The 144,179-nt window shown below is 36.7% G+C and overlaps 5 protein-coding genes and 2 non-coding genes across 16 annotated transcripts in view; all 7 read right to left on the reverse strand.

Moving 5' to 3' along the window:
- Positions 1-8,931: 8,931 nt before the first annotated feature.
- cpne7 (copine VII) lies at positions 8,932-83,589 on the reverse strand. Its single transcript, XM_065261482.2, has 17 exons — positions 83,481-83,589; positions 77,426-79,276; positions 74,997-75,494; positions 60,329-60,511; positions 58,983-59,057; positions 53,162-53,236; positions 43,645-43,728; positions 43,474-43,563; positions 41,178-41,276; positions 38,429-38,515; positions 38,062-38,121; positions 32,481-32,614; positions 23,146-23,200; positions 22,450-22,501; positions 20,333-20,466; positions 18,807-19,043; positions 8,932-13,688 (listed from the first exon to the last, which is right to left on the reverse strand). The coding sequence occupies exons 3-17, from the start codon at positions 75,168-75,170 to the stop codon at positions 13,548-13,550; spliced, it is 1,680 nt and encodes a 559-aa protein (XP_065117554.1). The 5' UTR covers positions 75,171-75,494; positions 77,426-79,276; positions 83,481-83,589; the 3' UTR covers positions 8,932-13,547.
- Positions 83,590-85,009: 1,420 nt separating this feature from the next.
- On the reverse strand, positions 85,010-87,779 carry rpl13 (ribosomal protein L13). Its single transcript, XM_065261483.2, has 6 exons — positions 87,717-87,779; positions 87,023-87,138; positions 86,794-86,935; positions 85,811-85,984; positions 85,490-85,546; positions 85,010-85,169 (listed from the first exon to the last, which is right to left on the reverse strand). Exons 2-6 carry the CDS (start codon positions 87,124-87,126, stop codon positions 85,011-85,013), a joined length of 636 nt encoding a protein of 211 aa, XP_065117555.1. The 5' UTR covers positions 87,127-87,138; positions 87,717-87,779; the 3' UTR covers position 85,010.
- LOC135744009 (small nucleolar RNA MBII-202) lies at positions 85,613-85,694 on the reverse strand. Its single transcript, XR_010530646.1, has one exon. It is a non-coding gene; the product is annotated as a small nucleolar RNA MBII-202 (small nucleolar RNA).
- Positions 86,055-86,138, reverse strand: LOC135744010 (small nucleolar RNA MBII-202). Its single transcript, XR_010530647.1, has one exon. It is a non-coding gene; the product is annotated as a small nucleolar RNA MBII-202 (small nucleolar RNA).
- A 2,092-nt stretch (positions 87,780-89,871) lies between the features above and the next one.
- Positions 89,872-94,327, reverse strand: gcshb (glycine cleavage system protein H (aminomethyl carrier), b). The gene is made up of 5 exons (XM_065261484.2): positions 94,101-94,327; positions 92,462-92,541; positions 90,626-90,689; positions 90,414-90,545; positions 89,872-90,314 (listed from the first exon to the last, which is right to left on the reverse strand). The coding sequence occupies exons 1-5, from the start codon at positions 94,249-94,251 to the stop codon at positions 90,217-90,219; spliced, it is 525 nt and encodes a 174-aa protein (XP_065117556.1). The 5' UTR covers positions 94,252-94,327; the 3' UTR covers positions 89,872-90,216.
- Positions 94,328-95,539: 1,212 nt separating this feature from the next.
- On the reverse strand, positions 95,540-102,875 carry kars1 (lysyl-tRNA synthetase 1). 2 transcript variants are annotated; one of them, XM_065261487.1, is made up of 15 exons: positions 102,737-102,872; positions 101,701-101,831; positions 101,413-101,554; positions 101,161-101,326; positions 100,750-100,843; positions 100,472-100,658; positions 100,244-100,369; positions 98,366-98,485; positions 98,095-98,257; positions 97,333-97,506; positions 97,166-97,251; positions 96,722-96,807; positions 96,500-96,626; positions 96,051-96,194; positions 95,540-95,955 (listed from the first exon to the last, which is right to left on the reverse strand). In XM_065261487.1, the coding sequence occupies exons 2-15, from the start codon at positions 101,817-101,819 to the stop codon at positions 95,881-95,883; spliced, it is 1,809 nt and encodes a 602-aa protein (XP_065117559.1). In that variant the 5' UTR covers positions 101,820-101,831; positions 102,737-102,872; the 3' UTR covers positions 95,540-95,880. The 2 variants fall into 2 exon arrangements, with proteins under 2 accessions (XP_065117559.1, XP_065117560.1); XM_065261488.1 differs by lacking the exon at positions 101,701-101,831 and having other exon boundaries at positions 102,737-102,875.
- A 3,324-nt stretch (positions 102,876-106,199) lies between these two features.
- Positions 106,200-144,179, reverse strand: part of nfat5b (nuclear factor of activated T cells 5b) — a 53,501-nt gene continuing 15,521 nt past the window's right edge. For 2 of the 9 annotated variants that reach the window (XM_065261489.1, XM_065261493.2), the window contains exons 2-13: positions 127,405-127,530; positions 115,015-115,579; positions 114,565-114,751; positions 114,256-114,446; positions 113,921-114,093; positions 112,997-113,131; positions 112,847-112,899; positions 111,963-112,095; positions 111,808-111,876; positions 111,623-111,717; positions 109,478-111,527; positions 106,200-109,397 (exon numbers count right to left, since the gene is read on the reverse strand). In XM_065261489.1, coding sequence (XP_065117561.1) covers positions 109,171-109,397; positions 109,478-111,527; positions 111,623-111,717; positions 111,808-111,876; positions 111,963-112,095; positions 112,847-112,899; positions 112,997-113,131; positions 113,921-114,093; positions 114,256-114,446; positions 114,565-114,751; positions 115,015-115,579; positions 127,405-127,530 — 4,004 coding nt within the window. In that variant the 3' untranslated portion in view covers positions 106,200-109,170. Of the gene's footprint in view, positions 109,398-109,477; positions 111,528-111,622; positions 111,718-111,807; positions 111,877-111,962; positions 112,096-112,846; positions 112,900-112,996; positions 113,132-113,920; positions 114,094-114,255; positions 114,447-114,564; positions 114,752-115,014; positions 115,580-116,068; positions 116,696-122,727; positions 123,488-127,404; positions 127,531-131,353; positions 131,481-144,179 lie in introns of those variants that run through there. The other 7 variants (XM_065261494.1, XM_065261495.1, XM_065261492.1 and 4 more) reach the window with 7 other exon arrangements.

Raw genomic sequence — 144,179 nt, forward strand, 5'->3', positions numbered from 1 at the left:
CGTTGGGCCAAACGGATGGATGGGGTCATATTTGGACTCCTTACAAAGTGGTGATTCCCGGGACGTGATATTCAACCAGTGAGAAAATCTTATCAAAATGTACAAAGTACGACTGATTCGATCCCTGGAGAATAAGAGTCTTTTCATGGAGCTAAAGGTTTGAACTTCTTCTATTTCTTCAGCTGATGTGGTAAGTCAATCTTTTCTTTGCCTTTTAAAAATGTTTAAGGGAATGTTTTAAACATCCCACATTTATGAAATAGGTTGTAAATATACCTAATGTTAGACTGGAAATCAAATCCGGTGGGGCCTTTAAGAATGAAATGAAACCACATTATCAAAAAATGCTGTGTAACGTTATATGAAGAATGAATTGCTTTGCTCTGTTAAGATCTTTTGTTTACGTGCCTACGGACAACAAAAGATCGTCTTTCATTGGAGTTAAATCATCCAAAATTTGTTCTGATTCTCAAACAAGGAAAACATCTAGAATCTAAATTTAAATCACCAAATTCTACACAATTGTTTTTGTTGTGACAGCAAATGCACAACCTAGAAAAGATAGCTAACAAACTTTAACAATTAAAAAATGATGTTGGATGATTTAAACTAATGCAATTAATGTGTTTGCATGTAAAAGGAGGACTTGGACAGTTGAGATGTGATAAGCTTACAGATAGTAAGGTTTTTAGATGCTGCATTTGTATGTAGATGTGATGTTTGACAATCAAGGGTAGCTCTCCGGGGAGTCTACTGTATTCAAGGTTGTGAGTGAGCCTTCTAAAAGATCACTCTGGACTGAATGAGGATGAAATCAGGAAGTCATATTACAATTACAAACTTCTTATTCAATGTATTCCTCCATTGATGAGATACAATTAAACAAAATCTAAAATTGTTGCAGGAAAATATAATGTTGTTCTAGGCCAATAAAACACAAATGGTCTTATCTTTCACTGTGAGAAACCCAACTGAGATTAAAAGGGGCTTACCCCCACTCGGATAACGGGCTATCCATTGTTCCCAAGAGAGAACATTGTTTTTAAGGGAGACACTTGTTTTTAAGAGGAATACATTAGCATGAACCAATGAAAATCTGTGCCTCACACCAGTCTGTCCAGGGCTGACACCTTTTCACATTCAAATATATTGATACAGGAACATCTTGCAAACTAAAAACATCAATCTGGTAATCCTTAAGAGATCAGTAATGAATGTATTTTTAATTAATATTATTTTTAATATAATGTAATCTACATTGTGCTCAAGTTGCAATATACATTATATTATAATGGCCAAACAGGCCTCAGATGGTAAATATTGTGGTGTATTACATGTATGTATACTATATGAAACAACTTACACAGGTCAAACTCACAGAATTGGTTCACTACACAGTGTGTCAAGGAGCGGAGCACGCTGTCACGTGTTGCCATGTTTTAACACTGAAAAATTACATGACACTCGTGATGATAGTGAACCAAATCTCCTTCATTGGAAATCCCTAACCCTTTTTTTAATCCAATACAGAGGTCTATTTTAATCATTTGGTAACTAAACCTATGATAAATGCTGAACACATCAAACAAAAGAGTCCTTTTGGGTCAGAGATCTGAAGCAGTCAAAGGTGTGATGAGCTGATGAATTGCCCACAGGTCTGACTGAACTGAGCAACTTAAAATGAAGCCACTTGAGCTTATGGAAAAGTTCTCCAGCAGAAATGGAGTTTGAATGCTCACAGCAGACAGCAAGGGTTTAGATGCTTTCACAGCTTAAAGTAATATGCTGTCGGACTACACTGCAATAGCAGTAGTCAATAAAAAAAAAAAAACTCTGACCAAAGGATGTAAAGTTAATTTAATCTCTGAAAATAAATTTGCAAAATAATATGACAATGGTACATCTATTCCCTAATGACTGATCACCAAAAGGAGAAATTGTACCGCATGTCTTAATGCAAATTGCATAAAGGGTTAAAAACTAAATTGCTTCTCTGTTTGTCTTTTTATCAGGTTGAAAGCTGTAAATCCTGGCCAGAGATGTCTGGCCACATCAAAGACAGCGAACCCTGCAGAAAAAACAATCTAGAAAACTGAGGATGGGTGCGAAGACATTCAAAGGCCATTTTACACCTCACTACACTATACCATCACGAATAGACATGGCCTCAAAATTTGCAACACTAATTGTTAGAGATAAAATCCACCCATCTTTCAGACAAACACTGACTGTACAGCACACACATTGACTAAAACAATCTCGTAACACATCTGGTATAGACGAAAAGACTATCCAGACATAAACACTACACACCACACAACATATTCCAAACTTAACATTACATTTTAAAATCAACATTCTCCTGTTACACAACAGAGACATCTAATCCAACACAAATTCTAAGTGATATCATTCACACCCATATTAGCAAAACTACAACATTCATAAGAAACTTACATGGCAAAGTCACACTTTGATGATTATGTTTCTAATTGCAATAACAAACTTACTGTCTAAATCTCAAATCAATAATCTGACTGTTGTTGTCATAAGTGAGGACCAGTTGGCGCCCTGATCCTCAACTTATCACTAAATAACAGCACAGACATGGGTCAAGAATCAATCAAACCATTTACTCAACTCCTAATATCAAATGTGACTTAGCCAACAGATCAGAGATCACACACACACCTATACAAATATTTACATATCTCTACACTCACACACCTACCTATACACACAAAAGTGTATGGACTACACATACTCATAAACATGCCTATACACACACATACACATACAGATACATATACACATAGGCACATACCTGCACACATAGAAATCTAACACGAGGTTCTGAACCTTCAATTGTTCTCATGGACTCAACATGTTCTGAACAAATTCTAAGTTAATCTTAGGCCTAGAAGGTGCTTATATTAGAAAATTCAGCGTTCCCTCGAAACATTCATTGTAGATCTGTGTATGGAATGATTACAACACTATGTGCCTATTATTATTATTATTATTATTATTATTATTATATATGGTCTACAAAGCCCATACCAAAATCTATTATAGCAGTATTATACTGTCACTATTATCGATACACCCTATAGTATGCATAACCAAATTTTATTTTACCATATTCCATTTTTTATTTTCACATGACCTAATATATGCATACCTGAATATTATTTTAACACTTTCTGGGTTTTATTATTTTTTTTTTACATTACTCAATATATCCATTCATGAAGGTTATTTTTACATTTTCTGGGCTTTATTTTTCATATAATCTATAATATGCATACTTGAACGTTATTTTAATATTTTCTGGGTTTTATTTTTCATACAATCTGTAATATGCATACTTGAAGATCTTTTAACATTTTCTGGGTTTATTTCCATACGATCTATAATATGCATACCTGAAGATCATTTTAACCATTCCTGGGTTTTATTTTCATACAATCTGTAACATGCATATCTCAAGGTTATTTTAACATTTTATTTTCTGGGTTTTATTTTATAATATGCATACCTCAATGTTATGCCTTGTTGTTTTAACCTGATCTTTTGCATCTTCTTCTTCAATATCCAGAGACCAAGTACATTTAAATTCAACTAAACTCCAAATACAACAGTGGGAAAGAACATTGGTAATTTTATAGATCAGATATATTTGACCTGGTGAGACCGTACCACTTGCACTTCTCACATCAAGGTATTATGTGCTATGTTTTTTATTTATTTTATTTATGGTTTAACCTATGAATCTCTTGATAATGTTGCTGAGTCTATCAGTATTGATCAATGTTCAATCAATGAATGGTCCTTAAGATGTGCAGGTGTTTCACACAGTGATGTATTGTCAATGACATGATCCCCACCTGACGATGTCTGAAATCAGAGGAGATCACCGTTCAGAGGTGACAACTTTCTTCAAAGGGACAGAACGTCTAAAAACAGGTGGTTTTTTCGCAAAAGAATGGGACATTCATTGAACAAAGCACAGAGGCCTTGGTTGACACACTGAACTTGAACACTACGAACACTACAGAGATTGGACACCACCAAGAGCTAACATCTTACTGTATGTTGATCTCATCGGGACTGTTATGTTCTCCGATATGATCAAGCGGCGGAGCTGTAAGAAAATTTCCTAAATAAGATAGCACCTCCCCAAAGGACACTGCATGGGGGCAAAGTGAGTGCGCGAGAAAAGCCTCTCTCCACGATTCACAGTGGACTTCCCACTGAGACACATTTGGGTTTCAAAGACACACCTTTAGGGTGTCATACATTTGTATTCTTTTCTCTAAAAGCAAACTGTATATGAAATGCTACATGCACAAAGAATCTAAAATCTGTATCTTATTTGTTTTCTATTGAAATGTCTCATCGCAAGTGGTTACAATGGTCTCATATAACAACAGAATTCAATGTTAAAGTATATGTGAAACTTCATTCAATGTTGATAGACACCTCCCATTCTGAGCATAAACCAATCACCCACTGTATACAGATTAAGGACAGCCTTTAGTTTTTACAACAACCAATCAGTACAAAATTCCTATATGCTTTGTTCTCTGGTTATTTAAGGAGATGTGTAGAAGATTTAGGCGGGACTTTCAATATCGAGAAATGCACCCCCATGATGCTGTCCTGGCACAGCATCATGTATTGTTATTTTACTTTGAGGAATCTGTAACCAGATCTTCATCTCATTACCAGGTATGCAATGGGTTTTCGTTTGATTTTCGTATTCGAATTGGAATGTAAATTGGCTTCTGAATTATGTTTTCTTACCTGGTAAATAAATTGTTACATTTGAATTCATTCTATCTTCTCTGTTTCATTAACTATTCTAAGTTACTACAGGTATTACGAGATCCTTTATCACCATAAATCTACGACCGGGGTATAAATTCATGCTAATTGTCTATACCTATGAACTTAGAGGTTCAGCCATTACTTTACTATATGTGGACTATCAGATGATAAGTCAGGACCTCTGATCAGTATCTCTACTATAATTATAGTTTTGAGTTCTGTATTAAGTTGGATATAGTTGGCTGGGTTGCATAATATTTTCTAATGATAATTAAGGGCACGCCAGCATGGGGCAGTTGCTTCAACCATTTCCTCTGGTTACACGGATAGACTAATTATTTAACCCTAACTAAGTTGTGGGTAATTGTAATGATTATTCGAGGAATATATAAGTCAGGACCTCTGGTGCGGTTAAGTTTAGTTATTTAACCCTAACTAAGTTGAGGGTAATTGTAATGATTATTCGAGGGCTATATAAGTCAGGACCTCTGGTGTGGTTGAGTTTATGTTTCAGAACCCGCACAACGGCCGGTGTGGGCTGATATGATATTGGTAATCGAATGAATGGGTCCAATGTTAACATGAGTAAATAGAATGGTCAAATGTTTATCCAAATTCCAAAATTACATCAATTTGATTCATATTACAATACGTTTCATATCTTTGGAGTCAGATATTAAGTTGCGTAATGTTAAAACCGAAAGCACCGGAAAAGACCGAATGCGCTATAAACCGGCCATGCCGTTTGGATTCCGTCGTTGGGCCAAACGGATGGATGGGGTCATATTTGGACTCCTTACACTGGCTTGATCTTTTTCACATTTTCTAGGTTGATAGAAACACTGGGGACCCAATTATAGCACTTAAACATGGCAAAAGTCAGATTTTCATGATATGTCCCCTTTAATACATGTCTAACCATCTAACCCAACTCATAGCCAGACTATATCAGGTGATCTACAGTTAACCAGACGGTGAAATGACGGCTATTACTTGCTGGGATCTGACAGCCAGCGTCTGCATCTAATATTTTATACAGTACATAATAGTATTCCTAAAAAGACTGTGCTGCAATTGCTGAATCAAACATCTCACAACACAGCAATAAAACCTAGATGCAAATATTAAAAACGAACAAACATGATATTGTGTATAGGCCCCCCCACACACATTCTCAGAAGCACTGCAGTACATTTGGTATACATGCTGTTTTTAGAAACTCCTGAACTTCAGTCAAGGTTGTTCAACTCTCTTAACAGCTCATCACACTATATTTCTTCATAGATGCCTATTAAGCATCAGCACAATTTCCATGGCAACTACAATCACGCATGTAAGTAAATGTAGCAACACAACTCAGATACATAGAGAAGACCCCATCATCTTTACTAATGTTTTGATACACCATTGGTAATCCTACATTTACGAGCTACGAGAGTGATATTGCATTTATATAACAGTTCAACAAGTGTGTACTTATATCAAAAACAACAACGTAGTGTCTTTAAAGGGGTAAAGGGGAACATTTTGCCTTTTTCATGTTAAAGTGCTATAATTAGGTCCCCAGTGCTTCTATCAACCTAGAAAATGTGAAAAAGATCAACCCAGTAACTTAGATTTGGTAAGCAACTCTATGCAAGCATGTGAAAAATTAGGCATACCTGTACCTAATAATACCGCCCCCTTATTCTGCACTATACAACCATGGCACTGCCACTTAGTGCACAAATGCCACTTAGTGCACAACAAACCACCATCATTGCAATGAGTGTTTGCATTTCATCCGCTCATTTGCATTTTAAAGGACACACCAAAAAACGGCACATTTTTCTACAAAGTGGCAATTTTAACATGCTATAATTGATTATCTGTGGGGTATTTTGAGCTTAAACTTCACATACGCATTGTGGGGACAACAAAGACTTATTTTACATCTTTAAAAAAATCTCATAATATGACCCCTTTAAAATACTCTTGTGGAACTACGTCTTTAAGCCCAAAATGACAGGTAAACAAGCTTTCGTTATATTACTGTAGTTAATAAACGGTGAAATTGTTCCGGTGGTGGTGCTGGTGGGATATCAGAGAGAGAGAGAGAGAGAGAGAGAGAGAGAGAGAGAGAGAGAGAGAGAGAGAGAGAGAGAGAGAGAGAGAGAGAGAGAGAGAGAGAGAGAGAGAGAGAGAGTAACTAATACGGTTGCATTTACAGAGAAGTATTAGAAAGTGATAACGCCGAATAGAACTCCACTTTTCATGAATTAAAGCGGCAATCCTGGGACTGGTCTTGTGTGCTTTTAAATGGAGTTCAAGTAACTCACGGAGACGAAAATAGACGTGTTGGGCTTAGATCCAGACGCTGTCTTCGGCAGGTGATGTCCTTAACAGTTTTGTAAGATCCTGTGCTCGACATTTGGTTATAAATAAAACAAAAGCATTTGAAGCTGCTGCCATTTTATTTAATTGGTGAATTCACGCACAGACAGGCCTAATAAATAAAAATTAAGGACCTCAGAGCAGTTGTTATTAAACTTTCCTGCGCAATGAATGGGTGTCGCCATGGTTACAGGAGTTCTTCGCGCCTATCGCGAGAATACAGAAGTCATTGACCGCGATTATGCGTTCATAGCGCTGATCATTTCTCTTTTTTGCTAGTCACATTCTAATCAATAAAATACAAGAGTTATTTACACAGTATGGTATAACAATTGGCTAAGATTAAAAAGTTTTAAGAAAAAGATTGCAAAAAAAGTTAATTCTGTTTCATGTATTGTTTTGGTGCAGCACATGTAGGCTTAAAGTTAAAGCAGCATATCAGAATGTAAAGGCTAAAGATATTACTTTTATTATAACCATTACAAAAAACAAGTAGGCTATAATCCAGTCTTTGTTTCCCTTGGTTATGAATGTCTTCCCTTTAATATAAATATAGTATATACGTTGTAAACTGTAGACCTTATATGCAGCTATACTACTGTATTTTAATAATATGGAAAGTGTAATAATAAAATATACTTAGGTAGGGGAGAGCGGGGCACAACCTAACGCTTTTTGGTTTTGGCTCAATCATTAAAAAAATAATGAGTTTGATTCATAATATTTTAAGACAAGCAACACACACATCTCTGCTACAAATGAACATTTGAAGTTTGTTTCTATAGTACTTACCATTCTTGGACAAAAACACCAAACGTGACAGAAGTGCAAACGTTACAACTTACCCCATAGGTGGGGTTAATTGTAACAGGCAGGGGGTTAGTTGTAACACTTGCTAAAAATTAAGTTTGCAGGAAAATATTTCAATACTATTTTGTCTATATACTTGATGGTTTATGTCTATAATAAACAGGTATTTACACTATTCATCCATCATCTAAGTTTAATTCTAAATGGATACAAACGTCTAAATATGTAAGAAAAAGCAGCACAATTATGGCAAAAAATGAAAATCCATGTCTGATTTTAGCCATTAATTTCATTATGATTTTAATTTCTGACATTACCTTATTCAATCAATATTAAAGATATGAACAAAAATACATTTTGACACACGATTTTTGTTAAGACAGGCACATTTATTTTGTTGGTAGCTAGCAATCATTAGTGTGTTGCCTATTTAAAACAACGGCAAGAATTGCGGTAACGTTAGCGGTTTTCATATGGTTAGTGCTGAGGGGATAGTTGTAACACATAATATACAAAATTTTCAAGCCTACCAAAAAAGTTGCTAAGAGCTGCAGACATATTTCAAAATGATGCTACGTTTTAGTCAACAAGACACTGATTAATATGACATAGCATTGGTTTTAGTATCTTACAGACCCAACTCAGAAATCGACTTACATGCCACCAAAACACTTGTTTATCAATAACTCTATCTTTCCATAAATTTGCAGGAGATCGTCTTTTGGCAGCGTAAAAACAATACCGGAAAAACAAATCGCTCAACCCCGTGCAACAATGTAAACAGTTCATGTTACAACTAACCCTGCGTTAGTTTTTGCCCCGTGCACCCCTATATTCTATATATATGAATTTTTTAATGCATGTATACTTTGAGATATCGCTCTTCTTTTTAATGCACAATGACATCACCACCATTAGTCAAATTATTAAATAATTTATTCATGTTGATGCAGAATTATGAGTCTAGACTACAGGGCTGGTGCAACGGCAGACTTGCTTTCAATGAAACACTGAAAATCAGACAGGTACATTTCAACACAGAGAAGTGCATGCAATAAATCACAGCTTTCGAAAGAGATCCAAATAAAAACACATTGCTGAAACAGGTTAGACTAAACAGGGTTAAATGCTGAAATGATTCCTCTTGCTTCTTGCAATACAGTGGCTTAGGCAGTAAAGTGCAATAATTTAATAAGGATTTATTTCTGGGCAAAATAATCCGTCCATTTTGTCCTTGATGTTATGCAGCAGACTTTCTCCACAATGTCTTGAAGCAGCCGTAATGTAGCTTAATGACTCAGGTGTCTGAATATAAAGCTTTGTTCCACCAGAAAACTGGTAATGATCTCACCAAGAAAGAAAATACCACAGTGTTGATGATCCACGTGACGTTCCAAGCACGCTCTGTTCTTCTGTTCGTGTGCATGAAGAAACATCTCCTCCAAACAAGAGGGAACCGTTTCAGCGTTTACCCCAGGATACACTGAACATGCAATGTAATTCATTTGGAAAAAAATGAGCAAACGGGAAAACGACAAATTAACAAAAATGCAATGTACAAGATCACAGCGCTTTGCAAAAGTCAAATAGGCTAGATGTACAGTAGAAAGACATTTTAGGTGAGAAATCAAATCCAAATCTGGCAACCCTTGTTTACATAATCAGATCACAACTGAATGATAAGCATTGATGCAATACTGGCATGTACGTATGTTCTGCATTTACTGCAGATGGAGAGAGCAGAATGCTGTAGGAGTTGAAACCCATTCATGCGCTTGAATAGAATATATACGAAGCACATCAATGGAGACGTCACCATGCATATGACATTTTTCATTTTAAAGCTGTCCCATAGTCTGGAAAGCAAGATAATCCCATGCTCAAAACCATAGATGGCATAATATGTGGCATATTTTAATGGGTAACAACCTAAACCGTTCATGGTACCGGGTTCATAGCAAAATGTACAATCATTTTCCTATTATTTTCCCAAAATAAAGTACATTATAAGCAAATAACATTTCCACAGTTTTCATGTTAATGCAACTATTTGAAAAAAAAAAACTGTACAATAAATACTCACTGCATGATAACCTGAAGTTTCTGTTTTGATTGTATAAAAGGTTGCAATTTTAGTAGGAAATTTCGTTTTTTACCGTATAATTGAATTTCCATTCATAAGAACGTACCCATGGCTATTAGGAAGTTAAAAAATTGTGATTGTTATCACTGTTTTATCCAGTAAAATATGAGAGAAATGTCTAAATATAACCATTCTTGTTTGTTATCTACATATACAATATTAGTATTTGTGTTCATGCACAAGCCACCCGTATATGACATGGCTAGATTGTTTTCAGTTTACTGATGCAAAATGTATATATTCTATATATATATCAAAATGTATCAATAATTAATTTAGCATTTTTGTATAAAAATATCCATATTTAAAACTTTATGAACCATAATAACTAGCTTCCGGTATCGGACAATGATCTTTCATTGAGCTTCTATATCATATAATGATGGGTAGTACCAACGTTAAGGAGCATTATTGCCACCTACTGTGTTGGAGTGCCTTCTATACTCTGACAAGAGTGGCGTTAGATGACGAGAACGAGTTAGGTGGAGATAATGCACCTTAACGTTTGTGCTACCCGCCATTAAACGAAGAATAGTCCCCTTGGTAACTTTCAATAGCAGGGGACTATTTTTGGGCAGTCTGTAATATCATTGCGCCTCCTGCAGCCATGTTACGGAAGCAAAGTCCTTGATTATTACACCAGAATGAGAGTATAGTTCCTAGCCATATCTGCCTAGAAAATCACAACTTTTAATTTCCGTCGGTCTTAGTACACGATGTAACTACAGAAGAGTCAAGTTTCAAATAGGAAAAATATTAAGAAATTTCTTCGGTTATTTTTAGGGCGATGCTAATGGTCTATAGCCTGGCTCCGCCCTTCTACGTGCTTCCGTTTAATTTTTATTTCGATTCAGTACTACGTCTGGGGCTGCTGTGTAGAGTTTCGTTTTCTCCTGCAAAACTCTGCAGGTCCAATCAGCGAACAAAGGGGGGTGGCTAAGAACGATGACGTTGAGGTCGTGCGTCAGTTTGAGTTGTAGTTCAGTTATGGCAGCGGAGAAAGACGTGAGAAAAGCTATTCGGTCCGTTGTTGCAAAACCGCCGAATATACAGAAGTCAAAGCCGGAGCAAGAACAATGTTTGCTAAGTTTTGTTGGTCTGATCATTCGGACTTCTTGTTTCCGTCTGGTTTCGGCGCATGATATGCGTCACGACCACACGTTAGCGATTGGCTTTGGCAGATCCTGAGTGACTCTGGCCAGATCAAATAGTTTTAAACTTCAACAGAGGACCCTCCTTAATGGAAGTAATGGAGCGTGGCCAGACTCTCTGTACAAATGAAATAAATGTACAAGAGTCTGGTTGGACCAGGCTAAATGGTCTAATCAGATTCTATGGATTATGCTAAGCTATGCTAAAAGTGCTAGCGCCCAACCCGGAGATCAGCTGAATGAATTCCAAAACGATAAAAATCTAATATTTAACTCTAGGGGAGCTGGAAAGTGAGCCTTTTTTCTAAAAAAAAATAGTGGAGTGTCCCTTTAAGACCCTGGAGAATGCCTAGGAGGAGTGACGTAAGATGCGCATTTATGAAATATCTTTAAATAAAACAACAATCACGATAACAATCAGTTTTCTGAGTCAATTTACGTTATTTACAGCAATAATCTGACATTAAATCGATTTGAACAAATAATTAGTACTCCACCTCCCACGTGCCGACATCAACTATGTTGTTGAACCAACTTGGTTCAAACAACGAATGTGCGACGAAGTTACCATGTTTTGACTTGGTTGTTAGTTTCTCCAACTATGCATCCTACTATAGTGTTTCAGCAGTAATCTATGCCGTTGTTCGGGAAACGCACTCCAGGCTGGAAGCTAGTTATTATCATTGTTGGGGGTAACGCATTACAAGTAACGTGCATTACGTAATAATGTTACTTTTCTAAAGTAACGAGTAAAGTAACGCATTACTTTATAAATGTACACATTAATATTTGAGTTACTTTTTTAAAAAAGTAATGCAAGTTACTTTTCAGTTTAATTCATTCAATTTAAAAATAAAGTAATGTACTGAATTAAACTGAACATATTAACGTAGAATTACGCACTCTGTGCACCTGAGCGGGAACAGTTTGAGTCAGAAACGGAGATGGCAGGTCAGAGCTTGACATTTTTGCGATCATAAAACACCTACAAGCCCTGAAAGAGAACAAGCCTCAGCCAAGTAAGAAAAATTAACGCAAAAGTAACTTAAAAGTAACATAAGCATTACTTTCCATGAAAAGTAACTAAGTAACGTATTTAGTTACTTTTTGGGGAGTAACTTAATATTGTAATGCATTACTTTTAAAAGTAACTTTCCCAACACTGGTTATTATAGATTAAATATGGATATTTTTCTTACAAAATTTGAAAGATTTCCCTAAAAAGTCCTTTATTAACCCACTGGAGCTGCGTGGATTACTTCTGTGAAAGATGGATGCACTTTTTTTTGTCAGAAGTTGTTCCTTGGTACCTGTTTACTACAGTTATAAAGCTTGGAAGAGCCAGGACATTCTAATATAACTCTGATTGTGTTTGTCTGAAAAAAGATAGTGAAATACATCGAAGATGTCTTGAAAGTGAATAAATTATTGGATAATTTAAATTTTTCACCAGAGTAATCCTTTAATCTGGGTAAAACAACCTAACCCTAACAATAATAAGCAGATAATTTGTATGCAGATAGCTTTACTTTTTTCAAATCAGGTTGTTTAAAGCATTAATTTGGTTAAAGTTTGAAGCCAAAATACATGTTGGTAACCAGCTCCACACTTTGTTTCTTAGTTATAGGTAACAAGCAAACCTTACTGTTTATCAGCTTCACCAGTAAAACCAGTTAGTTGGCAGCTGGATTGACAATGATCACCATAAAGCAGCCTGAACCAACATAGACATTCGATCTGTTTTGTCAGCAGGGAGATAAGAAATTAAGCTCATATCAATAGTTCAAATATTAATACAATTCCTCACCCCATATCTATACATTAAGATGGAGTTAATGGTCAATTATGTTTATCTTTCAAGCAAAACCCAGTCTTTCATAGTCAACACACATGCTCCTCCAAGAGTCCAGAAATGAAAAGCAAACACAGGCAGGCAAAGCAAAGTCCCAAACTGCTCTGAAAAACACCGGGCATCTGTAAAAAGCCAGCAGGAAACAAAGCGCCTGTGGTCCTGATGGGAATTCTCTGTACTTTCTGGCTCTTTAAAGAATCTTACATGGGCAGATAGACAAGGCCTCCGGTTTGCATGCTGGGTGAGCTGTTGATGTCAAGGGCACCGAGATCCAAAAAATAGTTATAAGGAGAAAATGTGAACTGTATCGCCGGTCAGGTATCCCTGTCCCAGCTTCCCTTATCCAGTATTGTAGAGGTACACAGGGCTTCATGGGGTAGTTTAAGTGTTATTCGGGTGTGCTGGGGATGGAGTTGGGGGCAGAATTCAGCACCGGGTTAATTGGCGGTATCGCCTTGTGACTAAAGTACTCCACTACCTGTTTAGGGACCTCTGCTAGGACACACTTCGCAAGAGCTGCCGGTGAAGCCTGCAAAAAGACATACGCACCTTAATTGGTCACTACGAAGCAGGAGAAACATGAACAACAGTGTAAAAAACAAATCATTACAATCCGTGGCAAATTGGAATTAGGAAAGTACAATTGGTGATTTGAATTGTTTGGTTGAGAGCAAAGCAGCGTGCTGTTGGGTATTTAATGGATAGGATAATAACAGTTCGGAAGTATTAACACATTTTAAATCTTCATTTCTCTAAATTAATGATTTTATTCTGGCTGTGCACATTAGGAGGGAAACAAAAAGAGCTGTTTTTACCCAAATATTGCTTGTTTAATGTGTCTGAATGCATGCCTGATTCACTAAAGCACCATTCTATTTGAGGTTTTCATGGGTCCTTGAAAAATATAAAGGCTATAAAAAGTCTTCATGTTTGTAATAGTCCTTTTATCATTGAGGTTTTTTTACTTGCATCTGTCTGATTGTACTTAAAGGGATACTTTACCTCAAAATAAAAATGGATCAAAGATATTTTGAACAATGGAACTTACAATGGAAGTCAATGGGTGCTGATGTCAAGAGGAAAGGCATGCACATTTGAATTTTTAACTTGAGTAAAGTAAGTGATGAAAATATAAATTTTTTGGGTGACCTATTTTTTATACACCAAAATGTCCAGATATCCAAATTGTCAGTAATACTTTACAATAAGGGTGTTTATGTTAACATTAGTTCATGTATTAGGTCTAAAGTTTTTAGCATTTAGCGTTAGTTACACGGCAACAGCGTTTTGGGGTCCTGCAAACATATGAAAACGGGTTCCAAAGTACAAGTTGTTATTATCCTTTCCATGTAAATGGCAAAAACAATAATCTGTGAAAGCGATGATGTGAAACAAATGCGTGTTCCGCTTTTCGTCTACAGGCATGCGCATTTTCACGTACATACACAACAATAGCGAACTAAATGATTGTGTTTGTGTTGCTAAACGTTGAAGTAACAAACTAGCCTTTTCATCCGTCCTTGCAAAATTGCCAGCTTTGTTTGACCCTGTCCCAAATGGCGCACTTCATGTGGATTTTCGGTCTTGTGGCCTTAAATTGCGCGTGCTCGCTTAGGGGGCGTGCACACCAAAACTGTTACGCCTGCGGCCGGCGCATGTTTTCAATTGTTTCCAATGGAAGCTCTGCGTTTTTCAAAAGAAGAAAAGTTGGCACTCAGCTGAAAATACAGCTTGCATTCGGCATCAGCTGCGTTTAGAAGTTTTGTTGTGCACAACACCTTAGTCTACAAGGCCGTAGGGTGTCCCATCTGTCATTTTTACGCTCTGAAGTGTGCTCATCAGCGCCCCCTTTGCACCCTTGACGCGGTCTTCTGCGAAGCCCGCACTGCTGCAGGCTTCATGCACTTTACCAACCCAGAAATCCTTGCAAAAGAGCAATGAGACGACGGATAGGAGGAGTTCATACTGATGGGCAACTTCTCTTCCTATATTTTCGGCGTGACGCTCGAGCCTGTCACAAAATATGACTGCTGTGCACCATCGTGGACTCAAGGGTGCCTAAGGTCTGCACTACGTGATGTCACAAAATGTGGAACTCCACAAGTCCGGAGTGTGCCATTTGGGACAGGGCCTTTAAAAGCGTCTTTCTGCAGGTCACTCCGTCACTTTCCTTAAAGGCGCTCTAAGCGAATCTGTGTGACGTCACTTCTTTGTTAACGTTCGAAGTGTTGTCAAACAAAACGGAGCATAGCTAACTCCTCCCCCTCCGTGCTTTCTGAAAGAGTTGAATGTGCCCAACCCCCATTCCCAAATCCTTCTTGTCGTCTATTGGCTGGAACACTTTGTTATGTTTCATGGTGGTAGGTTTGACCACTTTGTTTTTGTTGCAGTTTGCGAAGCCTGGGCTATCTACAGAGACAGCGTTTTTTTTCAGTGTGCTCAGGGAACAGGCAGCTAGCAGATGGTGAGGAGATGTTTACTGTATGAAACAAAACATTTTTTATGCTCTGAAAACTCATGAATTTGCTTAGAGCACCTTTAAGGGCCTTTGGTAGTGTAAGTGACATCGTCCCCCCACTGGCCTGGCATGCATTATACATTATTTTAGTCATTTTCGCGTTTCCATGTAAACGCCGATCATTTTGACTAAGTTGACGTGTACATGTAAAAATTTTCTCAGACGCAAAGGAAAAACGGGTAACACTTTACAATAACAGTACATGAATAATCATGTACTAATACATAAATTAATAATCAGTTTAATATGAACTAATGATGAGTTAAGCTATTTACTAATCAATAACTAACTGTAACTATGTTATGAGTCATATGAATTCATGCATGAATTACACCCACCTTAACTACACATTAATACATGTTTGTTAGTTAATGCATTAACTAACACTTTGTGTACTCCATATCAAACAAGCTCTCTAGAAGAACGAAAATAACTTTTGTTAATGCAAAATGTTTAGGTTTGTAATGCAAAACTGTTTATATATTTGCTCCTGCAGCTGAGCTAAAAACATTGAATGGCACTGGATTTCTTGCAACATTTACAGTTAACCTTAATCATTAAATGTGCAATTATGGATTAATAATTAAAATTAGTTCCACTGCTGCCATTAAGAGTGACAGACGCTATTCTTTCTAAATTTAAATCAGTGTTAGCCTACAGACGATGGTTATTATCTTCTTAATATCAAAATGCACATACAGTATTTGTTTTGTTCTTCTTTTAAGCCATTATTACCCCTTCCAAATGTCTGACTAATTTTCACATTTGCTCCTCTCCTTTAAAACCACCAAAAATTTGGATTTTGATGAGCTGAATTTGTATAGAATGTGTAATTGATAACTTTTTAACAGTGTACCCCTCCAAGAAAAGTCATTGTGTAGGGCCTACACAATAATACATTAACAAGTCATTAATTTATGTTAGTTTATGAGTAGTTAACGATGAGTTAATAATGATGTGCCCCTTCAAGTAAAGTCATGACCTAATCATACATTAACAAATCATGAATTTTTGTTAGTTTATGAGTAGTTAACGATGAGTTAGTAGTGATGTGCCCCCTCAAGTAAAGTCATGACCTAATCATACCATAACAAATCATGAATTTATGTTAGTTTATGAGTAGTTAACGATGAGTTAGTAATGATGTGCCCCCTCAAGTAAAGTCATGACCTAATCATACATTAACAAATCATGAATTTATGTTAGTTTATGAGTAGTTAACGATGAGTTAGTAATGATGTGCCCCCTCAAGTAAAGTCATGACCTAATCATACCATAACAAATCATGAATTTATGTTAGTTTATTAGTAGTTAACGATGAGTTAGTAATGATGTGCCCCCTTAGTAAAGTCATGACCTTATCATACATTAACAAATAAAAATATAAGTTACCCAGAGGCAGAAAGTGTTTTTGATAGGTGGGCATCTATACATCTGCGGGCCAGAAAAATTCACATACTTTTTTTAACTTGCGTTAATTGGGAAGATAAAATGACTGTGTTTTGTACATTTTAGATGGAATTACGTTATTCAATCTAACTGTATTAGAATCGGCCGTCTCTCAATCAGAAGGCTGCATCCTCCGGAGGTCGGATATGCAGGCTGCATACGTCATTAAGCTTGGTTTATTTCAATTAAATAAGCATAACATTCGCAAGTCATAAGCATATTACAACGATTTACGATGAACTATTTAAGCATTGAGCATTTATTTAATTAAACGCCCGTGGCTTACCTAAGCACTGGTACTGAAATATAGAGGACCCAGAAGCAAAAAATATCAACACTGCTTTATTGAAAATCAACTTAAACAGTCCAGTCGGGCCGTCGAGTCGCGAGCCACCAAGAGCGAGTTAACTTTAGTGTTGCTGGTGTACACCGTTTTTATTTAGAAGTCTTTTCTTTACCGCAGTGATCCACACGTTCACACACGAATCTGCTACTCAGTGCAATCTAACCTACCGCGCTCTCTTCAAACCCGCCTCTTCCGCTCTAGATGACAGCAGCGATTGGTGGACGGAAAGCAAGACATTACCGTAATAAACCATATATTGCCAAAAAGCGCAATTTGTTTTCTTTAGGAGCAATTCTAATTTTTTGATAGTTCAAATGGTTGAAGAATTACGGTTTGAATGAAAAAACATAATGTATTTCCATGAATCTGATAGGGTGGGCAAGCTGTCAATCCACCCGTAGATCTGCACCTGGCTGAACGCTGATCCTGATACAATGCGAAAAATTAATTAAACAATAATTAAAATAACATAAAGATAACCTTTTAATAGCTTTCACAAATAAACTGGTATGATTGACGGTTTGATGGTCTTTATATGAACACTACACATTTGGCATTGTGACTTTGGTTAACATGTTTGTCATTTCTGAGGAATAGTCAGAATGATTTTAACTGAAATATTTTGACAGCGCCAAAAGCAGCAGACCACAAGTGTAACGAGCGGACAGCCTGTTGTAGGCCGTAACGTTTACATCCACCTTCCTTTTGATTTTGCAATCTACATTGACAAGCACACAAAAATAGAGAACAATTATCTTACATAATAAAATATTTTAACTACCTGCTATCTTGGTATTGTGAGCACATGAATTTGAAAAATATCTTTTGTTTCTAAAATTATAAGTGGAACATTTTATGCATCTTTATTTGACCTCAAACAAAGCATCAGATCCTGCAAACCGTTGGGAACCACTGTTCTAGAGCATGTTTGATTTCGGTTACCCAAAGTGTTAATTAATGCATTAACTAACAAACATGTATTAATGTGTAGTTAAGGTGGCTGTAATTCATGCATGAATTCGTATGACTCATGACATAGTTATGGTTAGTTATTGATTAGTACATGGCTTAACTTATCATTACTTCATATTAAAGTAATTATTAATTTATGTATTAGTACATGATTATTCATGTACTGTTATTGTAAAGTGTTACCGAAAAACGTTTATGTTTTCAGTACAATAGTTGTCATGTAAACTTAGCTTTAGTTTAAATAGTTGTATTATTAGGTCATGTTAGGTCATCACACTATGCAATTTCTATGATCAAATCATTCTTTTAATAAATACACTAAAACACATTTCTTACAAGGGGTATCAAAAGTTTAAACTGACCGTTTTAAAATCTCTGAAGGGCACAAACTGTACAATGTCTCTCAAGACGGGTTCTCCTTTGGGTGAACGCAGGACTCCATCATCCCCATCAAGAATCTCCATATCCGTGAAGTCTGCATTCCCCACTCCCACAATGATGATAGACATGGGCTGGTAGGACGCCCTTACGATGGCATCCCGCGTGTCGGCCATATCTGTTACCACCCCATCTGTCAGGATCAGCAGGATATGATATCGCTGTCAGAGAAAAGAGTTGATATTTAGGCATGGAGCTTTCCTTTTTTTCAAATATTGCAGTGCATGTCTTATAAATGTACCATAAACAGTAGAGCACAGTGATACCAATGCTATGGTCTTGGGTAGAGTAAAATGCATACCTTGTATTCAATGCATGTTGGATAAAGCATCTACCACATGTAAATGTTACCATTTCCTTAAATGCTCCAAAATGACTTGTGATAAAAATAAGACACCATTGTAATTTAGACAGTGGGCTAAAAGTAGCACTATTTACCAGCCTGAGCATCCCAGGGGTCCCAACAACATTAGGGATGCAAAGTCTATAGTTTGAATGAATGTCCTGGTTTCTGACCACCATTGATCTGTCTGAGCTCATTTACAGAAAACCGATCTTTTTGGGAAGGGGTGATCTAAGAATAAATAATAAATGAGGATCATGACAAGGTCATTGTGTATGGGAAACAGAAATGAAACATGTAGATGACTGGCTTTCAAAAAACCCTTAAGGGCAAATGTTTGACCAGGGACCATTAAATCACTTGTAATGTTAAGTGACTTAATTGGATTCGAAAATGATTGCAGCAGCTTTAATGACCAAAATAACCCTCACGATAATCAGCAGATTAAACACTTTAAGGTTTTTGTCTCTCTTTAATGTGATTTAAATATAAAAGGTGATACGCACGATGCAAGGACAAACAGAAAAGAGTTGCACTGTGTTAAAGAGAAATAATTCACCCCTAAATACTATATGACACTATACATGGTGTTTAAATGAATAAGGTAGGGCCTGAAGGTGAAAATAAGATCTGGAAATATTTTTTTTCTTTCAAAATGGTCGTAGGAGAGGCTTAACACCTTAAATGTTAATGAGGAGGTCAAACCAAATATTGGTATATAATCAAATACATTTATGCATTTGGCAGATGCGTTTACACAGTTCATTACAAGGTATACATTACAATATTGGGATTGAATCCACAACCATTTGTGTTGGTAATGCAATGCTCTATCACTGAGCCACAGGAACGCAGAAAATATTATTATTTGACACAACCTGAACGTCTCAAAAGTAACAACTGCCTCCTGTGCTCTATGCACTAACTTTGTGTGTAAGTTATTACCCAATTCGCTTAACTCCTTAACCGAATAGGGGTTCTGAAATAAAGACGACGCATGCAAGTAAACAACGCTGAGCAATGAATAAACAATCTACTGGCCGCAATTTAATTTAAGTGAATTTCCCCCGAGTCCCGTGCCGTAATGATAAACTCAAAGATACTCACAGAAGCGTCTTTGATGGGTTCTTTCCCAGCGGCTAGCTTTGCTATTCTGTTGATGATGGGAGCCACGTTAGTCGGACCGTACAGCTGGATCTTAGGGAGGCAGTTTTGATAGGCTTCCACGACCCCCTGGATCTCTGATCAGAGAAAAGGGGGACACAGCTATCACTTCGGCTCTGGAAGCTTCTCTCTTGCTCTCAGACTCTTCTGCTTTCTGAAAGCAGTGCTTGAGGATTGGCAGCAAAAGTGGCGATTTTAGACTCAAACTATAGTGGAGAGTCTGATTTGGAGGTCTTCGCTTATGCAGAAATGTGCAGGGATTGAAGCCATCCCGAGGAAAATCCTGTCCACGTAAATTTACACTTCTTAACTGTAAAAAGACCTTCAAAAGCTTCATGGATTCTGCTTTTTTACAAAAATGTGCTATATGCTGAAGTACCGGCCTTTTCTCACTGACATGAATGATGAGCTGAGCTAAACCATGACATAACTTACTGTACTATATACTTAATTATTATATAGGTTACACATTTCTATGTCCAAAAATATTTTTTAAATATATGCTAAATGCATATTGTAGTAAGAAAATCTTAATTAAATATATTTTTGAATTTTTTAAATATATTTAGTTTTAACCTTCAAAATGTATTTCAGGGGCACCAATTTAATTTTACAACCTATATGGCGAAAAATGACATTTTTCTGGCCAAAATATAAAAGTTTGTATAAAATGTATAAGTATAAAATGTATACACTGTAAAAAAATCTTTGCTGCCTTAAATTGTCTTTATTAAATCAACTCAGATTTACAAGTCATGTCAACTTACTATTATTTATCTTGAAAAGAGATTATTTGCTACAACTTATAAAATAAAGTTGACTTTTTTGATTATATTCAACTTATCTGTAGTTATAACAAGTCAGCTCTAGTCAAGAAAATAATAGTAAGTTGAGATGACTTAATTAAGGCAGCAATTTTTTACAGTGTATGTATAAAATATACAATTATATTATAAAGTATATTTTTGCAGTTTAAAATATAACATTTTAACCTTTTCAAACCTGTTGTTTACTATGGAAGGTGTTTTTGGACTTTTTAAAATTAATTAATTAAATTATAAAATAATTAATTAAATTATAAAATAAAAAAATAAAATCGCAAAATATTTCCCAAATTTGAAAATGAAATGCTAAAATAAAAATTAAAACATTATATTAAATTATTTCATTTTTAACATGATGAAGCATCATTCCGGCCAAATTAAAAAAATTAAATTAAATTGATGATTTGACATTTAATTTTCAATATCATTTTGAGTCAAGACTGACAATATTAAAATAAAAAGGCAAGCTTGAAAAGGAATCTGTAAATACATTTTTTAAAAGGCTTTTTATTCATGCCCAAGCAATAATAGGGACAAAATTAAAATGTAAAGTTCAGTTTTAATTTTATGTTCTGTGTTTCTTTTTCATTTTCGTTTAAATTTTTGTGTTCATTTTTATTTTCAACTTGTATGCAAATTCAATGTTAATCAGTGGGTGGGGCTTACTTGATTAAAAAAGGGGATTGGCTGAAGCAGTGTTGCCAACTCAGTGACTGTGTTGCTTGCCAACTTAGCGACCTTATTGCTACATCTAGCGACTTTTAGACCCATTTAGCCAAACTTAGCGACTGTTTGGATGAATCTTAGCTTCACATCTGTACAAATAGGCTACTGTATCGATTGTACTGGCCAACGAGTGCCGGGTGGCGCTGTCACGGCGAAATGTGCGTCTGCCCTCTGTGCATGGAGCTGGGCATTGAGCAACATTTAGACTGTAGGAGCTGACGCGTGGATTGTTTACATTTCAAAGGAGGAACAAACATTAAAAGAAGCTGGTCCGCTGTATGTGCGTATTTTTACACATCTGATCCGGTTTGTCATTTTTTTGACCCAAAGGGTTAGCATTTTCTTTTTAAGTTTAAGATATATAGGATGTCAAGCATCATTATTAAAATGATTGGTTTGAGAGAATAATATTTCAGGTGCCAGTGCAGAGCAATTTATTTTCCAGAGCTGAATGATTTTTTCTGCAATGGAAATGCATTGATCAGCATGCCAATTTTCAATTGCTCTTACCTTCACATTCATCGTCCTCCGGGTTGAAATTGATGGCAAAGTCATGGGACACCTATAAAAAGCAGCAAGCTGCAATTAGACATTTTAGCTTATTTAATATGCCAAAAAACTGTTAACTAAAAAAGAAAATAAATCATGTGTGTGTCTGTGTGTGTGTGTGTGTGTGTGTGTGTTTACATACTTTCTGCAACATTATGCATGTAATAACCTAAGATTGCTGCTAAAACAAAATAATATCTTCCCTACAGTTTCCCTATTGGAGGCAACTACCGCTGTGGCTTCCTCTGGTGCTCCCTTCGGCATACTTTTCTTTGCAATTGATTTTCTTTAGTTGACTATTTAAAATATAACTTTTATTATTTTTTTAAAAGATAAAAGACCTAGTAGCTACTGTAGTGCAAATTGCAGTAAATTTTAGTCTGTCCTTTATACAAAGATCACATATAAATGAAAAGGTCTTTTATTTCAAGGTCTACAGGGAAACAGTTTTATTTTGAACAAATGTATAATACATTACTTCCCTGAAAGAAAAGCGGTGACTGTAACAGAAGAGTGGATTAAAAAACACTTTGTTTGTAGTATAAAATATAACAAAAGTTTATTCTGTGAGAATATCAGGTGGGAAAAACATAAATTGCTGTCAGCCTTGAAATGGGGTCGCGTTTGCAAAGGTTAAAAACTGCTCATCTATCTTACCTCATAGTTAGGAGGAATTCTAGCCCCAAAACCCAAAGCAGAGAATCGTTTGTCACTGTCACAAAACAAATACATAAATGAATACACAAGTAAACAAACTATCAATAGTAAAGCATTTAACATTTCATCTCATGTGTAACCATAGCCACAGTAAGTCTAAGAATATACAAAGAGGTAAAGGTAAAAAAAATCAAAAGTTTAGTTTGATGTGCTCACGCGAAACCTTCATGTGCATAATTTTTTTTTAAAGTTTAGTTTCGCGTGAGCATGTGAAACTTTCGCGTGCACACGTGAAACTGTCACTTTCACGTGCGCACCCGATAGTTTCACGTGCGCACGCAAAACTAAACTTTAATTTTGCTTCATGTCCCCATAGGGGCTCTGTAAAAAGTGTTTGTGCTGGCTTAAAATTTTGAGTTAATTCAACTTAAAAATATTAATTTACTCAACTTTTTAATATAGCTTACGTGGCTACAACCTTTCGGGTTTTATAAGTTGCGCCACCTGCTGGATAATAGCGGTATTGCGGAAAGCTGAAAATACTCGTCATTAGCAGGGAAGTGTTTTGTCTTAATTGACGAGTTAACTCGTCAATGGTGGGGAAAGAGTTAAACAGTCAACTTACTTTCAACCACAACAAATATTGAAAATCAACATCTATGCATTTGGCAGACACTTTTTCGGTAAAGGGACTAACCCCTCGTTCAGACAGCCAGCGACGTTATCGCTGTGTGACGCCCGTCTCTTTCAATGAGGCGTTTCTTAATCTGCTTGTCATAAACAAATGAGTGCCATCCACGCCAGTAACTGACGAGAGAAGGATGACGTGAACTCCACTGCTTTGTTCTCATTGGTAGTTGCTCCCGAAATTCGCTTGACATTTGAATAAAGTTAAACTTTTCTTAACTTTCTCGCGTCGCTACACATGCCCATACGGTCGCCAACGGTCACTTTCGCTCGTGTCGCCGGAAGTCGCCTCGTTTCCATTTAAATGAATGAGATCGCATCGTTGTGCTACTGCTGGTCGCTGGCTGTCTGAATGGGGCGTTATAGTCCATAACAAGGTATACATTTTTATCGGTGCGTGTGTTCAACTGGGTTTGAACTCGCAGCCTTTTGCACCGCTAATGCAATGCTCTACCACGGAGCTATACAAGAACAAAAGATTCAATAGTATAGGGTGAGGATGGAATACAGTTGGAGGCAGAGGTGTGTGCAAAAACATATGTGTGGAGAGTGTTGTGGGAACAGAGAGGGGGGACTAAAAAGACTTTAGAGTGAACAGGGAATACACAGTCACAGCTGGACAGCAGATCCAAACAGCATGCAACATCTAACAGCAGTGGGACAGAGAGAGATGGGTACGTTGAGGTCACAACCCCATCACAAAGCTAAGCATAAGAAGTAACACAATAACCGCAGGCACAATTTTTTAAAGGCCACCGATGTTACCATCATAATCCCAGTAATCTCTCTCTCTCTCTCTCTCTCTCTCTCTCTCTCTCTCTCTCTCTCTCTCTCTCTCTCTCTCTCTCTCTCTCTCTCTCTCTCTCTCTCTCTCTCTCTCTCTCTCTCTCTCAAACCATAATAAGTCTCATAATCTAATAATGGGATTATGTAAAATGATTTTATGTAGAAAACAGTAAATCACCAAAAAATTACTCTAGCTTAGGGTTTCACAGACTGGGTTACATATCTGCTCAGTTTGGTCTGATAGGACTCTGTGCGAGGTTCAGATTCACTGCAAAAAATGTATGTCTTTGTATGTTTTCTTTTTGTAATTTAGTCTTTGTATGTTTTCTAATATAAATATCTAAAAATTCTTAAATTGAGATACATTTTCTTAGTACAAGTGACTTAAGATATTAAGTTTATTGAGATAGAAGTTTAAGATATTGTTTATTGAAATAAATATTTATATGAAATAAATTATGTTTTTACTTAAGTTAAACTATCTGCAAGTGCAGTAAGAAAAATAAACTTAATTCCAGTTTCAACTTAATTCAGTAAACTTCATTTAAGTTTATTTTTCTTACTGCAATGGCAGATATTTTGACTTATTTTAAGTAAAAAAAGCTCTTGATTTTCATCATTTATTTTAATAAACAAGACGTAATATTTTAAGCCACTTGCTTACCAAGTAAATGTATCTAAATTTAAGAATTTTTTGATATTTATATAAGAAAACAAGACAAAAATACTAAGTAAGAAAGTCATTTTTTGCAGTGTGCGCACTGCAAAATATGATTTTCAAGAAAAAAAATTCTTAGTATTTTGTCTTGTTTTTAAGTAAAAATATCTAAAAATTCTTGAATTAAGATGCTTTTTCTTGATGAGCAAAACGACCCAAGAAAATAAGTCTAGTTTTTAGACCACAAATATTAAATTTAAGTGATTTTGTACATAAAACAAGCAAAAAAAAATCTGCCAATGGGGTAAGCAAAAAAATCTTAAATTTTTTTCTTAAACACTAAATTCAAGAAAAATTTGCTTACCCCATTGGCAGATTTGTTTGCATGTTTTATGCAAAAAATTCACTTAAATGCTCATCATGAAAAAACATCTTAATTTAAGAATTTTTATTTATTTTTACTAAAAACAAGACAAAAATACCAATAACTTTTTCTTGAAAATCATTTTTTGCAGTGTGAGGATAACCAAACATGAATGTCTTAGTATTTTTGTCTTTATTTGTATTATTTTTGTCTTGTATCTAAATTCTTAAATTAAAATTTATTTTCTTGATGAGAAAAATGACCTAGGAAAATAAGTGTAGTTTTTAGACAAAAAAATATAAAATGTAAGCGAATTTGTGCTTAAAACAAGCAAAAAAAATAATAATCTGCCAATAGAAAAAGACAAAACGTTTTTTAAGTAAATTTCTGAAGCAAGTAAACTTTTTTTGCTTGTTTTAAGCACTAATTTACTTAAAGTTTATATTTTTGTTAAAAAACTAGACTTAAAAAAATAGACTTATTCTCCTAGGTCATTTTGCTCATTAAGAAAAATATTTTAATTTAAGAATGTTTAGATATTTTTACTGAAAACAAGACAAAAATACTAAGTAAGAAAGTCATTTTTTGCAGTGCAAAAGCAGTTTGGACGCCTGTAGACATCAAACAGTGACTTCTTTCAAGCCGGTCCATGTCACACAATGCAATCTTCATCTCATAATCACATCACAGTTGAAGTCAACAAGAGCTGCTGAGCTGTGACAATTGGTTTACCATAGTGAGAAATGAAAGATAACTAAAAGAGCCACCAGCCTTTGAGACAAACTTCTGTAACCAGAAATTTGAGTTGGTCAAGCATTGTATTATACTGTATGAATGCACAGTAAGTAAATTTGGATAAAAGCACCTGCCAAATGCACAAGTGTTAAATATATTTTACAGTTCAGACCCCTAAAAACATTCATGAAATAATAACCACACATTATCTGAATACTCCAAATGAATGGCCTGGTGTGTTGAATCCATCAGCAAGATTTATATGCATGATACAATAAAGCCCAACATGCTAAACCTTCACACATCCATGATTGAGAGGCAAGCTGTTCCAACAACTGTGACTTCTACCCACGGTGCCAACTGCCATGCAAAGGAGTAAAAAAATAGTGCTTTCTTAGCTTCCCAAAAGTCTCAGTAAAATTATTGTATATGATGAGGGTTGCATTCATATTCTTCAGTCATATCAGGCATTTTCAAATAAACACCCATAATTTAATTGCTTGTGCATCTTCAGTCTTCTTCAATGTTTAGATTTCTAATTTGAGTTGAATTTTATTTTTTGGTTGGTTTTTAATGCCAAGCCAGATTCTGTAACTATTTTAATGTTTCATAATTATTTTCCCTAAAACCATATTTGGATTAACTTCACTAAAAATGTCAGTGTAGGTCGGTGTAAAGTGATATTAAATACATGTTTTGAGTTTGTCACACCACAGAAAAATGTGTTATTAACCGCCCAGCCAAATCCAAATGATAAAAAAATTATCAAATCTTGGAACAATAAAGTGGATTCTGTGTTCTCAAATGCTGGGGGCGTGTCCATTGTCAATGCTGAAACCACGCCCACTTATGGGAAATCTGCCGCTTTTAAATACCGCTACAGCCTAAATGGATGCTCACGATTGTGTCACTGTGCTTTCACACCGCCACCGGCGAGAGTTTGACACGGTCCGGCGGCAACCAATCGGAAGGCGGAAATGTTCGGCGGCAACCAATCGAAAGGCGGCAACCTCCACTTGATGGGAGTTCAGAGAATGCATTCGAGCGTCAAAGCGTCCACTACATCTTTTCTATAGCGTCGTTGGCAGGGCAGTCAGAGCTTTTATTGACGCTCTCTCCGGTGGCAGTGTGAAAGCACAGTTAGGGGAGGGGCCATGCTAGGTGGCTCCAATGCATCATCGAGCCACTGTTTTAACCCCGCCCATATAATCCTGAACACAGAAATGTGGAAAAACTATTTAATAACTCCACAATTCATTACTACATACTTCATAGTAATCGTCTATGTAATGTGTTTCAGCAATACATTTCTAACATTTATAATGTGTTTAAAAATGACTTTACACAGACTTTAATTAAAACGGTTCCTTCTAGGCACAATTTTATAAAACATAATTCAAAGATAAGTGAATTTGACAAAGACTGAGAACATGTTAGTGGGTCTTCTTCTAATATAAAAATTGTTTCATGCTAAATGGCCTATTTGGCAGTGGGTACCGACAATCTGGTCTCATTGATTAAAAAAAAAAAAGAGTAAACTTAAACGCTATGGAGTTTGTAACAAAATAATTTTTAACTATATGGACCCTCCAACACACACACACACACACACACACACACACACACACACACACACACACACGATTATGTAAAAGGCATTGCAATTAGAAATGAAAAAAATGCGTAAAAGCACTAAACTTCCAGGCACTTCCATCTATTGCCGCCCGCAGCCACAAATGTTTCTAAATTCTAAACGATTATGAAAACAAGAGCTGCCCACCCTCTCTCCTTCTCCTAAAGTCAGTCTGCTTAGAGAAAAATGGCCTTTTACTTTCTTCAGTAAAGTCTTTCAGGGGTCCCTGAGGGGAATCGTTTCAGAAAATATCCAGCATGATCCTGATGGAGGCAATCAGGCCACCGCCCAGAGTCTCGTAGGAGAAGCGAGGATGAACTTCTGTAAAAGGACTAATCCTGCTTTTAATAAAAGCCCAGAGGATAAAGAAGCCGCATGCGGGGAGCTGTAGAGCACGAACAGTGAAATGAGTCATGACTCGGCCCGCCAAAGTCACGTTCAGTCTGACACCAGATTAAGAAGAACGGCAAAAATACTCGCACCGGTACGTGATGTACCGCGCTGAGAATTGTACAATTATTTGTCACTTTAAATGTGTTATGCTGATTGGGTTGTTGGTCACTATAATGGTTTGCACACAGCAGTTTCCAAATGCTTTTTGAATTACGAAATCCTAATTAGCAAGCGATTACATCTCAGTGGTGGACTTTGTTTCAGGTATTATCTGATCCAGAGCCGATGTGAGAAATATTTTGAGCTAAAATTCTCATTTTCTCTCGGACATTTTCTGTGCCCAGTAAGAGGATGCATTAAAAGATCATATTTATGAAATCAATATCCTCTTATTTTCACTACCATTATCAGAATAATACGATGTGATGAATAACACCACCAACTAATGTGTGTCGTTCAATGCAGCTGCAAAGATGTGAAGAATAAAAGATTTGGAACCACAAGAAGTCTTCTTCACCTTCAGCATGACATCATCAACTTTAATGTTGAACCAACAAGATTCAAATGACGGATGTGTGACAAAAATACTAGCTAGTGACTAGCTAGTTAGTTCTCCAACTATGCATTGTACTACGAAGGTTCAGCAGCGAGTTACTTTGTTGTTTGAGAAACGCACCCCAGATAAATTTATTGCATGGTGACAGTGATATGAATGACATGAGGTGCAGATTAAAATCCGTTCATGCATTCCGTTTTCCTCGCTCTCATGGAAAGCTTGGCTCATGGTTGACACAAAGATTTAGCAAAGGAAGATGGAAAACCTATAAAGGGGATCGCACACCGGCCGCGCAGCTCAGCGCCGCACAGCGCCCCGTCGAGTCGCGTCTAGGACAACTCGGAGGTATTGTAAACTGGAAGTGCACATTAAATAGCGCAAGCTTCGTCAGATAGCGTCTACTTCAAAATGCAAAATATACGTTAGCAGCCAATGTTAATCGTTAATGATTTGGGACAAATATGATGTTATTTAATGTTAAACTATGTGAGTGGCACTGTGTGGCGCGACAGGGATTTGAGCAACTTCCTGAGTCAAAGCTGGGCGGCGCGGACAGGCGCCACCTGGCGGCGCCGGTGTGCGTGTACTCATAGAAAACAATGTATTCGTTTTTTTTTAGAACGGCGCTACGCGGCGCTGAGCTGCGCAGCCGGTGTGCGATCCCCTTAAGGTTTAATTTCCTCTCAGAAGACAGTGACAGTCAAGAGCATGCTTGAGATTTGAATGAAATACGTAATGTGAGAGGAATAAAAACAGACTACAATATTGTTGTTGAACATAATTTCCAATCAGCTGTAATTACAAATTGTGTATTTAATTATGAAACTAACCATAACTTTTCCACCACTTGTGAGTTCTAAAGTAATTTAATCTTATTTTATTATATAGCATTCTTTACGATTCGCTTATTAAGGACTACAGCGAACGGCCTGTCTGGACTACAGCCGTCTACTTCTCTGTAAACTTTCTAAAATGTTTAAGTCTGCAGGGCTAAACCAGGTGATATCTGACAAAACACCCTATGCCACACATATATCATCATCAACAGGATCTGAATTCAATATTTTTAGTTATCTGATTGAACAATGCAGAGTTTAATCAGAATATTTTTCTCATGTGTAGGCATCTCAAAGTTTTACTTTTTTAGAAAGTAAAAAGCCAACCAAACCCACATTACCCCACTGGCATGTTCATTTAGCAAAAACATATTAAACAACAGGTGACCAGGCGATATTTGTAACACACCCTTTCTGTCTGAACCCACACAGCGTTGCTGTACGACCCAGGAGAATTTTAAGTATCCCCAGGCAGTTCCACTTTAGGTACATCTTTATATACTAAGTGCTCACTGTTAAACATCATTCTTTGTCTTTGGCGTTCATTAGTAGGATGTGTCTATTGACTCATTTGGTTTCGATCTGAGAATCCAATCCTCCCTTTGGAACAGATTACATTATAAATGTGGAAGGCCGTAATTAACCAGCTCCTCTAAGGTTAACTAGAAAAAGGCCAAAACAAAAACAACTTAAGCAAATATTGATTAAAAAAAATATTATCTCCTCCTCTGTTTCTGTTTACTACTTGCTTACTCCTGAAACTTGTTGTATATTATTGGCCCTTGTAACATCAATTGGTTATGCCTCGTTGGTAAATGTGAATAAAAGCATGTGCAAATCGTTTGCAGTCAATGTCTGTCTAGCACTATCATCAACATCAAACAATACAAGAACGTTGTAAATGATTATGTAAGATAGCTGCTTAACAGACAGACCATAAATTCATGATCAATGACGTAACCGGCAGGGACACTGGGATCGATGGTCAAGTTCAGAGGCTATTCGTCATATTACATAATATCATTTATTTTCCGATTTCAATGTAATAAAGGGAAGGTAAAATGTGCAGTCTCAAACAATAAGAATAAACTAACTGTTTATCCACCCAATGCTTTAGTTTGTAATTTGAATAAATTGTCAATTTTAGAGAGATTTTAAAAAGGCTAAAATTCTGGACAGAATGGAGTTGGGGAAACAGACAGATATCTCTAAAATCGCAACATATAACCGACCAACAATTAAACCTGACATTAACCGCACAATCACTTTTGTTTTTTAAACCTCAATTGTGCTAAAAAAAAACACTTTTTTGAGGTCGTTTCAGCTATTGCACATGCGTACAGGTTGGCAAATCTCACCTCACGAGACTCTATAGACAAGGAGTTTCCAACCATTTTAAGCAAGGGCTACCTCAATGAATAAATCATTCTGGAGGGCTATTTTATTTTATTTTACTTTTTGATATGTTTTATTGTTTAAAATGTTAACATACATAGAAGAAACCAAACTAATGTAAAAAAATATATATATATAATAAATTATTATTAAAATTAAGGCTTTTAATGGTATGTGCTTTGGCGGGTAACTCACAGACTCCATGCGGGCAACCTGATGCCCACTGCTATCCGTGAATATCAGTCATGTGACCTTTCATGTCATTCCAGTTACCTGCCGCCATCTTGAGTACCTACCGAGTACCAGTAGGCTACTGACAAGCATTGTCTAGCTTGCTACGATTTACAGATTTCTTATCTTTTACTGTCTTTGATTTTTACGGATACAGGAAATGGCTACGAAAGACAACATTTCTCACCTCGACTGTCATGAAAAGAAACGCTACTTTAAAAAAATATATCTTGGTTAGGGTGTGATGCCTACTCGATCCCTGATGCGTTCTTCCAGTCGCTGTCCGCTGCTACCGAACTACCACTAATTTTACAACCGTAAGAAGGCATGACACAACATGAAACTTTGCTTGAAGTATCACCTGGATCTCTACACATGGACGCGAGCATTGAGAACATTGTTTGTGTACACAGAGTTTACTAAAAAGAAAGGTTTTGAACAACTGACTTGTTCTGTTTTGGTGTCCGCTCGCCGTCTTTGCCAGACATAAATAATCGATCTCTGAATGCGAACAAATGAGTCTCATATAAGGCTCCTTTTTCAACTAGAAGGTCAATATTGTTTTTCACTTGCGACAAAACACCGAATTATCCGTGCATTTGTATAGTTAATATCTGTTATCTTTGATCAGACGGACTACGATACCTTCACTAGCAGCCTAGAACGTTAAAGTAGTGAGCTGCCATATTTAAAAAAGCAGCCTCAAGCCAGGCCTACAGAAATGTTCCCCAAAGTATTGCACCAAAGTTATCCAAGTCATTAATCTAAGTAAAAATATTTAACTGTATTTATGCACAAATTCAAATTTACATATATCATTTGCCTCTAAGTCAGCATGAAAAAGCATTTGCAATTCAATTTTAGATTTCATTGTCAGTCATCTGTGAAAGACTTCACTCCCACAACACTGCCGCCACCCACTTCTGCACTAAATTCTGCATTAAATTTCACCCTAAAAAAAATGATACCCCTAACTTCAATAACGTTCTTATTTGTCAGACAGCAAAACAACAAAGCTTCATTATAGCGGTCACAACCAACACCAAAACACCAGCACCAACCTGTCATAGTCCTGGCAGATCTCCCCCACGGCTATCAAAGCTTTCAGATACTCATTTGGCTGATATGGGTTGATGTAGTGAAGGGAACAGCTATTGCGAGGATCTCCATTAGACGCTGTGAAGTCAATGGCAACCTAGAGAGATAAAAGCATTACACTGATGAACCTGCAAACCACAGTTAAAAATGATGAAATAATATACAAACAAAAACAAAGGCTGGATAATCCATTCATAAGCGTTTAACTGATCATCACTCAACATTCAATAATTTACTCCCTCTCGTTTTTACTTTCTAAGTTGAATTTTTTGTTTAAATAATACTGTACCCTGATTATCCTTTATATATAAAAAAAGTTTATCTGGACAGGAGCTCTGGGTTGTCCTCTATAAAACTTGATTTAAAAATTTATGCACTCAAATATACATCACCATAAACAATTAAAGTGCATAAAATGGACAATATATAAATTTGCTCCACCTAGAGGCAATGTAGATTTCATGCAAATGTTACGATATAAACGACAAATGAACATTTGTATTCTGTGTTGAGCCATCTGAATAAGTACAAAATCATTCACTCCAATCACCCGAATGTCTATATGTAATTTAATAGGAGAGGAAAAGTTAATATTAATTTGGATTCATGAATACTCTTGACACATTTGATGCTCTTAATGGAAGCACACTGGGTAAGGCACATAAAAGAATAGTTCACTTAAAAATTCTGTTATCACCCCCAAGTCATTTCAAATTATTAAAGGCATACTCCAGTCAAATATCAAAATTACCCCATAATTTACTAACCCTCAAGCAATCCGAGATATATATGTCCATTAACGTTCAGACAAAAACATTTGGAATTATTTTAGTATATGTTCTTGTTCTTCCGAGCTTTATAACGATAAAAACATGGATCAAAAAACAAACTTTAAACTCCTAAAAGGTGAATCCATCCTTCACAGAAGAAATCCACCTGGCTCCAAGGGGTTAATAAAGGTCTTCAGGTAATGATGCCATTATGTAAAAAATATGCATATTTTAAACTTTATAAACTATAATAACTAGCTTCAGGTAATAACACCATCTTGGACTAACTACGAAACGTACTTATGGCAAACAACACTCACTATGCTAAAGATGAATCCATGTTGTTAGCGAAAGCCAGTTACAGTTAACTCTTTCACCGCCATTGATGAGATATCTCGTCAATTAAGAGAAAACGCTTCCCCGCCAATGACGAGATTTTCCGTCTTTCCGCAATACCGCAACTTTTTAAACCCGGAAGTATTGCCCTATGGCAAGCGGCTGCATGTCCGTGTCTGTTTTAAAGATCGCTCTGAATGGGATCTATATGAAAAGTCCGTCACAAAAATGGAATTATCACTGCTTTTTGCTTTATGAAAAACGCTGGCGCTGGCTGGCAACTTTTTTAAAAAACGCTGGTGGTGAAAGAGTTAAAAAGATTGAAATATGCACTTTTTGGGGGTTTAAAGTAAGAGGTTGTTCCCTGAACCCTGCACTGCAAAAAAAACGACTTTCTTACACCTTGGGCCCTATCATACACCCGGCGCAATGCAGCACAACGCAGGAGTCTTTTGCTAGTTTCAACCCGCCACAATGATCATTTTCACATTTAGCGCCACATTGTTTAAATAGCAAATGCATTTGCACCCAATTTTGCGCCCATGCCCATGGGCCTTCTGGACTGAAAACGAGGTGTGTTCAGGCGCATTTTGAGGCAACTAAAGTCTGGTCTAAAGTCAATGGCCCAATATTGTTTTTGTTATTTAATGAGCGCATTAGTAAACAAGCGCCTATAAACAAGACAACAATGCACATTTGCTTATCACACACATGGAAAAATTAAAGGATTAAAATGTTAAAGATTATTATTGAGTCTCTTGGACATAAATGAGGACTAATTATGAGACGTAAGAAGGCGTAAAGAGCTTCACCTGTACCCTGGTAAATAATTAAATGTTTTGCTTTAAACAAATGCAAATATTGCATCTATTTTCAAATATTTTTTTTAAATGCTACCCCATGGATTAATAATATATGATGACTTTGTACCTGTGGATATGGTGAAATGAGAACTGTTTGTGTGTAATGCTTTTTTAAACACTCATGGCGCTGTCCGAGTGCTGAAATGTTTCGGCTCTCAACACGTTTGTAAATTCTTTATCTCTTAAAGATTTCAAGAAACATTCAAGAAAAATTTTCTTACCCCATATTTTATGTCTATGTATGTTTTTTCTTTATTTATTTTCTTTGTTTATTTTATTATTATTTTTTTATTTATTTTATTATTATTACTTTATTATTTTTTATAATTGTAAATCCCTCATAAAAGAATGTTTGTTCTTATTATTGTATAATACTATGTTATTGTTTATTACTATTTGTATTTATAATACAAATGTTAATTGTTACTGACATAATGGTAATAATAAAAAAAATTGTTCTTACCCCATTGGCAGATTCACTTAAAGGATTAATCAATTTTCTTAAAAAAAATCCAGATAAATTACTCACCACCTTGTCATCCAAAATGTTGATGTCTTGTGTTTTTTGTAGGATTTTTCCAATTTTAATGGACTTTAATTGACCCCAACACTTAACAGTTTTAATACAGTTTAAAATTGCAGTTTCAAAGGACTGTAAACGATCACAAACGAGGCATAAGGGAAACGTCTAGCGAAACAATTGTTATTTTTGGCAAGAAAAATAAAAAATATGCACCTTTAAACCACAACTTCTCGTCTTCATCCGGTCCTGTGACGTGCCAGTGCGACTTCACGTAGAGGTCACGGACGACGTATCGAAACTACGCCCCAGTGTTTACAAGCAACCCAGTCTCACCCCATGTCGTCAATATTTGACGACACTTGACCATTCGTCAATATGTGACGCGGAGGGTATACCTTTCGCGTCATTTTTTGACGAACTGGGGACTTCAACACTATTACGTCCGTTGCATTCTCTTCTCCTATTTTCTTACCAATTTCGCGTCGGTTTAGGGTTAGATTTACATAATGACATCCCTACCCAAACCTAACTCTAACCCCAACGCCAGGTGACAACTGTTTCTAACCCCAACGCCAGGTGACAACTGTTTAATTTCGCGTACACTGTTTAATTTCGCGTACACTGTTTAATTTTGCGTAATCTAACCCTAAACCGACGCGAAAATGGTAAGAAAATAGGAGAAGAGAATGCAACGGACGTAATAGTATTGAAGTCCCCAGTTCGTCAAAAAATGACGCGAAAGGTATACCCTCCGCGTCACATATTGACGAATGGTCAAGTGTCGTCAAATATTGACGACATGGGGTGAGACTGTGTTATTACAAGTGTGGGGAAAGAGGACTGTTCCGACGTTGTTGTATGTCGAATGATACAAATTAGTGTCTTTGTGTCAGTTTATTGATTAAAATCGTCCGCAAATGTGCGTTTCATATATGTAACACGTGACCTTTCCACTGCATTACACAATTACGTGAGGTCGCGCTGGCTCGTCACACAGCTGAAGGAAGAAGAGAAGTTGTGGTTTAAAAGTGTATATTTTTTATTTTTCTTGCCAAAAATGACAATCAGTTTGCTAGATAAGACCATTATGCCTCGTTTGGGATCGTTTAGAGTCCTTTGAAGCTGTGTTAAAACTGCAATTTTAAATTTCATTAAAATTGTTAAGTATTGGGGTCCATTAAAGTCCATTAAAATGAGAAAAATCCTGGAATGTTTTCCTCAAAATAAAAAACATAATTTCTTCTTGACTGAACAAAGAAAGACATCATCATTTTGGATGACATGGTGGTGAGTAAATTATCTCGATTTTTTTATCCTTTAAATTGTATATTTTTGTCTAAAAACTAGACTTTTTTTCTTAGTTCATTTTGCTTATCAAGAAAATGCATCTTGATTTGAGAATTTTTAGATATTTGTTGTGAAAACAAAACAAAAATACCAAGTAAAAAAGTAATTTTTGCAGTGTTTTCTACCATTATAAAACTTGGAAAAGCAAGGACATTTATTAAAATAACTCCAAATGTGTTCATCTGAAAGATGATGGACATATGTATCCCGGATGGCTTGAGGATGAGTAAATCATGGGGTAATTTTGATATTTGGCTGGAGTATCGCTTTAAGAAATAAAAATACCGGACCTTTCAAAAGAAAAGGATGCAAAATCACCATATCACAAGTATCATTAAAGGAATATTCCATTTTCTTAAAAGAAAAATCCAGATAATTTACTCACCACCATGTCATCCAAAATGTTGATGTCTTTCTTTGTTCAGTCCAGAAGAAATTATGTTTTTTGAGGAAAACATTGCAGGATTTTTCTCATTTTAATGGACTTTAATAGAGCCCAACATTTAATACTTAACTCAACACTTAACAGTTTTTTTCAACGAAGTTTCAAAGGACTATAAATGATCCCAAACGAGGCATAAGGGTCTTAGCGAAACGATTGTCATTTTTGACAAAAAAAAATAACAAATATACACTTTTAAACCACAACTTCTCGTCTAGATCCGGTCCTGAAAGCGTCAGCGTGACCTCACGCAATACGTCATGACGTCAAGAAGTCACAGAGGACGAACGCAAAACTCCGCCCCAGTGTTTACAAGTGTTGAGAAAGAGGACCATTCCTACGTTGTTGTATGTCAACTGATACTAATTAATGTCTTTGTGTCAGTTTATTGTTTAAAATGGTCCGCAAATGTGCATTTTATATATGTAACACGTGACCTCCCTACGTCACTACACATTTACATGAGGTCGTGCTGGACCGGACCGAGAAGTTGTGGTTTAAAAGTGTATATTTGTTATTTTTATTGTCAAAAATGACAATCGTTTTGCTAGATAAGACCCTTATGCCTCATTTGGGATCGTTTAGAGTCCTTTGAAAATCCTGCAATGTTTTCCTCAAAAAACATAATTTCTTCTGGACTGAACAACATTTACATCAACATTTTGGATGACATGGTGGTGAGTAAATTATCTGGATTTTTCTTTTAAGAAAATGGACTATTCCTTTAAAGTGGTGCATATGAACTGTGTGCTATATTTAATGTCCCAATTCACTAGAATTGCAAAAGAACAACCAATGCATTTTTGAAAATATTTCCTTTTGTATCATATAGGTTTGCATAACAGTGAATGAAAGAGTAAATTATGACAAAATGACCTTATTTGGGTAGAACGTTTCACTAAAGGACTCTGGAGGAGGTATTAACTTGTAGTAATGCTTACAGGCATGAAACAATGAATCACATTCCCAGATCTCAAAGTGGCAGCTGGTCAATAAAATTAACTGATGATGAATAGCGTAATGTGAATGGAGCCAAAATTAAATGGCTAAAGTGTATACGGATAAGCAGGAGAGCACCACATGGACACATCGCAGGTTGCTTATAATCTACAATAAATTATAATAAGGATGCAGTTATCAATCAAGCAAGCCTTGCATTAACATCTATCTACATGCTTGTTTGTAGTGCACGGACAGCGGATCTGTGAAGGACTGAATTGCGTTGCAGTGCTAAATGTGGAGCACACTGCTGTTCGCTCTTACTGTGAAGTGTATTTGGCAGCCTCCCATGATGTAGTCCAGGAAGGAATAGACTCTGTGAAGCTGAAAGATAAAATGAAGGGTAAATCTTGGGAACCTCTGTGCATTTATCTGATTCACAGGAGAGAACTGTCTAACAAACCTTATCTTCAGAAAAATACATCTTTATCAAAATAACACATGCGGTACTGTGCAAAAAGGCTTAGGCCACCATGCCGCCATTAAATTGTTATATTTGCATTGCTAATTCATAATTATTTCTAAGTCTCTTTAATGGAAAACAACCAGAAACTTTGCAAACATTTCTTGAACAGTGATGGCACATCTGTAAAGCTCTCTGTGCATGCAGACAAACTGGCTGACTCCTTACCTTGAGATCGCTGAGAATAACCAACCCCGAGTTCTTGTAATTCTTTTTCTTCAGCTTGTATTTTGGATTGATGCACTCCCATGTGACCTTCAGAAACACAAATGAGACTTAAACTGAAGGCTGTCACTGACGATTGAAAATGGGAGTGCAGTTAATACACCTTTATTACAGAAGTAAAAGGCTTGTGACATTTCGTCACTCCATTCTCGTCCTTCAAGTCTTTAAATAAAGGTTCCTTTGTCGGGCTGAATGGTTACATAAAGAACCTTGTTCACTCTTACAAATAAAGGTCGATTTATACTTTTGTAAAGGACTGTAGCCTGTCAGTTTTCATTTACTTTTGCGTCAGTGTGCAAAGAGTCCACGGGTATGTGACTGGTGTATACACAGTATCAAGGCAAAAGCCGTAGAAGCAGCAGTGTATTGTGTACATTGTTGGAGAAGCATCAGCAGTGATGGAGGCAAATAGACAGCAACTTTACTTGCAGCATGAGTTGTTAAATATCACCCCCACAACATGGTCCATTTTTTTTTAAAGGGGACATTTCACAATACTTTTTTTTAAAGGTCACGTACTTTCTGATTCCATTTTTGAAACCCTATTTAATGTTGCAATAATAGCATAAATAAGTTCACTGCCAGGCAATATATTTTCGTTAACAGAATTCGCCTTTCAAAGCCTACAGCGAACGGCCGGTTTGGACTACAGCCCTCTACTTCCTGCTTTAATGACATCAGTAGAACAGTTTTTTGACTAAACTCCGCCCACAGGAATACGTCAGTCGCCAGCTAAGCTAACGGCAAGCTAAGCTGCTATTGAATCACAACACACTTAACAAACTACACAATCAGAACTCGTTAAGTATTTCTGAAGGAGGGGCTTCAAAGAACAATGAAGACATCAGCCTGTTTTTAAGACAGTGAAAACAGCACTATACAGATAAGTAAATTTTGTGCAAAATCCAGCGTTTTTTTACCCTTAAAACATGTACACATGTTATATTGCGCACTTTAAACACAATCAAAGCTTCAAAAACACAGAAAGAATGGGACCTTTAAGATGTCAAATAAATCTTTGGTGTCTTTCCCTAGAGCACGTATGTGAAGTTTTAGCTCAAAATACCAGATAATTTATTACAACATGTTAAAATTGCCACTTTGTATGTGTGTGGAAAAAAGTGCCATTTTGGGTGGGCCCATTTACATGCAAATGAGCTGATCTCTGTACTAAAAGGCAGTGGTGGTTGCATAGTCCAGATTAAGGGGCAGTATTATCCCCTTCTGACATCACAAGGGGAGACAAATTTCAAAATTTCACATGCTTTCAGAGAATGGTTTTCCCAAACTAAGGTCTCGTACACACTGCAAACTTTCAGGAGTGACAACCGCATTTAAATGTGGGAGTAAATCCCTTAAAATTTCTTTTAATGTCTGTACGGAACAAGACTCACTCCCGAAAATGTGATGATTGACACAGAAATAACCATAGCAACGTTCTGCCGTCTGCAACGTTCTCACATGCTCATCACTCAGCTTTGACCAAAATAATTTAACAGCATTTGTTTTGCAATAAACCTCCGTCTTGGTGTTGTGATTGTATGCTTTTGTGAGGCTGCTTCACAGCGCGCGGTCTTCCAGTGTTGCCAGGTCCTTGTCTTTTTTGTACGTAAATACCGTTTTGGCGCTTAACCATTTATGGCTTTTGGCTCATGAAGCGATCATATTTTTTTGTGTTAATAAAGTGTGAAGGTGCCGGTCCCAATATTTTGATCTTTGAGGTAAAGCATTTAGATTTATTTTGGTTTATTATTGGATTTTTCTTTTTTGCTGGTTTTTTGGTGCAAGATCTGGCAACACTAGTCAGCAAACGCTCGTGCCTCTGTCATTTTCTGAAGACTTTTTCCACTTCTAAGCATTTTTTTTTTTTTCAGAAGAGAGACCTGTCCTGTTTATGATGCATGTTTAAACACTTGATTAGCTACTAGTTCAGTAGCGGTTCAGTTCGGTTATGTACACACTAAGCAGAGTTTGTGTAAATGTGGTTGTCACTACCTGTATTTTGTGGGAGTTAATACGGTTGTAGAATGCAGTTGTCAGTCCCGTAAATTACTGAACTTTGTGTGTACAGAACAGGATTAAGCATTAAAATGTGAATGACAACCGAATTAATATGCAGTGTGTACGGGACCAACCTTACTGGGTTTTTCTTTTTTCCCATTTTCTAGGTTGATAAAAGCACTGGGGACCCAATTATAGCACTTAAACATGGAAAAAGTCAGATTTTCATGATATTTAACAGTGTTAGCGGAAATGGGATGCAGATTTTTTTGACATGAGGAAGGCGTTCAAAAAAGCTTTGTTGTAGTAAGAAAAGGTTATTTTATTATAAAGAGGCATAAAAGAAATGTGATGTATTGCTATTGCGACAAATATACCCATGCTACTCATGACTGGTTTTGTTGTTCAGGGTAACAATTGTTTTTTCTAGGAATCTTTGACTGATTGGTTTCTTTAAGAACCAAAAATGGTTCTTATATGGCATCGCTGTGAAGAACCTTTTAAGCGTCTTGCACAAAATTAGTTGTACATAGTTGCACAAATTCTTTGTAGTGGACAAAGGGTTAAGAAATGGTTAAGAAACCCAAGATGGTTCTTGTATGGCACTGCTGTAAAGAAATCTTTTTAGCACTTTTATTTTCAATAAGTGTATAGGAAACAGTGATTACAGTGTTGATCCTCTCACACTGACCTTATTACCAGAGGAAATCTTCTGCATTTCCTTGAAATTGGTGTAGAATTCCCCAATGAAGTCATGCTTCCCCCTGGAGTCATAATCCCAGACTAAACACTGCAGGTTACAGACAACACAAATACATTAACTTACTTCTCGCTTCAATTTGCATTTTAATTAGATTTTGTTCTTGGATATTTTTCTTAAAGAAATGACACGCTGAAATTAAATGGGTATTTGAATGTAAAAATGATAAAAACTACATAACTTTTAACCTTGAGTGGTTGAATTATGATTGAAACATCAGTGGGCAGAATTGTTTGTTTTTGAAGGACAAAACCTCATATAACATATAAGATATAACATATAAAACATCATCTTAATTCCTAAGAAGAAAAGGAAGGTTACATCTACACTGATCCAGATACATTTCAAAACTGTTTTCATCAAAAAACTCTCTATGTCCACAATAACATTTTTAAGCGACTTCCAAAAGTTGTTCATATTCAACGAAACATCTTAAAATGTGTACGTCTCTGTGCTGTGCATGGGTAAAATGTAATGCACTACAAGTGTCATTTATGTGAAGTGTTTATTTATTTATTAAAGTGACACAAATTTTTAACAACGCTATCAAACTAGACAGCAAACTAGTCGTCCAGGGGTGCGTTTCCCAAAAGCATCGTTAGCCAACTACTATCGTAAGTTTCGTCGTTACTGACAAAGTTCAGCGATTTGGTGTTTTCTGAAACCATAGTTCAAAGGAACATTCACAAGCTGCATTGCAAACTTGTGCGGTTTGAACGACAGCTCTTCACTTGTCGCTAAAAGCATCGTTCCTTGTTATTATAATATGTAGACTTAAAGGTGTAGTGTGTAATTTTTAAAATGATCTCTTGACTGAAATGCAAAATAATATACAAAACTATATTATCAGGGGTGTATAAAGACCTTTTTATAATAAACCGTTATGTTTTTATTACCTTAGAATGAGATTTTTTTATCTACATACACAGAGGGTCCCCTTACGTGGAAGTCGCCATTTTGTGCCGCCATGTTTCTACAGAAGCCCTTAACGGACAAACTTTATTTACTAAGTTGTCTCCGTTGATGACATGTTTTACCGTTGGCGGCTACCATAGCTTCTCTATGCGTTTCAAAAGCGAGTGGTGAGCAGTGGACTGAGCCGTTGGTTGCAATTCGCAACCTCACCACTGGATGCCACTAAAATTTACACACTGCACCTTTAAGTTGATGAACAAAATAAGCAAAAAACATGTAGTACATTCTATATCCATCATTCTAAATATATATAAAATTTAATTTTACGTCTTTAAGTTTGTAAACAAAATCCAACGAGCTTTAAGACCCTGGGAAATCCCTGTGAAGTGAGAAGGAACTTGCGCATTAATTGAATATCTTGAAAATAAACAACAGATAACAAAATCACGATAACAAAATCTTCTGATGCAATATATATTTACAGCAATAATCTGACATTAAATCGATTTGCACCGATTAATTACTTTACCTCCCACGTGACATCATCAACTATGTTGTTAAACCAACATGGTTCAAACAATGAATGTGCGACAAAGTTACTATGCATTCGGGAAACAGTCGTGACAAGGTAATTAGTATGCAACTTTGAACCGTACAATGTTGGTTCAGCAGCGAGTTACGTCGTTGTTCGGGAAACGCACCCCTGTATCTTGCTTTGGGCTGAATGTGTCACATGGCTACGTCACATGAGCAAAATGTGTATCATCCCATACGGCAAAAAATATGTGTTCAAATATAATTTTAAATATATTTCAAAATAAAAGCCAAACAATATATGTACTGTAATATATTTTGAAATATGTTTACAAAAATGTATTTTTCACCAATATATTTTTGGCCATTTTTTTATATTTTGAAATGTGTTTTAAAAATAAATATATTTTTAAGTATTCACGTCGCATTGGAAGAAAAATGGGGTTTTGCCGAATGGGGCAGAGGCGGTCCGCACAGGGAGCTCATGCACCCAAAGAGCAAGCAAGATTTGTTGGTTCAACTTGAAGATATAAGTTAACTCAAAAATGTTTTGTAAAAATTGTGTCAACTAAAATTTTTAAGTTTAATTAATTCAGAATTTTAAGGCAACCAGGTAACTTTTTTTAAGTTGAACTAACTTTTTTCCAGTGCACGACAGGCGCGGCTGAAGATAAAAATATTTGAACTAAATGCGGTTATATCCCATTAGTCAGACAAGTTTGGAATGACATGAGGATAAGTTTTCATCTTTGAGCGAGCTGTCCCTGTATTCATTTACCTTTAACTTCCTTTCATCATCACAGCTACACAGAGAAATGAGGGACACTTTGAATGGCTCCCACACGGGGTTCAGATTGTTTTTGATTACCTGTAGACAAAAACATCATTATAAACTAAAGCGAAATAAAACAGAGAGATTATTATTATTCGGTGAGGCAGAACGACTTACTTCAGTTCTGTGTACAAGCTGTTCTGTTCCATCGTCATTAATTCGGTAAATCTCTAAGAACGGATCTGACTTGCTGAAGAGATCCTGGTACAAGAGAATTTCACAAAAAGCTCAAGCATACACAAGTGAATAACATGTAATGGACGATTCTCTAAAGACTCCATGAAATGGTTTAATGAGCACAGTTTGCTTCCGTTTTCTATTTAAGGGTAAGCTGGGCCAAAGCATTTAGCAAGACAAGTAGATGGTAAAACCCTCACTACTTGCTATTGCAAGAATAGAAATGGATTTTCTCATTATACAAAGCATTTTATTTAGAGAGATGACAGTGAACTTCACCAGATCAGATCTTGCACAGATGTATCTTTTAACTTTGTATGCTGTTTATATTTAGTAACACAACAAGCTTCCATTTGTGAGGTTCCAAAAAGGAAACGTTAAAGACTTCAATAGCAGACTGTTTCTCACACAAACACATCACTTGATATCAGTCATATGCATTATGTCTATAAGTTTGACAGATGTGGTCACTATAAATGGAGATTGTCTGGAGAGCACACAGAGTTAAAACCACATACAGTATGATGATCTCAGATGCAAACAGCACTAAACGGTACCTCCGTCAAAAATGAGATAATGATAACTGAATGATCTCGGCACGTATAATACGTTCATCAAATACTTTTGCTTTAAATCTGCTTATATCTAGCCTGGGGCCATTCAGCAGAAACCATTAAGATTCTGATTTAAAAAAAATCTTATTTACAAGAAAACATGTCAGACGCACTTAGAGGGTTTTGCATATAAGCTCTTCATATATTTTGAGAATGAGAATTTTTTAGTTTGCAAACTTTTTCTTTAAGGGTATACAGCAGTTACATGTGTATTTATTTCAAAGATATCAGATTTAACATTGGATAAAACAAAATTGAGCATTTCTATTACTGTAAATATAAGACAATGCACCACATAACACACAACTACAGCATCGCATGAGTCACCTGTGTGCATGCAAATTTGCTGAAATAACCTTAAATAAAGAGTTTTTAGTGCAATTTGAGCTTAGGAAACAGAAGTTAATATGATGTTATACGGTTGTATAATTTTTGGTCAGAAATATGTGGCTTAATTGTGATATTACCATGCGATTTAGGAGATTTCTGTCTTCATCTTTTCCTAATATTTAAAGAGCACCTATTAAAGGACAGATTTACTAAAAGCTTGCGCCAGTGCAAACCATCATTTTCATGTTAAATAACGACAATTGGAGTGGATAATTAGCGCTGAAAAGGTGTGGTATTATATGCATTTCTAGGAGTTTCCCTTTCAGACGCAAAATTTATGGGAGGAGATTATTTAAAGCATTCACGCAACGCGATTTATTAATGTTTGTGCGTGTGATATTACTGTTTTTGGTCTCATTAATTTAACGCCGTCTTAAATCAATTTGCCCTATAAATGGCTGAAATTGTAGCTGATAGAAGAGGCATCAGAGAGCGCGTAGTACAAGGCAGGGGATTTTTTAACATGTAAGAGTTTATTTTGTAATGCCAGAGGAAAATCAAACATATTGTTTGCAAAGCCATTTTTTTTAATTGCTGGAGAAAACAAAAGAGGAGTCACTAGAAGTAGTCACACAATACCAGGTGTTTCAAAACGTATTGTAAACCTTCACTTTTTAGTGTCCTATGGCTTCGTTAGCTGTGATGCCAGTTGTGTGTTTTTTCATTTGCGCCTTTTTAGTAAATAACCCACAGATATTACCACTCCCATCTGCGGTTCTCACCCCATTTCGTCAATATTTGACGACACTTGACCATTCGTCAATATGTGACGCGGAGGGTATACCTTTCGCGTCATTTTTTGACGAACTGGGGACTTCAATACTATTACGTCCGTTGCATTCTCTTCTCCTATTTTCTTACCAATTTCGCGTCGGTTTAGGGTTAGATTACGCAAAATTAAACCGTGTACGCGAAATTAAACAGTGTACGCGAAATTAAACAGTTGTCACCTGGCGTTGGGGTTAGAGTTAGGTTTGGGTAGGGATGTCATTATGTAAATCTAACCCTAAACCGACGCGAAATTGGTAAGAAAATAGGAGAAGAGAATGCAACGGACGTAATAGTATTGAAGTCCCCAGTTCGTCAAAAAATGACGCGAAAGGTATACCCTCCGCGTCACATATTGACGAATGGTCAAGTGTCGTCAAATATTGACGAAATGGGGTGAGACTGTGTTACCTTTTGCGCTAGTTTGCCCTATTTAGTAAATCTGGCTAAATAGCTAAAAACAACTTTATTTTGTATATTTGCTGTAATACAATGTGTCAGCATGATTTGTGGTTCAAAAATACCGTACATTATTGTTACTCCTCTATGCCCTGCCTCCGTAAAAGACATTGATTTTGAGCTTGTCGTTCTGAAAAGCGCATTGTCCTTTAATTGGCTAGCTAACCAGTACCTTGTGATTGGTCTAAATACCACCGGAAATGTGACGCTCCTAACTGTATTTGGAAATTGAGCTTTCAATGCAATTACTAATATGAGTTAATATCGTCTTTACTACCTTATACGAGCGGAATCTGATCGAGAAAATGCAGATGACCAAGCTGATCGATTAACTTTACTAGCGCAGCTTGAGCAGAACGTAACAGATTTGTAAGGTAAGGATACTAAAACATAAAACCATGTGTGCGTTTGTAATTGTATAAACAACATAAATGGGCAGATTTATGATAATGACCATTGTAAAAAAAATTCAACAGTTGGAGACGATAACTCGTGTCTTTGTTTACTTGTGTACCTTTGCATATCCTTAACATGTACTACTACACACTTACACACCAAAGGATGTGAATAGAAAAATATGTGCGCTTTAATTAAAAACGCAACACACGGGGGCATGTAATATGTAGAATTTGTTCAATTTTCCATGACAAATTATTATCCAAGATTTTTTTCCTATATGCGTTTATTTGTAAAATAAATTATTATATTCTGTTTAATATTTTCTCTTCCCAATTTTTTATTAAAAACCCATGAGTTCAAAATGTAAATTGTGGCTTTTAGGCGTTTTTAATAAAAAAATGGAAAGATAAAATACAAAATAGAATATATAAACTTCTTATAGAAATAAACAAATATAGAAAAAAATCGCTCATCGATTTTTACAATTATTTGTCATGGGAAACATGAACTATTTTAATAACTATATACTTACACACCAAAGGATGTGTAAAATCGTGAATTGGAAAATACGTGCGCTTTAACTAAAAACGCAAAACACATGTGCATGTAATGTGTAGAATTTGTTAAATTTTCCCATGACGAATCATTGTAATAATCCAGGATCTTTTCCTATATTTGTTTATTTGCAAAATAAATTATTATATTCTGTTTTATATTTTTTCTTCCCAATTTTTATTATAAACCCATGAGTTTAAAATGTAAATTGTGGCTTTTAGGCGTTTTTAATAAAAAAAGCAAAAAAAGTAAATACAAAATAAAATATAAAAACTTCTTATTGAAACAAACAAATCTAGAAAAAAAATCTCTCATGGATTATTACAATTATTTGTCATGGGAAAGATGAACTATATATACATACACACCAAAGGATGTGTAAAATCGTGAATCGGAAAATACGTGCGCTTTAACTAAAAACGCAACACACGTGGACATGTAATGTGTAGAATTTGTTACATTATCCCATGACGAATCATTGTAATTATCCAAGATTTTTTTCCCATATTCGTTTATTTGTAAAATAAATTATTATATTCTGTTTTATATTTTCTCTTTCCCCAATTTTTTATTAAAAACCCCTTGAGTTAAAAATGTAAATCGTGGCTTTTAAGTGTTTTTAATAAAAAATTAAAGAGAAAATAACATAAAATATAATAACTTCTTATTGAAATAAACAAATATAGAAAAAAATCTCTCATGGGTTATTACAATTATTTGTCATGGGAAACATGAAGTATTTTAATAATTATATACATTACATGCTCATGTGTGTGTTGCTGTGATTTCTGTTCATAGCTGTGGCAAATCAAATCAGGAATATTGTGTGAAACAATCACTCAACATTAAGCCTTTGAATTGGGCTCTCTCTGGAGAATCCACTGAGGACTTTATTCATAAGAGCGTGCAGATGCAAGAGAAACGAGATGGAGAGAGAAAGACAGAGAGAGAGAGAAAAGGGTAGTGCAAAGAATGAGCCATTTAATATCCCCATTTCTCGCTGCATTAGTGTGCGACATCTCCACAGGGATGCTAAAAGAGGAGATGCCCCCACTATCTGGTTGTCAAGGTAATATCTTGCCAGTGCCTTGAGTGAAGACTGATTTAGACAAGTGATTTGTCTGTTGTTTGCATTCATCACATGTGTCGTACCTGTCAGCGATGACAACTGTCATTGTGTTCACAAAGTTCAGCATAGACCAGTGATTCTGTGCAGTTCATTATTTCCCGAAGAAATGTAAGGCTCCTTGACTCAAAAGAGGCTAAATCTTTAAGGCCATCAATTTAGCTTTTGTATCTGGAGAAAAGCATGAGGATCGGATAAAAGATAGACCCCTCAATGGCCCTTTCAAAGACAAAACGATAATGAGAAATCACAGGACCAAATTAAGCATCGAAATTTCTTAGAGAAATCACAAAGCAGGGTCTTTGAGAAATGTCATCATAAGCATTGAAATATGCAGTAACGATTTTCCATAAAAAGAAATGCTGTCCCGTGGGTCCCATGACAGAAACTAACATTAAATTCCAATATACTTTGATTTGCAATATCTCTGTTCCATTCAGTTCATATCAGTCTGTATTCGGAAAAGGCTGGCGTTATTTCGACAGACAGATCCAGTCCCAAGATAGCAGCACGGTCATAATTCTGCCTAGCTGTTTAGCAGTCGCTATCAATCCTTGATATGATATCTGTGCCAGGACCGAGGCGTCTCTGGGCTTTTGGATGGGTATGAAGATATAACGTACATCATTAACACATTGTTTATGAACTGATGAATAATAAACAGCAGTTAATAAGAAAAGCAGATACAGATCACTGTAACAAAACCAAGAGGTCTTAATTGTTACATGAACAAGTGCGCATTTAGTGGCCCATGGATAACATTTTGAAAATGCAAGCTGCAATATAAGCAACACTTACAAGAGGGAACCGAATATAATGCCTCCAACCTAATAACAAACATTACATTAAAAAGATTGGCTGATGGGAATATGCTAAGCCTGATGACAGAGATCGTAAAAAAAAAAAACAATTATTACTGCCACAGTTAAAATTCTGACAGGCGGGCAGACAAATTTGAAGGTGGGATGGAAATAAATTAGTGCCATCAGCTTTCATGAATACGCAATGCACAAAAATGTGGTTTCATGTTCTGTATACAGCAGAACTACATAACAGTTACTATCAGCATGTATTAAATGGATTAAAAATGTATTTATCGTTAGTAATGGGTGTTGCTAAAGGCTTAATTTGGACTTAAGTTGCAATGTTTTTTTTTTGCACCCTCAGATTCCAGTTTTTCAAATTGTTGCATCTCAGCCAAATATTCTCCTATCTTAAAAAACATACAATGGAAAGCTTATTTATTCAGCTATCATGTGATGTATAAATCTCACATTTACCCTTTTAACTGGTTTTGTGGTCCGAGTTCACATAAAATGTCTTAAAGGATAACTCCACTTTCATAAAACATTTTTCCTGATAATTCACTCACCCCCATGTCATCCAAGAAGTTGATGTCTTTCTTTGTTCAGTCGAGAAGAAATTAAGTTTTTTGAGGAAAACATTCCAGGATTTTTCTCATTTTAATAGTTATTATTGGACCCCAACACTTCACAGTTTGAATGCAGTTTAAAATTGCAGTTTCAAAGCAGCTTCAAAGGGCTCTAAACGATCCCAAACAAGGCATAAGGGTCTTATCTAGCATAACAATTGTAATTTTTGGCAAGAAAAATTTAACATATTCACTTTTAAACCACAACTTCTTGTCTTCCACTGGCCGTGTGACACGCCAGTGCGACCTCACGTAATATTTCATCACGTGAAAAGGTCACGGATGACGTATGCGAAACTACCGCCCCAGTGTTTACAAGTACCGTTCCGACCTTTTTGAATGAACATTTTGGATGACATGGGGGTGAGTAAAGTAGAAAATTGATTAATCGTTTAATTATTAGGGTCAAAGTGCAAGAATCAAGGACCTAGTATTTATGGTCTGTTTATTATTATTATCCAAATTAATCAGATTTTGGGGTTTGTTAATAGTTAAAAGGACACCACTTTTTTGAAAATATGCTTATTTTCCAGCTCCCCTAGAGTTAAACATTTGATTTTTACCTTTTTGGAATCCATTCATCTCCGGGTCTGGCAGTACCAGTTTTAGCATAGCTTAGCATAATCCATTGAATCTGATTAGACCATTAGCATCGCGCTAAAAAATAAGCAAAGAGTTTCAATATTTTTCCTATTTAAAACTTGACTCTTCTGTAGTTACATCGTGTACTAAGACCGACTGAAAATTAAAAGTTGCGATTTTCTAGGCTGATATGGCTAGGAACTATACTCTCATTCTGCCGTAATAATCAAGGACTTTGCTGCTGTAACGTGACTGCAGCAGGCAAAGTGATATACGTTGCCCGAAAATAGTCCCGTTGGTTACTTTCAATAGCAGGGGACTTTTTTCGGGCATAGGAAAAATAGGAAACTCTTTGGTTATTTTTTAGCTCGATGCTAATGGTCTAATCAGATTCAATGGATTGTGCTAAGCTATGCTAAAAGTGCTAGCGCCAGACCCAGAGATCAGCTGAATGGATTCCGAAACAGTAAAAATCAAATGTTTAACTTTAGGGGAGCTGGAACATTAGCATATTTTCAAAAAAGTGGCGTGTCCCTTCTTTAAGGCTAGAAATTGACAGAAGAACATGTCAAAGGATAAACATTACATTTGCATTACATTTGCATTTTCCCAAAGATCCTTATAGTGCATTACTGCATACATTTCATCAGTATCTGTGTTCCCTGGGAATCAACCCATGACCTTTTGCGCTGCTAACTTAGTGCTCCACCAAGTGTGCTACAGGTTTACTAACATTCCAATCAACCAATCAGATTTCAAGGCTAGGGTGTGGTTTTGGGCTTAGATTAGGAGTTTGAAAATCTAGGGATTGTTATTGTTTAGGGTTAAAAATACTTTGTTTATTTGATAGGAATGTTGTCTAAGCACCAACACAAGATGTTGTTACAGGAACACGTCCTACTTGGCAAAAAAACGGTCACCCAACGGTTACGTGGGAGCTTTGGCTTACTGAATAAGCCTTTCCGAGCAGAATCACAGCCTGTGCTCTCAGTCACGGTACAGATGCCGAATGCCATCTCTTTGTCACAGTATAAAGCAGAATAGACAATATATTGATTTCCCACTTAATGTGGGGTTGGAAAGCCCTAGCGAACAAGTCATGGATATCGATTAGTCGCTTCCTGCCATTACTCCACACGACGTACGAATGTCGGATATAAAGGCGGGCGGAACACACAAAAAAGCTGCGCTGTGCAGATAACCACCATCGCCCCAAGCTAAGCGGAAGAAAACAATGGCGTGTGGAAATGCGAGATAGGCACAAGAGTAGGAGAACCAGATGAGATGAGTGGCGAGAGTGGGACGAGAGGTGCAGAGGCGTCCGTGAACCGTGTAGCAGTGTTGCGGAAAGCGCATACACCTGCAGAACTGCAGGGCACGGAGAGAGCTGCGCCGTGGGTTGCGCTGTGTGGGGGAGGCTGTTTGCACACAGAAATCGAGCCAACTACCCTACGCTCCCCTCTGTGAGTCTCACAGCCTTCAGGTCCGGTAGTCCTCGCTATCCAGAGAGTTTCCTTTCTTATTATCTCAGCTGAATGAAAGAGTTTTATACAGTGTGTGCTACCGCCAAACAATGAGAGAGGGATTTGAGGAAGGTGTAATGGCCCTAATGCCTCTCAACTGAGGTGAGGTGGAAAATCCGAAAGCATTAAAGGAGAAACACCTAAGCCTTCTACTGAAAGGATCCATTTCAAACTTGGATACTGATACTGGTTCTGTCAATAAGCAGATTCTCTATGAATATTGCATTTCTGAATCCTGTTTATGGTATCGTTGCAATTCTCAATGTACTCTATATATACATTCATGTTCTCAAATAATCATCTGTTTTTTAAGGCCCATTTTAATGTAAGTTTGGTTTAATTTGATACCTGTCTGAGTAAAATATTTATGTGTATATACACCAATGAGAGCCATTACATTAGCATAAATTTGACAAAAGGTGGGGTATATAGTACCATGATGTCAACAGCAGGTCCTCCAGTTCTTGTATGTTGTGGGGTGCTGGCAATGCAGCGCAAACCAGTTTTTACAAGTAGAACCACTAATGTTCGATTTGGTTCATGTCTGGTGAATTTGGGAGCCAAGGTATTCACAGAAATTCACTATCCTGCTTTTTGAACCACTCCTTGATGATTCTGGCTGTGGCATGGCACATTATCCTGTTGGTAATGGCCATCACTGGCAGGGAACACAGTTGCCATGAATGGCTGCACTTGAACGATGTTCAGATACCGGAAAGCTGTTGGTGCAACTGTGATAACGGAGCTAAAGTGTCCCAAGAAACAACGCCCAGCTTGTGTCCATCCAGCAGTTCATCCAGGTGCCAGAGCCTTTGTTGGTAATTGGCGTACCCACACTTGACCATCAAGTGATGCACCAGGAATCTTAAGTGGTCAGATGATGCCACTCTCTTCCAAGAATCCATGGCCCAATCACCACAAACTTGGATGCATTCTATGCATTGTTGGCTATGGCGTACATTTAGCATGGGGACTTAGGTTGGCTACGCAGGCCCATATACGCAGAAGGTTTAGATGAACTGTGTGCTCTGACACATTGTCACCAGTGTTGTAGCTGCTGGTGATTCATCACACTGTGGCCCTGTGGTCGCTGTAAATAATGTGCGACAGTCTCTTCTCCCCTCTGGCGTCAATAAGCTACAGATGACAAACAGCTGGACGCTGGTTTGTCATCTATCCATTCGTGTACTTACTACAGTGGCACGTGAACAACCCACAAGGCGCAACGAAGTTGCAAGCGTTAACCCTTCTGACACCCTACCGAATTTGGGCACTACGTACTGTATAGTGCTTTATGAACTGCACCTGTGCCATCGTTTGGTTGCCAGGTGTGCTTAATGCTCTGCTGGGGGTGGCCATAATGTAATGACTCATCGGTGTATAAAACAATTAGTAGATTACAATCTTTATTAAGGACAATAAAATATGCAATAATACCTTCTATTCTATATATTAAATTATTTTTGTTTTTACCTTTATCATGTGAGCTGCTTCAAAATTAAAATAAAGCGCTTTATAAATAAATTTAAATTGAAATGAATTGACTACGCATACTTTAAGGTGAGAGTGTTGCTCATGCTTGGTGGTAATAAAAAGCACAAACTCTTACCTTATCATCCAGCTTCTTGGCACAAAAGGAAAGCTCGACGTAGCCGTTGTTCCCAGATATCTCTTCTGCATGAATCTTGGGAAATAACAGAGACAGACATCATAATGTTAACATGATGTCATTCATACAAGTCTTACAGTTTTTTTAACCACTGATTTGAGATCAGAATAATTCTTAAAGGAAAACACCAATGGTTTTCAATATTTTACTATGTTCTTACCTCAACTTAGACAAATTAATACATACCTATCTTTTTTCAATGCGTGCCTTTTTAATCTTTTACAGCACGTCGTGAATGTGTTAGCATCTAGCCTAGCCCCAATCATTCCTTAGGATCCAAACAGAGATGAATTTAGAAGCCACCAAACACTTCCATGTTTTCCCTATTTAAAGACTGTTACATGAGTAGTTACACGAGTAAGTATGGTGGCACAAAATAAAACTTTTGTTTGGAGCCATAGGAATGATTGGGGCTAGGCTAAATGCTAACACATTCAAGAAGCGCTGTACAAAGATTAAAAGTGCACGCATTGAAAAAAATAGGTATGTATTAATTAATCTAAGTTGAGGTAAGAACATAGTAAAATATTGAAAAACGGTGGTGGTTTCCTTTAAGAGTGGTTCACACTGCTCATACAAATGGCAACAATCTAACTACTGTCAAAACTAAACGTAAAAAAAATGGTCAAAAAAATGGTCCCTAGTTGTCACGGGGGCGGAAAAAAGTACACATCTGCATAAGAGTATCTCAAAGATATACAGTACATTGGTACCAAATGTATACATATCCATACGTAAATGGTACATATTTGGACCTTTTTAAATTGTATCGCCCCAAGGACAGCTTGGGCCCATTTTTTGACAATTTTTTCTCACTGTGTAGTCAAAGAGAGGCTGTTTACATTTGGCATTAACATGCGTTTTCATCGATCAGATCACAAGTGGATGACGTTAATGCCATGGGTAAATGGTGTTCAAAAGTTTTAAGCTCATCCACTTTCGACCACTCTCAACAGGGCCGTGCAGAGACAATTGGAGGGGCAGGTGCTCAAAAAATAAAAAGGGCACTTTGCTCGCTGACACGCAAGCACACAACTAAAACAAATAATAAAGTAATACAGAATAGAAAGATGATTTTAAGTCTAACGTTTTCCTTTATTTTCCTTGCAAATAGAGTGAGAGAGAAAAATCTATATAGACTGAGTTTTATATCTATATATTTATGCATTTGGCAGCAGCTTTTATCCAAAACGACTTACAGTGCATTTCATTTAGTGTTTGTGTGTGTCAACACAGTATATGCAGTTTTGAAATTATATGATATTATATATTGCATTGTGACATTAAGATATTATTACGTTTACAGGCTTGTGTTTTTGTTGTCATATTTAATATAATTCTATTCTATTCTATTCTATTCTAATCCTGTTCGAAATTTGTATACAAAGAGAGTAGCCTACATATTTTAGTTTTGAATCGTGTTTGTGTTGTGTTTTTGCACACTTTGATGCCTTGATGACAGGGCAATAAAATAATGACATTCATCTCTCCTTTCATTCATTTCATGAAGCCTCTAGTACTTTCTTTATTTTCAGGTAAACTAAAACTGGTTGCAAAGCTGGAGAGTTTTTGACTGAGTTAATAATTTAGCACGAGTATTGCTATATTACCCAACACCAGCTCACATTGTCTTTTATCAAAGGCGAGTCCAGGAATCGTAAATTCAATATGATACAAAAATTAAACGAGTTTTTTTTACCGTATTCATCGGATCTTGCTCCTCCAACAAACTCCGCGTGACAGGTGGATGACATTAGAACAGCGCGAGAGCGATTTGAAATCAAACTCCTCCGTATGATTTCCCGAATATTTCTCGCGGTACTTTGATGTCATGTGCGTTTCGGTTCTTGCATTGCTGTGAAGTTGAGCACACCTAACAACTCGAGACAGCTACCTGTATGAACTCAGAGAACGTCCCTGCCTTTGCCTCATCCATTGTTTTTGTATGGGAAGAATGTTTTATTTTCAGCGTGAGAAATGCAAGGTGTGGCGTCACTGGCGTGTAAACTGGCTGAAGTGCGTGTGTCTCCCGCCGAATGCGTGAGACTTGAGAGCCCTGTTTGCATCTAACGTTGTAGAGATGTTAATACACACAGACAGCAATAAACAAAAGCTGTGCATGCTCTCCTCACGTTGTTCTTGTAAAATAATAATAATATAACAAGCATATCGCTTCGGTTCAATGCCGGCCGGCTCGAGGGGGATCCTCCCTGTCCTGCGCACCGTGTCGTGCACGTATGGGCAGCGGGCGCTGCCAGCGCTGTGAGCTAGCTAGTGATGATCGTCCCTAAAGAGATTGTCCAATGAAAGGTCAATACGTCATCATGTGACTAATTTTATTTGCGTCTAAATTATTTTTTATTAATTTTACTAATAGTTAGATTGGGCAGGCCTTCACAAAAGGGCATTTAATTACAAAAAAATGCCTTGACAAAAAGGGCACTTTGGTCATCCAGGGGTAAAGGGGCAGGTGCTTGGGCACCCGCCGCCCCCCCTCTGCACGTGCCTGACTCTCAATCACATTAAGAGGTAGTCAAACCACTTTCGATCGGATTGCTTTTGTAGTGTAAACGCACATGTGGTTGAGTGTGTTCGAACAGCCACAAGCGACCGCCTTCCCTCCGCCCATTTATTTTATCTGAGGTACTAAACACAAGTTTTACGTCTTTTCTGACTTCTGCCGTGAACACACGGTGAACAGCGCTTTTTTTAGCCTTTCATTGATAAAACTACAGCGGCTGATCTCCGCAGTTTCGTTTTGAAAGCGTGTGAAAGTTGTGCGATCCTATTTCATCAACTGCGCTGAAAATTCAGAGAAAGCTCTAACATAGTAAGTAAGTAAGTAAAATTTATTTATATAGCACATTTAAAACACAGCTTGCGCTGACCAAAGTGCTGTACATAGTGCACAAAATAATAAAATAAAATAATTAAAAGTAGCACTCAGAAATTTAAGACAAAATCAAGAAAAACAATATACTACAAACAAACGGGACAGGACAATTAAGACACAGTAAAAGCCACTTTAAATAGGTGTGTTTTTAGCCTGGCTTTGAAAATAGTTATCGAAGACGCATTTCTAATATCAAGTGGCAATTGGTTCCACAGCTGGGGGCCAGCAATAGAAAAGGCTCTATCATCTTTTTGCTTAAGCCGGGACCGTGGGACATGGAGAAGACCTCACGTACAAAACACTGTGCAGCATGTTAACTTGCTAAACAAGCAGCGGACTCTGACATAATATTAGTTCGTGTCCATATAAACTCATCATTACTCCCGCTCGGGTTTGAATGACAGCAGAGAGACTCGCCCACCGTCTCACAGACCACCCCCTCACAGTATTCAGGACAGAAGCGGTCGAAAGTGGACAAAAGAGACAGATTTAAATACCAGGTGTAAACGTAATGTGTCTCTCTCGTCCACTTGTGATCCGATCGATGAAAACACATCTTCATACCAAATGTAAACAGCCCCTCAGAGATAAAGTACTGTGAGCCTCAAACTTTAAAAAGCTAAACTACTAAACCTTTTTTTTTAAATGACAATTTCAATAGCGTAATTGCTAGAGCATTGTGCAAAGGTTATAGGTTTGATCACAGGGATCACACATAATAAAATGTACAGACTGATTGTTGTTTTAGATAAAAGCGTCTGCTGTGTTGGAAATGCAAAGGTCATATGTTTGATTCCAGGGATCTCACATAAATTGATAAAATTTATAGACTGAATGCACTTTAAATTGCTGAAGAAAAGCATCTGCCATATGTGAATGTGAATGTATATTACAGTAAAAATGTGATCAACACAACAGTTATCCTTGACATCTGTAGTATCTGCTTTTTTAGTTTAAGATCTGCAAAATCATCCCATTTTCTCTCTGCTCAGACCAAAACGTGATTTCATCAGCATTAAAACCTACAGCCAGACTGTAAGAAGGCCATACACAAAGAAATAAACCATTGCTGCGGATGTTGAAACATGGAAAGAGCATTAGTCTGCAGCGTGCTCAGGATAAACTCTGTTCAAACTGATGAGAAAGCAGAGGAATCAACACCTATGATAAGGTTGAGGTATTACGTGTTGTCTTACCAATGAACTCTGCGTGCCTAGTAACACAAAGCTTGCATCATCACTTTTTAAGTGTAAATCGTGTGTATCGTGTTTGAATTGAGTTCAATTAGCTGTGATATTGTATCCATAAACTATTTTCAAACATTGTAATTGATAGTCTGCATTATTTTACATCAGCTTAGCAGATATTGTGGGTTCATTGTGAGTCTGTCTGTCTGTCTAAAGTCTGTTTACAGTTTTACATGCTTTAGTAAACCTGACTGTTTTACCCTGAACTATGTATGTTAAAGAGATATACATTTCCCAACTTCCTGCAATTATTTATACTCGTGGTTTCAACTGTATCAGGAACTATTTTGAAGTGACATTTTATTTAATGCTGTGTTCACACCAGCCATGGTAGAGGCGTCAAGCCCGAGTGATTTTAATGTTAAGTCAATGTAAAGACGCACATAAAGTCAAGGTCTCACGGTGCGTATGAGGTGTTTAGCGTGGTAGACGCAAATCTGCCTAATTCGCGCATCTAGTTTGCGCAAATGGCGCGAATTGAGCGTTGCCGCAGGATACGCAGAGTTGAAAAATCTGAACTTTGGCGGAAAATCGTGCCACAGAGTCGTAGAAGCCCCTCCCATGACGCAAATTTTTGTGTGAATGTATCGAATGACTAGAATTTCACATGCGGTTTTCACGCGCAGATTAAGTGAGTAACTGTGGGTTCACACCAGATGCGAGTTCAACAATTAGCGTGAGTAGATTACATACAAAGTCAAAGCAAAGCGATCAGACGCGTCCTTGCGTGGGGCAATGCGAGTGACGCAATATAGGCAGCGCGTTCGCCACGAAAACATTCGCTAATTGCCTCAAACACATCTTCGCCCAAGTTGAAAATATTCAACTCAAGCGAAAAATTCGCATGACACGAAGTTAAAATCCCGCAAGTAATCTAGAGCGAGTAAAGTGATGCTCCGCATTTGGTGTGTACGTAGCATAAACTCAAAATGTTCAAGCGTCCAACTACATGTGAATAGCGCGTTTTTGCCGCATCCAGCATAGTTCACACAAAAATTTAACTTTGTCATCAATTACTCACCCCTGTGTTATTACAAACTTGTATAAATGTCTTTGTTCTGACGAAAACAAAGGAAGATATTTGTAATAAAGCAGGAAACAGAAGCACCATTGTATTCCATAGTAGGAAAATTACTACTATGGAAGTCAATGGTGCTCAAAAACGGTTTGGTTACAAACACTGCTCAAAATATCTTCTTTTGTGTTTAGCAGAACAAAATAATGAACACAGTTTATAACAACATGAGGGTTAGTTAATGATGACATTGTTCATGTTCATGCCCCATTGCCAAACCCAGCCCACCAAAGACACTTGTACACACACTTCTCTTGATTTGTCTTTTTTCAATGTTTCTGCGAATTTTTTTCTGATCTTGTATGAAATTATTTCGTAATCTTCCTAATTTGTAAGTCGCTTTAGACAAAAGTACCTGCTAAATGATGAATATAAGTTTAACCGAGAACAAATTCTCCTACACATTAATTAAGAGTTACACAACATTTCCTAATGGACACCTCTGCTAAGCAGTATTTGTGCTGAGCTGCAAAGCCTCAGAGCACTTTTACTCATTTAGTGAATGTGTACATGTGTACAGCGGCAATTAAAGACGAATTAACTCACTGTGATTGTGGATTTTCCTGCATATTTTCCATACTTCAGCAGAAGAGGTTTCACCATCTTCTTTTGGGCCACTATCTGTGGAACAGATTAAAATCCTTTAGGAAAAATAAAAATGTCAAAACTGAAAAGCAATATAATATAGATTTGCATTTCTTTAAGAAAGTAGCAGAGCCTGCAAGGCAGCAAAAGCATAAAGATAAAGTTTAGGTTTTGGATAAATGAATTAATGGCTGCATTATAGCTGTTGTGCTTTAGTAACTACAATTTGCATTTAGTTTTCAGTCGGCTGCAGTGTACACTGTCAGAAAAAGAGTGCAAAACTGTACCTTTCTGTCACTGGGGTGGTACCCTAAGGTTCAGTTTTGTGTCTTTACAAGTATACAAAACATAACACAATGTTGTAGCTTTTTGGGTACAATAAAGGACCTATTGTGTACCTTTAAAGGTATAGTTAAATGTTTTGTCCAGAATAGATCCTTAAAGGTACACAATGGATCCCTAGGGTATAATATTGTACCCAAAAAGGTACAACATTTCAAAGTATACCGATTAATAGGGGTGTGACGAGACACTTAATCCACGAGACGAGACAAAACACGAGATTGGGTTCACGAGAACGAGACGATATTTTACACTTTTTAAGAAACCCTCAATGATAAAATAAATGAATAAGAAACTGAAATCACATTATTTTTTAAATGTTTTAACTAATCAAGGACTGGCCCTAACAATTATTTTGCTAACTGATAATGAAGTAATTTGTTATTTTGGGGTAATAAAAATAGACCCAAGTGAGCAGTAGCATTTAAAATTACATAATAACAAAGATGCAGTAATAATTGGTTCAAATAAAGTATTAAAACCAAGTTACATTAAACAACATTAACAAACACATTACATTTGTGGCCTATAAATAAAAGGCATTATGTATGTATAATAACGAATGCCTGCAGGGGGCGATAGAGGACTCGTCTCGCGGACGCTGTCTTCACTTTCACTTTCACTTTAGACGGAGAGAAACGCTTATTTTTAGTCAAAAAATGTTTAAACCAAATATTAATATTTAATATGAAAATTATATATAAAAAAAATCTGAAATAAATATTTGTATGTGTTTGTGGTTAAATATACATAATAATTACACACAGTACACACACATATATTATTTTTGTATGCGATTAATCCCGATTAATCTTTGCCCAGCACTAATCAAAAAACAAGAACAGACAGCATGCCAAAGATCGAAATGATCGAAAAGTTTGAATGGAGTTTGCACATTAAGTTGTTCAGGCAAAATTTTTAATAGGCAAATGTTTAATAGTTTGGGTGTGAAAGTATGATGTCACCTGTCCAAGCGTGCACTCCACACCACCCAAAAAGTCATCATCACGGGTTCCAATACTGTGGGTTCCGTGAATGTCATAGACCTCGAAGCGCAGTTTCTGAACTTCCTCGAAATAATAATCCAGCATTAAGACTTTGGCAAAGACTGGATTCAGATTGCTCTTGATCACCTCCGTACGGTCCAGCTGAATTACAGAAAGACAAAACAACAACAATTACTCAAAACCTCCAGTTCAGTGTCTCAGCAGCAAGCACTGAATATTGTCACCAGACTTTTCTACACTAGATCATCATCATTCAGATCACAGCCTGTGTTATTTATTTGTATGTTTGTATGCTGTCCCTGTATAAAGACAGCAGGGTTGAAGGCCTCATGGGCCTGAACGTTGAGATTTTCCACACATGCTGATGTGTCGATCGCAGCCTCGTTCTCGTACAAAACACATTTGTTCTCATTTCTAAATAATCAACTGTTTTTTTTTCTTCAGCTCCCCCTGCTTTCCTATTGTTTACTGGTGCATGTGAAAAACAAAGTAAATACAATTATTTCTGCATTCGAGTCGATTAGAGTCAATTAGCTTTACGAGTTAATGTATTATTCTCTGAGATGTATAAAGATATTGCGGAAATCATTATGTTTAGAGATGCGATTTCTAAATTACAGTACAATTAGCATTTGATTGAACAGATTGGATCTTTGGTACTTTACTGTCTGACCTATCAAAGCCAAAGCTAAAGAGATACAGATGACAAATCGACAAACCAGCCATGGGTTTAATTCAAATGTGACCACAAAACCAGTCATAAGTATGGGTATATTTGAAGAGTTGGGTTCCAAAATGCAGTAAATCCATTTTGACAAATTTGGGTAAAAATGTGTTTTCTATACCAAAAAAGTGATAAGATAAAAAACACTATTTTCTGTTACAAACTTTCACAAAGCATCTTTAGGTTATAACAACATAAAAAATTTAAATCCATAATTAGATTTTCAAGGATTTATTATAAAAACTGACTATTTTTTCCGCAAAATGCAATAAATCTATTGAATCAATATATAAATGTGCATTCATATTTGCCATGTTATATTCATTTAGTTGACTAGTGGTATACACTGATAAAAAAATAAACATTAATTGCATTAATCAAAACACTTACTTTGTCATATTAAGAACACTGTCATTGCCGTCATCCTTAGGATGTCGTCGCTGAACTTTTTTGACCGTGATCAGCTGTAAAATGTTTTGGTCCTGCTCGATTTTTATTGACTTTTAGTAAAATACATGAAAGTTTTTCATAAGATCACCTGGGGACAATGTGTTAGCATGACAGAAGTTTGATGCTGTCGTGTAACCCACTGCTGCTTGGGACTTATTGCTTTAGTTAAATCATGGTTAGTGTAGTAAAATCATGTTTTTTCTGATAGTAATCAATACACCAAAAAACATGGTTACTACACTTTTACCACAATAAAACCATGGTTAATTTTTTAAAGGGAAGAACTCTGTGTATGTTTTAAAGATCGCTCTGCATCTTTAACCATTGCAAAAATGGAATTATCTCAGCTTTTTGATAAAAAATTGGGTGTTTTTGGAGAAACCTTCCCATATTTGAGAGGTGATAAAAAATTTTTGTTTGAAAGCAGGGTCTGTTCTTTCCTTTGATTTATTGTATGTTTATATATTTAAAGAGGAACATTTTCTGGAAGGCCTTAAACTTTTGTGAAAATCAACAAAAAAAGCTGGCGCTGGCTGGCAACTTTTTAAAAAAATGCTGGCGGAGAAAGAGTTAAGCACTGGCTTTTATTTACAGACTTGAAAGTCTCAACACAATGTTTGTTAAAGTGATTCAGATCGAAAAAATATTGGGTAATACTATATTTTTATTGATTGCACATTTTTAGCGTTATATTTTTACCACTGGCAAGCACAGCCAGGAGCCTTTTAGTGCCACTGTGTTTCATAATGCCATGGAAGAACCATTTTGGGCTGAATGTAGTATTTAAAAAAGATTCTTTAGGCTATTAAGATAGATGAAAGAAATGGCTATTTAAAAAACTGACTCAATGTTCTTTGTGGAATCAAAAATAAAGGTGCTTAGTTTCGGCCTCACATTACAATATTTGAAAAATCATGGTGCACCATACACTGACTAAAGGATATTATTTCGATTATCATGCAAGCGCTTCACATCAGCTCAAGGGGAAGCAGATGTAAACGAAAGAGGATTGGAGATGGAGATGACACAATTATTATTATTTTTAAAGTTATCTCACCTGGTGTTTTTAAAACCAGGGCGATTCTCCTCATCTTGCAACGATCACATCATAGGTTGTCAAAGATGCGTTATTCAGGGAGCCGTGTTGTTTCCACACGTCCACAAGCCATCTCCGGTGTCTACCAGACTGCACAACAGCTTGTTTCACGATTACTATTTTAAAAAGTCTGTCATTCAACTCCCTTTCTTAAAATCCTAAATATCAAACATGTTTGATGTGATCGGGGCGGCCCCGATTTCCTTGCAAGCACATCAGGATGTGTAAGATTTTATCTATAAACATCACACATTACATGGTCATCTGAGCCGAACATCGAAAACGATCGAGGTCCAGGACCCGATTTTCTCTTGGATTCGCGAAAGGGGAAAATCTGAGTAAAGCTCAGCTTAAAAGGTTCTTCACATTAATTCCAAGGAAGAACTATTTTTGGTTTCTCAAAGACCGTGGCGACTGTGACTCCCTTTTCAAGGGGGCACGATGCGTAGCTCGTCACAACATGTATTTAGCGTGTCGTGTGTGGTTCATCATGTTCAAAATGTGCTTTCGGCACGTCAAGTAAACTTATGTGCATCACGCGTGATGTCAAAATATGTGCCTGCTGCAGGCTCTTCGAATGGGATTATGATAAAAGAGACACTCACGTTTGCCAACTTAATCTAATGTGTAATCAGAGTTTAGTGTCTTGTGAGTATTTTGTGAACGTGAGCATATCTATTATCACAAATCCTTTTGACGCGTGTACAGCAGGCACATATTTTGAAATGATTCAATGATGTACATGGTTCACATAATGCAACAAACACATATTTTGACATGACGAGCAACACACATGACACTCCAAAGAAAACACAAATTTCTGGGTCACCAGCTGCGACTGCTTAAAGAACAATTTAGTCAAAGGATCTTTAGAGAACCATTTCTTTCATCAATACATTTTTTACCACAAGGAACCTTTTGTAAAACAGATGTTATTTTATGGAACTATTTGGTCAAAAAATGGTTCTTCTATGGCATCGTGAAGCACGAGTGTATAAAAAATATAATGCTTACACATGCTAATTCAACAAGAGTGGTCATCCGTAGTGGTGGCTGCTAGTTAAATATAAATGACCTACCAGCAACTGCGATGAAAAAAGTATTTTGCTGGTGGCGATTGTTTTAAGCTTTTTTAAAGGTCATTTAATACCGTCACATCGAGTGTGGGAAAACAACAATTTACATGCGATGTGTAAGGTGAATCAATCATACTCGCGCTAAATCAGATTAGAGGTGTCAAACCTCTAATGTGTTTGTATAGCACATATCAAGCAAAGAATGGCCCTCCTCCATCAGACTCCGTCTGTCTCAGCAATTACATACAAGCCCGCATATAAAATATTCAGTCTTTCAATTTACTATGCATGTGCCCTTGAACTGAGGTGAACTCTAAACTTTCACAAAGTGCTCTTATAACAAGTAGTTAAACCAAACTAATGGACTATGGGGGTGAAATCTCAAGAAGGGCTTAGGTCAAATTTCACCTCAAAATCAATAATAATAATTTAATATTTAGCTTAAAGAACATGAAGCCTTTTAAGGACTACGGTAATAATATTTTGGTACTGTGAAAAGAGATGCAATGCCTGCACTTTCAATTTAAAAGTGTTGTTTTTCTTTAATAAGAATTGACCATAAATATCCATAATTATTATGGCAATGACATTTTAAGATAAATTGCTGGTGGAAAAAATGTCACAGTGCAAAAAATATATATACCATAATTTGTTTTAGTACATGAGCTGGCCATGTTTTCATGAGATTCAATTCTACACACTTGGAAAAAAAGGTACAAAAGCTGTCCCTAGGGTGGCACCAAAAAGTACATCTTTGTACCCAAAGGGTGCATACAGTGTTTGGACCCTAAAGATACTGATATCAAATGAACCTTACTCCCAGCAAGCAATAGCCACCACTTAACAGTCTAGGTTAACTATAGACTCACTATTGTTGGACTGAGTAACTCACGTCTAGCCAAAATAAACTTAAATTTGGTTACATGCCATTTTTGCCAATTTAATGTATCTTATTCCACCATAAGCAAAGTCAAATGCAAGTGATTTCATTTATTATTTGGGCAATGGTCTGTTAAATTTTCATTGACATTTCAAATGTTTCCTTGTCTCATGGACGGTTTCAGCAGTAACAACATAAACAAGCGGCTTTCGTGGTCAGCACATAACTTCCGGTAAACTCCGCTAAGAATAAATAACAAGAAAGTACTTTAAACGCAGTTTATTTATATAACAAGCAAAATAAACAACACATAGATTATCTAGGAAACCAAAACATTTGTTATTTTCGACGAAGTATTTGTTCAAGAGTTCAGTTTAGCAACTAGTCAGACCATTAAAAAAAAGTAAAAAGTAAAGTTCGGAGCAGATGCGTATCGCATCACCGCACATGCATCCGATGAAACCGTCTATAGCCTAGCAGTCTGGGCTGTGTTCGGACAGCTATTAGACGTCTTTTAAACTTAAAGGTATAGCTGAAGATTTTCCAGAATTTTTGAAAAGAACTGCCCCTCCATATAAAAAAAAAATGCACATGCGCAACACTCTACCTGCTCCAGAGAGGGAACGCCAATTAAACGTGTGCACGAGAGAGAGCATGCACGAGCCTAGTTTTTCTATTCGCCCTGTTTACAAGTTGCTGTCGGCATGTTTACCGTGTCCGCGCGGTTTGTGACTCATAGCTCACATCAACTTTTACTAGCAGGGATTTTAAATAGTTTCTCCAAATAGCATGCCAAACTTTACCTGGCGAGTAGAAACTTTGCGTGGGAAGCCCAACTTATGCTTTAAGCGCACACCAGCATGTGAAATAGTCTCCCAAAAACACTCTGGTCTTGTTTCTTTCTTCATATGCCTTTCTCTTCTTGTCATGCAATTCGTAGACACTTTTTCTCTTGCGACCCTTAGATATTTTGAAAAAACACGGTGAGAATGCGAGCTTCAATGAATGGTTGAAACCGTAGACCACCACACATATACATCTGAAAGTGCGCATGTGCAGAAAGCGAACCTAGGGACGAGCACGTACGACGGCCTTAGGTCAACATATCAACAGAATGATTGACAACTGGGATGACCAATAGTCTTGATGATCCACCTGGAAAAAGAAAATCTTCTGCTATACCTTTAATATTGCTTGCTGGGATGTTACATATTATGATTTTTCTAAAGGGTACGTCCCTTTTGTAGACAGTGTAGAGAAAATAGTATTTTATAGCTTTGAATTTTTTGAGTATATAATAGATGACCATACTGGGAGAGCCAAAATTTTGGGATAATTTAAGCTGTATTTTTGCTTCTTGGGTGTGAACAATGATATTAAGAAATGATTAAATGCAACAATGTCTACACTGGATTTCTGTAAAACATTGCTGCCCGAATGATTTCTGACTCCCAGCATTGTTACAGCTGTAGTTCAGAATAACCACAGTTTTCGCTATCATCCCAAACACCCGACTGCCTCCAGCCGTTTCTGCAATCACATCGACGCAGACCTCTCATCAAATCCAAATACATCTCCTGATGGAAAACCATTTTGTTACAGAACTCACCAGTTATGGAACAGCCACCCTGCCAACATACTGCAATCGGTCTTGCTTCCAATATTGAAGTCTAGTTTGAAAACTCAAGTCATGTACAGAATTTGGCTGCATCAACTCATGTGCGCGCCAAAACTACCCTCAAGGGCGTACTGGGTACCCGTGACATGGAGATGTTGTCAAAGCTTCAATCGCTTGTGTTGACACAAGCTAACAGGTGAGATGAGCTGACAGGCTTCAATGAAAATCTTATCTTTATCCCCTGACACTGTTTGCTCACTGCCATTTAAAAATCATCATCATATAAAGCTGCCTTGCTGCCAACTTCAATTGCTAAAAGCTCCAGACCCCATACATCAATCTGAACTAAACTGAAGATCAGGAAAATAAAAGGAAATCTAAAGGGTGCGGCCCTTGCACAGATTGCGACACAAAAAGGCTTGTGAGGATAGGAGATTAGTGAGTTTTACAGATCTTCGGATGCTAAATGAGCCTTTGTCTGTCTCTTTGCCATCTGCCATGGCTGTTTTACCATGCTGGGCTACGTCTCGTTGGAATGCTTGATTTTGATTGGCCAGTCGCGACATTTGGAGGTTGGTTATAGAGGGTATGCATTGATGTCACTTTTCCACGTGACCACGCCCTGTTGAGTGGCAAAACATTCAACAAAATGGCCGGTTTTCATAGTGGCTGCTGCGAAAAAAAACATTCAACAAAATGGCCGGTTTTCATAGTGGCTGCTGCGAAAACGCCAGTAAAACTGACTATTATCAGCTTAAATTAAATTTAGTTGGCCTTAACAGTGACCCTAACAACTTGCCAAACAACTAGTAGTCTGTGGACATTGGCATATGGCCAGACATTGCTTTTCCTGACATATATGTTTGTCTTGCCTAACACTATTAAACCATCCCACATTTGTAGAACACAAGGCTCATTAAAAGGGTTGTTTCTAATGAAGGCTCACTGACAAAACTTTGCAATTACACAGAATAAGAGTATTACAAATGTATGTGTATTTCATGTATCTTTTTATCCCAAAATTGTATATACCTGACATATGGCAACTGCTACTGATTTACTTCTCCTTTGAGTGGCAAAACATTCAACAAAATGGCTGGCTGTTCTAGTGGTGGCCGCAAAAATTTCAGTATAAATGACAATTATCAGCAAAATTTTTATGTAGTTGCACTTGATAGTGACACTAGCAACTTGTCAACCCATCCTGTGGTAAGTGGACGTTGGCATGAACATGTTGGCATCTCCTTTCTGTGTTTCTTGGCAGTCTGTAAAACGATAGCTCCGAATTCTTGTTAAATCTGTTAGAACAGTCTATCGCACAACAGCTTTTTCCAATTTAGACGCGTTTCCCCGTGTTTTCGCTGATTTCACACTATACAAAAAATCTGCCGCTCTGTCGTTTGCCACTCAGGGGGCGTAACCGCAGTCACTTTCGTCGAAGGTGACGTCACGTGCATACCATCTATTAACAAGATAAATAAACCCGGATGTTGCAAATCATTTTGATAGGTACAGTTTAATATTACTAAAAAAAATTATATAAATGTGTATTTTTATAAAATATATAACATTATATTTAATGTTCCTTACCTTACTTATGAGGTAAATAGCTGTGTAATAAACACAGGATAATGTACAGGCAGCCGGTTGTTATCCAGTGGTGGCTCATGACTGATTATCCAAGGGACGCTAATACAAAGTAAGTGTTCAGGGTGTCATGTGCGTCGCTTGCGTTTTCAAAATATGTGTTTGTTGCGTCATGTGAACCATGTGCATCACGTGTTTTGTCAAAATAAGTGCGTGCTGCACACGCGTCAAAACCGATTATGATAAAAGAGACGCTCACGTTCACAAAATACATGCAAGAGACTCCCTTAACAGTAAAATTTGATTACGCATTAGATTATGCGAGTATCTGACAAACGCGAGCGTCTCTTTTATCATAAACCCTTTAGACGCATCTGCAGCAGGCACTTATTTTGACAAAACACGTGATGCACACAGGATCTCTAGATGCGCAGAACACATATTTTGACATTACGAACCACACACATGATGGGCTACATACATGTTATGAAAAATTTTGCATAGAGAGCACCGTCGATTAAAAAAAGTCACTGGCCGCCACTGTTGTTATCGTGAAAAAAGGTTCGCATCGGGTCCTGATCACACTTTCAGGGCTTATTTCTGCAATAACAACCGTGTGCCTATACATACTCCCTTTTTACAAAAAAATTTATAATTTCTAAACAATTTAACAAATTTTAATCTGGTGAATTCTTAAAATGAAGAAAAAAATTTTTATACTTCATGAAACATTTTTAAAAACAAGAATATCCTTTAATTTTGGCTTTTAAATAACTACCAACCAACTACTGAGCAAAACCCTTACACATTGTGGTGCCATATTTTGCACAAGCAAGCACCACTCTCATTTTTTAATAAATGCGCACATATAGTGTTGCTATACGTCTTTATTGTATTTGGAAGATATGCAGGCAACCTGACATTTGTTAAGGCTTTTACCAAACTGCATGACATCTGAACATTATGTTAATGCCTAACGACTTTATCAAGCTGAGGATACTTTGTCAAAAAAAAAAACACAAAGGCGAACGTAGCTGTTGATTTAAACATTTGACGATCGTAAAGCGGCAGTCGCTCAGAGTATTTCACACTGTGACGATTCATGCGCTTACCGTTCACATGAGGACATTAAAGCTTAATGTCTGCTGATATTATGATCATGGATCAATGTAACGTGCTAAAGCTCTTCAGGAATCTGTGAATAAGTTTGAGATTTTAATGGAATGGAGGGAATTTTGGGATTTGCATTTTGCATGTTTCAATTGGTAGAGCATTGCAATGCCATGGTTGCAATCCCCAGGGAACACATACTGATGATAAAATGTATATGTTATAGCACACTGTATATCCCTTTGGATAAAAGCATCTGCAAATTGCTTAAATGTTAATGTAGAAAGTGTAGATGTGAAAACGTTTAAATTTCCGCAGCCAGCTATGAGGCCACCAAAGGTCCGGACCTCGGTATATTAAAAACTAAAAAATGAAGTCCTCTGAATGACTAATTAGTCATTTAAATTAGTCATATTTGCATCTGCATATATAATTAAGTTTGGACAGTTTAGTTTAGCATAAAATGATGGAGACTGACTCAAGCAGTGAGATGCTGGCGGCCGCGGGTGCAGCATTCGCAGTGTTGCCAGATTTCATTGTGAAAAATCCTCTTTAGACCTAGTGTTATATGTTTTAGCAATGAATGTGACACTTTGGGAAATTTCTAAAGTGAGAATGTGCAGGATAGTGTTAGCGATGTATCTGATTTATTTGTGAAAAACAAGGTCTGAGCTTTTTTTCTTTATGACCTATTTTGTTACAGAGGTGCAAAGTTGTATAACAATTGGGTTTACATGAAATGATGTTCCCAAGTTTTTCTTAAGAAGTACTAAAGAAGACTTATTCGTGGTATATTAATTACAAAGCTATTGCACAAATTTTAGTGCACTTAAAATGTGTTTTAGTGCACTTATTTCTTGCATCTGTTAACTCTTAACACCCCTTGACCTCACAAATTTTCAAACCCTGGCTACGGCCATGGTAAGTAAGTTGCTTTGTCCCCTATATGCAAAAGTTGTCTGTTACGATATCTATGTTAACTATGTTACAGGTACAGTTTAATATTACACAAAAAATAAATATAAATATGTCTTTTAATAATATATATGACATCATATTTACAAATTATTCAACCAAATTGTGTGTTCGTGACATTTGAACGTCTTGTCTTATCTTAAAACCGAAGGTACACTGGTTTTCCTCGCAGAAGATCTGCATTTGTTAAAAATATAAATATTTTAAAAATATTTAAAATTAATATTTAAAATTCCTTACCTTACGTATGAGTTAAATAGCCGTGTAATAAGCGGGATAATGTAAAGTCAGCAGGTTGTTATTGCGAAATAAGCCCCTTCAACAACCTGCTGCCTATACATTACCGTTTACACAGACGTGCATATGCATGCCAGAATCTCTGAATTTGCGTTTCCACTGGCTTTGCCAAACATGTGCTCCTAAAATAAGTTATGTGTAAATAAATTGCATTTGTAATGCAATTTGTGAAAGCTAAAATCAAGGATATAAGTACATAAATTACATAAGCATAACTTGGCTGAAATGTCAATCATAAAAACCATGAAAATGATATTCGTGGTGACTAATATCACTGAATTTTGTCAGCCGGCGGAGAAAACAAGGAAGGTTGTCAAATATAGATCCACTCTGAGCCTGTGCTTACAGAACAGACTAGTACACAAATAAACCTCTTATCTTTTTATAGAGAAGACATAGACAGCATGAAAACATCCTATTATAATAACAGCAACCATGTCAAGACAACCAGTATTCCTCACGTTACGTTCATTTACATTCATGATGGAAAAAATAACACGCTTGTGTATAATGTGTTTGTAAGCAGTAAGGTGTATAAGTATCTTATGTGAAATAAGTACAGTGCAGCCTCTCGTACCTTACCAAACAATAGAAATATTAAAGATATAAATTAACTTGTTTTTATTATTTGTATTTTAAACTATTTTCAAATGATTTCTTCTCTCAAAAAAATTGTTTGTTCATTCAACATAATTGAATTAAGGAAAACTTTTCCACGAAATTAGTTTAGGCTTGTACAACAAGAATACAATAAGTTAATTTAAACAAATAATCTTTTGTTGCACCAACACACTAAATATATTTTCATTGGTCATAAAAATATCTTGTTCAGTAAACTTAATTCAGTTAAAGAAAACTTTTCCACGCAATTAATTCTGGTCTGTTCAACAAAGACAAAACAAGTTCATTTGAGCAAAAAAGTCTAGTTAAAACAATTGTCAGTTTCTATATAATACTAATTAGCATAAGCACACGTTAGCATGCTAATGCCACATCAGATGAACATGTGAGAAGAGATTGATCTTCAAACAGGCATTAACATAGTTAAAGAAATACGTACGTCACATCCACAACTTAAACACAAGCGCCACTCTTCTGCACGATGGTAACCAAACAATTTGTAAAAATATAACACAAACTCTTCTAAATCAATAAGATAAACCAACATTAAACACTAGAAAGTCTTTCTCTTTACCTAAAAATGCATAAAATAACACTTAATTAAAAAAATTACTCTCCTAAGGCAGTTGCATGCAAAGCATGCTGGGAAATACAGATTCACGGCCCAGTAAGTAATAGCAACAAAAATCATTAATGTGGTCCCAATATAAAATGATTCAGTTCATGTAATTTTTTTAATTTAAGCAGATTGAACATTATAAAAATAGGTTGAGACAAAAAAATACAAAATTGTGTTGTATTAACTTGTTTCATTTAGGTAAATTAGACAAGGTGCAAAAATATCTTTTTTGAGTGTTCCTAAATCTACTCCATTGTCTTCAACATATAAATACTGAATCAGGCTTGGAACAGAGCCCCTTCTCGCTGTCAAAGGTCCAAAATTTAAGTCTTTTTTAAGTGTCCTTTAAATTATGATGTCCAATACAGGGCTCGACAATAAGGATAGTCCAATGGCCTGGGACCAGCGTGAACGATGCTTAGCCATTTGACACAGCTGTCGGGCCAGTGGGTCATTTGCACATGTTTTGACAAATTAAATATTGCATAATTAAATACTGCATTATGCATTTTTAATTCTCATGCATTCACTCATGAACATATCTGTTGCGATACCTGCTTTTATGACTGTTGCCTTTAAGACAAATCTTTAAATGTCTGTTCATCCATTCACCCACTAGAACTTCCATCAGTAAAACCACTACAAGCACTACACAGTGAATATGTTAATCATTGTTCTCTCATCTCACACCATCCGTTTTTAAAGAACACATTGTGAAGTTAGTTTTACACGTTTTAGTTTTACTTATCCACACCGATGAGAAGATTTGAGCATAATTTGTCTAATGCTGCTCATTTGTGTGAGGCACTGTTTCAATTAACGTTTTTAAATAGCTTTAAATATAGACAGGAACTGGCATGTGTTACTTAAAAGACTGAAAGTGTTACAAAAATCATGTGTCTGAAACAGAGTTGTATAGTATTTTTACTTTCTACATAAAAGTACATTTTCAATTATTCGTATTTTATTAGTGTTTTTCTTTGGAAAACTAAACATACAATCCAAAACATATTATCATAATTTTTACTCCACTACATTTCATAATTTCAAGTTTTTGGTTTATATTTAAAATTTAAGTAAATTAAACATCTAGTAATTTTTTTTTCAAGAAAGTAAAAGTACACAATTTTTATGTAATTAGGCATTAAATCAATTTTAATATGCAATGAATACACAGTATGATTCTATGCTTTAGAATTTAGTAAAAAAAAAATTGTAAAGAAAAGTAAATTTTTTCCCAAGACAAACACTCCGATAAAGCACAGATGCTTGGAAAATGTAACTAAAATACTTAAGTATTATACACCTCTGGTCTGAAATCATTTACTGTGACAGTACTGAATTCGATGAAATACCTACAAGTTTCAAAGATTAGCTGCTTTTAGACCATTGCCTAGCCCCATTCATTCCTATGGTACCAAACAGGGAAGCCACCAAAAACTTCAATATTTTCCCTATTTAAAGACTGTTACATGAGGAGTTATACCAGTAAGTATGGTGCCACAAAATAAAACTTTTTTTGGTACCATAGGAATGAATGGGGCTAGGCTAAATGCTAAGACATTCACAATACGCTGTACAGTGCACTCATTGAAAAAAGATAGGTATGTATTAATTTGTCTAGGTTGAGGTAATAGCATAGTTTAATATGGCAAAAGGTATATTCCTTTAACATACACACACTTACAAACCAAAGGAAATTTAAAATCGTGAATTGGACCATTGTTGCTCTTTGAAGAGCTGCTCGGTTCATAGAGGCGCTGTTTAGCTTGCATGGCATCATGGGATAGTAAAGTGTCCATCAAATGTTTAAAAATCTATTCGAAAGTAGATTCGGATACTTCATGTTTAATGGGTTTTTATGAATTCTGACATAGTACTTGCCTCGCATACTGATTTTCACCTGCTGCTATATAATGTGAAAGTATGTGATTTCGGACATGGAGCTGAAAATGAAAGATCCAGTTATAATAAAATGGACAAAGATGCAAAGCAAATGACATGGCCAGCTATTATCTCCATCTAGACATGTGTTTTGCCAGTACACAAAAATGTCCAACACATTACTGCCTGGTTATGGAAATCAATTATTTGAAGAGATACAATTGATGGCTAAAAAAGCTAAGGCCACTATGAATCAGCCAGTGTCTACAACAATGATCATTGATCATTTTGATTTTCGTTTTACTGTTTCACATAACCTCGCTTTTAAAAATTGAATCTTTTACAATACAAAGAAATCTGCAGCTATGCTGCTGAACTGTGGTGGCATATCTCATTTTGTTCACTGTCATATTGAACGTGGCACAGTTGTTGGAATAATAGGGCTGAGATTGAGATTTCATCCTTCAGCCTCACACATTCCTGCAGACAGCTTTGCAGCTTTGCCGTGCTGTCTTCCAGGCCACCGCTGTGGCTCCAGATAATTTTTTTCATACAGTGACTGCTTTGATATGGAAAAAAAACCTGACTGGTCGCTGTCTTTGCCTCAAGCGCAAGTGCCCTTTCCTGCTGTGTGACAATTCCCTGCATTGATTCGATCCAAAAAGTGCCAGAAACCTTCACCCCACCCCTGTACTCTCCAGTTCAGTCAACTTTCACTGTCAAGTACGGCTATCCGAATGTCAAAAATATAATCCTAAAAGACCTATCCATGCTGTCATGTCTTTTGTTTTTAATGATTACATGCATTTAGCAGATGCTTTGATCCAATGCAACTTACAAATTCGGGAGCATCTTTAAGAATTGGCCATTCAGGTCCAAAAACCTTCTCAGAGTTTTGATGCACATTTTTCATAAACAAAGGCTTATGTTTTTGATTCCAAGACACAAATAAAAATGTATACCATAAATGCACAATACATCACTTTGAATAAAAGCATTAGCCAAATTGCATAAATGTAAATGTATATAGATACTTGTGATGCGCGGGTCATCTCATAAACCGCAGGCCATGAGGGAAACCTCTTAAAGGTTACGAGGGTAACCTTAAACCTTAAGGTCAAATTAACATCATTAAAATGCATATACAACGCTGCTTTGTATTCGCTGCATTATCCTATCTTGTTATTAATATGGCCATGCTGGTTTCTATGGTTCATAAGCCTATATTTACAGGGCAATGTAATCTAATAGCTGTTTCTAACCACGTTTAGGCTGATATAAAGCCTGTGTTCTTTAACATTAAAATGCCTAATATGAAAAAATAAAAAATAGATACAGTGATGCAGGGCGAGCCAAATAATTTCGTTAAGCGGGACCCATGCATTGGAAAAAACAAGATACACACATCACTAATTTATACCCAATGGCCCCTTTAATAAGGTAGCTTGTATAACCATTAATGTACACAGTCACAAATATGTCCCTAAACAAATATGTTGACTAAATGGTTATTTTGTAAACAAGTGATGTAGCACCTTAATTTTAAAGATTGTGTATGCATATGCTTTTGGTCACCCTACATTGGTCATCTTTTCGAAAAATAAATACCCATTGTGCAGAAAGGGACACTTGTGTCATCATAAACAATATACTGTTATCAAGCTCAGACAGAAAACATAAACAACTCACTTCCGTCCACTGGCCCTGATTCTGTACCATGAGCATGACGCACGGGTCCGACTTGTTCAGTGTGTCTCGGTCCAACAGGGATTTGCAGGATACACGCAACTCCACTTTGGACACGCAAGCAACGGGTCCTCCTATGCCCGCCACCGGGGACGTCGCTTCCAGTAAGTCACTCATCCTGACGAAGCGTAGAGAACCAGCCCGGATATGCCAGACAAAAGGGTCAATATGAAGAAGAAATCACCTTGATCTTTACAAGCCTCAGTTGGAATGAAGCAGAACTCTTGCGTGCATCAAGTGACCTAAAAAAGTGTGGTCTATGCTTGTCCGACGACTTCACAGAGTGACATCTCTAGGTCTGATTCACTCTATCGAAAACAACGAGGAGAGTTCAGTGTGAAGGAATCAAATGGGTTGTCGAAAAAGAGGGATATCCATTCATGAAACAAGATGAAGACAATCGCAGATTAGATGTGAAGTTGATAGTGCAGCAACAGAACCCTAAGCCAGAAATAAATGTGTGTTGGTAATGCATATTCACATGATGCGCATTTTAATGATTTAACATATTTAAGGTGTATACAACCACATTATCATCATCACTAAATGACTAGAAAAAAGCTTCCTATATATTTAATTAAGATTAAACCTCCCTATAGTATTATAGATGCCTATGGATCTCTTAAAGGGATAGAGACTCTTAAATGGACTCTCATGTTGTCACAAACCTGTATAAATTTCTTTGATCTGATAAACACAAAGGAAGATAATTTGAGGAATGTTTGTAACCAAACCATTCGTGAGCCCCATTCACTTCTATAGTATGAAAAAAAATACTATGGAAGTGAATGGGGCTTACTAACGGTTTGAATACGATCATTCCTCAAAATATCTTCATTCGTGCTCATCAGAATAAAGAAATTTATACAGGTTTGTAACAACATGAGAGCGGGTATATGATGTCAGAATTTCCAATTTTGGGTGAACTATCCCTTTAACCATTGATCAGTTCTGTTGGTCTTTCAATATCACATTACAATGAGATCAGCATACATTAGTATTTACTGTAGTAAACCGTACCATAATAAATATTAAAGTATATTACGCTATTAATTACAGTTTAATTATCAATTATATTAGAATGCAGTAACATTGTTAAAATTACTACAGTATGCTACAGCATACTACAATTTACTAAAGTTTACTATAGTAATAGTCAAACAAAACCAAGTAAATCCATAAAACCTGGAATTTGGTCTTTCAGTATCACAATACTAATGAGATCTCCCACATATACTGTAGTATACTTTAGTATTTACTTCAGAAATCTGTAGCATAAATTAGTATTTACTATAGTACACTAGTGTTTTTGAACCATACCATGATAAATATTAAAGTATACTGCTCTTTTTATTACAGTTTATTAGTAAAATGAACCTACTACAGCATACTATTTAGTAAAGTTTACTAGACTAAACTAAAGTATACAGTATTTTTTTCGTTTAATGGGAAAACATCATCACAAAAATGACAATTGGATATAAGACGCGTTGTACATGAATGTATAAGCTAAACATAAGGTTAAAGCTCGTTCCCTAGTCGTCATCCCTTCTCGTTAATCAATTCTGTGGTGATTTAATGGTGTGTTTAGTACATTAACCTGTCGTTATTTCAATGGTATTTTGAATATAAAACACTCGCAAAAGCGGACTGTGCGCATCATAGCATCATATATCACAGGCAGCTCATTTTACATCCAAATAGACTTTACTGAGGAATTAAAGAGCCATTAGCACTGACTGTACAACGAGATGATTCATTTATCATGACGTTATACTAAGATCCCAAATCTCTTTGTTTCAAATTGAATTTAATGTACATTTTAGCGGCAATTATGAAATCACGAGTTCTCAAATGAGGTATCGTGAGGCACGCGACAGACGGTCGAAACGATAAAATGTTTAACTTGATCTTTTCGTAACCCATGCTCAAATTGTTTTAGAAAGGCACTGGAAAACATTAAACTTTACCTTTTGTTGACATATATATTCTGGACGTTTAAATTGTGTCTATGAAAGATTATTGCAGAGTAGGCTATTTTAGTTAAGGGAAATATTTGCCAAGTGTTCACGGAGTATAAATGCATAAAAACTATACATCACACGAAATTAATATCGTATTCTTAACATCAACGTTGTCCAACATTTAACTTACAATTGACTTTACAAACTTGCTTGGGTTTTACCTTACCGAAAACACTAGTTAACTGGTGCGTCCTTTTTGTCTAATAGTCTAATATTTGATTAAAATCTACCGCATTATCACCCATTTTATAAAGCAGCAACAACAATATATTCAACTTAATAACCGACTAACAACAACAATGTAATCTATTGGCATCAGAAGTGTAAATAAGAGCGCTTGTTTCTTACCTGCTGTTGCTCCAGTGAAACTCGAGAGCTGAGGAGAGGAGCGCGCGGCGGATGAGTGCTGCCCACAGTACTGATGCTCACATCACTGATGCTGCTCAGTGCTCACAGTAATGATGCTCTTGAAGCTGGTCACATCACTGATGCTGATACTGTTCACATCACTGATGCTGCTGCTCACAGTAATGATGCTCCTGATGCTGCTCATTACTGATGCTGCTCTGAGAGATGATGCTTCTCACATCACTGATGCTGCTCACAGTAATAATTCTCCTGATGCTTCTAATGCTGATGCTCCTACATCACAAATGCTCCAGATGCTGGTCACTTACTGATGCTGCTCACAGTAATAATGCTGCTAATGCTTCTAATGCTGATGATCCAGTACTAATGCTGCTCACAGTAATGATGCTGCTGATGCTGCTCATTACAGATGCTGCTTCCAGAAATGATGCTTCTCACATCACTGATGCTGCTCACAGTAATAATATTCCTGATGCTTCTAATTCTGATGCTGCTACATCAGTAATACTTCAGATGCTGCTCACTTACTGATGCTGCTCACAGTAATAATGCTGCTGATGCTTCTAATGCTGATACTCCAGTACTGATGCTGCGCACATCACTGATGCTGCTCACAGTAATGATGCTGCTGATGCTCCTGATGCTGCTCATTACTGATGCTGCTCCCTGAGATGATGCTTCTCACATCACTGATGTTGATGATGCTCACAGTAATAATGCTCCTGATGCTTCTAATGCTGATGCTTCTACATCACTAATGCTCCAGATATGGCTCACTTACTGATGCGACTCACAGTAATAATGCTCCTGTTGCTTCTAATGCTGATGCTCCTACATCACTAATGCTCTAGATGCTGCACACAGTAATGATGCTGCTGATGCACCTGGTGCTGCTCATTACTGATGCTGCTTCCAGAAACGACGCTGCTTACAGTAATAATGTTGCTGATGCTTTTAATGCTGATGCTCCTACATCACGAATGCTCTAGATGCTGCTCACTTACTGATGCGGCTCACAGTAATAATGCTGCTGATGATTCTAATGCTGGTGCTCCAGTACTGATGCTGCTCACATCACTGAGGCTGCTCACAGTAATGATGCTGCTGCTCCTTACTTACTGATGGTGCTCACACACTGATGCTGCTCTCAGAAATGATGCTACTCACACTAATGATGCTGCTGATGCTCCTAATGCTGCTCACTTACTGATGCTGCTTCCAGAAATTATGCTGCTCACATCACTGATGCTGATCACAGTAATGTGCTGCTCACCTACTAATGCTGCTCACAGAAATGATGCTGCTCATAGTAATACTGCTCCTGATGGTTCTAATGCGGATGCTCCTACATCACTAAAGGCCGTTTCACATGGTACACGGCAACCACGAGTGTTTAGTTCTTTTTCAATAGGAGACGTGCAGAAAGCGGCAAACGGGGGCGGTTACAGAGGTGAATCGGAGTTGGTCCACACAGTTTTGTGATCACTTTAAAACCAGTAAACATGGTAACAGGACTAGATGGTAACAAGACCTTTCCCTGCTGAGGAACATAAAATAATTAATTCCATTGTTTGGATGCTTCGCATCGTGCGCCCCGAAAAAGAAGTCACTGGCTGCCAATGTATTTTAAACAGAAGTCCGTTTGCTGCCTATGACGTCTTTCCGAATGCATTTCCCGGAGCATAAAGCCATTGCCTCATGAAGCAGCGAGGTAACAAGTCAGCTGTCTAAGCTTTCGGACGCAGCCCTGGTCTCAGATGATGACCTATTTGTCCTGTGGCAGCTACCGTAGATTCTGTTGGATGCAATTCGCAATCTCACCACCAGATGCTGCAAAAAAACACACTTGTCCTTTAACTGCGTTCATGCTGCTAAACACCAGAAGACAAAATTATTTAAAATCTGTGGTGTCTTGCAACTTTTAAAAGACATTTTGTATATTGTATATATATATTTAGCAACAAAAACAACGTCTGTAATATACTGACAAAGTTCATATTCATTGTCATTACTTACACTTCAATGAATGACCTACAGTCATACTCACCTAAAGGATTATTAGGAACCCCTGTTCAATTTCTCATTAATGCAATGGTGTTATGGTGTGTGTTTTCTTGGCACACTTTAGGCCCCTTTGTGATAATTGGGCATCGTTTAAATGCCACAGCCTACCTGAGCATTGTTTCTGACCATGTCTATCCCTTTATGAACCACCATGTATTGTCTGATAGCGACTTCCAGCAGGATAATGTACCATGTCACAAAGCTCAAATAATTTCAAATTGGTTTCTTGAACATGACAATGAGTTCATGGTACTAAAATGGACCCAGATCTCAACCCAATAGAGCATCTTTGGGATGTGGTGGAATGAGAGCTTCTTGCCCTGGATGTGCATCCCACAAATCTCCATCAACTGCAAGATGCTATCCTATCAATATGGGCCAACATTTCTAAAGAATGCTTTCAGCACCTTGTTGAATCAATGGCACGTAAAATTAAGGCAGTTCTGAAGGTGAAAGGGAGTCAAACACAGTATTAGTATGGTGTTCCTAATAATCCTTTAGGTGAGTGTAGTAGGATAATGAAGTATTACCCAATGGCAAATGAAAGGTAAAATACAAAATATGAAAAAGTTTTCTTTTACTAAGTACAAAGCGGAATAAATTACACAGCCTTACATAATAATGTTTTAGCTAACTTTCCTCTCCCACCTAAACCCCATTACACCAAAATCTCACTGTGATCCTTTCACCGAGGCTTTTAGGCAAAAATGCTGTAATTTATGCACATCAAAAGCAATACAAGATTGAAATAAAACCAGATTCACTTAGGATGTGAAAGATTAAAGAACATACAGCACATGGTTTTAAAGGTACTGAATCTTTTTTAAATTATATTATTAAGGTATTTGTTCATTAAAAGATAAATATGATTTGTGTTTGAATGCAGAAAGTTTCCTGTTATTATCTTCGTAAGATTCATGTGGGTGTGTTGACTAAACACAATCACAGCAAGACAGGATCTAACAAACCATAATTCAATTAACTTTCACTTTAACAGTACAGCATTAAATGGCTTATAGCTGGTTAAAGGTATAACCACCGGTGAAACACCCACTCAGATTCATATAACAATTGCCATTATTGTATTTCCAAAGCTTATTCAGTCCACCCACAGCCTATTGCTGAAAAACTACTGAGAAAGCTGTCCATATATTACATAACCCATGCATGCCGACGTAAAACACAACATATTTTGTAACACAACCTGACACGTGTTATCATTATTTAAACATTTTTTCCTGTAAAAAAAAAAGGAAAGCGCCATTAAGCTGTCCTAATCTGAAAATAAGTTAACAAGCAATTTGGTTTGTCGTGGCCACTAGGCTGTGCTGATAATCCTAAACAGACTAATTCAATGTCTTCGGTTCTCAAAGATCAAGAGGCACTCCACCACGAAAAACAAATAAGACTTCTGATGAGAAGAACTGACACTTGAGATACCAATCATGCAAAGAGATGCATCTGCTTATGTGCTCGGCATCATTGCCCCCCATACCAAAATCAACATTAGGAATGTGTTTTTCATAAGAAAATCTATTTGATGTCTGTTGTGCTGATCAATGAAAGTAAACAAAAAGCAAATCTATTAAACACGAACATCTTTAAAGATTAGGTAAAATATCCTATTACTCTGTGATTGAACCAAACAGCAGTAGAGGCAGATGCTGCCAGCATCCCTCATCGTTTAATAGTTCAATGAAAAAGAAAACAATTCGCATTGTTCGTTCTCAATAAGTATGCAACAACATTATCTAAAGCGCAATAATTTAGCAGAGAACAGAGCGATATGTTGGGTAAAATACGTCACAGTGACCCTCGGGGAAATGTGGCACCTGCACATTTATATATTTATATTCCCCCTCCAGCTGCTAGCCTCTGATCATGTTTTCATCGTGTGTCCCATTGGCCAATCACCAACTGAGTTATCCATGCAGGGCTAATGTCTCTCCTTATGACCGTAAAATGTTGAGAGCTTCAAAAATGACATCTGGCAGTCGACATTAGTAATGAGTAATCTATTAGTCCCTTCTGTACAGAGTACTGCTAAGTTAAAACATTCATTTTATAACAATGTGCCTTTTTAGACATCCCAATAAAGATGTTAGTGGGTGACCTATGTTAACCTTTTCCTACAGCTGTTTCAAAAATTAAAGGATAAAACTAGGGCACATTTTTTCTTATGTAACTTCATGCGTGATTATCTCCCCACTCATCTCTCATGGGTCAAGATATTTTTGGTTTATTGATCCACGCGTGGGTTTTTAGAAAAATATCCCTGTGCTTCATTGATTGTGAAAAGCAACAATTACAGTACATCGGTTCGTTTACTTTCCTGATCTGGGCCACTTCAGGTTGAGACGAGAGGGACACATCATTTTAAATCTGACCTCATCATTTCCACTTTCTTGTTTTGGTAACACTTCAGTATGGAGAACACATACAAATTTTTGGCTCAATAAACACCAAACTAAATGCTTAATGATATTTAGCAAGGTGGTTGTTGTACGGTTTGGGGTAGGTATGTAGTCGGATTAGGGATGTGGTGATGCAGAATAAGGCATTAATATGTGCTTTGCAAGTACTAATAAACAGCCATTATGCTAGTAACATGCAAGCTAATGGCAACTAGTTAAAAGTGAAAATTGGCGCCAATATAATTTACTAAAATACACAACTCAAGTGTAAAAGTCTCAGATTAACCCCTTAGCATACCTGAAAAGGCTAAAAGGTACTTAAAAAGGACACCAATTGTACCTGCTGTGTTGATTGTATCTTAAATTGTATTTGCAAAGATGTGTGACATGTTTGGCTTTTTGTTTTTGAGTTGTTGTATGTCATGAAGTTGTTTGTCAAATAATGCATTGTACATTGGGTGGGGGTTCCCGGACAGAGATTAGACTAGTCCTAGGCTACAATAAATGTAAGAGCTGTCCAAACTGAAAACAACTTGCACTGACATATCTTAAAATACATCGATGCCCTTTGTTTTGCCTCAAAATGCACACAGGTAATGTTTTTAGTAAGGCATGTTTGTTAAAACTAGTTATATTTCATAATTAAACTAAGGCCTAGTCCTGTCTTAAGCTAATCTATGTCCAGGAAACTTTAAGGGGCGGTTTCCCGGACAGTGGATTAAACTAATCCTAGACTAAAATAAATGTAAGACCTGTCCAAACTGAAAACAACTTGCACTGACATATCTTAAAATACATCGATGCCCTTTGTTTTGCCTCAAAATGCACACAGGTAATGTTTTAGTAAGGCATGTTTGTTAAAACTAGTTATATATCCTAATAAAACTAAGGCCTAGTCCTGGTTTAAGCTAATCTCTGTTTGGGAAACCACCCTTAAGGGGTTAACAGTTGTATAAAACAAAATAAACAAGTGAAAGCACCTAAATATGATCATTTAAGACACATGAAAGAACCTAAAAATGATTCAGGAGGGGAACTTGTACAGAGATATAAATGTTACGATATGATGTGGAGAGAAATAATGTTTGCATAACACACCCACAGCCCATTTCATCTATTGGACACTGACATCATCTGTAACAAATACCAAACTAAACCACACTGACATTAAAAATAGTGTGAGGAAAAGCAGTTGTTACAAATCACTAACCAGTCTCACTAAAACACGTACACTGTCAGATAAAATGGTCAAGAAATGATCCCTTGCTGTCACTGGGGCTATACACCTTTGAACCTAGAGTTAAAACTAGTACCTCAAGAAAAACATATTGGTACCGAATGTATACATATTTATATGTACCTAAATGGTACAAATTAAGATTTTTTTAGCGTACTGCCCCAGTGACCACTTGATAGTATTTCTTCTGACATTGTAGTGTGGATAATTTTATTTTTTGTCCCTACTGGAAGCTGTTCATATGTAAAAGTGTGAATTGCTTCCTAAACCATGCTATATTTTATACATAATTTCAGATTTAAACTTTCATTTCACTCACATGTGAATTTGACTGCAAAGTAGACAAATCCAGAAGGTAAATATCGCCATCTGCTGGGGAACAATGAGACAAACATTAGCTGAAACTTCACTAAAGCATTGTTCAAACTTTGTATAGTACATTTTATATTATTTTGCCTACTTTTAATGTTGTGTCCTCGTTGTTGTAGGATCAAAGCATCAGCTAAATGTAAATTAGTTAATTAACAGTGCAACAAACCTGAGATCAAACTCGGGATTTTAACATAGCAAGTGCCACAATAAAAAGGTGACCCTGGACCATAAAACTAGTTTTAACGGTGAAGTCTTTTACATTTATACATCATCTGAAAGCTTTCCATTGATATACGGTTTGTTAGGATAAGATAAATATTTGACCGAGTCAACTATCTAGAAATCTGGCAACCGAGGGTGCCAAAAAATTTAACAATAAGAAAGACACATGTAAAATTGTCCAAATCAAGTCCTTCCCAACACAAATTACTAATGATAAATATATTTTTTATATGTTTATGGTACCTGGAAATGTACAGAACATCAATGCAGAATGAGCTTTCCTTAATAACCTAATAATTTTAAATCTGTAATTTTGACCCGTACAATGTATTGGCTATTGCTACCAAATACACCTGTATTATGGCCCAAGGTCACAAAGGAGTTACCTTCCATAAACAGGCTTATACAAATAAGGCACCCATTATAGGAATTACTACGCAAAACATTTAAAGGGACACTCCACTTCTTTTTTTTTTGAAAATATGACTAGACCATCAGCATCACGCTCAAAAAAAATATTTTTCCTATTTAAAACTTGATTCTTATGTAGTTACATTGTGTACTAAGACCAACAGAAAATTAAAAGTTGTGATTTTCTAGGCAGATATGGCTAGGAAAAATACACTCACTTTTCCGTAATAAACCATGACTGTAACACGGCTGCAGGAGGCGCAATGATATTACGTAGTGCTCGAAAATAGTCCCACCCTATTAAAAGTTACAAAGGGACTATTTTCAGGCACTGCGTCATCATTGCGATGTTACAGCAGCAAAGTCATGGATTATTATGCCAGAATGAGAGTATAGTTCCTATCCTAGCCATAGAAAATTGCAACTTTTAATTTTCTGTTTTTTTCTTAGTACACAATGTAACTGCAGAAGAGTCAAGTTTTAAATGGTTAAAACATCCAAACGCTGGTTATTTTTTAGCGCAATGCTAATGGTCTAATCAGATTCAATGGATCGTGCCAAGCTATGCTAAAAGTGGTACCGCCAGACCCAGGATCAGCTGAATGGATTCCAAAACACTAAGAATCAAATGTTTAACACTAGGGGATCTAGAAAATGAGCCTATTTTCAAAAAAAGTGGTGTGTCCCTTTAACTAAACACAACATTGGCATTTAAGTACCAAGCAGTGTGTCTTTTATAAAATAAAAGGAATAAACTGATAAACTCATGAGGTTCTCCAAAAAATGATTGCAAAAAAGTTTTTTTTCACACATTTATTTTTTGAAAGTTCTTTACAAATCGTGTTTATTTCTTCTTTTCTACATCCTGCTCTGCTGCCTCCTTTGCTCTCTTGGCACGAATGCCAAAGAGACGAGCATTGGCACGGGCCATACGCAGGCTGGGGAAGGCCTTGAAGTTCTTCTCGTCCTCTGAGATCACGCGGGCCTTCTCTTTCTTGTACACCTGAAGAGAATAAATGCACTTCATTACAATATGTTGGACGAATGGAAATGTCTACATAGTGATGGACAACAATTTTCTATTCATGTAAAGAACATCCCATAATGACATCTCAAAACAAAAATGTGTGACCCTGTCTGTGAAATCCAAGCTAAAGTCTCATAATTTTGATATCAGAGTTTGATTTCAATCTTTGATATGACCTTGCTCAGTCAATATTAAAGACATCAAGGTCATATTTTCACAATGTTCTTTAAATTATGCAGGATGATTTTATGTAGAAAACAGTCAGGGTCACAAACATAAACATGGGCACAACGTACGTTTCGGATGGGCATGACGGGTCCAGTAAGCTGTGTGGCCATCTTGAGCTCCTCCTCCTATAGAATAAAAAGAAAAAAGGTGTTATAACAAAACCAAAACATGCAATGCACAACACCACTGCTGTTAATATTTGCAGTCATCAGATGGAAAAGGGTTCAAGGAAAATCATCAAGGATGTACAGAGATTCCGGAGAATTTTCATCACTTGACTGCCAACAATACACTAAAGCTATCAGCAGGATTTATGTATTAAATCCTTCAATAACAAATTCAATTTACTTTATAATAATAAGTATTATAAATGTAATCAATGCACTTACAGTGCTGTCTCCCTTCTTGGGTGCAGCAGCCTTCTTAGGGAAGAGGATGAGTTTGGAGCGGTACTCCTTCAGTCTCTGTACATTAGCCTGCAGGGACTCTGTGGATCTGTTACGGCGACGAGGGTCGACGGCGATGCCAATGGTGCGGGCAACCTTTTTGTTGATTCCTGCTGCCTGTGGACAGATTACGGTACAAAAGTCCTTATTAATGTGACTTTGAGCAATGTAGTGCAAGAGCTGCATCAAAAACTTTCAAAAACAGTCATCAGCCAAAAGGGTTCAAGGAGTATCATCAAGAAGATACAGAGATTCCGGAGAATTGTCATCACTTGACTGTTTAAAATATCCACAAATGTCTTTCACCAGCTAGATACAGGCTGTAAAGTAGAGGTCTTCACTGGTCCACTTAGATCCTAAAACGCGAGGTCCGACCCGAGCATGTTCGGTCTAAAAGTTTAATGTGTGCCTCGGACACAGGTCGGGTCTAATAATAGTGGCATCGAGTACTTTAAAATTAATGCGTTTTGCCGAACGGACCCAAGATGAGCAGAAATCTCACGCGTGTTTGTTTGATGAACCCCTCCTCTGTTTGCCAAAAGCGATTGCGACATTGTGTGGCAGGCAGTAGGTTAATTTTCGTTGAAATCAATTTTAAATGATCATTTTAGCAGTTACCTTAGTGTCATCAAATCACAAAGTAAAAATAATGGAGCAGCGAGCCAAATTGGTTGCGAGGCCACCGTGGTTTCTTTTTGTCTGACTGGTGCATGTGGGCCTGCTGACTGCAAACACGCCGGTGCGGTTTACATTCAGGTCCAGTCAGGTTTAAAAAAAGATTTTCGCACGTCGGGTAAAAGGTGATTCAGGTCAGGTGCATTTCTTTGGATCCGAGAAGACCTCTACTGTAAAGCTAAACTAAGTATAAGCTTTAAAATGTCATAGCCATTGTCTGAACATGCAGGATTTTAGTGACTAAACATTACCTTCAACTCTTCCAGGGTGAAACCACGTCCGGCACGGACCTTGGTGTGGTACCGGATGGTTGGACACCTGACCGCTGGCCGCAGAGGTCCACACACTGGTCTCGGAGCAATGCGACGAGCCTTCACTAGACGAGCCTTGCGCCTGTGGGAACACACCAAGACGATGCATCACACACATGGTTTCTTTCCACATGGTAATTTAGCACATTCATTTCATGTAAGATCTTACCTGCGGAGCTTTCTGGCAGGCTGGTTGAACCAGGTACGCACTCTCCTCTGCCAGTCTTTATGAAAGTGGGGGTTCAAAAGCATGCCATTCCGGCTGGGAGCCATGACTGTTCACTCCTGATGTAAAACAACGGTAGTAGAGATCAGACAGGAGCATTATGGTACGTGTACACACGGCAGTAATGTCATTTAGCTTTGGATGTTGGAAGTACAGTCAGCGTCTATTTATAACTGTTGGACTTTCTATATTATTATTATTTTATAAACATCCTAACAAAAATATGCATATTTTTATTGCTAACTGCTCGTCCATGGTGTCATGCTTCTGGGATGACGTGCTAGCATGATAACAGAACAGCTAACGCATTATAAACATGCGTTTTCTGTTAAATTCAACTAAAGGTCGACTGCACTACTCAAACAATTTGACGTGCGCTAAACCAGTCGGCAAATGTTTAATACATATATTCAATAGACTGCACTGTTTTGAGTACGGGAAACCGACAAATTGGGACCCAGCATACTATCGTCATCTTTAATCATACTTGTTGAAGTATGACATTAACAATAATGGTAGATTTAAATACGTAACAAAGTAGACTTTAAGGGTGGATAAGTTTGATTATTGTGTCGTGTATTGGTAATAAGGATTAAAGTGGATAAACTTTGGGTTTAGATGGAATAAATGCACATACCGTCCGAAGCGGAAAATGGCTGAAAAAGAAAAAGGAAATAGCAACGCGGGGTTTTGTGGGATATGCAGAAAAGAACCAATAGGGGACGACAGACGCGCCAATAAACCGGAAGTGTGAAGACGGTTTTCGTAGTGACGGATTAGCACGTGGAGAACGAAGCAAAATAAAAGTTCGTCAACAAATACTTTTTACTGTACAACTACGCAAATTGCAAAGATTTTTCATACACTCTTTTTTTCATACACTCATCAAAATACCTGAAAGCATACCAATACCAAAGGCCAAAGGCCTGTATACCAGAATTTTGTTTATGTAAAATATATGGTTTTGTTGTTATTTTTTTATGTCGGTGTGGCCATCTAATTTGTAACTTTCTTAATTTAAGAAGGGGGTAGGAGTTTATAAGATTTTTTTCTTCGTCCTAATCCTGTTCGTCTTGTCTTGGAATGTATTTTGGTGTATTTTGGAATAGTTTGTTGGATTGTTGTTGTGGCATTTCGTGTTGCATTACCATGAAAATAAAATAAATAAAATATAACAAAAAATGCCATTAAAGTTTTTTCCATAATAAAATAATTTGACCTAGATTCAATCCCTATGACTTGAATCTCTCCATATGACAAATCGTTTATTGTTTTCTAATATTTGGAAGCTTCTACTAAATACCTAAATGTATGTGTAAAGTTGTTCGGACATGACAAATTGTTGGGAAAAAAACACTTAACGTTTTTTTTTTATATATAACAAATGGAGATATCGTAATGCACTTTGAAATACGCTGGGACAAAGAGTATGTGATAATACCATTTTATTTACAGATCATATAATACCATCTTGGCCGTCTTATATAGACATGCATTTTCTGAATTGGTCACCAGGGGGCGTTGTAAATCTAAGCAGGGTTACAAATGCAGGTATTTTGATAAAGAGAACGATTCATTCTGAATTATTGAATGTGATTTATTACATCTGTAGAAATAATAATGTTTTAAATGAAAGCCTTAGACTAACATATTTAACATCTATTAATTTTTACATTCTGTATGGATTAACTGTTGATTCAGATGTTTCTTGATGATTTTGCACAGCATATCCTGCACATTGGTTTTTTATAATATACTGTAGCAATATCAGCACAAAGTGTTAGCAGAGCCTGATCACAAGTGTCAGTTTTCTGTAAGCTGTTTTTCATTCGCACCTAAGACAGATTTAATATAATTAAATACACAGGTTTGTTATTATATGATGCTCATATCAATTCATTGATCAATTATACTTACCTTAGGTGGATGTTTCATAGAAAAAGACCCAACTAATATTAAATCATTATTGACAGTCTAAAATAATTGTGCAGACAAGTTTCAGATATAGTTGCCAAAATTACAAATTTTTCTGGTCAAAAACTATTCCTAAATGGGAAAAGATTGACAAGAAGCACAGGTTTCAGACATTTCTTGAGATAACATGAAAAAAGTCAAACCACACGTCTGAAACACTGATCACCACTTCATTAATCATTTATCATTTCAAAACTGAAACTCATTTGTGTCTTAATCTAAGGGCAAAGGTCAAGGTGTGCTGGGCTTTAGCTTGGTCATGGTGCTATTGTCCATGTGCACATTTTAGTCCAAACTCAAAACTCAGCACCAAGGATATAGCCCGGAACAGAAACAGTGCGATTAAGAAAACAAAATGCTTATTGAATTAGATTTCAATAAATTTCACCAACTTTACAGCAGGGCCTGAACAAAAAAGACAATTTGTGTACAAATTTTAATCTTTTATAACTTGAATTCACTTGAGTCCTTTTGGCAGCAAAGAGCTCATCATGAGCTTTCATTTGAATATTTCTATTTATTCAAAAATGTCACTTTTTGCCATTCCGGTTCTCATCCCTTGATTTGTCATATGCAAATATTAAGTGCATTAAAACATTATTAGGTTATCTTTGCATAGCATACTTGATATTCAAAAGGTACCTAAAATAAATGCTCTGTATTACTGGATTAAACTAATCATGCATTTAAAATATCAACAATGAAAGAAATTATGGCATTTCAATAAATAAAAAAAATAGTGTTCGACTGAAGAAGTGCTTTTCGTGTCATCAGCAGAAAAGCAATTTATGAGTTAAAGAAAGCTGTAGATCAAAGTCACGTTTTTTTGATAACAGTTTTATTGCATGATGTGTTTTTTTCAATGTCACACACGTTAGTGACAAACACACTGTTGAAGACAATCAGCAGAACCTGTAGTCCATGTAAAGCACCTCAAATTGTATGCATAAGCCCTTTCAAATATTTGGCTTTTAAAACCACAAAATACAAAGTTTAGTTAAACTACCACAATACAAAATATTATTTTGGCATGGGAAGAAATTAGATAATTGAAATAAATACCTTTCAAAGATTTGTATTAGTACTAACACTGACATTGTAAAGTGTCCATTATTAATTATTAAAGACTCTGTAGTGTTAATATCAAATGTGTTTTAACATCTTTATGAATCAAGGGATTTGACAAATTTTTCATAAGCAGCTTCGTCCATGAGGGCATCAAGTTCTGCAGGTTTCTCTAGGGTCATCTTAACTAACCAACCTTGAAGATGGAAAAAAAGCATTTTTAGGGGTTTATTGGACACATAAAGCCAAATGATTTGCTATATGGATCCAAAAAGAAATAAATGGCTGTACTCACCACCTTCGTAGCAGTCTGTATTTACTAGTCCAGGGCTATCTGCTAGCTTTGTGTTGATTTCGGTTATCTCTCCAGTAAGTGGTGAATATAACTCGCTCGCAGCTTTGACACTTTCTAAAACACCAAACTCCTCTGAAAGAAAAATTATTCATGTTTCTTGTTCTGTAACAAAACGAAATAAAACCTCAGTTTCGAATGATACCGATTCTCACCCATTTGTTCAAGCTTTGTTCCCAATTCTGGAAGCCCACAGTAGACAACATCGCCTAATGCTTCCTGTAGGATAAGATAAAGATGAGTAGGTGTCAAAACACACTATAATAAAGATGATTTGAGAGCAATCTTTACCAATAAATCTAAATATTGCCAAAAAAGGAGAACAATATCATTCTTAAAGTCAACATGAAAGTTAAATTGTTTGTTTTACAGAAGGAGATGTGGTTAATCTTGGTGCATGTTTTTGGCTTATTGTGTTGTATGATTAATCCATGTTATTTTAAGGGGAAAAACTCTCTCTAAAATCTTTCATCAAACTTGATAAATTTCTCAAACACAACGTTTACTTTAAAGGTGCAATGTGTAAATTTTAGCGGCATCTAGTGGTGAGGTTGCGAACTGCAACCAATGTCTCAGTCCAGGGCTCACTCCTCGCTTTTAAAAAACATAGAGAAGCTACGGTAGCCACCACAGTACAAACATGTCATCGTCTGAGACAACTTAGTAAAAAATGTTTGTCTGCTAAGGGCTTCTGTCGAAACATGGCGGCACAAAATGGTGCATTCCATGTAAGGCGACCCGCGGTGTATGTGTATAAAAGCTTCTCATTCTAAGGTTATAAAAACATAACGGTTCATTATGAAAGGTCTTTATACACCACTGATATTATAGTTATGTATATTATATTGCATTTCTGTCCAGAGATCCTCCTAAAAGTTACACACTGCACCTTTAAGCTAAAGTCACCAAGTTACCACAACCACTAACAACATATACAGTCAGAAAAAAATCTCTCAAGCTGTCACTGAGGCAGTACCCTTTAAAAAGGTCCTAATATGTACCATTTAGGTACAAATATTGTATATGTTGTACCAATATATACATGTGAGGTACTAATATGTATTCTTTGGTACCAATGTGTACCACTGAGGTAACTCTCTTGGTGCAAAAGTGTCCTTTTTGAAGGGTACCGCACCATTGACAGCTAGGGACAATTTTTTGACCATTTGTCTGATAGGGCACAACATCTTGCTGGATACACAAAAAAATAAATTGAATAAATCCGGCTCTACATTTAAAAAAAGTAATATCACATAAATAGTGTTTAAAAATGCATGTAAGAGACTATTGCTTTATGAAACATTTTTGGAAATCATGTGTGACCCAGGACCACAAAATCAGTCATGAGTCATATACAGGTTTATTTGTAGCAATAGCCAACAATACATTTTATGGGCCAAAATAATCTATTTTTCTTTTATGCATAAAATCCTAAGGATATCAGGTAAATTAAATATTGTAGATTAAAATATTATATAAATTTCTTATATCGTTAATATATAAAAACTTTATTTTTGTGAGTGATTGCATAAGGACTCTTTATTTTACACAACTAAGACGATTTTCTCAATATTTCGATTTTTGTGCACCCCCAGATTCCAGGGGTCTCATTTATGAAACTGTGCATAGGATACTTATGCCCAAAAATATTAAGAATTATAAAACAAAGCAATGTTTCCTTTATAAATCACAGATTACCTGCAAGTGTGTGTACATGAATCATCCTCAGATCCCACCCTGCAAGTCCATTCTCTCATCAAGTTTGTTTTTTTATAGATTACATACAACCTTTGCTTGGGAACTGGCGTCTGCACATTTCTAGCCCCGTTTTTTACACTTCATAAATGAGACCCCAGGTTTCAAATAGTTCTGCCAAATATTGTCCTATCCTAACAAACCATGCATTAATGAAATGGTTTTTTATTCAACTTTATTTTAAAAAAAGACCCTCATTTGCAAACATCTATTTCAGAGATTTGAACGCCGCAAACCTGAGCAAAGTTGCTGATGCCAACCGTACCTATGCCACCCTCGACTCGTACCCACTCATGCTTGTCTGTAAACTTCAAAGCTGTGGAGATATTAAACAACAGAGTGATCTATTAAACAACATGGTACACTTTCCTTTCAATGACCCTTTCTTTACATACAGTATTTATTAACTTCTCAGCAGATGATAGTTGAACATTTGCCAGTTTCATAATGAAGTTACTTATGCAACAGATCTAAAGTCTTTCCCTGTCACTTCAGTGAGTTTTGATCTACCCGATCATATCATTCCACTGAACACAACAGTAAAACATTGCACAATCCTTGAGGGTGGAGGGAGCTGTAGTAGAAAAATCAGGTTGAGGCATGCTGATAAGTTATGACATTTTTCTGAAAACGACACAACTACTGTCACTTAACTCTTGTTGTCTTGTGGAAAGATCAAAAGATTCAGGTCATATTTACATGTATGCATTTGGCAGGTGCTTTATCCGAAGTCACATTCAAGGAAAACATTTCATTATATGTCTTCTCGGGGAATTTAACTTGTGACCTTTGCATAGCAAACGTAGTGCTTTACGATTAGTAAGACTTGATATTCTTTTAAATCTAATGCAAACAGATAACAATTTGTTTTCCATTCGAGTGAAGACATCACACCAATACAGAGCCTGGACTGCAGTCATGAAGGTCTCCCAGAGGTGCAATGCCTCAAATGGTTCATACTCAAGCATCAGCCCATGCATAAGAAATACAGGTTTAAACCAGATTGTGAACAGAACTGAATGCTAAAGCATGGCTGGCCTCCATACAGTTTGGCAAGACGAGTCCTCATGTGGTTTCTGATCTGGAGGCATTTTACGCAAAGTCTAAAGCAATCTGTAATGAATGTCATGCTTCACATCTTGTATCATTTAATAAACAGATTTTTGGGAATGGGGAAGATTTTACGTTTAATGGGGAAGATTAAACTTCAGGGAAATAAACTGGGCCCTGATCAACTCTAGTAAGGCTGATTTTATAATGGTAAAATAGTAAGATATGCAGAAACGTACAATATAAACATGTTAAGAACTGTGAATTTAGGGGCACAGGAGCGTGACGTTTGCAATAAGTAAACATGGACGAGCCAGCTTAAAGAGAAAGAACAACTCACAGGAAAATTCACCATGGTTTAAATATCGGAAACATCATGTTTTGTTTTATTTGTAGTTAAATCACTTTCCAATGCTCTCTCTATAGTTTAAATAACGTTACATTAACGATTATATTTGTAGTCAAACTCTGGTAATGGCATTCAATCTGACAAAAACACAATTATTTCATTTTACTATATTGAAACCATGGTTTATTTTCATAAAGGGTACAACACTTAATTTAAAAACAGGAATAAGTCTAAACAAGCTGTGAAATGAAAGCAATAAAACTGCATCGACAGAAAAATCCGTTATTGTGGACAAATAATATCAAAGTATAACTTTACAAATCTGCTAAACCATTTAATAAAACTAAAGTTACAGTATTGCACTTCTAATACCCCAAACGAAACAACATTTACTGCAGCTCTTTAAAAAGACCAAAAAGCAAACAGGAATGGCTGAGGTTAGTGCGGTTTAGGATTGAAGTTCACTAAAGTTTTACCTCCCGAGTGCCGCGCGCTCGCGTATATCGTCCTCAGGACGTTTGATCCCTGAAAAAATTGGCACGTCGACTTGTGTGCCGGTCTGGCGAGCAGGGGAAACACTGCCGAAAAGTTTGCTGAAACGCACCGGAGCGCCACGCACATCGCCATCTTCACCGTTTCAGCATAAAATAACAACGCGATGCACTTGACCGTGCGCGCGACAGAGAGAGAAGCGCGCGCCCGCCGGACATCGCTGCGCGAAAGACAGAGGTGTGTTTGACTGCGCAGATCAAGCGGTGATTGACATCGCAGTATCGCGAGGGCTATCCAAATTTCGTTTAAAAAAGATGCCTCTCGCGATATCTGCGCAGCTTGACGTGAAATCGGACACACCCATTGTTAAAAGAAGATTAGCACGGACCAAACGACCTATTAGACAAAGTCCAAGCACGATGAAAACCTATGCACAACTGATGATTGGTTTGTAGTACAGCCAGGGTACAAATAAATTAATAAAAAAATATTTTAAGAATCACCCATATGAAAAATGTATTATTCAATTTAGTAAACTGTAGTATAGAGATTATTACACTTTGTTATTTTACCTCAAGTTTCCCTAAGTTTTAGTGGATTCATTAAGTAAATAAAACTGGGCTTGATATTTTATATAATGCAATGTTAATCACACTTATATACACAAGTATTGTATAGTATATAGCAGTGGTTCTCACGGCCCCCTGGGGGGCCCCGAGATGGTGCCAGGGGGGCCCCGGTTTTATGACATTTTATAAAATAAATGAATTTATTATAAATTCTGTGTAATAAAATCTCAGAAATATAAGGTTACTAACCAACAGCATTACACTGTATAATTTTATATATTTTGTTGAATTCAGATATTAAGTTTTGGAAGGTTTTATGTCATACATTTTCTTTTGGTGGGGGGCAACAACGAAAAAGTTAGGCAATTATTCTTTAATCATTGACTCCCCTTGTGATGTCAGAAGGGGATAATACCACCCATCAATCTGCACTATGCAACCAAGGCAGTGCCATTTAGTACAGATATCAGCTCATTTGCATTTTAAAGGACATTTGGGTGTGCATTTTTGCTCACACCTACAAAGTGGCAATTTTAACATGCTATAATAAATTATTTATATGGTATTTTGAGCTAGAACTTCAAATATGTACTCTAGGGACACCAAAGATGTATTGATGTGAAATGTCCCCTTTAAAGCTTATAATACTTTTGTTGAGCATTTAACCTTAATATTATCAAAATGTGTAACATTTTCCCCAAACAATTCTAGCAAAAAACCTTTTAAAATTGAATTTAGCAGTAATGATAGTCAGTTGCATCCCTAAAAAGGTACTCTTGTAATCCAGGATGTTTTTGATTTGACAAGGTTAAGATAAAAAAGGATTTGCATTATGAAATGAATGAAAAACACTGTTAGATCTGCCTATGTATTTATTTAATGACTCCATTGTACAGCCATTTTAAGATTGTTAAAAAAATACACCTAGACAGAAGATCATAAAACACCCAAATGTAGATGAAATACAATATTCGTTCAATAGACCCAGGCCACAAAACTGCAGAAAATCACAATGAAAACAGAGAAAGGACAACAGGTTTCCTATTTTCCATAAAACAGTGAGCCGTACATTAAAACAACAGCTGAAATCACCTCAAGTATGGACAGTGCATAGGTCTTAATATTCAGTATTTAACCCTTAATAGTGACAATAGCTTGGCCCTTTGTGCTGCAGCAGATGAAGTCTGTATCAATGTTACACCGATGTGCCCTCTGCAGTTGGAGCTGGTTTATTGTCTTCAGGCTTCATGGCAGGGAAGAGGAGCACCTCCTATAGAGCACATGATTGACATGATTTTATCAAACCAGATTGCAGAGAGATCCAAACTGGTGCAAATAAAATTTACTTAAAAAATAAAGGAGTACCTTGATATTGTTGGAGTCTGTGAGGAACATGGCGAGACGATCAATACCCATGCCCCATCCTGCAGTGGGTGGAAGGCCATACTCCAAAGCGGTGCAGAAGGTCTCATCGACAACCATCGCCTCATCATCACCTTCTGCCTTGGCCTGTGGACATAAAAATATTTACTTATGCTTGAGATCAACTTGACTTATGAAACACAACTTACAGTTAGAAAAAAAATGGGCAGCATCTATACAACCTCCAAGTCATTATTTTAATATCAGTGATTACCATAAAACATCCCAAAAAATGCATGATAATACAAACCATTTAAAGACAGAATAATAATTAATATAATTAAAAACCAGTGACTAGACTAGACATAAACATAATGCATGCAAAATATAAAAGAGCTGGGAAAATTGTAAGATTGACTAATTAAATAAGATATTTGGTAGTTTAATTTCACCTGAGCCTGCTGCTCAAACAGTTCTCTTTGTCGGACCGGATCGTTCAACTCAGTGTAAGCATTGCAAATCTCCTTTTTCATCACAAAAAGCTCAAATCGCTCAGTTAGACCTTTCTCAGATCTGTGCCTGTGCAAGACAAAGAAACACCAAAAGAGATGTGTTAGATGATTTGTGACTGTACTATTGAGTTTAACTATAAACTATGAGCAAAGCAAGCTCACCATTTTGCTAGAGGACTCATGATCTGTGGGTGATCACAGATGAAGGTTGGATTGATGCACTTGACCTCCAGGAAATCTCCCACCAACTATCAAAAAAAAATTGCAAAATGAATGTGTGTGTTCATTATCTCTACTGACAAAGCATCATTTGTTTATACCACGGGGCTGTTAAATGCTTTATTCTGAGAAATGTTCCACAGGTATGCATTCTTTTTTAATAAACGCACACCTGACCTGTCAAATGTCTTAAAATAACCACCAGAGCAATGTCTGTGGTAACCGTGGTATAAGCGAAATAATTAAGACTCCGGTCCTTTGAATTATTTTCAAATTATTCAATGGCCTGTCGTCAATAATTCCTAACTTATGGTATATTTTAAAGAAGAACATGACCACAAATGAGTTGATTTCTAGTATGGTAGTAGGTTTCTCTGTATACTTTACCTTATCAAGAAGACGTGCGGTTGTTCTAGGAGGAGGACATTCAACTTCTTTCTGAGTACAAAGTTCATCGAAGAATTTGCGCGTTTCTGTCGAAAAGATAAACATGTCAACTGTTGTTCAGCAACTATCCAGGGTCAAGATTTTTCAGTAGTAATCGTAAACCTCACCATCACTGTCGTAGGTCTCTGGAGCTGGAAACTTCACCCCCATTTCCTTCTCAAGGTCATGAGTCATACTGATCCTTCTAAACGGAGGAGTGAAGTCAATTTCATGGGCATCTCCCTCTGGACCATCAGGATGATAGGTGACCTTGTAACCTCCTGTAATGTGCTTCACCATTCCTGTACAACAAAAACAACACATTGCTTTAAAGTGGTGAACAATATGGGTTTTTAAATAGCTAATATTAAAGGGACACTGCACTTTTTTAAAAAATATCCTCATTTTCCAGCTCCCCTAGAGTTAAACATACATTTTTAAAAACAGATTTTTACCGTATCGGCCTAGAAAATCGCAAATTTAAATTTTCCGTCGGTCTTAGTACACGATGTAACTACAGAAGAGTCAAGTTTAAAATAGGAAAAATATCCAAACTCTTGGGTTATTTTTGAGTGGGATGCTAAATGGTCTAATCCGATTCAATGCTAGAAGTGGTACCGCCAGACCCGGAGATCCACTGAATGGATTCCAAAATGGTAAAAATCAAATGTTTAACTCTAGGGGAGCTGGAAAATGAGCATATTAATAAAAAAGTGGAGTGTCCCTTTAATTTCTAGAGAGCAGGATGACTAATACATACAACTTATTGACAGAAACTAAGTATGTAAATCCCCAAAACAGTCAAATCCCTTTTTTACATCAAGGTAAAGGAATAGTTACACAAAAAAGAATGAGATATAAAAGGGTACTCGTAAGGAAGTTGATCAAACCTGAGAGAAGCTTCTCTGTGATTTCCATCAGATCGTTATAGTCTGCGTAAGCCATATAAAACTCGCATGTGGTGAACTCTGGGTTGTGGGTGAGATCAATGCCTTCGTTACGGAACTGACGGCCAACCTCGTAAACGCGATCAATGCCTCCGACTACCAACATCTGAAATCATGACGGACATGTACATGTGAGATGAATAACATGTTTAGTAAGAATTACACAGGAATGGGAAATATTACAAATCACCATATACAGAAGCAAAACATTTACCTTGTGGTAAAGCTCAGGGGCGATTCTCATGTAGAGTTTCATATTCAGCTCATTGTGGTGGGTTATAAACGGTTTAGCTACAGCACCACCAGGTATTACGTTCATCATTGGAGTCTCAATCTATAAAAAAAAAGTTTCAGTATGACATAAAAAAAATAATTAAAAAATAAAAAAGACCCTATAATTTACCCAACTTAATGCCATTCTATATGTATAGGACTTCTTTCTTTCAGGCAAACACAATCAGAGTTACATTAAATAATACCCTCCCTAGCTTTGTAATACATTGAATGGTGACAGAAGACATACAGTATGCATTACAAAGCTGGGAAGAGCCAGGAAAACATATAATAAAATAAAACTGAACATGTTTGGCTGAAGGAAGTCATATACATCTAGGATTGAGTAATTTATGGGGCAATTTTATAGGGGAAGTACTTAATTAAGAATATGAGAAATAATCCAACTGCGATTAATCTATAGCAGAATAAAAGTTTTTGTTTACATCATATATGTGTGTGAATTGTGTATAATATATTTGAAGAGTTTCGTTGCAAAATGAGATAAATCTGTTTTTAACATTTTTGTCAAAACATGTTTATTATTATGTTATCATGTTATTATTTTGCTTTGTGGTGCTACTTAGCTGTATTTAAGTTTTGAAGGTTAAAATCAAAACCACAAAACGAGATTTCTGAAAAATTAAAAAAACGGAGTTATCTCGTTTTGCAACGAAACTCTTCATTTATATATTTAGTATTTATATATAAAATAAATTATACATAAATATACAAATGGATGTGCTGGGCTAAGATTAATCGCATACAAAATAAAAGTGATTTTTGGCATAATGTGTACTGTGTGCAATTATTTTGTATGTATATATTATATATATATATATATATATATATATATATATATATATATATATATATATATATATATATATATATATATATATATATATATATATATATATATATTCATTTTTGAATTTTTTTATTTATATATAATTTTTATTAACATATAATATAGAATATATAAAAATATAAATATATATATACACACATGTAAATGTTTCTTAAATACATACATGAATGTGTGTGTATTTATATATACACATTATAATTACACACAGCACACACTCAGTTATTATGCCAAAAAAACACTTATTCTGAATGCGATTAATCGCGATTAATCTTTGCCCAGGACAAAGATACAAATGTAAACATTTCTTAAATATATACATGCATGTGTGTGAATTTATCTATACAAAGTTATTATACACAGTTCACACACATATATGATGTAAACCAAAACTTTTATTCTGCTAAAGATGAATCACTATTAATTGTTATGCATCCCTAAATCCAACAAATGCATGCATGCTAAACTGGGACATAAGCCAGGATATAAGGCAGTATTTTAACATAAAAATTACACATTTCATATTCATGTAGCATTTAAGTATAATTCAAATGCATATCTGGATTAAAGCTAGCCGCTAGTGCAATGTTTCTTAACCAGGGGGCCTCAACAGATTTCCAAGGGAGCCTCAAAATGACTTAAAATTATTCAAAATAAGACAAAACAAGCATTAAAATAAGTGAAAACCATTAATAATCTATATATTTCTTATTGTTTGGTTCTTTTTTGGAACAGATCTAGTCATGCCAAGCTCTAGAATAGTCTATTAGGGAAAAATTTAGTAAGTGTGGGGCCTTCAATATTGTTGTGGGCAATAAGGGGGGCTTGAAGTGAAAAAGGTTGCCAACTACTTAGCTAGTGTTCCTATAGCTCAAATGGTAGAGCATTGTGTTCAACTTAAATGTCTTCCCTTTGCAGAGATCTCCCCCTTGTGGACAAAAATAATCTTACCTCAAGAAAGCCAAGCTCATCCAGAAAGCTGCGGAGATAGGTGATAATCTTGGCACGAGTAACAAACTTCTGTCTCACAGGGTCATTCAGAATCAGGTCCAAATATCGTTGTCTAAACCTGGTTTCCTGTAGGAACAAAATACACATATTGATCAATCTATCAACATTTAATCTTACATTAACATCACATCTTTATCTAATTTATACATTCAAATTATGGAAAGTGACCTTGTCTTTTAGGCCAAAGTGAAGGTGGGGAAGCATATGAAGACATGGAGACAACAGTGTCATCTCGACTGGGATGATGCTCAACTCGCCCTTTTTTGTTTTGCCGGGATTACCGCGAACACCGATGATGTCTCCGCGTCTTAATTTGTTGTTGATGTGGAAAAAATCTTCTTCTGATTTATAGTTCCTAAATTCAAACCAAAATGCTGCAGTGAAGTAATCAGCTTTCAAAACACACAATCCTAAAACGTGCAAATTGTGGAAGCAGTGAATCAGACCTGGAGTTTGCCATGACCTGCAATTTGACTCCCTCTCCACGCAGGTCATAAAACAGCAGCTTGGCACCCGAAGCCCTCTTAGCATGTACACGACCTTTGAAGAAAAAACAACAAAATTTAGAGACTAAGAGAAAACTAACCTGGAGGAATGTTCCAGATTTTCCAGAAACGGAGTGAACTGTCCTTCGTTTTGGAAAAACAACAATTGTGCTCAGCACATCGTTCATTTATATTCACAGTGAAAGTTATCAGGCAGTCCATAAGCGTACAAATATTTGTTATCGGTATAAAAAAAATAAAAGAGTATCGGTCGATCTCTACACGTAACAAAAAACTTGGATATTGGTATGGGTTTAGTCGTATTGAACCCGAAATGTTTCTATACATTAAATACACAGAGAAAGCATTTACCCGATACATTGAGAACAACATCCGTCAGGTGGTCTCCTGGTTGTAGGTGATTATATTTCTCAATAAAGTCTGTAAGCGATAAATCCACATGGAATTTGTGAGGGTACGGATCTTCAGAAGTTCCCTTCAGAGCTTGAATAGCTTGTGAACGTATCTTGAAGTATTGCTGCATAAAAACAGAGAGCGATAACTAACCTGTTATCTGCATGTCATTGTTTTAACCAGAACAACTTTACTTTCATAATAACATACGTTTGGGTCCAGAGTTTCCTCATCTGCTCCATAAGCGCTTTGCTCCGATTTGTCAGTGGTCTGCTTCGGTTCCGGCTGTTCTTTAGCCTTGGCATCCTTCTCAGCTGCTTTCTTCTCAGCTTTCATTCGCCGTTTCAGCTCACTAGAAACACACGAGCAATAAGATCAACCTCAAAACACTCAATGTCATTTTACAAAGTTAAACACATGCTACGGAAGTCTCCACAGGAAGTTTATTTAGTGACAAAAGGTTGGTCGTTTTTCTCATTAAATGAAAACGCCACCAACCTTTTGTCACTTCTCCAGCGACTTCCTTGTACAAGCAAAGGCTGAGATTGGGAGCAGGGATGAGCAAACTTCTGCAACCTGCACGCGTGCAGCCTGCATATTCTGACCAAATTCAACATGATGCGAATGTCCTATTTGATAAATCAAGAAAAAATAAGGGTCAGATTTATTGCACCCTTACAAAAATTACTGTGGTCGCACCATCGTACGTGCAAAGGGCAGTGTCAGATTAGAGTATTACCATGGCACTAATATGCCATTATTTTACATGTCTAGAATACATTCCGAAAAACCTGACAAACTAGAAAGAGAAAGTGGTTTGTATGAAACGAAAATAAAACCAAAATGGAAAGATCAGACAAAAATTACATCATAACAAAACTGTGAAGGGCTTACAAACTATCATATAAATAAAAATATAAATACGTACTATTTATCAACACAGAGAGAGAGAGAGAGAGAGAGAGAGAGAGAGAGAGAGAGAGAGAGAGAGAGAGAGAGAGAGAGAGAGAGAGAGAGAGAGAGAGAGACAGAGAGACAGAGAGACAGAGAGAGAGAGACTTGCTGTGGGACAACATTTAAAATACGTTAAATAATAGCACAGATATTTGTTCGTACACAGTTTATATTTCTTTAAGTCTAACTTTAAAAAAAAATACTTGTTTGACGAATCTGCATTGTTAAAATGACTCCAAAATCAATGCCGCGCAAGGTATGATGGGAAATTAAGTTCCCCCTCCGTAGCGCTACAAACACCGGTAGACTGTTTGTTTGAGAATGTACATACAAATAAGAGACTGAACAGTTTGCGAAATTTGAAATGTGTTATGCTTTGAGCTAAGTCTAGGGCCAAATATCACAAATTATGAATATGCATCAAAACACGCTGTCAAACCTGTCTTACCACGTTGCCTGTCATGCATTCAATTAAAGCGAAACTAAAAACATAGAAAAGCCATTCAAGCAAACAAAAACTTCTCTTAAACCCCGTTTAAGTGTACATTGGGTCTAGTGTTGTAATACTAATTTCACATACTTTTTGCTGAGTTTCTCTCCATCCACAACAGCCCCGTCTGCCATCTTCTTTACCCTCAACGGCCGAACACGCAACACCGACTCCACTGACTGACTGACTGACTGACCAGGAGCTTAGCGCGTGAAGCCAAACATTAACAACACCATAGATATGTATATAAAGGCTAGATGGCTCGTCCGCGCTGATGGCCAATTGAGTGGAACGTCCGCATTTTGGCGGCCATCTTAGGACAGGGCGCTCGCTCACTCGTAGCATTGAGTTTTAATGATGCAGGTACTTTTAAATGACCATAACTTGCTTAATTTTTTACCGATTTTCAAACGGATTGGTTTGTTATAAACGTCAAAGATGTACCTATGACACTGAATACGTATACTAAAAATAAATAAAAAATTCATGAAACATGTTAAAGCATCCAGAATTATAGCCACGTTAATAACGTTTGTAAAAAACCAAACCGTTTGTAAATCCGTCAAGAATTCAGCAAGTTACGAGCATTTTAGTTGGCGTATGTCACTCACCTTCCGTCCACAGCAGCAGGGAGCAGCACTATTGGCACTATGGCAGCACTGACCTAAGATGGCCGCCAAGTGACGACACAGCTGACTCCGCCTTGAGCCATCTAGCCTTTATATACATATCTATGAACAACACCAACATAAAATGGCTAATGTTTAACCAACATTTCATAGTAAAAGTAGCGTTGCGTTGAGTTGCATCAGTGGTTGCGTCAGTTCTTGTTGATTCTATATGACAACAAAATAATAAAAAAATATTTAGACATAATAATAAAATACCAAGATTTTATTTAAATGTAATGCTTTTCTTTATTTATTTATTTTTACTTACATCTGTGTTTCCTTTTCTTTTTTTTGTTACATTGTTAGGGAACGATATTTGATACATGATTGTTTCATAAATTTAGACTTAAGTTTTTTTTATAGAAAAAAATAAATAAAGCATTTATTTAGAATATGTCATTTTGTGTATAAAGTCCATTTAAGAAAACAAGAAACCCACATTTAAAGCTCCTTATTGTTAAGCCCTATTATTACACTCACACAATCAGAAAAGCACAAAAAGTATTTCTATTTCATATTTTTATGGATACAATTTTTATATTGATTTCAATTTTAATATTTTCTGTATTAAATATTTGGTATTTCTATACTGTTCCCGTTTTGTTATTATACAAGTACAATAAACTTAGGACACAGACACATTTTTTGATTAACTAAGGCTGCGTTTACACTTGGCATTAACATGCGACCTGTATCCGGATGTTGTCCACATACACATTGAAAAGACAAGTGTAAACGCGTTTGTGTTCGGAATGTTATCCGATCTGTGTGTCCTGATGCAGAGGTAGTCGAGGACGCATTGTGATCGGATCTCAGTGTAATGTAACCGCAATCCAGCCATCGTATCTGGATTCACAGGTCAACGTCATACAAAACCCCGCCCACTATCATCTCCTCTCACTGACAGCTGTCAAAAATAAAGGACGTTAGGTCATGGAGCGCAGGTGAGAGACGCATAAATTCATATTTGTGGAGCAATGAAAGCTACGCTTAAAAGTATCTTAATAAATCGATATACAAAGCATTTTAACACTGCTAACTGTATTTAAGTTATTCAGGTATATGTTATATGTTACAACTATTCATAGTGAGATTTAATATTTAATGGCAGAATTCAGGATCGTCGTTATAATGTTTGAGTTTCCATGGCGACAAATCAATGTGAATGTTGCGCTTCTTTCTGGTCAATCGGCTGTTTCTGTCTCATTTAACACATTTTAAGTTACTTTAAAACACGTACAAACCATAATAACATTAACCAAATACATTTAGTCAATGTTGGTTTTATGCAAGGTTACTTATATGTGTTTGTAAATTACATTACTTCTTACGCACTATGAACAGTAAATTGTTAGCTCTTTTAATTAAATCATATTATTACCAGGAAACATAACTAACAACAGTTTATGGTTAAAATAGAAATACACATATAAGTTCAGGCAGAGCCAAAAGCCCGTTATTAAGGCAGAATAAAACAGTGGAGTCGGTCATGTTTCACACGGATTTTGTTGTTGATTTAAAGCATGCGGGTGAAAGTCAAGTTCAGGTAAAGTTAAACAGAACATTCATCCGCGGTGCGGACGCTATAAGGCTTTTAAAGATAAAAAATATAACGCTTAAAATGTGAACATCACGGTTGTTGGGGTTGCTAGTTATTCTCTGTTGTTGGCTTCTCAGTAGCACTGTACAATACGGGATTGCGGTTAGCGCGAAAACCCTAAATCATGTGGCTAAAGACAGCTGTACCCATTTTGATTGACAGCTATCCACCCAGCGCGCGTCTCCCCGAACGGGATCCGATCACACATCCAGATACAGAAGCCACATTTATGTGACAAATGTAAACGCGCCGTGTCCTGATATACGGATGATCGGATCTGCGTGAACGGATCACTGAGATCGCATGTTAATGCAAAATGTAAACACAGCCTAATAGAAATCAAGATTTAATCAATCTTTTATTTAATTTTTAATTTTTTATTAGAAATGTTACACACAATATCACTTATCATCTGAATCCTTTGTAGTAGGACTTTTAAGCTGACAAACTTTTAATAATTCCAGCAACGGATGTTTTTAAAATGTTTTGTGGTTAATTATATTCATATTGACTAATGAGAAATTACAATTTATTTGTGAATTTGTGATTGATGGTATTGATTGTAAAATAAATCAGGTTAATGTGATGTAAATGCTGGACTTTGGAAAACACCGTGGGTGGAAATTGTATTACTGCATTCTTTCAAAATAATATAAAAATATTACTCTACGGTTTCATCAGACATACCCAGGTTGTCACGGTTACGCGGCTGAACCGAAGTGATCTTCCGGTCTGTATTTATTTGTCAGTCTGGATAAATGGCTAAACTTATCTTGGAAACAAGTACAATGTCAAAAATAAAATGTTTGGTTTGCTGAAGACGACGAGCCTGGATCACAACTGTGCCAAGAGGTTTGGCAGCCAGGCAAGAATTCAAGGACAGCAGCTAACATTGTATACATTAATTTTACAAAGTAACTTTAGCTCAGTGTAACAAATGAACACAACTTTTATAAAAAAAAAATAACTGTTTTAAAAATAAAGCTTTTTAAATTTCTAGTTATCGCATACTTCAATTCATAAAATGTGTATTCATCTGTGAATATTACATTTTTGGACAAAACCGTGTGTCTTTAACATTGGTTATTATTGCGAGAATCCAAAAGTCTATGGAAAAAATGTATAGGCTTTTCTGCCAGGGAACCAGTCTCCATCTAACTTCCGGTTAGCCTATAAAAATACGTCATCCCTGCGTCACTCTTTTTGCCTTCAAGATTAGTCACTACCTTACTAGGAGACCTGTCAGCTACATAAAAGAATGGATTGAAAACAGAAGCTCAAATTGCAGTTTTTAATCTATTTTATTGATATATTGCAGCACATTTACAGAAAAAATAGCTGCAAGAGTACAAATATCCCAACAAAAGCACAACATTTTAATATATACAGTATGCATCTTTATAAACTGTTTCACAATTAATATGTAATTTAGAAGTGATAAAGATTTTCATCTTCACATCCTATATCAACAATTCGTCAGTCATGACAATGTTTAACAAACCAAAGACAACAAACAGTATGTGCTAATGAACCAACACAAGTAGCTTGCTATAAGAATGACATAACTGTTGTGCCATTCATTATGGCACATTAGAAATTATCATATTTCAATAAGCAACAGAACCAAGACCGTTTATACTTCTCTTTCTTAAAAGATTAGATATCAAACTGAATAGTAAAGAAAAGATTGTTTTCTTGCACTTATACTAACTGCATAGCAGTGTAATGCAATAGACTGCTGTACAACAATTAAAAACAAGGATGTATTATAATTGTATTTGTGTAAAATAGCATTGCATATTTTTTATAGTTAATCAAATTGCTTCTTTCTTGGAACTAATGAAGGGTGTTGTTTTAAATAACCTAAAAAATGTCAACAGCAACAAGGAAATAATTTTTTGCTTTTAAAAGGCACAACTACTGATTAAACTCATCACTTTGTGCAATCAATATGATTTTTATATTAAAAGTAATTGTTAGAGGTATATTGGTATGAATTTAGTGACTGAAATGTAGTTGTTTATAGATTAATCATTTAAAAATTATTTTATATGAAAAAGATAACCAAAGGACTTTTTTTCGTGTACATTTAATGCTTAACATTATTTCACCCATAACAGATTGAAGATTTTTCATTATAAGCGACAATAATTGGGTCACAATGTGAATTTCTAAATCATACCGAATAAAATTTTAAAGGGTACATTTTTATATGGCTTTTATATCCTGAAAAGCTTAATAAAATTATTTTAGGAACTTCAGGTAATGTTTAGTTAAACTATTGCAGTTAAAAATCTAGCAGAGATAAAAACCATAATATATATTGTGACTGAATTCGTAAACATATAGTAGTAAAAGTTCAACAGGAATGTGCATTATGATATAGAAATATCTTTATATCTCTGTACTATCATGTTACAACAGCATATGGCTGCACACAGATGCTTTCTACTTTAAATAATACAAGATAAAACAATAAAAAAAAAAACAAGTAATCCTGTAACAATTATGCAGTTGGATTAAAATATAGTAATATAGCCACTGATTCTAATTGTGATAACTCTTCAGACAACATCGAAAAAAAATAAATTAATACTTTTCTTAAAAAGAGGTATGAGGAAAAACGTAAATATTCATATAAATAATGAGTGCTATGGAAACAAAAAAGGGACAAAAATCTTATTGTACAGAAATGAAGACGAGTTACAGAAAGCTCATGTTAAAGTTCACAGTTCTTCCTCACGCACAGATGTATGAGAGCACCCTTCGATCAAAACTTCTCCAAAAACGTCTGTACTAAAAAGTAGGATCTGAGCAACGAACATCGTTGTAGGTTCAAACTAGCCATTACAGCCTCCTCATAATGTATATATTCATCTTTATGCTAACAACAACATATGCCGGCTAACTTTACACCAGCCAAACTAGTTTGGCAGCTTATCATACCCTACCCTAGACCACATACAGTATGTGAGCTTGAAATAACCATCACTATAACTCGTAAAGTGTTTCCTTACATTCAAAACAAATTCACTTCACAACCAAATGTACAAACCTTAAACTAATTAAACCACAACAGTGGCCAATGACTTGAAAGTTGGTGAACACTCAACATGTTCTGCTGAGGTCTTCAGATGCCATCTGGAGGCTTTCGCTGCCTATAATTGAACAGCAACTGGCTATGATGACACTTACTACATTATTAAAAACCATTTCTATAAAGAGATGGGTCATATAAAGAGTTGCTTTGTAAGTTTATACAGTAGACCTATGTGTATCTATATACTGTAAGCCAGTATATTCAGAGAACTTGTTGGTAATACTGGTTGGACACTCCCTTCTGATTCACCAAAGAAAGCAATGTGTCCTGTTCCAGCGTACCAGACGCTGGTAAATAAAATAAAATAAACAAAATAACATCACATGTTAATATTTTAGACTCAGTATAAGATACACTTTTAGAGATCTTATCTTAAAATAATGTGACACACATATGTATACAGAACAATCAGATATCGGACGTCACGCAAGCTAAATAACATGCCAAGAAATGGCTTATGTAAACCCAAATCAAGATTCTGATAACCCCTTGTATGATTGTTAACCTGGAATGTGTATTTCTAACTGGAGAAATTAACAGGACCAGTCTAAAATATACAGTCTAGACAGATTAAAGACAGCGGAGATATACAGTAAATGTAACAAGATGAGCTTGATGAAATACAGAGGCAGAAGTAACTAACCAATTTAATTAAAGTGCTAGTAGGAAAATGCTAAAGCGAATTTTTTATTCACTTAAATATTTTCTTCCGCAGTTGAACTACTGTTAAAGATTATAAAAATAGCTTATAAATAGATTCTCAAGTGTATCAACACAGAAAAAAACACTGAGTGTTCACACATTTGTTAAAAATAAAAATCTCACTGCAGACTGCATATGCCTGGCATACTATATATCATGATATGTTTAGATCACAGCTAAAAAGAGACGTCACAAAGTTAGGCAAGCCTGACTGAGAAATATGTGGTGAATCAATCATGTTCTTGTTTGTAGTGATGCCATTTAGACATAACTGTTCCCCCCATATAGTGTGTCCTTTTCAATCCCGACTAAACATGAATGGCGCTAGGCAAAATCTACAGCATCCAATATTTCAGCAATATAGAGGACATTCAAATATCCATTGTGTGTGCAAGGAACATCTACAATCATATGTGGAATGGAGACATTGGGCAGTTCAACTTTGAAGGCCCTAATAGGAGTGTGAGATGTTATTGCCTTGCTCCTGAAGGCTCACCAGAAGGTCATCAATCTTCTCCATGTTCTGAGACGTTGTCATTGGGGTCTGGACAGTTCCAGGGTCTGACATAGACTGGCCGAGTAAAGACTGGACCTCGTTTTCTTGCTGACCAGATTGATTGATGGCAATAATCTGATCAGACAGCCTAGTTCCTTGAGAGTTCATCAGTTGACTGCACTCTACAGAAATTAAGTAATGACATTAGGTATGGCTTTAAATTTAAGTTTTTATTGGGGAAAAAATGGGACAATCACCTTACCATTATGGATCTCAAAGAGGTAAAGGTTGGGCTGCTGATTCTGGTTGGGCTGGCTGAGGTTTCCACTCATTGTGGTCTGAAAGAGGGGGCCAGGCTGTTGGACTGGAGATGAAGTGCTGGGCTGAATTCCAGTTAAATCACTCTGCGGGGCAAAGAGGGCTTCTTGAGGAGACACTCCCCCAGGCATGTTAGGCTGGGCCATGAAGACGTTTAGAGACTGTGAAGGCCCAGTCCCAGAACTTGCTGCAAGCTGCATGGGTTGCTGATCCTGAAACATGGACTTATTTGAGGACGGGTTGACCACCATAGTACTCTGATCCTGAAAAGTCATGGGCTCAGATGGCTCCTGTTGCCTGACGGTGAAAGGTAGAGAAGCGTTTTGTTGTTCTGGAGAACTTAAGCTGTTGTTGTCCATTGATGCTATCTGGACTTGGCCACCAAATAACAGACTGGAGGCTTGGTCTTGCGCTACTGTAGATGTTAGAGAACTGAGGAGTAGACCGGCCTGCTGCTGCTGGCCAGGGGAGAGTTTGCTTGGTGACTGGGAGATGCTCTGGAAAATGGATCCAGGTTGGGCATGCTCCGGTGACTGTTGCTGCTCCATTGGTGTGCTTTGCCGAATGGGGGACAGTTGGGTCGGAGCTTGGAATACAGATGGGGCCTCAAGAGAAGACGTTTGCATTGAAGTCAGGAAAGCCAGCTGCTGTGGCTGACTGGCATTAACTGCGAGTTGACCCGGTACAGCATTCTGTGCAAGAAACATACTGGTCGCAGGGGGTTGAACGTCTGTGGACATATTTGACCCACTTAGAACCGTGAGATTGCTTTGAAAAAGAGAAGCTTGGACCTGATCCTGATTGGGTGAGGTCTTCTGTGTGTGATAAAGGGTATCCTGTGAACTTTGGGCTTCAGGCATGGTTGTAGGGTTGTGAAAGAGGGAAGGAGTGGAATGATTCGGTTGCTGCTGAAGAAAGCCACTTTGAATAGATAAAAGCTCATTGGCTTGTTGGAACAAAGCTGCGTGCTGCTGCTGTTGTTGTGGTGGTGGTGTCTGCTGGAAGAGAGAACTTCCATTTTGCACCATAGCTTGTAAGGTGCCCTGCTGTTCTGAACCACAATGCATTTGAACAGGGGCCTGAAAGAGCTGATGTTGAAGGTTCTCCAGGACTTGCTGCTGCTGCTGCAGCTGAATTTGCTGCTCTTGTTGCTGGATTTGCTGCTGCAGTTGAATTTGCTTCTCTTGTTGTTGGATCTGCTGATGCAGCTGAATTTGCTGCTCTTGTTGTTGGATCTGCTGCTGCAGATGGATCTGCTGCTCTTGTTGTTGGATCTGCTGCTGCAGCTGGATCTGCTGCTCTTGTTGTTGGATCTGCTGCTGTTGCTGAATGTGCTGCTGCAGCTGAATTTGCTGCTCTTGTTGCTGGATCTGTTGGTGCAACTGAATTTGCTGCTGCTGTTGTTGTTGGATTTGTTGTTGCTGCTGCTGCTGTTGTTGCTGAATTTGCTGCTGCTGTTGTTGCTGAATTTGCTGCTGCTGCTGTTGTTGCTGTATTTGCTGCTGTTGAATTTGCTGCTGCTGCTGAAGATGATGTTGTCGCTGCTTTGACAACGAATTGTCAGCTTGAAGTTGAATGTTGCAGAATCCCTTCGCTTGCAGCTGCCGCACAGCTTGCTCCAGTTGCGCCACCTCATCCGGCGGCAGTAGCGACAATTGTTGCTGTGGGTTGTCATCTATTTGTGAGAGCCCCACCGCCGATCCGCTAGCATTGCTGGACCTCTCCTGTACAAGGCTGTCTCTGTGTTCCAGAAGAAATGGCTGAACACCTTGCTGGAGAAGAGATTCACTAGGCACGTGGAAAGAGCCGCTGGGGGCAAGGTCCTGCTTCTGAATGGTGCTGAAGGGCTCTTTGTTGGTAACAACAGAGTTCTGTGATTGTTCCTGTTCTCTTGTTTGGTGGGCAAGAGGATTGGAAAATGTACAACTGTTGGTGGAGATCTCTGTACTCATCTCTAAGGCTTGCTGGGCTGAATTGATGACACTGGGGGTCTGCTGGGTAAGTAAGAATTTGAAAACAGGAATCAAGGAAATGCAGATGCAATCACGACTTACTGTGGTTGTCTATCAAGCTCTTTAACTGTACAGACCTTGAAGGCAGAAGGATTACTGGAGACATCCATTGGAGTGGCCTCTTCTCGCTTAACAAGAGGCAAAACTGGGGTCATCAAGGCACTATCTATTACTATTGGAAACAACAAACAGAAGGTCATTTATTACATTGCGTTGCATTCAAAACAGAATGATGCCCATATTCACATTGATGTTCGCTTACCTTTCATTTGTTCAAAACAACACGGTGTCACTGGAGGCAAGACTTCCTTCTTCACTGATGAATCAACATCTAAAAGATCATTTTTAGGACAATTAGGTCTACTGAAGGCTTTTATAATTGGTAAACTAAAATGATGAATTGATTAATAGCCTGACCTGGTTCAGGAGTGTATGTAAATGGTTGCACATCATGGGAACGTCCAGCGTTTGTCATAACATAGACACCAACAGACACAGGTGATGTGATCGTCTGATTTTGATATGGAGGGACTTTGACAATAAGGTGATTCTAATAGGGGAGAGACAATGGGAAATAGATTATATACTTTTTGATGTAAGATAAAATAATTATAAGCACAAAAGCTTCTCAAATAGTGAGCTGGGGACCTGCAAATAATACTATCACGCAATCCCATTATGTACAATAATAATAAAAGCAACAAAAACAACACTTTAGTGCATGATATCACATGCATGTGGGCAGTCCTGGCTTAATGGTTAGAGAGTCAGGCTTGTAACATGAAGGTCGCCGGTTGCTGCCTATACAGGCAGGGGTCTACATTGAAATTGAAGTCTAGTGTGACTACAATATTTAGCAAGATAGTTGTCACCTAGAAATACCCTAGTAACCACTCAGAACTACTTTGCAGCCACCTGCACTTTCTTAGTGACCAGAAGTTGTCAGTCGTGTAATGCACAGGCAAGCACAACTTTTTGTTATGTACAAATAGTTTTTTAGTTATCTATTATCAATTAACAGCATTTGATATTAAGTCAAGTCACGCACAACAAAATTAAGACAATAGAATAAAGCCAAAACATAACACTACTGAAATAACCTACAACCCAGCACTGAAAACACAATAGACTAGAACACTGTTTGTGAATCTAGGTCACCAATCTCTAGCGCTTGCCAAAGTCCTGGCAGGCAACAATTGAGGCTAGTGATATCTGTGACCTGCACAAAGCAGCCTCTATTTATACAGCTCTTGATCAGCCCGTACAGTCAAATAATAGGAACAGCAGATGCTGCGGCTTACCTGATGGAAAAAATCCATGTCAATGTCTGCCTCTGCCTTCCAGGATTTATCATCTGAAACCGTTCCAAAAAAGACAGCGGTTAAACAGCGCAAGAGGTTTTTTGGTAAAGCTAAACAGGAACACGTCAAGATAAAACGCTGATAATGTACCTGAAGAATTTTCCTGAAATATAACTTTGGTTCCTTTAAGGAAGTTCTTTCCAATAATAAAGACTTCATTCCCGCCTTTAACCGAGCAGCTGTGCAAACTCTTCTTGAGAATCTCAGGTACTCCTGCAGGCTGGGCTGTGAAAACAAAATAATGTGTTCTGTTTTTAGATTCATGGCGCAACGCGATGTGGCGCTTCTCTTCCGGTGTGCGACCCCCTTAAGGCTAATACAGCCAAATAACAAAATTACCCCATGATTTACTCACCCTTAAGCAATCCAAGATACATATGTCCACCATCTTTCAGATGAGCACATTTGGAGTTATTTTAGTAAATGTCCTCGTTCTTCCAAGCTTTATAATGGTAGATAATAGGGTTCAGGGAGCAACTTCTGACTTTAAACCGCAAAAAAGTGCATTCATCCTTCGTATAGGTAATCCAAAGGGTTAATAAAGGTCTTCTGTGGGTAATCAATATGATTGTGTAAGAAAAATAGCCATATTTCAAACTTTATGACTCTTGTGACTCCAAGATGGCGTCGTGGCGTCTTGAAGCTGCGTGGATTACTTCTGTGAAGGATGAATGCACTGTTTTGGGCTTTAAAATCAGAAGTTGTTCCCTGTTTTTCGTTTTTATAAGCTTGTTAAAGCTTAGTAAAATAACTCCAAATGTGTTTGTCTGAAAGATGATAGACACGTGTATCTCGAATTGTTGCGAGTATCGCTTTAAACGGTCAGTAGAACTGCTTGGTTTACCAAGATACTACTTTTTGCTTTCTGATTTATTCTTATTGCCCCACGCCAGTGACCTTAATAATATAAACATTCATTATCCCCTCCTCTAATCTCTACCTCTCCTATGTGATGAGAGCACCAGCTGGGCTTGCTTGCAGGAAGATGCTATGAATAACCCAAAAGCCACTCACTGCACAGTATGGGAGAAGACGAGGTCTGTAACGTGAGCACAGAGCCATCGGGGCGCGGGATGTTGACTCGAAACACCAGCCTGGCACGGGTACTCTTCTTTTTAGATCCGGCCACCCCGATACGGGCCTCCACGTCAGCATTCCTGAGCTTCAGGATCCCCACACAATCCACACTGTAAATACACCCGACAGTCAGCTGGACATGATTGATATCTGTACTGGGAATACTGGGAACGGCTATTCAGTACTGCACTCGCTAATGGACGTTTTAATGTGTCAATATTTGTAAAATTCTGAAAAGGAACGTTTAATATACTTCAAACTCTGCTACGTACGCTAAAGTCATATTGCTGCTTGGGTTCAGAGGAACTTCAATGACAGTGGTGCCTTCAATGTCCACTTCTCTACAAGCGGTTGTGTTACGGCCCGTAACCCTACAAGCCTGGTAGAACCCGTGGGGCTTTACGCGTCCAGCGTCGTTGCCTACGAAAATAAGCAGGACCACTGGCTCCTTCACTCCCTCAAGCTTTGAGGACCAAAAACTTGTGGTTAACAGAATCATGTGCATACATTTTAAGCAGAATAAGTGGCCACAAGATTTTGTCTGCTTCATCCAAACAACAAGAACCAGTTTTACGACGCACCTTGATAGTAGGAAAACCCTGCTGTGTTCGGTCTTTGACAGACCCTCGGCTGCCTTCGGTCAGATAGCGTGCTCTGTGTTGAGTCTCGGGCTGTACCAGAATCTTCAGTTCCTTTCCCTCACTTTTTTGAGGATACTGACCAGACAGTATCACACCTTTGTGACAAGACACCTGTGGTCCCTCAGAACTATAAAACAAGGATTTTGGTGAGCATCAAATTAAGCAATTTACGTCACCAGGTGGTAGGGCTGGGCAATACTGACCAAAATAGATATCTTGGCCATTTTGGGATGAATGGCAATATACGATACGCATCTTTCTAAAAAATTACATACAAGTCAAAGCCTTGTTAGGTTGTTGCTAGGGACGGAGGTGAAAGGTCTGAACAAAAAGACACAACTTTATGAACGCCATAAGGCATAAGCGTACCTTTGTACTGAAACAACTCACCATGCTTTAGTACAGCCCTTGCTATCTGGGCCAAGCTGCGAGAGGACAAAGTGTGGCCCTTTGGCACTATCTGCATCAAAGACATCCATGCTGGCCTCTTCAGCGGAGACTGGTTTTGGTCCGGGCTTCTGCCGTGGGGTGCACTTTCGGGCCTTGCGGGGCACTTCAGTATTGTCGTTGTAGGAGCTGGAGCTTACGATGCTGAAGTTGGAGACCGAGTTTTCAATCCAGATGCTGTTGCTCTGCTCCGAGTCGGGCACAAGCTCATCCTGGCATGACATTTGGCTGTCATCAAACAAGTCTTCAGGTGGAGGCGAGATGTTGAGAACAGGACGCTTGGAGGGCGTCACCTGGTGTTGCTGCTGGACGGTTCCGGCTGCTTTTTCTCCACAAACCCTGGCGCCGCCGGAGAGCTTGCTTTCCACAGACAAAACTTCGGCTTTCCTTCGGCCGCCTGCATCTCCTGGCGCGCTGCTATCCGAGGCCGACGTGGAGTGTGAGGTGGAACTGGAAGAGGTAGGAAAAGGACTGCGAGGGCTTCCCGTGGTCATTGACGAAGAGGCATCTGTATGTGTACAATGAAACAGTTAATATAGGCATCAAAATCGAATAGTCCCAAAAAATAATTCATTGAGTTATCTATGTTTTTGGGATGGTTTGCCGTGGCTAATTGTCAAAGCAGTTCAAATGCTGTGAAAATGAATAAACAACAGGAGCAAAAATGATCATGCTGAATAACATCTGTGCATTCCCTCGCAACATTCAGAATGAAAACAAACATTTCACATTGCGTAACTGTGCATGGCATGTCGTCACTCTCCAAGACGCAACAGACAGAGCACGCCAGCCATAATATTCTCTGCTGTGTGGGTTTTGTTTATGTTTACAGTACAAGTAAATGAGCTTTTGTGCATGGTTTAATGGCATATGTTGAAGGACTACATCCCTCGACCGGATGCTGTAAATGTGTGTTGAATGATGCAAGCAAATCCTCATAGAGAAATTTGCATGGGAGTGAGCATGGCCACAGAAACAAAATAAACCAGTGTCTGACCTACAGTATGAAGCAGAGACCTGCAGACACTCCCTGCTTCAGAGAGAACTACCTGAAATAAAAACGAGACAACGAATGAGCAATAAAAGCTGACCATTGAAACATAGAAGGCGTTGTTCCTATTTAGCTATTTACTGTTGGTGAAATCTGTTGACAATGAACATCCATTTGTCTTTAAAATCCCTTTAAGTATCATGTGAAGATTCCCATAGTCATTAAAGGAAAACAGCACATTAAGCCATTGCTTGTGGTAAATCTGCTGTAAACTTTGAAAATGCATACAATGGAAAAGGTTTTGCACAATAAAGACAAGTTTTGTACATGCATTTTTGCAATTATTGTACACAGATTATCTGCTTTAAATGGTTCAACACAATCTCATGGCAATTCATATGCATTTTACAGATGGCTAATCCAAGCAACTTTATACATTTTTGTACGATTTGCTTTCGCGCCTGTGACATTAGGATTAGGGGGGTGAGGTTACGATTATTGTTTTTATAACTGTACATTTTTACAAATTAGCTTAACTCGTAAAATATGTACAAATTCACATGAGATCAGGTTGAGCCACAAGCCCACCATATATATATATCTTTATGGTAAAAGGTAAAGTGCATTACGTCAAAATGCAGTCGGAAGATGGTATTGTTTTCATTTCAATACTGTAGTATGTGTAGACACATTCCAGTGCTCTCTATTCCAATCCTCAATTTCCAAATGCTCAAATATGTGGGAATAATACCCTGTTGCAACAAGCAGGATTAAACTACAGCTGTTTTGCAACTTTCAATGATCTTTGGTGAAAGTATCATGAATAAAAAACATTGACAAAAGCAGTGAGCAGAAGTCTTCATTTGGGCTGTCGTTGTAACTGTGATCTTGTATTATCGCGCTACCGACAAGCCAACCGTGCTGTTCAGTTTTTATTCAGGAAGCTGTGCCCTTCTTCCTTTAAACTTTATACATGTATAATAAACTGTCATGACAACAACAGTTTAGAGAGAGTATCTTGTTTTTCATAAATTATTCAAAATGTAAAAAATACCAGGCTATTCATATTTCATTAAATCATGCAGTGAATGTGTGAAAAGCGCTGAGCATGCAAAGTGAAACTGATGACATAATTAACATCGCATGACTCTAAACGCAGTTTTGAAGTTTAAAATTTAGTTAATGAAATTATATATATACATATTTTGCATATTTTTTAAGAGTATTAAAGTATCTTTTAACATTTTAATGTCATTTAAATAGAGTATTATAAAACGGGCAGTTCTGGTTCCCTTTCAGTCGGTCACTACGACGTCACGTCGTGACCGACGAATTGGGAATCCCTCTAAGCGAGTTCCCAATTCGTCGGTCACGACGTGACGTCTCCGTTCCCTCCTTCAGGGAACGAGGGTTACATACGTAACCGAGACGTTCTTCATTCTGATTGGTTGAAACGCGTTCTAAGCTGTGATAAAATACACCGGTAACCCCACGGTTCAGACCGCATTACATTAGTATCACTGCGCCACTGTTGCTGCGTACTGATTTATGAAAATAAACACCACTTTAATCATATTTTTAATTTGTCTACAATTGCACAATAAATGGCGATATCTAGATAAATGACAATAAATATTGTTGAGTCATCTCATCGATAAAGAGAAAACGTTGTCTGAGTAGTTTATAACTCAAATTCATATTTCCGCTATTATTGGTGGCGATTTTACCCAACTTAAACACTGACGCATTCACTCAACACAGAAAACACAGTGTGTAAGTTTTGACGGCTTTGAATCTGATCTCTTACAAAAGTTCTTCACAAAAATAGAATTATCTCCGCTTTTAGCTAAAATATTTGAGAGGTGATAAGAGAACAAATGAAGGTAGGATGAAACGTTTTTTTTTTTGTTGTTTGTTTTTGTTTGAAAGCAGATGGTCTGTTCTTTCATTTGATATTTATAATTATTAAGATAATTAACCTCTTATGGAACGGCTGAAATTCCACAAGGGGGCGCATTTGTTCCTCAGACGTTGCACAATAAACATGACATCCGAATATATTCATTATAAATCATGAATGAAAAGTGAGATTCGAACGAATGTCTGTTAGTGAACTTATTGTATACACTATTTATATCGTAATTCGGTCAGAAACGTCAAGATTGTGAGGTGAACAAATCGTTTTGGATTAAAAGGCTTGGATATTCCATTTCCTTGGACTTTGGGGGATTTATGAACAATTTGTTTTGGACAATTTCACCGAAGCGGATAAAGGAAAGATTTTAAAGGTAAGTAAATATCCTAAATCGGTGCCGCCCGGTTCAGGTAACTAACAACTAGATTACAGTTTTATGACTGCTAAAAATCATATTATGCTTTCTGTGTGCGCTTAATGGAATCCCGAAAGTCTAAGCTTTACAACGATGTGCCGCATGACCGTATATTTTGTAGATTTAATGCTTCAAAGTTACAATGACGTAATGCAGCCTCACGTGCAAGGGAGGGGGTGTGCCGTGTACGGCACAGTGTTCCTTATCAGGTTAAGATAATTTTTCTGCAAGGCATTAAACTAAAACTGGGTGGCAACCGCTGACGGGGAAAGAGTTCAGTATGCTTCCAAGTATATTTGTTTTTCACTTCAAAAGTTGCACGATATAAATGTTGATGTATGAATTATATGAATGTTGATTTATAAAAATAAACACCAAAGTCTTAAATCATATTTTCAGTGTGTCTTTGCTGCGTCTGTGTTGGTTGGGAACTGCACTCTGTTTCAGTCCCACTTGATTCTCGGGAAATACTTTGTTTGGCGGAAGAGTAATATTTGTACTAATATAATTACAACTTATTTGCGTTTTATTTTATAAAATCCCGCTAACGTTATGCATATGAAGTCACCGTTTTATAAACGCAATAAACCCCGCGAAGCAGTGGGGTTACAGTGTATTTTATAACAGCTAAGGGGGTCCGCTTCGCGTCGTGCCTCACAACGCCCCTTAGCTGTTATAAAATGCACTGGTAACCCACTGCTTCTTGGGGCCTATTGCTTTAACATCCACACTATATATGAGAGTGGATGTTATTCTATTTAAATGACATTAAAATGTTAAAAGATACTTTAATACTCTAAAAATATGCAAAATATGCTGTTCCAAATTATTAAGCAATACAATATGGGTATACCTACAGTATGGGTATGAAAAAAATCTTTCTAAAGACAAAAAGTGTGCATTATCTTAAAAAAGCAAATTACTTCCTATAACAATATATATTTGGTGGAGCTAAACACAAATTTTTGAACTATTCAAAAGGGGTCAAAAGGGCATCTAGAAGATATGTAGAGTTCCTAAAAGATGGTTTTTCACAATGAGATATAAAGGGAATTATGTCTTCTGAAATTAATTTACATTTACGGAGGATAATACACCATCCCATGCTGCAAAAAGCCTCACAGACTATTTTAATTCAAATGGGCATAAAATAAGAAAGAAATTAAGGTTTGACCACCATCATCCTCTGACCTTAGTCTTATTAAGAGCCTGTGGAGCATCATTATATGAAAGATCTGTGAGGTAGACAGCACTATAATTCGAAACATCAACTTAGGGATGCAATACTAACAAGTGAAATAAAGACAAAACCTATACTTGTATACTTACAAGTTTAATGAATGGGAGAGTTTAAGTCATGTAAAAGATATGCATTATTATGTAACTTGTATACATTATTAATTTTACATTGTGTTTGATTTTTACAATGTTGGTTTTGAGTCCATGCAGCACATTTGACAGATATATGTTTTTGGATCATTATAATCCATTATATCATTATAAATTTGGTTAAAGTGCATTCTGCATAATAATTTGGAACAGCATATTTTGCATATTTTTCAAAGTATTATCTTTTGACATTTTTATTTAATTTAAATATAAAACATCTACACTGTCATATAAGTGTTGAGGGTAAAATGCAATTTGTAAACTTACTGACTGTATTGGAATAAATAAATAAATATATATATTTATTTTTTATAAAAATACAAGGCACACAATGTGGTTCAAAAATATTACAATAAGTGTTGTGATTAATGTAGGTTAGTGCAAAAATGTACACTTTTATGTGTTGCATCAGAAAGCATTTTAAGAGAGTCATTATGAATAATGCATTGCATCCAACACGTTAAACTATATTAATCAAAACAAATTTTACGGTTTTCTTTCCATTTATGCGTTATGCAAATTTAAATACCCATTATTGGGATTTATAAACAGTTGAACTGAATTGGTTTACCGATCAAACTGGTGTGCAAAGGTGGTACAAAGATGAACAAAGCACACCTGCATGCAGAAAGCGTGTCCACCCGTGCCATACATAATTAAATAAGGAAGAAATCTCTGCATGTGAAAAATACTGTCTGACCTGAAGAGATAAGATGACAAGAGTGGGCACTAACCATCCATATATGTGAATGTGAACAAAAGCATTTGATCTAACGGTGTCCAAAACCACCATTAGTTATCAAAATAAATATTTTACCCATTTAATCTTAGTAACCAGTAAGTGAGCTAATTTACTCTTTTAACTCTCAACGATTTAAACTCCAAAGTGTCAGTCAAGTGCGAATGAGGTGTTTGCCAGGACAGGAAAGGATTTGCCAGGCTGACACCTGATACGGCGACAGTCGAGTCATCTGCTCTTATGTTTGTGCAGAATTGTTAATGAAATTAACTGAAACCCTGTTGTGGTGGAAGACAACAAAGGCTAAGTTTTTCATTACGCATTATGTTGCAACCACCTGGCAGTCATTCCACAATACTGACAAGTCGCTGTGTAGGGCTTCTCTTGCATTTTGATTGGACTACTGCTTCAGAAACTTGACGCACACTAAAGGTTTTCCCTTTCTATTTGCAGTTAACACACCAAAAAAATACGTTTTTTTGTTAAGGAGTTACAAATTAAGTGAAATAAAAACGTTAAAACATTTAAAAATACTGAAAAAGAAAAACACAGGTTAGAAAGACACACTTTCATCCGAGTTAAACAAGAGGTAGTAAGAGTCAACTTTGGACAATCTGTTTTTAAGCTACAAGACCCCTTCTGATTCATTAGTTTGGCTTTGGTTTCTATAGCGGCACTGTCCTCTGCATTCGGCAAATGGCCAAGTTAACACAGCAACCCAAGTGTGTTATACTGAGGGCTCTAAGAGCTTTCACTATTGAATATAGAGACTGTAACACAAGTCAACAGGAACTCGGAAGGGGTCGAACTGTAATATACGATGAATGAATCAACGAAAGACACAAATTTCTAGTAAATGTGAAAACAACTGAATATTAAAGGGGCCATGTCACAAAACTTTTTTAAGATGTAAAATAAATCTTTGGTGTTCCCGAGTACACATGTGAAGTTTTAGCTCAAAATACCATATAGATAATTTATTATAACATGTTAAAATTGACACTTTGTAGGTGCGAGCAAAATGTGGCATTTTGGGTGTGTCCTTTAAAATGCAAATTAGCTGATGAAATTCAAACACTGATCGCCATAATTGTCGTTTGTTAAGAATTGAAACTCAATTGTGATGTCAATTATTTTCTCTCCTTCTGCGCTAAATGGCTGTGCGGTGGTTGGATAGTGCAGATTAAGGGGTGGTATTATTATAAGAAGATAAGGAGAGCCGAATTTCAATGACCTAATTTTTCACGTGCTTGCAGAGAATGGTTTACCAAAACTTTTTCACATTTGTTAGCTTGATAGAAGCACTGGGATCCCAAATTATGGCACTTAAACATTGAAAAAGTCAGATGATATGTCCCCTTTAAACCTGCTGAACATGACTTTGAACTGAGCTTCTTCCATAATTCAGTGATTTCAATTGCATTAGACTGCAAAAAACAAAAACAACAAAAAAAAAAAAAAAAAACAAGTGTCAACAAATATTATTTGATTATGGAAATGAAAACAAGGTTAAACCAGCAAGGTTGCCGAATATTTTCAAACATGTTGAGGATAAATCAGCAGATTGCCCCCATGGATCTTGCAGTTATGTTTTGCCATTATTACTCAAGAAAACATAAGCAATAACAAGACAGGGTTAGAGACAAAAGCACAAAACATAAAACGCAGGAGAGGGTTCAAATAAGGTCGAATAATAGCTAATATGTGATGACAAGAATAGCTGTGAACAGCATTCTTAGGCAAGAAGAGCGTTTGTGACTAAACTGATCATTGTTGCATATACGACATGCTGCTAATGTCTTAACGAGCGTTTCATGCGGTACGCGGCAAGAAGCGAAATCGCCGCGCGAAGTAGTGGAAGCATTTTGTGCGCTTTACCGCCCACGTTTTGCCGGTTTCCGCACGTCTCTTATTAAAAATGAACTAGAGACTCGCAACTGCCGCATATCGTCTGAAAGGCCCATAACACAGGTGAACCCAGACATCTGCCCCTTTTGTGTGAGGGAAAAGACCACAAAACGAATTGAAATAAGCAATCAAATAAATGCAAATGTTTGCTAATTAGAACATACTCTTAATTCAAGAACATAATCCACAAACAAAAAATATTAGAACAAGAAAAGAAAATAGTCAGAAGTAGTAAGGCCAATTTGCAGTGAAACCTAAAATCCCACAATGAAATTCATTTAAGCTGGAAAATACATCACCTTCCTTCAGCTACAGCCAGCATGTCGCGCCTCGTCAGAGAGATGCATTTGGCTGCAGTTACTGTAGGTACAGATGTCCAAAGGCAACAGACTTCTGGTTTACTGAAACTCACCCTAAACCTGGGCACTTTGATAAAGGGGCAGAGTAAAAGAAACTAAAGTGAATTGCATTTTGAATGTACAAATAGGAACTCATAATAATGGTTGTGTGGAGTGGTTTCTTTGTGGATTTTCTCAGGGTTCAATGCATGCTTTGAGAATATACGTATTTTTGTATTTTGCATGCGTTATTTTCCCAATAAAATCATTTGTATGTAGATGTATTTTCATAAGATTTGAACCAAATCCTTGTTTTTAATGTTTGTTTTTTGTTTTAGTTATTTATTTTTGTTTGCTTTCTACTTTTTTTCTGAGAAGACCCAGACGGGTTGGGATTTATTAGCACAGGCCCTATTATGAAATCACTGGTTTGCATAACTTGGTTTAAGAAACCTGCGGGAGAGCCAAACAAAATTTTATATGGAAAAAACATTTGAATGTTTTGCTTATTGTACTAGTTACGTATAGCATACGTTTCCCGAACAACGGCGTAAATTGCTGCTTAACCACCATGCTTTAATTGTGTTTACAAACTGAAAGACGTAAAATAAAATTTAGATATATTTAGAATGATGGATATAGGATGTAATACATGTTTTTTTGCTTATTTTGTTCAAAACCATGATCAACGTAAGTCTACATTAGTGCTGCCTCACTATTAGTGGCGACTAATCGTTTGCAGAATAAAAGTTTTTGTTTACATAATATATGTGTGTGTACTGTGTATAATAATTATGTTTATATAAATACACACACATACAGGTACATGTATAATTTTAAGAAAAAAAATATTTAAATAATAAATATTTATATAATATAGATTATATATAAATATAAACGTGTATTTCTCTAGATAAGACCCTTATGCCTCGTTTGGGATTGTTTATAGTCCTTTGAAACTCTGTTGAAAAAAACTGTTACGTGTTGATTTAAGTGTTAATTGTTGTTGTCTATTAAAGTCCATTAAAATTAGAAAAATCCTGCAATGTTTTCCTCAAAAAAACATAATTTCTTCTCGACTGAACAAAGAAAGACATCAACATTTTGGATGACATGGTGGTGAGTAAATTATCTGGATTTTTCTTTTAAGAAAATTGAATATTCCTTTAATTATATACATGCATGTGTATGTGTATTTATACATAATTATTATACACAATACACCCACATATATTATGTAAACAAAAACTTTTATTCTGCAAACGATTAGTCGCGACTAATCGTGAGGCAGCACTAGTCTACATATTATAATAACAAGGAGCTATGCTTCTAACGACAGGTGAAGAGCTGTCGTTCAAACCACACAAGATTGCAACATTGAACTATGGTTTGGGGAAACACCGAATCGTTGAACTTAATCAGTAATGGCGAAACTTACGACAGAAGTTGGCTAATAGTGCCTTCACACCAGCCGCGGTAGAGGCGGCAAAAACGCGCTATTAATGAGTAGTTGGACGCTTGAACATTTTACGTTTAGTTGCTTCTTTCGCATGTAAAGGCTGCACGTGAAATTCTAGTCATTCGAGACATTCACGCGGAAATTCGCATCATGGGAGGGGCTTCTGTGACTCCACTGAGACTCCCCTCGGTTCCTGTAATCACACCACTATTAAAGCAAGGTCCTGATTGGTTAACGCAGCGCGGAAATCCACCAAATTTTTCAACTCGCGTGTTTCAACGCTCAATTCGCGCTGAACGCGCCATCCATGCCGCAGGATGCCTATTCGTGTCTTTGCGTTGACTTGACATGTAAATCACTCTCGCTCGCCGCCTCTACCGCGTCTGGTGTGAACGCTCAGTAACAATACTTGGGAAACCCTGAGCAATATAAAAGTTTATCTTGTTAATAAAGTAAAACTATGAATGGAATTCCTAGCAGAATTTTAAAATCTAGAGATATTTACATTATTAAATACTGATTTAATGTTTACTATTCTTCTTGCCTAGAAAACGTTTCATAAAATGTATATAGTATATTCTTTCATTTATGTTATGAATTTCTAGCAGTACATGCTTTCATCAACAATACATATGAAGAATATTCGCCCTAGATTTAAAAACCCAACCTAATACCAGACCTTAACAAAGTCATGCAACATAAACTCTGCAAAGTTCATGTAAAGTTAGGAAAAAAGTGCTTGTTTGCCTAGCCATTCACAAAATTAACTTTCAAAAGAAAGTGATCCCAGTACAAATGCATTGTGATCATTCACGATGCCATTCAAGAAATATACCACAGAACACATTTTAAGAGAATGTGCATGATGTAAGGCCTTATGAAGAAGAGATGTGCTGTTAGTACCGATCTTCAAAGTCTGACTCGAGATATTAGGCTTTGTTCACACTGCATTCAAATCCGATGTGTCAAATCAAATCTGGGTCTAATCGGAGTGTGTGTCAACTAGGGATGGGCATTCGATTAAGTTTTTTTTGTCGATCGTCGGGAAAATTAACGATCGACTATCGATTAATCATTAATATTTTTATAATAAAATTTGTTATTTAACTTTTATACTTAAAAAATGCAATGAATACAAATATACAGCGTGTTTTTCCTCGATGAGACCTTTATTACAAGATCAACTTGTGGCAGACAGTTAAACTATGTTTCAAACATACGTGCGTGCATGTGCGGTGCTCTAAAGCAGCGGAACCTGCAGCTGCGAGCCAGCGTTCTTAAACAGAGACCTCATTATTTCCAAAATAAATAAAAAAAACAGATTCATGTTTAACATTAAATTAAACAAAACACATAATACTTAGATCTGAAAGGTTTTGTCAAAATGTAACTCAAAATTATTCAAGCCAGAAGAAAGTGCAAGATATTAGCCTTCCTAACATTAGGCTATAACAAATTAGGCTACTTAAAGCCTCGTGAAAAATAACTAACTTAAGTAACTCGCATAAAAATTTCTGCACCAGTCTACTGATTTTTTTTTGAGAAATAAAAGCATTTTTTGGGGTCAGACGCGACCGCAACCCATGGTGACCGTCAGTCCAGCCGCCACCGAAAACACCCGCTCCGAGGAGACTGACCGGGATGCACAGGTACCTCAGCGCTAACTTGGCTTATTCCGCATACAGAGTATGTGTGAAACAGCGTGCGTTTTGTGAGCCCCATTCACCATTGTTTAATTATACTAACATAGTCTTTTAGTTTTTATTTGTTGTAAAACAACAGTAGACACAAATTTACTATGGTCTCCAACTCCACAATATACCATAACCATGGTATTTGTAGTAAAATTGCGGAAATACAAATCGTTTTAATCTGAAAAAAAAAAAACATTTTCACAATGATAAAATCATGGCTAATTTTCCTAAGGTAGTAATTACAAAATTATATATGTTTGAAAGACGGAGATGCGCACCTGTCAATCTATTACATAACAGAGCGAGGCCAGAGACAAACGTGCTCATAAACGGGAGTAATATGGAATAATGTGTGCATCTTTGAATAAGTATACATTTCTTTTAAATATATTTTGTCATATAAAGTTTTGAGACATGGCCTAATAATGCTTTTTTCACTTTAATTCCTTATTTAGACTTATTGTGCGGGTAACAACGTTTTTGACGCATTTACCTCAGAGATTATTTTAGCAATATTGCTTTTTTCCGGTAATAATAATACAATTTATATTTCAATCCTGTTTCATTGTCTGTTTATTCATTTCATTATGCTGTTATGTTAATGTGAGGATATTTATTTGCCATATGAAACGTGCCGTTATATGAATACTTTTGTATAATATTCAAATATATGCGGAATAATGTGTGCGTCTTTGAATAACTGTATGAATACATTTGCTTATTTTTGTCATAAAGTTTTTAAGAAATAATAATATTGTGAGGATTTATTTCCGTATGAGACGTTTTTTGTCGTTGAATACTCTCGTTTATTATTTGGAAATCATATACATAGGAAATATATAATGTGGAAGGGTAGACTTGCAAAGTTACTCTGCTTATTTTTATTTATGATATATGTGGAGATAAATAAAGCATTGCAAAACTACTGATTTGATCCATTCAGATCCTGACCACCAGGATAGAGATTTTAAACATCCTTAATCCACATTTACTAGTCTGTCAAATAATATCTAAAATATATTGTTTTGTGGAAAAAAATGATGCTTTGTTCTATTGTTTATGCGGAAAAGTGTTCACAGAAAGTGTCAATCACATGAACGTTTTATATGCAGAATAAGCGGTCAGCAGCGCACTGCAACGGGTGCTTGACGGATTCGCCGCACACATACGCAAACGCACTGCATAAGGAGTATTTGTGAAACAGGAGTTAGATAAAAAAAATGCATTCAATTAATTGATAACAAATTAACGTGATCGACGAAATTCTTAACAATCAATTATCGATCGTCGATTAATTATGCCCATCCCTAGTGTCAACATCAGTTTGGTATATTACTGACATTAGCATCAGCAAAGGACTTTATACAACAACTCTGAATGGAAAAGTGCAAATTTGACCTAAATCGACAAAGCCTAAATCGACAAAGCCTAAATCGACTCGAGACAGAAAGACAAGACGGTTAAAAAGATTAAAGTAAGGCTTACCCGCGGCGAGCGCTGTTGGAGGGGGTGGTCCGGCCTCTCCACCGCTTTTTTGACTCATAGCAGCTGCGTTCTGCTCTCTGGAGGATGGCAGCTGCAGCTCTCTAGGAAGAAGATCATATACCGACTCTAGAAAGAATTAGAGAATAATGTTCATTACAATCGAACAAAATATCCTTGCACAGACGTCTTTGTAGCAACCGATATATGCACTGAACTTCCAATATCACCAGTGGATAATCGCCAGGCAGGGGTGATAACCAGCACAACGATTCTTTCAGTACTTTTCCATGACCATAAAAGCCGTCTACATCTGTCAGTCCAATTTCAGGTATACGGTGAAGGCCTCGACACCGACCTGCCTGGCCATCAATGTGGAAAAAGTCAAGAGCGCTTATTTAACACGGACAGTATGTGATAAATACCATTTTTGGCGTACCAGAGGCATTAGTCGACGAGTCTTCTCTGCTCTGTGATTGTAGTGGGTTATTTTAACAGAACAAAAAGACAATGCCTTCAGTCTTTGTTTGATACGCTGATGTGCACTACTTTGAAAACAGAAATGATGAAAGGGAAAGACTTTTTGACAGCAAATGTCAATGATAGGAGAATTAAGATGATTTACTGTCCAGAATTACTTTGCATTTTATTTATTCACATGTATGTATTTGACAGATAGTTACAGTGCATTCAATATCCATCCATCCATCCATCCATCCATCCATCCATCCGTGGAAGTTTAGTCTACAAATAGCACATTAAACTATGAGAAGAAAGTATTTAAGTTCTTAACTAAGGCTGTTTTTGCGTAATATCTGTGCGTGTATTGTGTGTAATTATTATGTTTAACAGTGATTCTTGGAAATTTGGATAAAACAGGTTTAAATTTTGTCATTTCTTTTATTTACATGCAATTAAATGCAATTAATCATTGACAGCCCTATTCTTAAATATTAACTAAACTTCACAATCTTCACAATGCTTTAAATGTCTGCATACTAGGGATGCTTAACGATTAATCGCGATTAATCTATAGCAGAATAAAAGTTTTTGTTTACATCATATGTGTGTGTGAACTGTGTATAATAACTTTGTATAAATAAATGTACACACATGCATGTATATATTTTAGAAATTTTTACATGTGTATATACATTTTTATATTTATGTAAAATTTATATTATATATAAATATAAATACTTAATATATAAATATTTTTTCTCTTAAAATTATACATGCATGTGTGCATATTTATATATACATATTTATGATACACAGTTTACACACATATATGATGTAAACAAAAAACGATTAATCTTATTCTGCTATAGATTAATCGCGATTAATCGTTAAGCATCCCTACTGCATACCTGACACCTTCAAGTATATATTGAGTTTTGGTAATATATTGGTATTTTTCCCAGCTGTGGGTATGGGGTAAGACAATATTGTCTATATTGATATGGTCTGATATGATGACCCTTTTCTTGCCAAGGGAAGAAAACCCTTAATACACTGTTTTAATAAAACAAGATTGTATTATCTTACATTAGGCTTTGACTTGCATGTAAACATTTATTACACTTTGTAGAAAATACCTATATATATTTGGGTCAGTATCGCCCAATCCTAGATTTAAGTATTCTTAGATTTAAGTATTCTTAAATTGCATCCACAGCTCACCACTCATTTTCGAAATGCATAGTGAAACTGTGGTACCTGCAACAGGACAAATGTGTCATCGTCTGAGACAAAGTAGTAACAAAACGCGATTTATAGAACTGTTTGTCCGTTTAGAGCTAGATTGTAAGGAGACCTGCAGTAAGGGGACCCGAAGTGTTTTAAGATAAAAACATAAGATAATAAAAACATTACAGGTTATTTTGTAGGGTCTTTATACAACACTGATGATATAGTTATGTATATTATATTGCATTTCTGTCAAGAGATCCTTCTAAAAGTTCCACATTGCACCTTTAATGCAAAGGGCCATATGAAACACAATTGTTTTAAAAGCAATGGTATGTTGTATAAAGCCTCTTAAATTATAAATTAGCGTTGGTAATGGACTGGAATAAATGCAAACAAGTGGGCAGGTAAAGGCAAATTCTTTGGTGTGACCGGAAACACAGTCAACACAAGCCAGACAGGGATCAACAGAGACACTAAAACAAGCCTACGAAAGTAAATGTAAAGTCTCGAGACGAACAAAGTTAGTTTTTCCACAACCTGCACTCAAATGTCATTTAAATATCACAGAATAAATTTTAAGCAGACATTTCTTGTCTTCTAACTGCTTTTGGAATTCACAGCCTGTCCTTAATGGATGTACCAAAGTATATAAAGTATGGCTGCAAGATCGAAATTATTAAAATATCGTAAATATGCATAGAAGGACCAACATGAGCATAAAAACACAATGCATGATGGGAATTTACTTTTGCATCACCACAACCCTATAGTATCTTTCTAATTGATCATGCAGTTCATGGGCCCTATCTTGCACCCAGCGCAATTGACTTTGTCAGTGACGCATGTATCATTCGTATTTTGCACCGGCGCACAGCGGGTTTTTCCCTCCACAGACGCACGTCGGCAAACTAGGGAATGAACTTGCGCTCCCTGGGGGTTCAGCGCAAAAAAAGAGGCATGTTCCGGCGCAAACCATCCCTGATGCTATTTTGCAGTTTCAAAAAACAATTGCGCCACTGACCAGAAAAAAAAAGTTTAAAGTCAGTGGCGCGTTGCGCGTTGTTCATTATGCTATTTTAAGGGCGCATGCTTGACCATAAGCGTGCACAACACGCATACACTTTGCATCTAATCTACACAGATTCAACAGTTATTTTTGCAAATCATAAATTGTTACACTAAAAAATATTAATACACGAGATAAGGGGAATCATAGTGGTGAGCAATGTGGTGATAGTTTTTATTTATTGTGTGGCTGCGTTAAACAATTCTCATGCAAATAACGATTAAAATATTTTCATAAGTTTGTTGTGTGGCTGTATTACGTTTATTTTATGTAAATAATAATTAAAATGTTTTCATAAGAAACCTTAATGTATATGAACTTGATTTGTAAGAGTACTTTGGGGTTGGACCTTGCTTGCGTTTCTTGGGTCCGATCTCAAAGCCCCCAAACCCTTTCAGCGGTGAGGGTGGACGTAGCGATGGCGTGTAGAGGCAAATCCACCTCCCATTACACGGCGTGCCCGATTTATGCTGGCAAGCTTGGGATTCCCCCGTCTCCTGACATCATTGTAGCGCTTGGCGCAACGATGGGGATGCCAGCTGATGAGAGAATTGTGGCTATTTCCTCTCACGCCTGTTTAACCTACGCTGATTTGGGCGGGTTTCTCCCATCCCCATACAAAACAACTTCTCTGTCTTTGACTGCTCTTACAAGAACGTCGGTCTCCTCGGCTGTAAACCGCTCCTGGCGTGCGCCTGGTAAATCCATCATAATAATAGCAATCCGCCATGGAACTTGCGCACTTGCGTTTAAAGGGAATGTTGGATAGCGTTCTGATTGGTTTATTTGACGTTACGCCCAAACCACACCTATGAATAATGAACCTACTTCAGACCAACCCCTTATTGATTTGCGCCTGGCGCAAGAGTTTTTTCTCACGCCGGGAAAATAGCAACAGCGCCCAAGATCGCCCACAAACTCACTTGCGCGTTGCGCTTCGCACTTGCGTTTCAGATCTTTAAAATAGGGCCCCATGTGTCAAATTAATGTGTTTACCTATATAATGCAAAAACTATATATTAACCCTTAAAGTATTTACATCAGTCTCCTTTTCCCAAGCACTGTATTCTTAGGCTGGTCTGCACATGCTTAAACATGTGCTGTGTGCACAGAGCCCTTCCAGTAAACAGATTGACAACCACACAGACAGAAAATATGCACAGTGCACTAAGACTGCGACTGCAGAATCAGTACCTGGACTGTTTCTAAGAGTTTCCACTCATTTCTAAGAGAGAAAATTCTTATTTTGCTGCATAGTTTCCTCCCAGACAAACAGGACACAGCGCCTGCTGTTAAGGTCCCAAACACAGTTTTTCTTTCACTGGGAAAAAGAAAAACAAAGAGAAATAACTTGGTAAACATTATGATTTCATTGCTTCTGCAAAACTATTTCTCACTTTCAAACACTTTTCAGTCCAATCCGGTGTGATTTTCAATCTACTATGGAACACAAACAGAGATATTTAGCAAAATTATTGAACTTAAGCCAGGCCACGGATTTGATTCCCACCACAAATGCATGTACAGTACTTACAAAAGTATACCCAAATGATGCATAAATGTAAAATGTAAATGCATGTTAGGAGGAAACGGTATTTGAATAAGCTTTATTAAGTTTCAAACATTCTGCACATTTCTTCTGCATATTCTTGTATTGTCTCTTTAAAAATAATAACAGCAAGAATTCTGGCCACATGAGAGAGGTAAAATTCTTGCTTAAGATTAACATAATTTACACAAGCCTACTGCCTGTGCATGGAGATAAAGAAAGAAAGTCAGAGACACACCATGTAATTCACAACCAACACTTTCATTCACTATTTCAGATTCCTGACGTTAACTCCGATTAGCCTTGGAAACCTAGGAGTGGCAATGATTTTGGCTAGTGTCCCAAATGCCCCGTAACAACACCCCCACCCCATGTTTTTCTGCTTGTCAGCTTTATGACTTGATCCTCTTTTTTTCTTTAACTAGCTAAACCAGTCCTGCGAAGTGCAGAAACGTCAACTGCAAAAAACTATATTTCTTCCACAAACAAAAACTGGGGAGGAGAAACAGTAAATACAGAATTTAAAACGCATTATTTATCAAGAAAAAGAAAATGACACTAATGCAAAAAGTGCCTTTGAGGGTTTACAAGGCTCCATTTACATGACAAGAGGGATTTAAACAGGAGATCATTTATAACACTCTACAAATGTTTATTACTTATTCCAACATGCCGCAGAAGAAACCATAGAAACCACGAGGAAATGGCAGAACACATCTCCCAATATTCTAAGCATTAAGGTGTTTACGGGAAACTTCATCTATAGGGTCTAAAAACAAGACAACTGCTGCTGTCCTACAGTATGTACAACAACCCAGATGATGCATTTGACTTAAATTTTATCCAAAAGTGAGTAACAGTGCATTCAAGCTATATACATTGTTTTGTGTGTCAGTATTAAGACTAAATCAAACATCTCATCGCGACACGATACGGTATTGAATCTCTCGGCCTACAATACAATGTTTGCCAATACCTAAAAAAAAAATATGTGATACGATTTTGATTCAGTATGATTCGGTATATCAATCAATTTATAAAATAATTTTACAGTAGGGCTGTGCGGTAATGTAGCGATATGCAATAACATGCTAAATATTGCCCTATGCAATGTGATAGAGGTGGGCGGTATGATAATAATTCGATTATGATTCAAATTTATATCATGCTGTCGATATGTATCGACATGAGTTTTCTTTTAAAGGCGCTCTAAGTAGGGTTGCAACGGATCACAAAACTCACGGTTTGTATCACATTATGAGTTTTGAGGCACGGATCGGATCATTTTTCGGATCAGCAAAAAAAAGTATGGGAAAAATTTAATAACAAATCAAGAAATTACAAACTTTTATAAAAAAGAACAAAGTTGCACATTAAGTAAGGTCAAAAATCATTAGGTACAGAAATCAAATGAATAATAACACTGCATTTATTGTATTAATTAAATGTAATTATAATTTTTTTAAAGCTTCAGAAGTGATTTTATCTTTGTCTTGGGTTGTTTGATTAACATTAATGACACAGACTTAAGTAGGTCAATTGAGGTTACTGTCTCTTTAAGACCAAATATGCCCAGACTGCATATCTCTCCGTGTGTGCACTACTGAGTGCCCTTAAACGCGCACGCACACACAAAGACAGAGGGCGAATTACAAACACTGCAGCATAAACAGTCGTCCCACATAAAAATGTTATGTCTCCATCTCCCCCTTGAGGGAGAGAGAGGGGAGAGGAAGGGGGAGGAGTTAGCTACACTCGGTTTTATTTGACAACACTTCGAACGTCAACAAAAAGTGACGTCACACAGATTCGTTTAGAGCTCCTTTATTACGTTTTTTTATTGGGGATGCACCGGCATGATTTTGAAGTGAATTAAGTTTTTTGCATCTGTCTTTTCGCAGCTACCATCGCTTTATTGCGGCATTGCAATTTTACAATCTTCAAATTACTTGGGATCCTGTAATGTTTCAACAAAAAATGCTTAGTTGTTTCCATGGTTGGGTCAAATCTAGACATTTAAACCAGCGACTAGGTTTGTCCATATTTCACCTAACCAGCATCTTAGAGATGAATATGAACATTCAGAGCTACATGAAGTTACCAAAGACAGACACACAACCAATGTCACATTGCGCACTCCGACCCAGGCCCAACACAAGAGGATTTTCCTTTCACATGGGTTCTTAATACATTGGGAGATAAAATGAATCAACCTGTGGTATGATGGACGAATTCCCCCATACCATATGGGCATTAATGAATTAATGAATATACGTTGCATGATCAGTCTATCATGGCCAAACCATGTGAAGAGATCAATAAATAAGTTTACCAGGACATTCTCATGATAGCTTTAGTGTTAGTCTAGCATTGGAAGTATAATCAGAACTGCAGGGATGTTTATATCAGTCTGTGTGCCACCATGTGCTTCCCATTACCAGCAAGCTAATCTATACCATACCACTCAATTTTCCTCTGTTTTTCTGAGTGGTTTTGAATCAATTTGAGGTTTTTGAGTTAATTGAATGTGAGAATAACAGATAGTATTCACAGTCTGAGCCAGAGAAACCAAACTCTGTCTTCACATTCGGTCTTTCACACAATCACAGAGCTATCAAATGGCTTCAGAAGACTGGAAAATTATTTTACGGAGATGTTTTTGTTAATCTACTTTTGGATAAACGCTCTTTTTAACTCATCTGAGAACTCATCTGACCTTTGAATCAACAAGTAGAAACAGCGTACTTTATTCATGCCATACAAAGTAATGTAAACATCACATAGGCTATAGTGAAGTGCATATTTAGTTATTGGCAAGCAAAAATTTTTGTTTAAAGTCTTGCTGAATGCGATAATTTTATACCTTAAAGGGATAGTTCACTTTAAAATGAAAATTCTGTCATCATTTACTCATCCTCATGTTGTTCTAAACCTGTATGAATTTCTTTTTTCTGATGAACACAAAAGAAGATATTTTGAGAAATGATGGTAAACACACAGCAGTAAGTGACCATAGACTTCCATAGTAGGAATAAAAAAATATGATGGAATTTAATGGGTACCGTCAACTGTGTGCCTACCATCATTTATCAAAATATTTTCTTAGTCATTTATCACAATACTTCCAAAATATTTTTTTCCTACTATTGGAAAAGTTTTATGGAGAAAATACTTTGCCATGGTGTTAAATGATACAAATGGTTTGTCTAAATCATATCCAAAACACCACATAGACATATAAATGACAATAAAACTTAATTTTACCCACAGGGGGACTTCAAGATATGCAACATTTAGCGCATGAAATAATGCTTTACTTTAGCATGGCAACATGAGGCGGAGGTGATGTGTAAGGGGCGTCCAAGCTCTCAGTTAGGTCTCAGGAGTGCATTTTTAGCACAAAAACATGTCTGTGTCTGTAGTGTTTACCAGCAGCTTCACAGCGCAAACGGGCCAGTGGTGAAACAAACATTGGGTTCAGATGAAAGTTGGTGTTGTGAAGAATTTATGCTGTTTGCACAAGCACTGGCCAGTGCATTGACACGCACATGTGCAAACAAACGTTTTTGCAGACATGAATATAAAATGTACATTTATGCATTCTGCAGACACTTTTACCCAAAACGACTTACAGTACATTCAATGTATACATTCAATAGAGCTAAAGAAATTGTGCAAACAAAAATGCAAAATTATTTACTTGACAAATACTGAAAGGTGGACAACACCTAACATTTTTAAAGTCATAAAACCTAGAATTTTTTTAGAAAATACATTTTTTACAAAATACATGAAAGATCTGGTTTTGGAAAGAGAAATCTTATGGCTGGTTTAACAGTGGTGGGCAATAGTTTATGTTTTGTGTCGATTTAAAGTTTGTTTGCAGAGGGGAACCATCCATTTATTCATTCACCCATGAAATCCACAATCAAACATCACCTTTAGACCTTTTGCACATGGACAATATAAAAGATGCTCATCTATTAGCTTCTCAAACATCCACTGGAACTGGAAAAATCCTCAACTAGAAAATGAAGAAATCAACTGAATAAAAAGCTTCTGTCAAATAAAGTTGTCAACTAACAAGTTGTCATGTTTTACAATAAAATAGCACAGTATTTAAAGTCCCATAATTTGAATTAGAGTTTTTATTTTGCTTTTAGTATCAATATGTTGGCCTAAAAGATGTGTGATGTGCTCCAAAACATCAACCAAATTTGAGTCTATGGGTTCTATCTTACACCCGGCGCAATGCAGCACAATGCGCGAAGCAAGTTTCTTTTGCTAGTTTCCACCCTGTGCAATTATCATTTTCACGTTTAACGCCACGTTGTTTAAATATCAAATGCATTTGCACCCCCTTTTGCGCACATGGGCGTTCTGGTCTGAAAACGAGGTGTGTTCAGGCGCATTGTTGGCGCATTGTTATTTTGAGGCAACTAAAATAGACTACGCCATTGACCAACAAAAACCTGGTAAAAATGCTATATGTTTTTTGTTATTTAAAGAGCGCATTAGTAATATGCGCCTATAAACAGTAGGACAACGCGGGTTTGCTTATCACAAACATAAATGCGCAGCAGCACAAAAACACTTTTAAATATGAAAGATTAAAGGATTGAATGTAAAAGATTATTATTGAGTCTTGGACATAAATGAGGACTAATTATGAGACGTTAGAAGACAAAAAGAGCTGTTTCACCTGCAGCCTGTTAAGTAAACAAATGCTTTGCTTTAAACAAATGCATCTGTTTTTAAATGTTTTTTTTTTAAATGCTACCTCACAGATTTATTGTATATGATGACTCTGTACCTGTGGATATGGTGAGATGAGAAATATTTTTAAGTAATGCTTAAAAAAAACTGACGCTGTTGAAGTGCTGAAACGTGCGGAGAGTCGTTTGTAAATCTCTTGTTTGTTACAAATAAAGTATTTTTAGAGTACAAACCTTTTCTTACATACTTGTAAATTATTTTTGATGATATTGGATAACCATACATTTAAAACAATTAAAAGCCTGCTTTTTTAGTTCCATGACTAAATGAAAACGGGTTTTAATAAAAAAATAACAATTTCAATACAAGTGAAAAACAACAGAATTATTTAACATTAATCTTAAACTGGGGATCTTCTTCCTCCACTTAGTTTATCAGTTTACAAAATCCGTCATCTAAATAGTGATTAAACATAGCGCCAGCGCAACTGGCTTTTAAAGAGCTGAGACTCTCATTGACGAGAGCTGAGACTCTCATTGGTTGGTTTATTGCACGTTACGCCCAAAATACTCCCAATACTCATTAGGAAAATATGTACAACCCTTTTCGACCCTGCGCTCGGCGCACAAACCATTTTTCCCATCGTTAAATTAGCAAAAGTGGCATCGCACAAGCCCATTTAGACTGTGCGTCCTGTGCTTTAGACGATGCGCTTAGATCGTTAAAATAGGGCACTTTGTCTTGCACCAATAAAGATCAATGATTTTTATGACATCATTCTGCATTTCTCATTAGATTCCAAACTGTGGGGAAAGCTAAACGCTACAGGCAATAAAAATGAGGAGGAGCCATTCTATGTCCCACCCTAACTTCCTGTTTCATTATGTAAAACTAACCTGTAAATTATGTAAATGCACATTTCAAGGCACTTCAGTGACTTTTTAAGGGAGAACAGAAGAGTTGAAACAGGAACACCAATTATTCACATAGGTCTACAAAGGGATTTGTCCACCTTAAAAACATCACTTATATACAGACTCAGACAGTAGTATACATCAGACAGTAAACATCAGAAAAGAGAAAAGAAAAAATAGAATAAAGCCATCTCACAGTTTGATTCATATTATCGCAAGTCTTACTTAACAGACAAAAAATGCTGTCTTCAAAATAAATGGCTAAAAACACTGATTTGATGAAGGGGAGAGTAAGCAACTAGCTTTTACAGTTATCTTTATAAACAAACATACAACATCGCTATTCAAATCGATCTGACTTTTCACTTGTACCATAAGCAATCAACCACCTATTTTACCCTAGCAACCACCTAGCTACTGCACAGCAATATGCTATAAACCATTAAGAACACAAGCAAAAGCATACACCCTTCAAAATACTGGTTTGGTTTAACCTATGATTGGGTAAACATTGGACAGAACCAACTGTTGAGTAATAAATAAAACTATGCTGGGTTGTTTCAACCCAGAGGCTTGGTTGTTTTAACTAGGGTTGCACAATATATCGTTTCAGCATCAACATTGCAGGGTGCACCTCTGCAATGGTTACATCACAAAACATCCAGAATCTTTAAGGAAAAACTATTTTGGATTTGTTTCAAACAACAAAATCACAAAATTTAATCTGTAAACAATCTAAGAGGTGCAAGAAATGCAAGGCAGAAGTATAATTCTATCAAACAGAGCTTTACATGTCCTCTGGTGAAGTCATCAAGTATTTCGATTATCACAATTTACATACCAAAATCCAAAACATCACAATCATGACAGTTCCCCCAAATATCATGCAGGCCTAGTTTTAACCCATGGTTGGGTATAGGGTTGCAAAATTATGGGAATTTTTTCAAATTTTCCCTGGAAAATACACAGGAATATATGGAAATTGTGACACACAGATGAAGATGAGGCAGATGTCATGGAAGCTCATGTTTGTATGTGATAAAGCTTGTATAAATCACCCAAAATTTGCTAATAATTTCCTATAATTCCTTCAATTTTCCTACTCAGAATATTTCCAAAATTCCCAAGCTTTGCAACTCCAGTTGGGTAACAACAAAATTTTAACCCAATTGTGGGTTAAACAACCCAGAATTTTTAGTGTGTAGTAACAGTCTGCCATCATGGCAGAAAACAGAAAGACATGACAACACATTGTCCTCAGAATAAAAGAAGTTGCTGTACCTGACCTGCACTGCAAAGTGATACAAATAATGCACTTAACAAACCAATAAAACCCCAAAAGGTTCTTTGTCAGGCTGCGTGGTACCAAAAATAACCTTAAACATCCACAGAGCACCTCTGTAGAACAAAAGGTTCCTCTTTGTAGTAACAAAACATTTCTTGGGACTTCAAAAAGGTGAGAAAGAAATCCTTTGACTGAAAGCTTCTTTGGGAACTTCTTTCTTCAAATAAAACAAGTGTCTGATGTAGGGATGCACCGGAATTTCGGCCACTGAAATTTTCCGGCCAAAAATGACATTATTGATTTTCGGGACTAAAGAAAAAAATGTCCGGAAATATAAACAAAAAATAAATGCCGCTCCGTTACATTACTGACAAACCCGATGAACATTTACCACTGTTGCGTTTCAGGCTACATTTTAGACTACGACGCTACATTAAAATGCAATCAAATGCATTGGAGCTTTGATAACGGCTGTGCATCCCTACTTTGCATTGTTCTACACTTACGTTTATTCATTCAGCAAATGCTTTTATTTACACTTAGCGACCTACAAATGAGAATAATGGATAGAATAAGCCATTAAGATGTTGATGTAGCATGACAAACATTAACTGAGCATTAGAACGGTACACTAAAGTACACTATACTGTAGTACACCATACAATAAAGAACACTAAAGGGCTCAACGCAAATATTTTTTAATACTGGCATGGTCGGGCCAGTGGTTCAAGTTTTTACTTGCCCTTCCAAAATTTTCACTGGCCCCAATAAAAAAATGTCTGTCACATATTTAAAAATGTCTGAGGGTGAAGCACTGGCCCGATCGGGCACTTTTTACTGGCCCGAACATCTCTCACACTTGCCCCGGGCCACCAGGCAGACCTTTATGTTGAGCACTGCACTATAAGTGGAGGAGAAAGACATTTATTTTAATTAGGAGACAGATTGGAATAATATAAAAAAAGATATTTTTCTATTTAAAACTTGACTCTTCTGTGGTTACATCTACGGATGCACCGATACTGATACTGGTATCGAGTATCGGCCTCGATACCACATTTTCTAAAGTACTCGTACTCTGTAAAAGTCCCCCGATACCAGACATCGATACCACGGTCTGAGAAATGTCTATGTTTGAGCGGCGTGTAAGGGGTTAATGCCTCGTGTTGTCCAAAGAGGCAGAGTTTACAACAAACTGGAAAACTAGTCCCTTGTTTTTTTGTGAAATTATATGACTAAAGGTAAATTTAAATAATGTTTTTTTTATTATGTACTCACTCAGTATCGGTATCGGCAAGTACTGAAATGCAAGTACTCGTATTCCAAAAAAAGTGGTATCGGTGCATCCCTAGTTACATCGTGTATTAAGGCCGACGGAAAATTAAAAGTTGTGATTTTCTAGGCCGATATGGGAACTACACGCTCATTCTGGCATAATAATCAAGGACTTTAAGCAGTTGTCCCTTGCGGTTAAATTTAACGTCATTCCAATTAACAACAAACTTGTTGTTATGGCAACTTATATCACCTGATGTATCAACATGGCGGATTATGTAGTACGTCCAAATTAATTTATCCATATTCATACTATATAGTACCTACTGTTTTAATGGTCGATGAGTAGGTACTTTATCTTATTTAGTGACAGTATGCCATTTCGGATGCAGCCCATGTAACAACCAATAACTCCAATAATCCTCCCTTTTCTCTCTCTATCACATAAAATGTAAACATACACAATTTACAGGAATTCACAGGAAAGAAATCATAAAAACACGTTATTATCACAGCATAACCTTAATTTTAAAAATTGCCTTTGACCTTGCTGAAATAGTGCTTTGACTTTCCATCTTTACCACTGATAGCTCCATGTTCCCACTGTTCAAATAAAATACTTCCAGCATGACCAAGCTAAAGAGTGTGGATGTTGCCAACATGAGGAGGAGAAATATATAAGCTAATTTTTTGAAAAATGTGATGAATTCGACTCTACCATCACAGCTGCTAGACTGCAATGTTCCAAGCAAGGCCGTCAAGTTTGTCTAGTGTCAAAAGCGTGTACCCAGAATCTAAATGAACCTTTGTTCACCCAATAGATACAGCCAGGTGAGTAATGGAGTGAAATGAAAACAACAAAATGAAATCTCACAACGGCTCAGCCATACATCTCCCTCAACCCCACAGACAAAAGAGCTGAACCTTTTCAATAACGCTCTGAAATGCAATACTGTCAGTCAGTGCGTAACCAACTATCATAACTATCATAACTATCAAAAATCAGCTTATTAAAAAATAAGGGTTTACATGCAAATCAATAAACCGGCTATTAGGGATGCATACCGATTAATCGCGATAAATCTATAGCAGAAAAAAGTTTTTATTTACATCATATATATGTGTGTGTGTGTGTGTGTGTGTGTGTGTGTGTGTGTGTGTGTGTGTGTGTGTGTGTATAATAATTAGGGATGCACCGATACCGGTATCGGGTATCGGCCTCGATACCACATTTTCTAAAGTACTCGTACTCGTTAAAAGTCCCCCGATACCAGGGATCGATACCACGGTCTGAGAAATGTCTATGTTTGAGCGGCGTGTAAGGGGTTAATGCCTCGTGTTGTCCAAAGAGGCAGAGTTTACAACAAACTGGAAAACTAGTCCCTTGTTTTTTTGTTAAATTATATGACTAAAGCTGTTACCTGTAAATTTAAATCATGTTTTTATTAAGTACTCGGTATCGGAAAGTACTGAAATGCAAGTACTCGTACTCGTATTCCAAAAGAGTGGTATCGGTGCATCCCTAATAATAATTATGTAAATATAAATCTGCACACATGCATATATAATTTTAAGAAAAAAATTATATATTAAGTATTTATATATTATATATTTATATAATGTATATAGTATACACATGTAAACACTTCTTAAATATACATACATGTGTGTGCATTTATCTATACATAAGTTATCATACACAGTTCACACACACACACATATATGATGTAAACAAAAAAACTTTTATTCTGCTATAGATTAATCGTGATTAATCGTTATGCATCCCTACCGGCTATGCAGAAAACTGTGTTTATATGGGATTGGGAGATTTGTCAGGTTTCTCGCAGTCAGTGATGTCATGCCTACAGTATATAGTATGTCTAGTACTATCTAGTAATAATCGGTGTAAGACTGCGCATGTAAATGCACTTAGTAACTAACGGTATCATAACTAACGGTATCATTAGATGTAAATATAGGTATTGGCGCATATTTTTTTATTGGTACATCCCAATGCATTGTTTAGCACAGTATTGCACATTTTAATTGTTTAGTAGAGAATTGCACATTATGAATTGTTTAAAGACAATGTTTAGGACAGTGTTGCACATTAGAATCTAACAAAATGCAGGAGACTAGAGACATGTTTCAAAAAGTTGGACTATTTTTAACTTGACACACGATCTTGGCCTAGTAACCATCATGACACCCGTCCCTCATGTCCAGTGTGAAATCTGGCCAGGCGATGGATGAAATGAAAAGTGAAAGGCATGTTTGGTTACGGACACTGCGAGACAAGAAAGCATGTCCTCTGATGTGTTTTTTTTAGCAGTAAGTCGATCCTGTAACCCTATAAGTGTTTCTTATCAGCCAATGGAAAACAACTCCAAGGTTAGATTAACATCCTGCATATTTAACTCTGTTTGTTATATCAAAATGTGGTCAGATGAAGGGATCAGAGCTGGATGGGGTTTATATGAGTTTTAAAGAGAGATGGCACAATGCAAATTATTGTAATGCAGAGAAAGACCGCCAAAAAATGATGACAGGTGCCGTAAGAAATTCCCTAGCAACCATGCAGTCCACCATAGCAACCACACAGCAACATGCTGAAAACCATAGATATGTATATAAAGGCTAGATGGCTCAAGGCGGAGTCAGCTGTGTCGTCACTTGGCGGCCATCTTAGGTCAGTGCTGCCATAGTGCTGCTCCCTGCTGCTGTGGACGGAAGGTGAGTGACATACGCCAACTAAAATGCTCGTAACTTGCTGAATTCTTGACGGATTTACAAACGGTTTGGTTTTTTACAAACGTTATTAACGTGGCTATAATTCTGGATGCTTTAACATGTTTCATGAATTTTTTATTTATTTTTAGTATACGTATTCGGTGTCATAGGTACATCTTTGACGTTTATAACAAACCAATCCGTTTGAAAATCGGTAAAAAATTAAGCAAGTTATGGTCATTTAAAAGTACCTGCATCATTAAAACTCAATGCTACGAGTGAGCGAGAGCCCTGTCCTAAGATGGCCGCCAAAATGCGGACGTTCCACTCAATTGGCCATCAGCGCGAACGAGCCATCTAGCCTTTATATACATATCTATGCTGAAAACCACTTCAAATACTTTAGCAACCGCAAAAGTGATGTCCTGGCAACCAACCACTATTTCTCAGTAAAGCATTAAGTTGAGATTGTATTGCACGATACTCACTACCATCAGAGAAGACACAAAAATACAACCAGAGTTCCTGCAACTCAATTGGTGAAAAGGACAGCATCAGCAGTGCAAAGGTCATGGGTTTGATCTCCAGGGAACACACATATTGATAGATATAGCATGCACTGCTATCTCACTTTGGATCAAAACGTATGCCAAAAAATGCGTAAATGTAACGTGCTATCTTAAGCCATCCATAACTTCTCTAACTTCCCAGCAGCTAAATACCTGTGTATTTTCTTTTAAAATGAAAGGTTAAGTGTCTTGCAGCCCTTCGGCAGTTGCCAGGGGCTGCTGGGATAGTTTTAGTAGTTTGACCACTTTATGCATTTCATTGTTGGTACTGAAACAACATTGCGAGTGTGCGCACGGCAAATACTGGGGTAGGAAATATTTTTACGCTTTTATTTTTTTCTATGCCTTGTTAAATTACAGTTTGGTTAGTGTTAACTATTAACTACCAAGGAATTTGGAGGCAGAAGTTACTGGGGCATGACAGCAGCACACTTTACACCCTCCTGACCTTGTGACCGGTTGAGAAAAATCAATAAAAAAACTCATATCAAAACACATCAAAAGAAATAAAAAAGGTTTGTCATTTCTCAGAACTACCAGGGCTCAACCCTTAGGATTTTTTCTGCTGCCCCGGGGTGGTGGCTGAAGTGGTTCAGATTTTTACTGGCCCTGCCAAAATTATCACTGGCCCCACCAAAAAGCACTAAAATAAAACCGGCCTGAATATTGTGTTTTTTGGTTTTGACCCATGTAGCTAAATAAATAAGGTTATAAACGCCAAAAACTACTAGCATAACTTTCACAAATACATTTCAAATATTGTTAAAAACAAGTAAAGGGTCAGTAATAAAATAAGAACAAATACTTAAATTAGGTGCAACAGCACAAATAAATATAAAAGAAAAAACAAACAAACGTAATAGGGCTGGGCAAAAAAACCGTGATTTTTCGATTAATCATGTTTTTTTACGTGGTCGGTTCAAAATCGATTCTCAAAGGCCACAAATCGATTTTTTTTTTTTCGCAAACACTGACATAAGAT

The sequence above is a fragment of the Paramisgurnus dabryanus genome, chromosome 2 (assembly GCF_030506205.2).
Source record: "Paramisgurnus dabryanus chromosome 2, PD_genome_1.1, whole genome shotgun sequence".
Taxonomy (NCBI): domain Eukaryota; kingdom Metazoa; phylum Chordata; class Actinopteri; order Cypriniformes; family Cobitidae; genus Paramisgurnus; species Paramisgurnus dabryanus.

Bases quoted from the DNA above. Each gene is read 5' to 3' on its own strand.
- kars1 (XM_065261487.1), bottom strand. From the start codon at position 101,819: ATGTTGAATTTGGTCAGAATATGCAGGCTGCACGCGTGCAGGTTGCAG. The intron at 96,627-96,721 runs GTGAGCTTGCTT...TGTCTTGCACAG, and splicing joins ATGAGTCCTCTAGCAAAATG to GCACAGATCTGAGAAAGGTC. The intron at 95,956-96,050 runs GTACTCCTTTAT...TGTGCTCTATAG, and splicing joins CAGACTCCAACAATATCAAG to GAGGTGCTCCTCTTCCCTGC.
- rpl13 (XM_065261483.2), bottom strand. From the start codon at position 87,126: ATGGCTCCCAGCCGGAATGGCATGCTTTTGAACCCCCACTTTCATAAA. The intron at 86,936-87,022 runs GTAAGATCTTAC...GTGTTCCCACAG, and splicing joins CCTGCCAGAAAGCTCCGCAG to GCGCAAGGCTCGTCTAGTGA. The intron at 85,170-85,489 runs GTACGTTGTGCC...TATTCTCTTCAG, and splicing joins CCGTCATGCCCATCCGAAAC to GTGTACAAGAAAGAGAAGGC.
- gcshb (XM_065261484.2), bottom strand. From the start codon at position 94,251: ATGGCGATGTGCGTGGCGCTCCGGTGCGTTTCAGCAAACTTTTCGGCA. The intron at 92,542-94,100 runs GTAAAACTTTAG...ATATCTCCACAG, and splicing joins GAGCGCGCGGCACTCGGGAG to CTTTGAAGTTTACAGACAAG. The intron at 90,690-92,461 runs GTTTGCGGCGTT...CTTATCCTACAG, and splicing joins GCATCAGCAACTTTGCTCAG to GAAGCATTAGGCGATGTTGT.
- cpne7 (XM_065261482.2), bottom strand. From the start codon at position 75,170: ATGAGTGACTTACTGGAAGCGACGTCCCCGGTGGCGGGCATAGGAGGA. The intron at 38,516-41,177 runs GTCAGTGTGAGA...GTGTTTCTGAAG, and splicing joins AGATTTCCTCTGGTAATAAG to GTCACATGGGAGTGCATCAA. The intron at 13,689-18,806 runs GTCAGTTTAAAC...GTCTTTTTGCAG, and splicing joins CCTTCAGAGATTTTAAAACG to GCTTCACCGGCAGCTCTTGC.